The 141,951-nt window shown below is 45.9% G+C and overlaps 6 protein-coding genes across 17 annotated transcripts; 2 read left to right on the forward strand and 4 right to left on the reverse strand.

The window, feature by feature from the left end:
• Nucleotides 1–2,275: 2,275 nt before the first annotated feature.
• On the reverse strand, nucleotides 2,276–20,295 carry NACA (nascent polypeptide associated complex subunit alpha). Of its 10 annotated transcripts, none has more exons than XM_033138271.1 (11): nucleotides 20,184–20,295; nucleotides 18,540–18,611; nucleotides 15,702–15,818; nucleotides 13,886–13,966; nucleotides 9,432–12,815; nucleotides 7,142–7,227; nucleotides 5,894–5,971; nucleotides 5,330–5,476; nucleotides 4,922–5,050; nucleotides 3,387–3,509; nucleotides 2,276–2,397 (listed from the first exon to the last, which is right to left on the reverse strand). In XM_033138271.1, the coding sequence occupies exons 2-11, from the start codon at nucleotides 18,607–18,609 to the stop codon at nucleotides 2,383–2,385; spliced, it is 4,230 nt and encodes a 1,409-aa protein (XP_032994162.1). In that variant the 5' UTR covers nucleotides 18,610–18,611; nucleotides 20,184–20,295; the 3' UTR covers nucleotides 2,276–2,382. The 10 variants fall into 10 exon arrangements, with proteins under 10 accessions (XP_032994162.1, XP_032994191.1, XP_032994156.1 ...); XM_033138300.1 differs by having other exon boundaries at nucleotides 9,432–12,167; nucleotides 15,702–15,833; XM_033138265.1 differs by having other exon boundaries at nucleotides 15,702–15,833.
• Nucleotides 20,296–22,712: 2,417 nt separating this feature from the next.
• Nucleotides 22,713–45,014, reverse strand: PRIM1 (DNA primase subunit 1). The gene is made up of 13 exons (XM_033142630.1): nucleotides 44,900–45,014; nucleotides 43,391–43,548; nucleotides 42,885–42,991; nucleotides 41,006–41,079; nucleotides 39,449–39,585; nucleotides 38,091–38,149; nucleotides 35,409–35,518; nucleotides 34,738–34,829; nucleotides 34,188–34,320; nucleotides 33,777–33,846; nucleotides 31,789–31,880; nucleotides 29,331–29,473; nucleotides 22,713–22,787 (listed from the first exon to the last, which is right to left on the reverse strand). Exons 1-13 carry the CDS (start codon nucleotides 45,000–45,002, stop codon nucleotides 22,713–22,715), a joined length of 1,353 nt encoding a protein of 450 aa, XP_032998521.1. The 5' UTR covers nucleotides 45,003–45,014.
• Nucleotides 45,015–56,075: 11,061 nt separating this feature from the next.
• On the forward strand, nucleotides 56,076–66,489 carry LOC117040500 (17-beta-hydroxysteroid dehydrogenase type 6-like). Its single transcript, XM_033138353.1, has 5 exons — nucleotides 56,076–56,134; nucleotides 61,549–61,860; nucleotides 63,640–63,898; nucleotides 64,460–64,623; nucleotides 65,823–66,489. Exons 2-5 carry the CDS (start codon nucleotides 61,554–61,556, stop codon nucleotides 66,041–66,043), a joined length of 951 nt encoding a protein of 316 aa, XP_032994244.1. The 5' UTR covers nucleotides 56,076–56,134; nucleotides 61,549–61,553; the 3' UTR covers nucleotides 66,044–66,489.
• LOC117043007 (17-beta-hydroxysteroid dehydrogenase type 6-like) lies at nucleotides 66,307–76,305 on the reverse strand. The gene is made up of 3 exons (XM_033142631.1): nucleotides 75,921–76,305; nucleotides 68,183–68,277; nucleotides 66,307–66,462 (listed from the first exon to the last, which is right to left on the reverse strand). The coding sequence occupies exons 1-3, from the start codon at nucleotides 76,231–76,233 to the stop codon at nucleotides 66,307–66,309; spliced, it is 564 nt and encodes a 187-aa protein (XP_032998522.1). The 5' UTR covers nucleotides 76,234–76,305.
• A 1,921-nt stretch (nucleotides 76,306–78,226) lies between these two features.
• LOC117040572 (17-beta-hydroxysteroid dehydrogenase type 6-like) lies at nucleotides 78,227–90,095 on the forward strand. Its single transcript, XM_033138416.1, has 5 exons — nucleotides 78,227–78,278; nucleotides 80,655–80,976; nucleotides 85,859–86,117; nucleotides 86,513–86,670; nucleotides 89,842–90,095. The coding sequence occupies exons 2-5, from the start codon at nucleotides 80,664–80,666 to the stop codon at nucleotides 90,057–90,059; spliced, it is 948 nt and encodes a 315-aa protein (XP_032994307.1). The 5' UTR covers nucleotides 78,227–78,278; nucleotides 80,655–80,663; the 3' UTR covers nucleotides 90,060–90,095.
• A 29,720-nt stretch (nucleotides 90,096–119,815) lies between these two features.
• Nucleotides 119,816–133,446, reverse strand: LOC117040535 (retinol dehydrogenase 16-like). Of its 3 annotated transcripts, none has more exons than XM_033138408.1 (4): nucleotides 129,183–129,591; nucleotides 124,660–124,918; nucleotides 123,375–123,532; nucleotides 119,816–120,352 (listed from the first exon to the last, which is right to left on the reverse strand). In XM_033138408.1, exons 1-4 carry the CDS (start codon nucleotides 129,493–129,495, stop codon nucleotides 120,135–120,137), a joined length of 948 nt encoding a protein of 315 aa, XP_032994299.1. In that variant the 5' UTR covers nucleotides 129,496–129,591; the 3' UTR covers nucleotides 119,816–120,134. The 3 variants fall into 3 exon arrangements, with proteins under 3 accessions (XP_032994299.1, XP_032994298.1, XP_032994297.1); XM_033138407.1 differs by lacking the exon at nucleotides 119,816–120,352 and adding an exon at nucleotides 133,365–133,446 and having other exon boundaries at nucleotides 123,065–123,532; nucleotides 129,183–129,504; XM_033138406.1 differs by lacking the exon at nucleotides 119,816–120,352 and adding an exon at nucleotides 129,604–129,618 and having other exon boundaries at nucleotides 123,065–123,532; nucleotides 129,183–129,504.
• Between the last annotated feature and the right edge of the window lie 8,505 nt (nucleotides 133,447–141,951).

Consider the following 141,951-nt stretch of genomic DNA (forward strand, 5'->3'; position numbering starts at 1 on the left):
ATATCCGGCCTGCGCACCGTAGTTTGCTGACCCCTGGTTTATACATAATACTGGGTTGGTTCCAAAGGTACTTTCACATTCTTTTGCTCACAGAAGGGCTATTTCTCCCACTTGTGTAACCTCTTGGGACAGCATAAACATTGTGAAATCTTGCACAAGGGTCTGTGGAACAGCGCTTGCAGCCATTTTTCTTCAGCTCATGGTTCTCTGGCTCTAACCCAGTGTAAAGGACCTCCAAGATTCTCAGCATTTTGCTTGATGACAAGCTTTAAGGGACAACATGTTCCTGATGAAGTGCCTTCTTAAGAGATGTAGGAGCATATCATAAAAAGAAATGTGGTCTGCTGAATTTTAGTAAAATCAAGGTTACCGTTTAAAAAACACACTAAGGTGCACAAATGGGGGGAAATACTGTCAATGCAGAACAGTTGAAGGAATTAAGCATTTCCAGCTATCAAGCCCATTTTAAATTTTGCTTCATCTAGATAGTTAATTTAGTCCCACCTCCTATGCCCATATGCTAGGGTGTAAGCTTCACTGACTTCAGTGGAACTTACTTCTGAGTAGAAATGCATAGAACTGCAGTTAATTTCTGTGAAAGATCAGACCTAGTCTTTGGGACAGAGATGCATGTTTGGATGGAAGTTGCTGAACTGGGAACAGTCCAGAATGGCTTAGAGATTACCTTTATAGTTCTTATATTACTGTATTATAATAATGGAGCTGGGTGTATTATAATTTTGTGTAGAATCTACACATGAATTGAAGATTCAAAGGTTCAATTTTTTTAATGATTTCAGAATGGCTATGTCTCACATTCAGGATAATAAATTATCTCAGCTTTATCTTTCTATTAAATCACATTATAGGCCACTATTTCTTTGTTTTTGTTCTCAGAAATTACCTATCTGCAATTTGAGACACTGTCTTCAGCGTATTTAGACGTTCTGTAAGTTGTCACTTTTATATTTGTCGTAGAAGTGCAGAATATTTATAGTATGAAATATACATCAACAGCAAACTCAAGTGGAGTCATTACAGCTGTGGAGCCAACATGGGGCTGAAAAATGGGGGGGGGGGAGATAACAACCTGCTTGGAGGAATCTCCCAAAGCTTGCAATAGGATTTATTTATTTATTTGTGGTGAGGGGGATCCTAAAGAGCGAACTCCACCTCCACGCCTACTGATGGGGGGGAGCAACAGAAAACTGGGAACAGAATAGATATCCTTCAGAGACATAGGTAGCTTTCCAGTGGTGAGAGAAAAAACATCAGTATCGTGGCCCAGATCCTTGCCTGTCTAGCTGAACTAGCATTATGCATATAGCTCCAATAGCAAAATAAAAAGAAAGATGCAAATTGTCTCAATGGCAACAGGTTCCTGAAGGAGAAACTATGTTGGAGTTGGAGACCAAGCTGCCAATTTTGAATTACCGTATTTTTTCATACCATAAGACGCACATATTTTTAAAGGGGGAAAACAAGGGAAAAAATGGCCGACAATGGCAAAAGGGGGGCGGAGAAAGGGGAAGCCCGGTAGCGCTGCGTGCTCCCCTACCGCGTTCAGCGGGGGGCGGGCGGAGATATTGCTCCTTCCTCCCCGCTCACAAAAACCTGCTTTTGGGATCAGCACAGGGTGGTGGAGAAAGCAGGGGATGCAATTATTTTGAACATGCAAAACAAAACAAAAAATAAAAAAATCCTTCCAGTAGCACCTTAGAGACCAACTAAGTTTGTTCTTGGTATGAGCTTTTGTGTGTACTGTTTGTAATGTAATGGTTCTGTGCCTTTGAACTTTGGATGTACATTAATAAACAGTAAGTGATGGCAGGAGCCCAAATATGAGGCAGCATTTGTAAGGGGATTACATCAACCAAAACCTCTCACACAGTGGCAGAAGTCGTTCTTTGGGATCAATGAAACAGGACAGACTGTTCTTTGCAGTGTTACCCAATTTTCCCCAGCATGAGTGCCTGAATAGACCATTTAAAACAGGCAATTTCTAAACTACAAACGCTAGATCTATGAATAAGCGTCAACTCTTCAGAGCCAGGAAACAGAACAACACATACTGTATCTCTAAAGGAACATTAATATCAATCTCTAGTTTTCTGATATCCCAGTGGTTCAGGCAACTTAAATGAATTAGTAAAATCTTTTCAGTAAATAGGCAAAAGTAATGGGAGCATGCTGGCACCAGGATCATAAACCACAACTAATTGTTTCAGTTTGAGTAATTGAATGTGTTGTTGACAACTAAGAAAAAGATGTGTGAAACCTTTGAAACCACAACTTTTATTAATTGATAGAAATAGTACAAATTTAATTCAGCTGCAATTTACTCTCCTCTGAAACAACCAAAAAGTTCCCCTTCCTGGGTGGCTACATCGTCAACTCCTGGGGGGAAAAACAGAAAAAAATAGAATTAGAAACTTTGCTTTCCCATAGGTGATGGGATGTGGAAGTGCTGGGTATTTTACCAGTGGGAAACTGGCCGACTGTTTATCTACCCTGCACAGCCAGATGACCTTGGGAGGCTACTGTTATGGCTGCCTGAGATTTTAGATGGAGAGTATGCAGAACACAGCAGGCATAACTCTAGCAGCAAGATAAAGCAATCAGATGAGGACAGGCAATAAAGTGCCTGGTTCCCAAGTAGTTGCCTAGGATATAACATTGAGAACTGATGCATTTATCTGTTCCCAAAGGACAGACAAATCTGCACTAGATATTTCAAGTGGTTTCAAAGGAGAAGATTCTTCCTGCCTCCTGGAACCTTGGGAACTGCATTTCTGTGAAGAAGCCAACTGATATCAACAAGACACTCCTCAGAAATTTTGCAAAGCTAAACCATGGCAGTTAAATCTGTAGGGTATACCTGATACATTTGATCTTATGCACTAGAGCAGTGTTTTGTGTACAGTACTGTTACCCACTGACCCACATGGCTATAAGCAGTTGCTGATGTTACATTTTTCAACATACATATACCCTGCTCAAGATCACAATAAAAAAATACCACTGGAAAAACTGTTTCATAGTGAATGCCATCTGTAAATCCAGTTGACCAAAGCACATTGTTTCAAATGAATCTTAGTAAATATTAAGCTATGTTTAGATATACTTGAAAACATAGGTGTTAAAATGCATTGTGTTGCATTTGACTTTTCCAGGCATCCCCTTTCATTGCTGAGAGGTAGTTAAATGTTATAGTCACTGATGAAAAGCAGTCGTAGTGGGGCAAGAGATAGAAAACAATGCATTTCTCAGGAATGGATTAATCTGGTGATGTGATGACATAAAATGGCCATGAACTTTTTGCCATCTGTTCTCCAGGCTCTGGGTCCATGGGCCCTATGATAAATGTCACTCAAGCAGGAACTTACCATAATAGCGTTTACAATATCGTTACTGTTATTCTTCAGGGCGCGAACCGCTTTTGCCCGGGAAACATTCGCTTGGGACATCACTAATTCAATGTCTTTCACCTCGACACCAGTCTCATCAACCTGGATGGGGAAAGATAATGTTTCAGGACAGTTGTTCAAGCCTTTTTCTGCCAAGCAGGACAGAAATGGCATGGATCCTTAAAAGTTAAGGATCCATTCAACCTAAGGTTTACAAAAGCCACAAGATAAAGCAAGCACAGTGAACCCCAACAATAGCCTCTGGTAAACTTGAAAAACTCACCTGCTCTTTCAAATAGAAAGGAAGAATAGATTGAAACAGACAGGCAATTGAGTGTGCTCTCCACATATGCTTAGAACTCTAACCCCACAGCCTGACTAGGGCTATGTGTCTGCCCACAGCAAAGACCCAATAAAATACAAGCCTGGAATGGTAATGAATTTCTTTTGACAACTGCCCCTGCCTGTTAGCCAGCTAAATGTATGCCAGTTTATTCCACAAGAGGAAGTTTTCTAAGTCCAGTGAAAGTACAATTATAGTCACTGGTATTCTGTGTAAGACATCCATGATCATTAATAGAATGCATCCTCAGTGCCCATGTCACTCCTGCTACTTGCCAATATCTGTGATAAGAGAACAGCTGGCTCTATTATTTCTGTACATGACACCAATTACAATAGTTTGGGGGCGGGAGAACCTAAGCAGATTATTCATTGGGAATACGATCAAGTTCCCCTCCCCAAATTCAAACAGGAAGCTGGGATGATGGTAAACAAGAGACTGGGTGCATGACAACTCTCCATGACAGCAGCAGGTAAGAAAAAGTTGGGTGTGTGTATTGGTTTCACACTAGCCTGGTTTGCATATAATGCTGAATTATGGTTTTATTAATCAATGGGTTAGCATAATGAGCAACAGTTTATCAATCCATGGCTTAGCATAATGTGAGAACTCTGTCCACTAAAAGCAAACCATAATCTGAAGCCAGTTTATTGTTGGGTTATGGCATTATGCGTGAACTTAAATTATGCCTTAACAGTGGATGGTCTGGCCACTCCATCCCAAACAAAGGCACAAATTAAGAAGAGCTGGAAAACAAACAAACCTTTGGATAAACAAATCATGGCTTGGAGTTATGTGTGTTGTAGGCCACTTAAGCACTTGAAGGGGTTTTAAAACTGGGAGAAAACTTGAATGAAGTATGCAATCTGTTTGGTATGCACCTGGGGATACGAAGGAAGCTGGAAGCTCATAAGAGGAAGGCAGGGTGTTGGTTGGTTAGTGCAGGCTGCCCAACAGGGACACTGAGAATAATGAGACCACATGAAGGAGCATTGAGCTGTACCCTTCACACCCACCTGAAGAACCATACTCTCCCCACACAAGTCAGAAATCAAGAAACTCCCGATGAGCAGGGGAAGCTCTTCATCAAGGCAGACATTAAAAAGACCAACAGCTCTGAGTTGGCCAGTTTCAAGGCTGAAATGACTTATACAGAAAGTATGTGGCATACCTCTTCCTCTTCACTCTCCTCTTGTACAGTGGGAGTCTGTGTGTTTTCCTGAATGTTTGAAACGGCTTCTCCTTGCACTTTGAATTTCTCTGCAGCAGCCAGCTGTGCTTGCTGTGAGAGATCTTCAATCTGTTAGAGATGGGTGAGGAAGAGTGAGGTCAGTGAGGCTGTTGCAACTGAAGTAAGTAATGATCAGCAAAACAGAACAGAACAGAACAAAGCCTCCACAAGCACTACTGACAAGAACTACCGGTACCAGCATTTCCAGATATAGACTCCCAGTTCCCACTCCAATTTTAGAACCCTTCTCCCATTCCACAGTGGCAGAGAAACTACATAGTGCAACTGTCCTGTTCTTCAAATTGCAAGGCCCAAAAGTCTAACCAGACATTCCTGAGTTTAGCTCACCTTTGCTTCACCGAATACTATATAGGTATCTGATGCAGGACTTTTGTAGACATCTGGCTTGGTGATGACAAACAGGATGTTCTTGGATTTCCGGATTGTAACCCTGGTTACACCTGTGACTTGACGAAGGCCAAGCTTGGACATTGCCTTAAAAGCAAGTGAGAAATATTTTTTTTGGGTGGGTGGGAGAAGTAGCCACTGAGTATATGAGCTAAACTAGTCATGGCAAGAACCCTACTCTTTGGTTGTTTATAGAAAGTCTTTCTAACGGTGCTAAAACTACTCCAGTAACACAGCAGGCATTTTTTTTCCTCATTTGATTAACAACAACAATCCCCAAAAGCAAACCCGGAACTAGTGTCCATTCCTAGCGGTGTCAGAGCAAATAGGCACATAGATCAATCCCTTTTGCTGGTTGCAATAAAATAGGTTCTGGAAGAACATCCCAAGGAGTATACTAAAATGATTATAGATAAGTAATTGGGGATAAAATGTTTGAGTAGCTATTGCCTCCCCAGGCTGAATCAGCAAAACATCAATCATTTCCAATCAACTTCATTTTACCTTCCGTGCTTTCTTTTCACTCCGACTCTGTTTTGCTTTGCTAACTGGTTCTTCATCTATTTCAGCTGCTGCTGCAAGCTGCAAATCAAAAGACCCAAATGGAGTTAAAGGGATGCCCAGCAAAATCCCCCCCAAATACGTTTTCTGACTGAAGATTTATTGTGCCCTCTTTCTACAAAGGGAAACGAGAGAACAGATTTATATGCACTTGCCCATCTACCCTACAAGTCATCCAAATCCTAGCATGGAGGGCCAGGTATTTGCAAAGCATGCCAAAGAAATCACTCCACTCCCATGTACTAGCATAAATTCATATACTGAAGTACATTATCTATGTGCCAAGTTAGGACCACAAGAACACACAGAAAGGTGTTCCTTGTGGTTGTCCCACAATGTTAGAATTCTCTTCCCCTGGAGACTCACCAACCCAAGCCTCTGTGCCTTACAGAAGCAGATCTTAACTGATTGCCAGATACAGAGTAACATTCAAAAACCACAGCAGGGTAACATTGCAAATAAAACAGTGCTAAGTAGTGAGCAAGCTTTGGCACTCTCCACAACAGTTATTCAACTTGGATTAAGCAAAACCAAAAGGCTTACTATCCAGAGAAAAGGCTGGAACAACAGAAAACCCCACAGATCTCACAGCAATGGCTGTTCTCCATATTTTGAAAATAAGTCCAGCATAATTCAGTAATTGCTTCCTTTTATATTTTAAAAATACAAAGGAATAGTCCTTGCTGTTTCTATGTCCCAGTAGGACCTGAAATGTTTTGCTCTTACAATGGTCTGAATCTATGTAACATGCCCTTCAATCCATCATAAGATGTTACGAACTGTAGACTTTGGAGCTTTTTCACCACAGCAACTTTCCTCTTGCCTTTCACTATTTCAATTATAATCCAGATTGAATAAAAATTATGGAGAATTGTAAAAAGTGTACATTTAACAATACTTGCTGTTTGTTATTCTTGTGTAATTTGCTTCTTTTGTTTGCTTTTTCAAACTTGGGATTTTAAACACAGAATTTCAGACTGTGTAGTCACTACCAACTGGTCAGAAGGCAAACCATCCTAGGACAAGGATGCTTGTTTAAGTGTGTGTGGCTGAACAAAGCACACACTGTAAATGGTGTGTTAAGCATTCTGGTGTGTGGTTTTTTGTGCATTGGTAGATCTTCAATGTCACAGGGTTTTGTGGCCCTGCCCCAGATGCCAATTAAATGCAGCCCAGTTATTTGCTTCTCACCTGTGCCTGCTGTGTTGTGGCATGCGTGGAGTCCTGTTCTTCAAGTTCTGGCACTGATTCATCGCTGTCAGATTCTGTTCCAGACCCTACAAATACAAATGTGTACAATCTTTTTTCCCCCCATTTTGGCTTCAGTTGGGTGTGGCAGAGAAGCCCAGGGGAAACATGAAGGGCTTTGCCAACTTGATCATGCAGATTCTATCTCCCTTTTATTGTGATAATGCACATCAAGAAACTCATACAAATCCAGAATAGTCACAATTATCTAGTGGCAGAGGCATTTATTCCCAATACAGGTAGCAAAGCAAACGACACACGAAATAATGCAACCTACAAATGACTTTGGAATGGCAGTGCTTTATGTTATCAGTGGCTATAATTTTTGTAGCAATAGAGGTGCTTTGAGCTTTGCTCAGCCTGAGCTTCAAGACAGTGCATATAAAACACTAGCTCTTTCAAAGATTAATTCAGGTCACTGCATTCAGATATTACTACTAGAAATAGGTCTGTGTGTATGGGAAAAGGTGAAGCAAAAAGACTTTTAAAAAGTTTTAAGAGTTCCAGCTAAAAACAAATATCTGGGAAAGTGTGGGTATTCTAGGCATGCTAATATTAGTTGTAGTGTATGAAGAGAAAAGTTCCTGGGGGAAGGATCTTGCTTGCATTTTTAGGATTGAGATACCACTTCTACTTGTAGGAGAATTGGCAGCTGAGCTCTGGCTTAATTCAATGGTTTGAGATTAGGAATGTGTTGCAGACTTGCACACTCTCTGCAGTTATGTCTTTCCTTTCCATGATTTGTAATTATGTCTTAATTGGGCTATCTTTAAGTAGGATTAATCAGGATAGTTATGAGATGATGCGTCTGCAAACCCATAGTGTGCTGGGTGTCGTGGCAACTGTAGTTATTGCAAAACATGGAAAGGAAGTAGAATGCGCAATTGGGGGGGGGAGATGGAAGCTGAGGAGCCCATAGCACATTCCCAATGACTCGATTTAATTTTGCTAATTCCTCACCTTTTTCAAGTAACAAAACAACATAGATTTTAAAAGCCCTGTTCTGAAATAGTGACCTGGATATGCTTCTTCTCAAGAACCTAGAATGAAGTTCACTGCTGTTTTTTCGAATGATAACCATTGAATACCCTTGTCCTTTTAGGACTAAGTGACTGTGATGTAAATGGAAGGGGGGAAATAACTGACCAACAATTGTTAAAGGAACAAAATATATCTATAGAACACTTTTCCTAGAACAAGTGCAACTATTTTCTCACTTGCCAATGAACTCAGCTAATTCTAGTTTATGTAATACCCTAGCATCTTTCCCAATACAGTGGAAGCTCTGTTTTCAAACATCTCGGCTACCAAACGTTTCAGAAGCCAAACCCAGAAGTGAATGCGCCTCGGAAGTCGAATGGCTTCTGCAGCATGTTTTTCCATTTTCACCATTCACTTTGCCGACAGCCCTTTGATTTTCGATTGTTTTGGAAGTCGAATGACTTCTGGAACAGATTACGTTCGAAAACCAAGGTTCCACTGTATTTGCATAGGCACCAGACCACACTGGTTCTTGAATTTAGGCAGATGTTTGATTTTAACACATAGCATGCATCTTGTTTAATATGTCTTTAACAGAGAACTACAGCCAACATAAAGAAGTACATTTCTGTGTAATCCCACCCCCCAGTGCAAGTACAAATACAGACAAAGCACAACTGAAGTGGATAGTGGACACTGCAATTTCTTCCAGAGTCTGGATAAAACATTACACAAGAGTTGGCAACACATGCTAAATCTATGAACATCTCGCTTAAAGCACTTTTAATTAAGAAGATGTACTAGATGTCCAATCACAAGCCAAGTACTAGGATTGGAGACAGAGGACTGCTACAGTGCTACAGAAAACAAAGCTGTGATTAGGGTTTCTAGGTTAGTGCTATTCCAGAAATACCAGCCAAGGCAACATTGATGTCACACCCTCGATAAGACATTCACAACATGCTGAGCATGTGAAGAGACTCCGCCTCATTTGTGCCGTACATTCTTATGCACAAGTCTTGATTCCTCAGCGCGCGCACAAAAGGAGTTTTCAATTGGCTCTGACCACAACTGGTTACAGCTCAGCTTGGACTTACTTTGGCTTCACTTCTAAATACTACTTTTCTAGACTAACAAACAAAGCAAGGAGCCCAAAGGAGGAAACTTGGGACCCCTTGCCCATACAGACAGGTTAGTATTCAGTGAGCAGTCTGTGATATCCATGCACACAGCAAACCAAGGAGGCAAATACCCTTGTCATTCTTCAGGACAGGCTGTTTGGCAGGAGGAGGAAGAGGAGCAGGAGGAGCAGTTGCTGGGGCCTCAGCAAGGGCCACAGCTTGTTTGGGAGAGAAATCCACCAGGATTGGCTGCAGAGGTTGCTCCCCAGCAGGCACCTCTGGAGGGATCAAAGGCGGCAACTCGTCGTCTTCAATGACAGTAGAGACAGGAGTGGGGGGTTTGGGTGGCACTTCAGATGCTAGACCAGATGCAGGTGAAACTGGTGATGGCTTAGGAAGCACAGCAGAGGGTGTTAGCTTTTTTACAGGGGAAGTAGGAGGTGGCACAGGGGAAGCAGGCTGAGTGAGACTGCTTGTAGCTGTGGCAGAGACAGAAAGATCAGCAGGTGCAAGAGGCAAAGGTGTTGTTTTTTGTGGAGGTGCCTTATCCCCAGCAGAGGTGACAGGGACCTGGGACACATCCAAGGGCAAGGCAGCAGAGCCAAAAGGGACAGCAGAGGCAGGGGTCACCAGAGAAAGAGGGGTAGGAGTGCTCGGGGTGGCAGAGGATGTAGAAGCAGCCAGTGGGGAAGTGGTGGCCACAGTGCCAGGAGGAGACACAACAGGTGACACTGGGGAGGCTCCTGAGCCAGAAGCAGAAACAATAGGAGACTTAGGGGAAGCAGTGGGGGTCACAGTTACAGAGGAGTCTACAGAAGGGCCTTTGGGACCAGCAGCAGAAGTTACAGGGAGAACTGGAGGGGCCATTGAGGGAGCTGTTGAGGGTACAGGGCTAGAGGCAGGCACACCTGGGGATACAGGGGGAACTAAGGGCTCAGGTGCAGCTGCCAAAGGAGAAGCGGGTTTTGCAACAGGCACCGCAGGTGCCAAAGGGGTAGGAGCAGGCACAGGGGCAGGTGTAGGACCAGAAGAAGGCCCTACTGGGGCCATAGGGCCAGGTGTAGGTGTCAAAGGAGATGCAGGTTTTTCAGGAGGCACTGGCTTAGAAACAAGCCCTGCTGGGCCCACAGGAGGTGCCAGAGGAGGAGCCACAGGCTGGGATGAAGGAGGAGGTTTCACTGCTGAGCCTGTGGGGGCCAGTGGCTTAGGAAGGGTCACTGCTGGGGGCACAGGACCAGAAGTAGGTGACAAAGGTGAAGTAGGTTTCAAAGGTGGCACTGGCTTAGAAGCAACCCCTTCTGGTACTGCAGGAGGTGCCAAAGACGGAACCACAGGGCCAGAAGCAGGTTTCAGAGGTGGCCCTGTGGAGGGAAGTGGTCTAGGAGGGACCACTGCTGGGGCCACAGGTCCAGAAGTAGGGATCGAAGGACTAGATGCAGGCCCTGCTGGGGTGACAGGACTAGATACAGGCACCAGTGATCTGGGAGCTACTTCTGATGATGCCATAGGAACGGGCCCTGTTGAGGCCAAGGGACAGGAAGCAAGAACCCCAGGAACAGGCACAGGTGCCAGAAGAGGAGCCATGGGATGAAAAGCCACAGGGCAAGAATCAGGAGATGCCATAGGTGGAACTGTAGGTGCCACTTGTTTGGATGCAGGTAGTTTTGCAACCACAGGAGAGGTTATGGAGCCAGAAACAGGTGCCAAAGGAAGAGGCACAGCTTCGGCAAGAGGTGCCCCAGGTCTAGGGGGCGGTCCTCCTGGGGCCACAGAGCTAGAAGCAGAAACCGAAGGGGAATCTGGTTTCACAGGTGGCACCGCAGATGCCAATGATCTAGGAAGAGGCCCTGCTGGGGCCACAGGTCCAGGAGGAGGTGCCGAAGGACTAGAAGCAGGCCCTGCTGTGGTTAAAGGACCAGGTGCAGGTGCTGATGGAGGTGGTGGTTTCACAGCCAGCACTGCAAGTGCTTGCGGCTTAGAAGCAACCTCTGATGCAACTATAGGAGGAGTTACACATCCAGAAGGAGGTGGCAAAGGAGGAGCCATGGGACTAGAGGCAGACCCCACTGGAGTCACAGGGCCAGGAGGAGGAGCCACAGGATCAGAAGTTGGTAGCAAAGGAGAAGCTGTGGGTGCCAATGGTCGAGGAGCGACTCCTACTGGAGCATCAGAAGAAGATATAGGTCCTGAAGCAGTAGCCAAAGAAGGAGTCACAGGACTAGAAGCAGGCCTTGCTGGGGTTACAGCAGCAGAAGGAGGGGGCAGAACAGGGGCCACAGGCTGGGAAACAGGCACAGCTGAAGTTAGAGGGCCAGAAGTAGGTGCTGGAGATTCAGGTTTCACTGTTGGTACTGCAGGTGCCAACAGAATAGGAGCAGGTACTTGTTGGGATACAGGAAGGGAAATAGAACCAGAAACAGGTGTCAAAACAGGAGTCACAGACTTATTAACGGGTGATACAGGACAAGAAGCAGACCCCACTAGGGTCACAGGGCCAGAAACAGGTGCTGAAGCAGAAGCAGGTTTCACAGATGGCCCTGCAGGTAGCAGGGGTGCATGAGCAGGCTCTGCTGGAGCCACAAATGCAGGGCTAGAAACAGGTGCCAAAACAGGAGCCACAGGGCCAGAAGCAGGTTTCACAGGTGGCCCTGCAGGTATCAGTTGTCTAGGAGCAGGCCCTGCTGGGGACAAAGGAGGGGCACCAGGACACACCACAGAAGCCAAGGGGCAGGAAGCAGGTGCTGCAGAGCCAGCTATAGGTGCCAAAGGAGGAGTCACAGGGTGGCAAGCAGTTCCCACAGGTGGCCCTGGGGGTGCCACAGGACTAGATGCTGGCACTGGAGAGGCTGTAGAGCCTTGAGTATTCACTGCAAAGGATAGAGGAGAAAGAGGTGCTGTAACAGAATTATTGGGTCTAGAAGGAGAAGCAGGCAGTATCATAGTGGTATGAGGCTTAGGGACTGTGGGACTGACAGGAGAGCTGAGAGGAACTGTGCTTGAGACAACAGGGAGAACAGTGGGTCCAAGGACCAGAGGAGAAACGGGAGCAACTGGGAGAATGAAAGGAGCTGGAATAGGACACGATGGCACCTGAGGAACTGGGCCTGCAGATGTTGCCTGTGGTGGGCTCACAGGGGTAGCTGGATGAGCTGAACTAAGAGACCCAGAGGAAATTATTGAGGCTGGGGCAGAAGCTACAGGCCCAACTGCAATGCTGGGAGACGAGGGGCTAACTTTTTGTGCAGCATCAGCCAGATCCGGAGGCTTCAGGGGAGAGGAAGGAATCTGGGTCACCACAGCTGGGACACTAGGAGGCAAGGCTGAGCCAGGAGAGACTGACGTTGGGAAGGAGGAAGGAGGAGCCACAAAGGAGAAAAGCTGCCCAGGTGAGGCAGCAAGGTCAGTAGGTGCCAGTGGAGTACTGGAAGGACAGAGTCCAGCAAGGGGAGAGTTAGCATCATGGGATGAAGAGGGAGGGTGGGCAGCGCTAGATACAGAGGAGCCGGAAACAGCAGCTAAAGGAGAGAAAAAGTGAATCAATGACGAAAACATGGAGAAGAAAAAATGAATTATCTACAGCCACCCACATGGAAATGCATCTCAGTTACCTGTGAGGTAGAAATTGCTGTAGCCGCTGTCAGAAAAAAGTATCACAGTGTTTGTATGCCCCACCCCATCAACCAAGGCTCCTTGTATAGTGCCAATATTCCGCTGGAGGACATGTGCAGGATCAAATCTTTTGAAAACATGTGACAGTGCACAGGCAAGTCCAACATACTTGTCACCACTCTCATTGGATGTCTCACTACATATCCAACTCTATTATCCAGATATCTGGTTGGGCACCCTCAACACATGCTATCAACAGAAACTCAATTATAGAGGAGAAAACAGCTGGTTCAAGAAACAAGTTGCAAAGTCTTACAAGTGCTGACATTTAGCCTTCCATGTTGTGTCCAGGTGCACAGGTTTGAAAAGGACAGTCTGCTGCTGCTTGAAAACTGCTTTGTAGTACATGTTCCATTTAAATGGCAATGGCTCCTATACCACCCGTTAATTTGGTTGCAGAAATGAAGCTTGGGAACATGGTTTGTCACCTACCCTGAGGTTAGGCCAATGTATAAGCAGAGGCGATCAAAGGAAGATCTTCACACAAGTCACATGTAATTTCAAGGTGTAGCCACTGGCATCCCAGGAACCACAAAATGCCAGTATTCTTTGAAAGAGATATTGGGACAGCAATGCAAGGTACCACAGAACTTTTCACACCAATTCTGTGTACCTGTCAACAGCAAGCACCCACAGAAAAAAAAAACCCAAACCCTCTCTCTGGTAATCTAGATGGCAGATCAGTCCATAATACATTTCCTTACATTACTAACTTTGCTAACTCCAGAGAGAAGTTTGTATTCTACACAGTAACTTGTATATGATCTATGTCAGCTGAAGAGCGAAGAATAGAACTCAGGAGTCCCCTTTAACCAAGTCTTTTTTGTGTGCTAAATACTACGGTTAATGTAACTGCATCAACACAACACAGCAAAATATTGTTAAGGAGACATACATAGGGACTAACAGCAAATACCTGGTGCTTGAACAGGAAGCTGAGAAAAACAGGCTGCAGGTGCTTCAGAAGCACCAGCAAAAGGGTTTGGAGTGGCAGGAGCTAAATGAGCAAGAGCAATAGGTTATTAACGACAAGCCAATAAGCCTGGGGCTAGAACCATCTAGAAGGTTCTATTCTCTTGGCTTAGTCAAAATGACAAATTAAAGTCTACTGGGAGCTGTCTATCCCTGAACTAAGATGCCTTCAACTTCAGACTTGGCATTATTCAAACCTAAATGGGACATGCAAGCTACAATTTACACTGCTAGCATCCACCCAAACTTTTAAAGCATGAGTCACTCAGTGATGTTTCATCAAAGCATTAAATGGTGGCTAATCTTAAATAATGTGTGGCTGCACTAGGAATGTCTGCAAGTCTACTCTGATGAACATAAACTGCTTTAAATGAAGCCAGAAGCACACCGCTCAGTGAAATCGGGCAGGGAAGAGGAGCCCAGCACATGTTATATTAATGTATGACTGCATGGGACAGAAGTCCGCTATCACATGTAACTTAAGCAGAAGGATCTTAGAATTCCAGAAACAGGAATTTAAGAGCTACTTCCATAACACAGGGACTGACCTTCATAAGGGCAGTAAAAAACAAAATGGCTATAATACAACATGATAAAAGATTCTGAGCGGATCAAGGGTCCCTTTTTGTACTCATCAGCTAGACTAGCAGATGAATAAAAAAGGCTTTTACTACTGTGAGAATTCCCTCTAATCATGGGCTGCATCGCTTTATAGCAGGACTGGGAAAACCAGAATTCAAGGCCCGAAATTAGCAGAAAGGTGGTGTCAATGCCAGATTGAGCAAGTGCTCAGACTACACTAACACCAATTTGCTACACTTCAAGGTTTTCCTTATTTCCAAGCTTTCCAGTAAGAATGCTAGAAGCCTCAGTTCAATGAGAGAGCTGGCTTCAATAATCATAACTGTCTCTCACGAATGATTTACTAAACAGTCCTTAACTGTAGATTCTGGGTCATGTTTCTACTAAGCAGATGAAGAAAAGAAGGCAAAGGAATCACTATATAATTTGTGTTGGTCACTGAACTTTAAGTGGTCAGTTGTCTACAGCTACCCACTGCTGTGCATCAGTTCTTGGGAAGTGAGTGGAAAAATAGGCATACAGTACAATGGGAGAGCAAGATAATGGAATGAAGATTCTCTCTCACACACACCCCCAAAAAAAAGTTAAACAAGGAAGGGGCAAGAACTACATGTAACCAGAAAGTTATAAGATTCATGCGAAGAAAGCTGAACCATTTCTTAAAATTAAACTATGACATTTTAGTGAAAACACGACCTAGCCTAAAAGAGTACTATCAAAGTGCAGGCATTCAAACTAACAGTCATTCTAAAGGATGGCGTTTAAGGTGGCTCACCATTCCCCGCCCCACAAAAAAGCAGCAATAAATCATCATCATAAACTTGGAATCACAGAGATGTGACATTTCCCCTAGGTCTACTGTAAATTATATACCACAAGTAGTACACCCAGGGACATCACAAGCAAACCATAGAAACACCTTCTTAGGAAGACCTGCATGCCATACTTAACAGCTGTTAACTCTTGCAGTAGTGTATTTATTAAGTAGAAATGTATGTTTCAAGTATGTACATTTACTTATTTCTTTGACCAGCAGGAAACAAAATCTCAGCTTAAACAAAGCTGGCAGTTCTGGAGCCCTGATTCATTATAGGGTTTTTTTAAATAAAAAAAATTCATTTTAAAAATTAAAATGAAGTGATTTCAATCCCATCTTGCTGTTTTAACTTGAAACCTACCTGATGGCTCCAGAGCAGTCCCAGCCTGAGAACCCTTGCCTGCCACCTCAGGATTCTTGGTGGCAACTGGTTTGGACTCCTCAGCTGTCCGCATCACTTCCATGGGGACCCCAGGAACTGGGGGTAGAGTTACTGAAATAGTGTCAACTGTTCAGATACCACTCAGGAAACCCAACAGTCTGCACATGCCTCATGAGGTGATTAGCAATAAGTGGCATCCAAAACTGGGGAAAGATGTGAGTTATCCTCAGTAGCCCAGAGACAAATGGCACCAGGACTAATAAAAACCTTATTGTATGAAGCATTATTGGGATAATCTACTCTGGAGAGGAAACTGAAAATTTAAGTTATGTTTCCTAGCCATCACGAGGATTTGGTGTCATCACACTAAGAGTCGTAACTCAGCTGACATCAGCTTCTCAATGTTAGCGCTGATGTATCAAAAGCCAATCTGGGCCAAGTTTACTGCGTCACAGTGGTCATGCATGCAACCACTTCATAATGGGATAAAATGGATGGAAGTCAGCACAGTTGTGTGGTTTTTTTTTTAATGTAGCTACCACTAGCAGAGGAAGCAGTTAAAAATCTTCCCCATTTGTATCACAATAGTAACCAGTGCCTTTGAGGGCGGAAGGGCATATTCATGCACCAGACTGTGGTAAATATGAACAAGAATGGATGACACACTTGATTTGGAACTAGTTGTATCAGTTCTTCTGTCTCCTCCTAGCTTGCATCTATATTCAGTGTGGGTGGCACTGGCAAAGCTGCCGTGCGTCTTCTTTGCCACTTCTTACATCCAAGAACCAGCAGCAAAGCTTGACTGGAGCAAAGCAAAATCTATTTGCTGTGCCCCAATAATCTCCTCACAGAATTCTGTCTAGTGTGTCACACATTTTGCCAACACTAGACAGACGTGCCCACACTGGCACTTACAGCCATCTCTACTCTGCAACACAGGTGCCTTGGCATAACTCTCTAATGGGCCAGAAGAAAAGCTGAAAACCAGCGTAGACTTTGCTAAGATTTGGTAGGCCATTCAACACCATGACATCCACAATATTGACAGGCAGACATTTTATGTTTGCTTCAGAGAAAAACTGCTCCATTCTACACAGCTCCATTTGTTTATCCAACCAAACTTGTGTGTTTCCTCCCTGCCTAAGAGAAACTCTCACAACCCTTGGACAGAAGTCATTGCATTTACCAGTCATGCAGTATACAGCATCCCCATGCGTAGGTGTGTGTATAGGAGAGACCCAGTCACAAAGTCATGCAGTGTTCCCTAAGCAGCAAGGCAGAAATGTAGCATACAAGGAGACCTGGTTCTCTGCTAACCAGCATCCATGATACCTTCAGGATAGATAACTGGAGACACAATACACAGGGAAGGTTTAGAGTTAGCATGTCCCAAATAAGAAGGATGCACGTGCGCACAAACACACACTTCAGAATACAATTAGATTTTTAAATGCAGTATCAGCTGAAAATTCTGCTCCACTAGCCAACACATCCATCAGCTTTCACAGCCAACACATCCATCAGCTGTGTTATTGCCAAGTTCAGGATGCTTGGTAAATGCCAAATTATGTTGTAATCTTTTGGCTTGCAGTCACAAAACAATGATTCCTTGCTCTGTGCTTAAGATAGGCAGTGTTAGTGAGTGGATTAGAAAGTTATCCACTTGACATCTAGTAGGTTTCAAATAAACAGATTAAAATTCCTTCTAGTCTGAGGTCCCCATTTCAGTCACACCAGTCACCACCTCTCCAACCTTAAACAGTGGTCACCACCAATTTGCAAAAGAAACATGAGTCACAAAGTAATGATGGATGATCATAAGCTTAACATCCCAATTCCCAACTGTCTCACACAGGTTTAGAAATATGAAGAGGTTGTATCCTTTGGTTCTTACTAAGCCACCTGCCTCCTTCTTCCTGAAGAATTCTTACACTTCAAACCATTTGTTAATGTGGAAGCATGATTGGGAAACAAACCATGTACAGATCCTTTAAAACACACACAGTTTACTCTAGCACAAAAGGCCAAAAAGAAAAACATTCCCAAGTCATTAAGCAAGTATCTAGAATTTGACCTAGGTTAAGATCCTCATTTCTGTTTCATTTAGTAACCACCCAATGTTAGCATACACACAAAAATCAGAAGCTGTTGTTAGTAGTTTTAGCATTTTGTAGTCTAAAAACCTCCAAAATGTGGTGGGACAGCAGTGTTTATCCAGCTTGTGATTCACGTCAAGCATGCTACTGCCATGTTCCAGAGAGAGACCATGCAACTCATCCAACTTGGAGGAGACTAAACGTGGTAAGAGCACAAGAGGACAATTTCAAAGTATTTATCTCAATTTCTCAAAGTCATGATAACGTTTATATGGCAAGTTCCAAGTATTTTCCACACACTGTCTCATTAATCCTTACAGCAACATTGTAAGGGCAGCCAGCATTATTATCCCCATACTGCAGATTGGGGGGGGGGGGGGGTGAAGTTTAGAGATAATGGCTTTTCTAAGGCTACCTAGAAAGCTCATGGCAGATGTAAGACTCGAACCAAGCTTCTTACAGTGCAACTTACACATGACCTCTTTTACCATGGATTTCTATGCATGTCTACTCAAATGAAGCCCTACTGAGTTGAATAGGACTTATTCCCAGGTAAATGTGCAAGACTGCAGTTTTAGACTCTTAGCCATTCTGCCACAATAGCCCTCAATTATTTGCAAGTTCTACCCTTCACAAATGGTTTTACCTGCTTTGTTAAACTGGCTGACTGGACGAGTTTCAGGATCCTTTCTGAAAGTGTATTATCATCCAAGGCACTAACCTGTCTCAGCCTGAGGCTGTGGCAGCTCTTGTTCTGTTGCTGGAACAGTTTCTGTGGCTTCACCAGGCATTTCTGGGAGAAGGGAAGTAAAATTCAGTCAACTTTTCTACAGAATTAGTGTAAAAACACTACAGGGTATCTAACTAAAATCTTGCTTCTCTACAATCAGATTATCATGGCAAGCTACATATGAAAAAATTGAATCACTTCCTAGAGAATGAACACTGCTACCAAGTACAATTTGTTCTAGGTAGTCACACAAAAAAAATATGCATACATTCAAAAACTTTTGTTTGTCAAATTACTTAACTTTAACCAGCCCCAATTTCTGTACTAAATGCATAAAAAACCATATCCACTGAAGGACTATTGATACAACTACAGGAGACCTGCCCAACTTCAGTATCCATAATCAACTTTCATCCCTGGATGTTTACCAATGGGTTAAAAAGCTTTTATTCACTTCTACCCTCACCTAACCAAGTTGTATGGCAAGCAAGACTGGCAGTATTACTATCAGCCATGATACCTAAATTAACCATCCATGCTCAATGGCAGCATAGCAGACTATGGTGAGAAACAGAAAAGGCCTGTAGGATCTCCCCAAAACATCTGGTTGGCTAATGTTGGAAAAAGAGCACAGGCTTAGGTAGGCCTTTGGTCTGATCCAGCAAGGCACCTATTTGCTTTGCTACAACTCCACCCTACAACCGCCATGTACCCAAACTATGGATACAGCGAGATCTTCCATTCACTCTCATGCAGGAGCTTCCTTACCCCTGCACTTCCTCCTTGAGGCATAAAAAAATTCTTTCCAGTAGCACCTTAGAGACCAACTAAGGTGCTACTGGAAATTTTTTTTTATTTTGTTTTGACTATGGCAGACCAACACGGCTACCCACCTGTAACTTGACAGGCATAATACTCATCCAAACAGAAATAGTTTAACTGAACGGTAGGACAAACCTCAATTCCCTTCATTTCACCAGGCGCTTAAGCCTGTGCCCCAACATGCACAGCCACCAACCCACTCAATGCCAACCTTCCTGGAACCCTCCTGAAGAGGAGCGCTATGAGAGCACCACCTCTGAGCGGAAGGCCAGAGCCCCGCTTCCCCCTCCTGGCAGACCCTGCTGCCAAGAATGACACCCCTTTTCAAGTGGGGAGGGGGGGTGGCAAAGTGGCAGGTGCGGCCCAGGGTCCTCCAGGCGTCGACCTCCAAGCTCCAAGGGGGAGGGTCGAGTCCAAAGGGGGCGAGCGCCCTTCTGTTTCCAGCAAGGGCGCCCAGAGAAGGGAAGGCACGCTCAGGGGGCGGGTGGAGAGCCGGGTCTCCCTCCAAAATGTCTTTCTGCCCCCCTCGGCTCTCCCTCCCAGTGGTCCTTCCCTTCAGGGCCTCCTGCCACCGTTTCCCTACGAGCGGAAGGCCTTTCCCGAAGGCCCTACAACTCGGGGGAAGCGGCCTATTCGCGGAACCGCCGCTTGGCTCCGGAGCCCTGGGCTCGGCCCACCCGCCCAACGCCGCATCTTTCCCCGCCTCGAGCCCCTGAGCGGTCCGAGGCCGCCCCGGCTTCGGGAGCTTCCCGCCTGCCCTGTCAGGGGGCTCGCCGAGGAGGATGGCGGCGGATGCAAACGGGGGGAACTTACTGTACAGGTCGAGCCGGGCGCAAGATGGAGGCAGAAAGAGAGCGAGAGGCGGAGGGAGGGCGACTTCCGGTCCGAGCCGAAATGGCTTCCGGGTCTCCGGGGGGCTGCCCCATGCGCTGTTCTATGGTTCCATGCGCTCCTCTCGCTGCTGCTTTTGCTTCTTTCCACCACGCGAAGAGCCCCCTGCTCTGCCTTTAGCAAAAGTTGCAGTAAACACGGAAAGCCCTGCAATAATTCGGTGCCAGAAAGCACGATATTCCTGCGCGGTGATCCTCAGACTGTACTGAAAATAGCCACACTTGTTTTGCGTGGCACACGGAAAGGGGAAGGGAACCGCAATTGACAATCGGACGAGACTTTTAAGAACGTGTGTTTGAGCTCGCTTTCCCCTCCTTCCTCCGCTTCCATTCTCTGCGTGTTTGGTTGCCGTTTTGGATTGTGATCTTCAGGACAGAGAACTTGTTTTGTGATTTGGCTAAGCTGCGCTGTGAGCTATTTTGACCAAAATGGCACCATTTGAATGTTGAAAATAATTAAAATAATACACTAACCACCATGTTTCATGGTAGCACCTAAGAGGCCAACTAAGTTTGTTCTTGGTATGAGCTTTCATGTGCATGCACACTTATTCAGATACACACGAAAGCTCATACCAAGAATAAACTTAGTTGGTCTCTAAGGTGCTAATGGAAGGAATTTTTTATTTTGTTTTGACTATGGCAGACCAACACGGCTACCTACCTGTAACATGTTTCATGGGCCACTGATGTGCTGTAGTAGGACTCTGCAGGTTTGCATGGGTATAGCCAGGGGGCGGGGGGCAGCTGCCCCCCAAATCAATAAAAATAAATACTATTATTTTTTTAAAAGAAATATATTGGGGGTTTTCACTGTTAGCCATATTCCCAAATACTTCAACTTCTCGGTTGTCAGCCTACTGACCATCAGCAAATATTTTTTTGCCTGTGCATCCATATTTTTCACTAAAACCTTAGTTTCAGTTTTATTTTAGACCTGCAACTTCATATTTTCTTATTTCCTCCAATAACTTAGGTACTGTACACTTGTCAATAGTTCTACAAAAAAACACCACATCACCTGCAAAGGCTTTTATCTTATAATTCTGTTGGCCCATCCATATCCCCTTTAGGTCAGAATTATCTCTTACTCTCTGCACCACCACCACCTCTAGGGCTGATATATATTGAAGCAGTGATAGGGGGCATCCTTGCCTTGTTCCCTTCTATATCTTACATTTCCACCCCTGTAACGGCATTACTGTATTTACAATCAGGTTTGCAGTTTTATCTGTATAAATTGTCTTAATTAACAGTGGCAACCCTCCCACCTGGACCTGGGCCCACCTGGCCCCTCCTGAGTGGTGATGCTCCTCTTTCATAACTTGGAGGCACCTGCTGTTCCACCTGCAGCTGGGCTGCATCTTCGTTTCATATCCTTCTTCCTGCAGCCCTATTTCCAAAGGGAGACCATCCCCACATCCTTCAAGGCAGGCTAGGGGTCTCCATAGCGCAGGATTGGACCATCTGCTTTGCATGCAGGTCTTCTGTCCTGGGCGGCATCTCCAGGGAGGGCTGGGAATGCCCCCCCATTCCGAAACCCTGGAGAGCTGCTGCCGGTCAGTGCAGGCTAACTGAAGAAGGATACTGAGCAGCTGGAAGGTGAGCAGAGGAAGGCGACTAGGATGATGAAGGGTCTGGAAACCAAGCCTTATGAGGAACAGTTGAGGCAGTTAGAAACAAAGCCTGATCCATATTATAGATATGGAAGATAACATTAAACATAACTGTGTGTGTAAAAAAAAGGGGGGGGAAGGGAGGGAAACTCTATTTTGCCTGTTGACTGTCAGGAAAAGAAAACCTGTCTCTGTCATGGGCTGTGTGATTTTAAGCTGCTCTGCTGTGCCCTACCCCCTGTATCAGAGGACCTTGGTGGTGGTGGCTAGGCTGCTACCTAGAAACTGCTAACAGCCAGGAGGAAAAAACCTACCCTCCTCACGGGCTACAAAAGTTCCAGTTGCGGAAGTTCCACTCCCTTGTCTGAAGAGCTGCCTAATGGCCTCTGCTGCCTAGTAGGAGGTGGGAGAGAGCCGGCACCAGGGAAGACAAAGAACAAAGGCAGGGTATGTTGCCTGGATGATCCTGGTACCCTATGGGAGCCTCCTGGGTCTGTAAAATGTGAAATAAGTATTCTACAAATACAAATAAATACTAATTGTCTCATATCTTAGGAACCACTTTGTGAGATAGAGGAAGTTCTTTCTTGAGTTGGTAGGTTTATATATACATATACTTAGGACTTGCAGTATATACATATACTAAGGACTAGCAATGACACAGCGCTTATACAGTTCAAAAACCCTTCATGTCGTTTTTTCCTGTTAAGCCTTGAAAAGTGGTCAACATTGATGGTGGGAAATTGAGGCAAGATTGTGGCTTGCCTATCTAGCGAGTCTGTGGCAGAAGCAAGTTTCAAACCAGGGGAAGTCGGATTTCTAGCTGAGTCTCAAAGTCACCGGTCTTCACAAGCTCTCATGTACTTTACTTTGGAGAGGGTTATCTCCAGAATGATAGCCACATCAACCCACTGCAGGGGGGAAAAGTGTGTTGTGGCACATTTAAAGGCTAACAAATCTATTGTGGCTTAATTGGGGGGGGGGGGGCTGAGTCTACTTTGTCAGACTATTTATACATAGTCTGGCTTTTCTTCCCCAAAGGAGCCTACTTGATGCATAATGTTGACCACAGTGGGTAGTTGGGCAAGCATATAGGTAGTCAGTTCTATTTTTCTAGAAAAAGGGGTGTCAGAACTCACCATGAACACCTCCCTCGTCCTCTTAGAATGGCAATGGTGCCCACCTGAGAGGTGCCAGAACAGAGCTCTGGCAAGTTCCGGCTGGGGGGGGGGGAAGCCCTGTAACATACCATACACGGGTGGCACTGTGGGTTAAACCACAGAGCCTAGGGCTTGCCGATCAGAAGGTCAGCGGTTCAAATCCCCGCGACAGGGTGAGCTCCCGTTGCTCGGTCCCTGCTCCTGCCAACCTAGCAGTTCGAAAGCATGAAGTTCAAGTAGATAAATAGGTACCGCTCCGGTGGGAAGGTAAACGGCGTTTCCGTGCGCTGCTCTGGTTCGCCAGAAGCGGCTTTGTCATGCTGGCCACATGACCCGGAAGCTGCACGCTGGCTCCCTCGGCCAATAAAGCGAGATGAGCGCCGCAACCCCAGAGTCATCCGCCACTGGACCTAATGGTCAGGGGTCCCTTTACCTTTAACATACCTGAGTATGTTAGAACGTGTGTGTGTTTTACTAGAAAAAACCTCACCCCTAATAATACAGTAGGATATAGCTGAAAAAGGGAGCACATGAATACAATATTCCATCCAAGTTGGTGTGATGCTTTCCCAACCCCCAGTCCTTGGGTGATAAATTAGCAGTGCAAGAAAAGTATAAACATCAGAAGTGGAACAGTTACTTTTTGTACTGAGAACACAATTCCCAGTGTCATTTTAGATTTATGGTACCCTGTGACTCGTTTTCACCGCAAGAACAGCCACATCTGTGGAATTTATTTTCTTGAAGACGAAGGACCATAGCTCAGTGGCAGAACATCTGGCCTGCCTGCAGATGGGCCCAGGTCCAGTCCCTGGGGTCTCCAGAATAAAGCTGGGAAACCTGCCAGTGAAAAGTAGGCAATACAGAGCGAGATGGATTTATGGTTTGACTCAGTGTAAGGCATCATCCTATGCTTGTATGTCGAGGACAGCTTTTGTAGCCTGCATGTTCTTTGTGGGCCTTCACAGTTTCTTATAACCCTTGAAAAAAAGCAATACTAAATGCTTCTGAATGAAACCTCAGCTGCTACTTTTGCCACCTGTGGCAATATGCATGGATGAAAGATGTTACAGCACAAAAAAGGGTGAATTCTTATCACGTATAAGGTGAATAATGCTGAGCATGATTTCTGGCAAGGCTTATACTTCAAGAGCTGAAAAATAGATGGCAGAATTCTGCAAATGCATAGTTTGTGTGCAATCACAATTTTAATCACAACAACCCTCCATTTGTTTTGTAAAGATTTCTGTATGCTGACTGTTAATTAAAACAATACAAAAAAGTTTTTAGGTACAATGTAATAAATGAACGGGAAACATACCGACAGCACCAAGAAGGGGAAATTGTAGTTTAAAACTACTATAAAGGCTGTAATGACAGTTTGTATCTTTTGCCTTAGAAAGACAAAAGAGTAACAGTAAGAGCTCACCACACCTGCAGACTGTGCCGCTGCTCCACTTCTACCAAAAAAAGAAGTCAGATTTGCTGCAGCCTGAGAAAAGAAACAGCCATGGGGGAATGGAGGACAACTCTGATGGATGCTGCTGCTGTGTATATGCCCTATAAAAAGGAAAGTGTTTGAGTGGTAGACTCGTAATCTGGTGAACCGGGTTTGCGTCTCCACTCCTCCACATGCAGCTGCTGGGTGACCTTGGGCTAGTCACACTTCTAGTGTGACTTGGGCTAGTGTGGTGTAGTGGTTAAGAGCGGTAGACTCGTTATCTGGTGAACCGGGTTCGTGTCTCCACTCCTCCACATACAGCTGCTGGGTGACCTTGGGCTAGTCACACTTCTCTGAAGTCTCTCAGCCCCACTCACCTCACAGAGTGTTTGTTGTGGGGGAGGAAGGGAAAGGAGAATGTTAGCCGCTTTGAGACTCCTTCGGGTAGTGAAAAGCGGGATATCAAATCCAAACTCTTCTTCTCCTTTGCCCCAGACTGTGTATGTGTGTGTGTGTGTATTGGTTGGAGCTATCCTTTCACTCAGCCCTGCTGGCCTCTACTTGTGGAGGGATGCTAGTGTCCCTCCCATCAGCATTTCCACACAAACATGCAGGTAGGAGTGATGCTGGCAAAAAGCCCTGATGTGGGGCATTCACTGGGCCCAGTTGCTGCCTCAACTTCAGGCTGCTTGTTCCCCGCATCTGTGCTGACTTGGCAGGGCTGCACATGAGGTGGTGGCCTGGCCACTCCATTAAGTACTGTTGGGCAGCAGCCATGGTTGGGATTACACCCCTAGTGAGGCAATTCCACACTAACTGCCTGGTGTGGAAGCCCCCTGGGGACTTGCAGGCTGTTGCTGTTTTGTGGGTAGAATTCAGTCTTATACCAGAAAATTCAGGCAACATAATTAGAGAGAATCTGATACTCTTGTGCCATTAACCTACTTCTGCCCAACCACCCCACTCCAAATATCTTTTTTTTTTTTTGCAGTAAGGAACATGGTAGGAAAATATGCTAGGAAGTATGGGATAAGAGGGACGAGGGTGGCGTTGTGGTCTAAACCACTGAGCCTCTTGGGCTTGCCGATCAAAAGGTCGGCGGTTTGAATCCCCGCGACGGGGTGAGCTCCCGTTGCTCGGTCCCAGCTCCTGCCAACCTAGCAGTTCAAAAGCATGTCAAAGTGCAAGTAGATTAATAGGTACCGCTCTGCTGGGAAGGTAAACGGTGTTTCCATGCGCTGCTCTGGTGTCGGTGTTCTGTTGACGGCTTAGTCATGCTGGCCACATGACCCGGAAAACTGTCTGCGGAGCGGACAAACGCTGGCTCCCTCGGCTTGTAAAGCGAGATGAGCGCCGCAACCCCAGAGTCGTTCACGACTGGACTTAACTGTCAGGGGTCCCTTTACCTTTACGGGATAAGAATCGCTTGACAAAGATCCACAGCACACATTTAAAGCACATGGCACCATCCAAAGAATCCTGGTCACTGTGTTAAGGGGGCTGGGAATTGTGACTCCATGCGGGGGAAACTAGTCATGTGTTAGATGTGCTTTTAATGTATGGTGTTGCTCTCCATGCAGACAAATGCTCATTAAGAAGCCAATGTCCTCTAACCTCTCCGCAAACTTTCTTCAAACAAAATAGAAAATTGTTTCCAATAGCACCTTAGAGACCAACTGAGTTTGTTCTTGGTATGAGCTTTCGTGTGCATGCACACTTCTTCAGATACACTGAAACAGAAGTCACCAGATCCTTAAATATAGTGAGGGAGTGGGGAGGGGTATTACTCAGAAGGGTGGTGGGAATGGGTGATCGGCTGATAGGTGTGGAAAACCTGTTGACGACTCTTAACGGCTGCAATTAGTCTTTCAGGGAAAGGCAAGGGGTGAGATGGCTAAAGATAGCTTTGTTATGTATAATGAGATAAGAATCCAATGTCTTTGTTCAGACCAGGTTTCTCCATGGTTTTAAGTTTGGTGATTAGTTGCAATTCTTCAAACAAATCAGGGTGATTGCTTAACGAGCAGGACATCTGGAAGCAACCCCTTGTGTCTATGCAACCATCTGAGGAAACACATGTAAACTGCAAGAGAGTAGGTTCTCCCCTCCTTTCAGACCGTATGCAAGCTCACAACTTTTGTGGGTCTTTTGAAAAAAATTTATTTATGAAAATGTAAAGATTTTAGGGCAACGGAGCTTTAAATACAAAGAAAAACAAAAAGGACAACATGAAACAAATTCATTCTAAGATGATAAATAAACAGTCTTAACATTTAGCCTGTACAGAATTAAAAGAAAGATAATAACAACAGGAAAGTGGGAAAGGCACTGTTGGTTACAGCATAGATGTTGCGTACATGGAGCAAAGCTGCTCAGCCTGCTTTCTGGTGGGCGATTCGCGCATGGCTATTACGCACACTTCCTGTAACCCTCTCCTGACTTCCCCCCTATACCTTTGTCACAATAATTCCTTTTGGAGCACCCTTAAGGCCTTATGCTGCTTTATTGTAATACCTGCAACTCAGAGACTGATTTAGGCTGCAAACCTAATGTCACTCACCTGGGAGCAAGACCCACTGAATTCAATAGGGCATACTTCCAAGTAGACATGGCTAGGATTATGCTGTGTTTCAGTGGGTATGGCCAAAAGTTTGTGTAGCCCCGGCAGAATCTCTGTGTTGCGTCGACTTAGCTTTTGCTTTCTTTCTGCTGCTAATAAAAATCAGCGGAGTCTTTGGTAGCGGGGGGGGGGGGGGGCAGAAAAAAAGGCTTGGAGGCAGATTAGGCTGTTGGGCTGAGAAATAGCCACTGCTGCCTTGACACATGACCTGCAGGTGGAATTTAGCTTGGTGGCTCACATGCAGAGCAGGTCTGTTCTAGTGCCTCTCTTGGGGGCAAAATGCAAACTCTTGAGAATGAAAAGCTGCCCAGATGTTTACAGAAAATACCTAGCTTACATTCATTCATTAACTCAGGATCGTTAATCTAAGAGGCATCCTACTCAAAAGCAAATGCATACTGAACTTTCTGCATTTAAAAAAATGGCGGCAGGGGACAAAACCAACAAGAACTGTACTGGAAAAGAGAGGATGATGAGATAACCAGGGCTGCTTAGCACATTGCCTGTTGCCTCTTTTGCCATAAACGTGCCACAATGTTTTCTGCCGAGTCCTGCACATCTGATTCTTGGTAACCAAATCAAGCCTTCAAAGTACCAACCAGAGTTTCCTGTTATTTGAAACACCACCACACCACACCATTTTTCTGTGCTAGTATATAATATAAACTCTTCTTTTATCTCCTACCAGTGAAAGACACATCATGTTGAGTAGGCTCCCACCTTACGCAGAATTTGAACACTACTGACGAATGTTTAAATTTTAATCATGTGGGTAATTTACATCAGGTCCTTTTGCCACATGGGATCTGAATTCTGCTGCTGGCCCCTACAAGACTGTGAGCGCCCAATTCTATTCTAATCACCAGCCTTTGGATTGGGGGGGGGGATTATTACAGTACTTTGGTCTGCTTCTGTAAATGGGAGTGGTTGGCTGCTGCAAGAATCTAACAAGGCAGCTAAAAATACGTTCCACTGCAGATGAACACAGCTGTCTGACTGCATGAAAGGGTCCTCATTACTGTGCATTGAATGTCGAAAAAAACTTCAGAAATCCAGTTGCACGTCTAAAAAGAGAAAATATACTGGTAAGGCATAGTTCAAAGGTATTATCCAACATGTTCTGTAACGAATTAATAACAATAGCTATTATTCTGCCCTTCACCCTAAGGCTACAGGGCAGGTTGAAAAAATTGGAATACAATATTTAAAATAGTTTAAAACAACTTACAAAAGTCATGTCCCAATTTATTTGTTTTTAAAGTTACAGAACTCTTAGGTGGCTGCAGGGAAAAGGCGCCAAACAGAAGTTGAGGAACGTATCATTGATCACCCACCCACAAAAGTGGAGTATCTGCAGAATGAACATCCACACCACAATGTCTTTGCACAATGGTTCTAGAGTTCTGAATATTGTTGGATTTTTTTGCAGCAAGTTTAAAAAAAAGAACAGGGATGATGAGGGACATAAACTGGAAACCTGACGCAATGATGGCATTGTTTCTGGGGCTTTTTTTGAGGATCAGTATAAATAGTACGGCCAGCACTATAAAAGGCATGTCTGGAGGGGCCCTTAAACAAAGCAAACAAAACAGCATTGTTGCCCAAAATAGCCCGGTGCCGATTTCCCTGCTCTGTAGCATGCAATACAATGTTCCCTGCCATCTGGACATCACTATGCTGTGTTTCCCTGGCCTCCACTAGAAGCAGCCAGTTACGTAAAACAGAGAAGCCCAGTGTAACGACACCAGCGGAAGTTGTACCACCTTAGGGGGGTGGCAATGAGAAAGCTAGGGCAGCTGTTTTGGGTGCCAGAACCACATTTCTTATTTGTGGTTTTGCCTTCAGCCTAAGGCTGTGTACATGCCATACCCTCCCAAATAATCCTGGGGTCTGTAGTTTGTTAAGGGTGCTGGGAATTGTAGCTCTGTGAGGGGCAATCTACAGGTCCCTGGATTCCGTGTGTGTGTGTGTGTGTGTGTGTGTATGTATGCACTTTAAATGTATGGTGTGTACATAGCCTCTGTCACAGAGCAAAATAAGCCAGAGTCCAAAATCAAGACGTACAAGAATAACCAAAGAAAATTTCAAAGTGAAGGATGCAACAGAGCTGTGGTACATATCTTCTGCAAAGCAAGGGTGTTCTGTAAAAAAACAAACAACCTTCTAAAGTGTGTTTATGGGTCCCCAGTAAAACTGACTGCAAACAGGGGTAATAAACGTTTAGGAATATCACAGACGGCACAGGGCCAACCCTCTCATTCTGACTCAAACCCTTACCGCTAGCCTTGAGACGTTCCTTTTTGTGAGATTTTTCCATTTCCTCCAGGAACTGCTCAAAGACTTTCACGTATGGAGCCAGGCTGGTTTTCTTGTAATCTATAAACAGAAGACATACAACAAAGCATGTGGTCAGGCTGTTCACTTTCCATGCTAAACTAAGTCATCTGTACACACAGCTGGGGAAGCTGTGGCCCTCCAGATATTATTGGATTCTGACTCCCGTGAGCCCTAGGTTGGCACTGCCAATGCTCAGGGATTATAGGAGATGTAGTCTAACAACCGCAGGAGGGTCACAGGTTCCCTATGCCCTTTTACAACAGAAAGCAGGAGCATGTGGCTGCATAGACACCATCCGTCTAAAGCACACACACTTAATAATCCTGCAAACTGTTGTTTACCCTGCAGAGAGCTAGAATTCCTAGCACCCTTAACAAAGTACAGCCCCCAGAATTGGTTGCTGAGGTGCTTTAGATGTGTGGTGTATACAATCTGTGTCTCATCTGCTCCTGAAAGTAAGGGACACGTATCAGCTTTATCCACTAGATGGAGATGTTTTGATACACTTTCCCCAGCCTGCTCTGAGCCAGCTGGGAGAAAAGATTTCAAGCAGCAGAGCTAAGGCAGGGTGAGATTTTTTCCCATCTTTCCCTGCCACCCTCCATGTGCTCTGATCAGCGTTAAAAAGTCAGTCTCCTAATCTCACATTCTAGCCCATGGGTCAGCAAACTAAGGCCCGCGGGCCAGATCAGGCCCAATTGCCTTCTGGATCCGGTCCGCGGACAGTCCAGGAATCGCCGCGTGCATCTCCAGCATGTGCGTTCTTTCCCTCTCCCTCACACGCCGCTGCCTCCTCCCTCCCTCCTCCTGGCTTCTCCCCGCCCTGCCTAGAGGAGGAAGGGGGCGGGGCTTTGTTGCTGCCAGCAGCAGAGCGCTCGAGCGCCTGCCATTTTAAGCAGCCCCTCTCCAGAGCCCTTTCGCACGCCGCTCATCATCCCTCTGCCGCCATCAGCCCCTGCCGCTCGCAAGACACAGGTAAGCAGCCACCGGGGCTCGTGGTGCTCTTGCATCCTTTTTCTTCTCCAAAATAAAGTCTGGCCTCCCACAAGGTCTGAAGAACAGTGGACCGGCCCCCCGCTGAAAAAGTTTGCTGACCCCTGTTCTAGCCAAAGAGGCTATAAATACGCACATGTCAGGGTTTGGCCCTGAATGCGTGTGACATGTAACTCTGAGGCCAAGCCCATTGCAGGGTTATGTAAGAACTCAATGAATGCTGTATATCTTTTCTTCCTTTTGGATAACAGACATTACATTTGTGCAACAGGACTCCCCCCCCCCCAACAATTTACTCTGAAGCCCTGGGAGAACCCCTACAACAGATTTAAGGGTTCGGAGGGGGGGGAGGGGAAGAACATTTCACATGCAAGCAGAAATCTTTGTGCTTACAGAACGATTGCCATTGGATCCCACTCATTATTTATTATTTCTTTATAGGTGAGATTCAACCAATGGGTCCTGTCAGCTTCTGTGATGGGTCCCCCCCCCAAAAAAAATCTCCTCCTTGGTGGCTTAGTGGGTGGTGGTTTGGCAAAACCCTGGAACATTGCTTGGTGGGGGAAAGAGATTGTCCTTTCTGGCGAGTGAAAATGCTTGCACTGAAGAAACATAGCACAATATGTGCTATGCCTTTTCTCCCAAGTCCAAGGCAGCAAACAGAAAAATGTTAAGTCAACACGGTATAAAAAAAAACAAAAAAACATACAGTACAGTCATACCTCGGAAGTTGAACGGAATCCGTTCTGGAAGTCCGTTTGACTTGCAAAACGTCTGGAAACCAAGGCGCGGCTTCCGATTGGCTGCAGGAAGCTCCCTGCAGCCAACCGGAAGCCGTGACAGCTAAGCCGGAAGTTTGGATGCCAAAGAACATTCACAAACCGGAACACTCATTTCCGGGTTTGTGTCATTCGGAAGCTGAAACGTTCGACTCGCAAGGCGTTCGTCAACCAAGTTACGACTGTACTTAAAACATTTCTAAAAAAAACAATTAAAAACCCATCTTAAAACTTCTAAGGATCGCCATGTTGTTATGATTGTACAGTGGAACCTCGGTTTTTGAGCGCCTCGGAAGCAGAATGTTTCAGAACACTGAAAACCGAAAACCCAGAAGTAATTGCTTCCGTTTTCAAACGCACCTCGGAAGTCGAACAGCTTCTGCGGCGCGTTTTTCCATTTGCAACATTGAAATTGCCGACAGCCCTTTGCGCCTCGGTTGTCAAACGTTTCAGAAGTCTTCCGGAAAGGATTATGTTTGACAACCGAGGTTCCACTGTATACGTTTTAATATTGCCTTATTACAATCTCATGTTTGAAAGTGGGTGAAGATTTCATAAGGTCTTATGCTGCCTTCTACGGACCTCTGCTTCGCCGAGAGTTTTCGGGCTCCCCTTCATTTTCTTTTGCACCTTCCTCGTCATTGCTAACTGTGTCCAGCTCGTGACAGAGGCGGCTAAAACAAAACAGAAACATCAGGAATGCCACAAAACCTGGTAAAAGGTAAAGGTAAAGGACCCCTGACAGTTAAGTCCAGTCGCAAACGACTCTGGAGCTGTGGCACTCATCTCGCTTTACTGGTCGAGGGAGCTGGCGTTTGTCCGCAGACAGTTTTTCCAGGTCATGTGGCCAGCATGACTAAAACGCTTCTGGCAAAACCAGAGCAGCGCACGGAAACGCCATTTACCTTCCCCACTAAATTATTACTGGCTGACAACATTAGCCTTTGTATACTGGATACACCAGTTAAAATAATCAAATTTATCCATCCTTAAAGAAATTAGCCCTGAGTGCTCACTGGAAGGACAGATCCTGAAGTTGAGGCTCCAGTACTTTGGCCACCTCATGAGAAGAGAAGACTCCCTGGAAAAGACCCTGATGTTGGGAAAGATGGAGGGCACAAGGAGAAGGGGACGACAGAGGACAAGATGGTGGGACAGTGTTCTCGAAGCAACTAGCATGAGTTTTGCCCAACTGCGGGAGGCAGTGAAAGATAGGCGTGCCTGGCGTGCTCTGGTCCATGGAGTCACGAAGAGTTGGACACGACTGAACAACAGCAACAAGTAGTAGTTTCTGGGGCAGCAGAACACAGGTGTTGAAAAGCTAAACAGAGCAGGCACCAGGCAAGCCTCTCTAGGGAGAGCCTCTTCCCAAGGCTCTCTTCCTACCTGCCTCAGCTCCAACGGTGGGGACATGGGCGAAACCTCCCCCAGAAAATCCACTTTCACAGGGAAACAGCAAGCAGATTTTAAAGACTGAGAGTGAATTAGGTAGAATTGGACGTTACATAAACAAACTGTATGGACTTGAAACAAGATTTGGAATGATTTAATAGCAATGGAGGACTTCCGGCTGGTAATGGCGCAGCAAAGATTAATTGCCGAGGAGAACTCGTGAAGCTGAACACCTTTTCAAAGGGAGAAGCCAGCCTTGATGGACGATTGATAGTGGAATTTATGGAGGAAAGGGGTGGATGGAATGCGTGCAGGGGAGAGAGCTGTGCTAAGAAGTTCGGTCTGTAATAGAAGGAGGAGAAGATGGCGCAGTCCGGAATGTGGCATTTGGAATGAGAGTGACTTTATCCATACAGAGACATTACTTATTATAATCGTGTCTGCTTGCTGGCATATATCAGAGGCTGTGAAAGTATTGGACTGTGAATGCAACTGGAAGAGATGAGAAAAGTGCTCCGGAGTCCGAGACATGGGGAGTCCACAAATTATAAAAATTTGGCATAATTGGAATTGTTTTAATTAATTGATTGGTAATTGGAGAAATATATTGGAAAATCAATAAATATGATTTAAAAAACAAAAACAAAACTTCAGTGATTGCAACTACTGATTTCAAAACTGCACCGATTTTGTTTGTTTGTTTGTTTCTTAGAATTCCCAAGCAACGAAGGGCACAAGGCTGCTCGTCGACTAAGTAATGGAGAATGTTGTCTTGTGGCTGCAGAGAAATGAGGGTTAAAGGAAATTAGGAGTAAGAAACAGGAGTTCCCTCCCCTCAGTTAAAAAAGCTAAGGAAACAGTGTTGCCTCTGTTAATGCAAGATGCTGTAATCTTCCTTGTTCAGTGACCTAAAGGTCTAACCACGTGAAGAGCAGCTGATATAGTGTCTTCCAGGTGCTGTTAGAGTACAATGGCCGCCCTTCCTAACCGCTGGCCATGATGGCTGGGGCTGATGGGAGTTGTAGTCCAACAGCCTGCGGAAGCCACCACAGTGGCTATCCCCAGGCTACGCAGTGAAGCTAACACAGACAGCTGGTGCTGCTCTGCGCTCCAAGAGACAAGTAGCAGTGTGTGCTGCACTTCACCTTTCCATGTGCCCAAAGCTGGATCATTCATACCTTATAGTGGGAACAGCAAATGGGTCAAAATCATCCAGTTTCTTCAGGTCGATTGGAACTGAAATACGTCCTAAAGGAGGGCAATGAACAAGTTAGAAGGGGCGTTTCTGGATGCCATCATAGATATAACTCTACATGCTTTTTTTGGGGGGGGGAAGGACAACAATACTGCTACTACCACTGACAACATGGTTTTATCTCACCCTTCCTCCACAGCTCAGAGCGCTGTCATCCTTTCAACAACCCTGCAAGGTAGTTTAGGCAGAGAGACAAGCCAGTGGCCCAAGGACACACAGTGAAGCCGGCACACCTAAGGGGATATGTGAACTCCCAGATCCGAGGCCAAGGCCCTATCCAACACCCTATTAGATCCCCATCTAGACTAAAGGAAGGTATGTTGAAGCAACCCACCTGTTTTGGGGTGAACGCTGAAGGGGCTCTTCAACAAGTGGTTGATTCCTTTGCTGACGTTAATATCTAGCCGCGGAAAGCAGTACTGAAGCATGATCTCAGACTCAGTGTGCACCATTTTCTTGAGTGTGTTCTGGGAAGGAAGAGGAATACTGAATTGGAAAAGGTTCATGCTTGGGAGGATCTTTTGTATTTCACCCCTTTATTAGGAGTCTACAGTCCCGGAGGAAGGGTTGTGCCAACACAGCACCTAAGACCACATGCTGCAACGCTGAACAGTTTTATATTGGGGGCAGGGGTGGAATCAGCCGAAGGGGTTAGTGAGAAGTGCTTTTGTCAAGACAGGGGTTCGAACACTCTGCCCATCCCAACACTAACATTGCTTTCGAATTCAGCTGTCAATCCCACTTCTTGGTCAATAAATAAAACCTTGCCAGCTTCACATGCTGCTTTGTTCCCCATCACCCAGTGCTGGCAGCCTAGGGACTCACCCCAAAGATTCTTATCATGCACACGCCCCCCTGCTACCTCAAGCACCTCAAATACTTACACTGTGTCTTTCCATTGCTTTTGTCAAAAGCTCCCAGCGCTTGACTGAATCGTGCTTTTTAGTGAATTCCAGGAGCAGTTCTTTTCGAACCGGTGGCCAAATCGTTAAGGAGTTTTCAAATCTGGTCCAACTCTTGTGTTACAAAGATTGATGCAAATGTGACACGAAGGCTGGCAACATTACACCTGCCATATGCCACTCCCTTGCAGATTATTGCAATGCTTGGAGACAGACAGGTTGTGCATCCCTAGCAGCGACCAGATGAGGAATGACTGCTGGGAGGAGCGCAGAGAGAAGCAATGCCATGGCGCATCTGCAGCAGCACAACCAGATGCCTTCATCTGCCCCTGTTGCAACAAAACATGTCTCTCCCATATCGGTCTCCAAGCCATAGCAGGTGCTGTAACCTTCCAAAAGTTTGAATTCACCCCCAAAGGCAAACGGATGCCAACAGCAGCAGCAGCAGCAGCAGCAGCCTCCAATACAGGATAAATCTACTTACTGACCTCTGCATCAACACAAGTGCCAGTAAACAGACCCAGGGGTATCTGGATTTTTGCCCCCATGGCTTTGACTATTTCTTGCAGGGAAGGGGCCCTCCGAAAGTTAATGGAATATAACCCCTATCATCCCTGATTTTATGCACGCCCCATAGGCTCTTGAAAGGATATTCTCTGGGACCAAAGCCAACACTTTTTCATAGCTCTCTTTACTTCCAAGAATGTCCTGCTCGACAAGTGCATACTCTCTGAAGTAACGCTTCACCACATTTAGAGATTCGCTGCAACAGAAGAGGGGAAAACATCAGAGTCAGAGGGAAAACTTTCCAGCAGCCCTCAAAAATTATTCATGGCTAAACCGATAGCCCAACTATTGTACGGTGCACCGCTTTGTTCCTCTCTCCAATCTGGACCCCTATGAAAAAAATCCAATCAGGATTTCTAAGATCAATATTTCAAGTATCAAAATGTGTTCCCAATGCAGCCCTACGCCTGGAAACGGGCCTTCACAGGGTTGAAGCTAAAGTGTGGCAAGCTGCTTTTTACTTCTGGCTAAGATTTAATAAGACACCAGTAGGCCTGCTCTCCTTGATACACCGTGATAAATTTCAATCAAGTTGGAGGAAGGGCATCCTTAGAAAACTATCCACATATGGACTCTCTTCAGGGCATCTCTTAAGCCTGGAAATGGGAAGGGCGAAAAATTTAATCAAAGAAAGAATCATTGACACTGAATACCAAAACGATCTTAACCGACTTTCAACAATCTACAGGCCTCTTTATGATCATCAAAGGATGCACTTAGCAAATTACCTCAAGTCATTAGATAACCCTAAACATCGCTGGGCATTTTCCAGGGCCCGGCTTAATGCTCTCCCCTCAGCTCTCTTGTGGGCAGATACAACAAGACCCCGATTGACCAAAGACTATGCCCATGTGAGGGCAACGAGATCGAATCCACTTTTATATTGCCCACTGTATCGTGACTCAAGGAAAGAACTGATCAAACCACTCATGGTGAAACAGCCTGGTTGATCAGAGGAAGCCTACACCAGATACCTTTTAGCTGACAAAGACACAGCGACCACTAGGATTGTTGCAAAAATTTGCTACATAGCGACAAGAATAAGACGCACTGTGATGACAGCAAATACCAGTGACTGATACCCTAGTCGAACTACCGTAGGACCACTGCAGGAATGTCGACAGGTGGTTAAGATCCATCCATAAAAATTCTATAAAACGTTTTAAAATCTGCAAAATTTTAATTGTCATTTTATTAAGCAGATACCAATTATATGAATTGTACTGTACAATTTTCTTGCTGATCTTTGACCGTATTAAAGATTTATTATGGTGTTTTTTTTAGGGATAACTTTGGTGGAGAGGCATGTGAATGGGCACAAGGAAGGTTACCAAGGGCATGGGTTGAAAGCACAGAAAGTGAACTATGCTATCAATCATCTGGAAGAACAGCATTCCTGCTATGTATACGAAGCTCAATTATCCTCTTATATATACAAAGTTAGTTATCTTTTGCAAGTTGCCTTGGAGTAGGTGGGTGGCCTTTGCCCTGAAAGGTGCAATATGTTTACACACTCACACGCCCACCCACACCCAGTATTTTGGGAAACAGGGAATTTCAGCAGAAACAGCTTGCAACACAGAGGTGACAAAAGCGTCCATGGCATTTCATTTGCTCTTGCCTAGGTCTGGGAAAATCTGTACAGTGGTACCTCCGGCTGCACACAGGATCCGTCCTGGAGCTCCGGTCGGATCCCGAGGAATTCGCAACCGGAGCTGCCTGTTCTGCGCATGCACGCGGCGTGTAGAACGCTCCTGCGCATGTGCGCACCCAGAAAAATACTTCCAGGTTTGCCGCGTTCACATCCTAAAGGATACGCAACCAGAGGTGTGCAAATCCAGAGGTACCACTGTATTGTTGAAGAAGGGAGCGGCACCATAGTATGGCATCATTTTGTAGCATTGCCACATCCAACCCTGGTTAGAAAAGCACGAAAATATTGCTAGAAGGGAAAAGAGCAGGTCTTTGTTCTGTGCAGATTGCACAAATAGGATGCATGCCAATGGGCATACATTCCAGGACTTGCCTGCAGGAGAGGAAATGTAGATATGGCCTCAGAATCAGTAATGTACGTCTGTGTGCACATTGGGATGATGTGAGTTGAGTGGTTAATGTGCATAACAGCTGGCCATTGTGCACATCCACATGGAGAACGTGCACAGAATCTGTCCGTGAAAAGGGCATTCTGCACATTCTCCAGCCGTTATGCATAGTCTTCAACGGGCCTTTCCTCCACTTCACATCTGAATATCTACCCTTGGACTGCATTAACCACAGCCTAACCTAGTTTTAGGGTTTTAGGAGCAGCTCAAAAATTCTCCCATGGCTCAAGGCTCTTATAATAGAGAAGGCTCTTCTCGGCCTCCTGGAAAATAGAAGTGGTTTGCGGTTCAGTGTGAAATTACTCTGTATTGTATACAGAGTACTCTGTATTGTATTTTGGTATTTGTTGGAGGCCGCCCAGAGTGGCTGGGGAGACCCGGCCATATGGGCGGGGTATAAAAAATAAATTATTATTATTATATGAAACAGAACGCCACCGAAGAAAGCTGCCCACGAGCCTCAACAATAGTTGTACCTGTAGCTTCTACTCACCCTTCTCCATCAGAAAGCCACAATGCAGTCCATACCTCCTTATTCCATAGTGGTTCTCAGCACAGCTTAAAACAACACTTTAAACCTGAACATTTGCTGAATAACCAATTCAGAATGTGCAACCTCTCTATGCTAGAAATGCCATAAATTCTCTGGCTGTTGCCTGAACTGACCTGACGAAAGGGTGGATGTTGTCCGGAAGAGTCACCTTCTTGATGGTCTCTTCGCCACCCTGTGAAATATGGAGGTTTGGTTTAGGTTGGTTTATTTAAGCATCTTTCAGTCTATATTTCCAAGTCAGTTTACAAACAAGGGAATATTTAAATACAAAATAAAGAAAACTAGAAGCTCGAAACAGGAAGATTAAAAATGAATCGAAAATGCACCAGAAAATAAAAACATGCAAAATGAGCTCTGGTTAATGTCACTCACCCCTCCACTGAGAGCTAGAAAAGTCATGCTTTATGGGCTTCCCAGAGGCATCTAGTCGGCCAGTGTGAGAACAGTGCTCAAGCAAATGAACCTTTGGCCTGATCCAGCAGGATTTTTAAAGATTGCTTCTGGTCATGTCACAGCTCTGCCTTTCCTTGTCCTAGGGGCATGTCCCAACGTGACAGGCCAGTTGTGGCGGTTTGCTCAACCTGCACAGGTCCCCCAGACGTTTAACGGTCCGTTGATACCTGCGCTCACCACTTTGTTAATTAACCGCTGCCACCAACCAGTCTGTCTGGTATTTACTCAGTTCAGTCAAGGAGAATATTGGAACAAAACTGTTTTATTTGAAGTTTAGTACATAAGCATGTGGTTTCTGAATAAACAGTTCTTTCTTGGTTGTGTTCTTGTTAACAACAGTGCCCAACGATTTCTCCCACCCCTGTTCCTACTCCTTCCCTTGCCACCCTCCTTCCAACCTCTCAATACCCACGACAAGCCCCCAAGTCAAAGACAAAGACCAAGACCCTGACAAAAGACAAGCCCCAAAAGACTAAAGACCTCCCTCCTTCCCAGGGAGAGGTTTATATAGCCCACATAACTCCGCCCCCTAAAGGTTATTCCTTTTAACTCCTTCTATGCCAATCCTAAGTTTGGGTGATCGCCACACCAGTATTGTAGCTTAACTGGGCCACTGATTCTCTGCCCTCCAATTCATTCGGCAGCTCGGTCCAAATTTTTGGTTCCACTTTTGAAGAAAAGTTTTTTTATTTTAATAAAAAAAAAACTAGTTCAGTTGGACGACTCAGATCTCAGTGTGACTTAGATGGAAGGGTGTAAATGGGTTGTTTAAAAATTGGTTTTGTACTGTATTGTTTAAATTTGTTAAATTGTTTTTCTCTGTGTGTATTATGATGAATGTGTTTTGCGATGTGATATGGGCCACATGGCCGAAATAAACCTACCTACCTACCTCTGCCCTCCAGTGTCACATAATCATAGAATCGTAGAGTTGGAAAGGGACCCAAGGGTCATCTAGTCCAACCCCCTGCAATGCAGAAAATAAGTTCCACCTCCTTCTGTCCCAAAGATACCACACCTTCACAAGGGAGAGATATTCCACTGCTGCAGAGCGGAGATTTGAAGACCACTTCCTGACCGATTCGTCACACACCCAGCAATGAACGCCTCTCCGTCCCGAGTACACCCAGAGGCGGTGCTTGATGCCGAAGTCCTCTGGAGTTGCAGAAGAGCAGAGCAGAAAGCACAAAAGTTAATAGCTTTGACAAGAATGCATGAATAAAACCTTAGTGCTGCGAGTGCTCACAGCACTCTGCATGCATCATCCCAGCAATTCTCACAACAGTCCCGTAAGGTAGGCTGCCATTATTATTCTTATATTTCAGATTGGTTGGTGTGTGTGTGTGTGTGAGAGAGAGAGAGAGAGAGAGAGAGCAAGGAGAGACCGAGAGTCAGAGAGAAACTGCCCTTGATCATGGCTAAAGTGAGATTTGAGCAAGCATACCACGTGTGTTAGTATTTATACCAGTAAAGAAAAGAAAGAAAGAGTTTGGATTTGATATCCCGCTTTATCACTACCCGAAGGAGTCTCAAAGCGGCTAACACTCTCCTTTCCCTTCCTCCCCCACAACAAACACTCTGTGAGGTGAGTGGGGCTGAGAGACTTCAGAGAAGTGTGACTAGCCCAAGGTCACCCAGCAGCTGCATGTGGAGGAGCGGAGACGTGAACCCGGTTCACCAGATTATGAGTCTACCGCTCTTAACCACTACACCACACTAGCCCAAGTCACACTAGAAGTGTGACTAGCCCAAGGTCACCCAGCAGCTGCATGTGGAGGAGCGGAGATGCGAACCCGGTTCACCAGATTACGAGACTACCGCTCTTCACCACTACACCACACTGGTGTTAGTAGATACTATCGCCCACACCCCCATACACAAATACAGCAATATAAAATAACAAAAGCATTCCATTGGTACAAAGCATATGAGGAGGGTAAAATGGAAGAGCCAATTCAGCGGTTTAACCATCTGCAGATATTGATGCCGAAAGTTAGGCTGCACCGACTGACAGTAGTAACAGAGGCAAAAGCATGAAAAGGAAAGTCAGGGAGTCCCCATAATCATATGGTTGTAATCATATCCACTAGATATTTAAGGAAAATTGACCTTTCCTCACTGCAGAATGATACATTAGGTACCCTCTTAAAGACACCATTGCAGCCCTAGAATTTGAACATGGAAAAGGAACCGTAGCTTCCATGTCTGTCCTATGTGTCTGCTTGGATCACAAAAGCTGCATCAGCACAGCAATCTGCAGCCTCCTTTCTTTTCAGACCCAGAATCCACCTTTAATCACCATCTGCAGCACAAGCCCCAGTTTTAAAGTTTATAATGCATAAGCTTAATTTGCCCCCCATCTGTTTAGGCTGGAAGTTCCTTGGGAAAAGGACTCACCTTCTTTTGCTTACACTTCCCAAAAAGCTCCACAAAAGCCAGTGGTACTGGATAAATCGTATATTGTGAAAATATGGTACACACTGCTGGAAGCCTCTTAAACGCTGACTTGGGTGAGTCTCTGAAAGAAAGGTGGGCAAAATGGACAGTCTGGCAACAGTGGCCACCGGTCACTTACCCATGAGTGCCCGATCTATGATGCGGATGGCAATGGTCATCAGAGTCCAGCACTTGGGGCAGATCTCTGCAGAGCTGAAAGAAAAGTCATTAAAAAATGAAGCCCTGATTAGTTTAAAAATATAACCCATGACTCCAACCCTTCAAGGAAGCTTAGGTAAAGGAAAAGGGACCCCTGACCATTAGGTCCAGTCGTGTCCGACTCTGGGGTTGCGGCGCTCATCTCGCTTTACTGGCAGAGGGAGGCGGCGTACAGCTTCCGGGTCATGTGGCCAGCATGACTAAGCCGCTTCTGTTGAACCAGAGCAGCGCACGGAAACGCCGTTTACCTACCCGCTGGAGCGGTACCTACTTATCTACTTGTACTTTGATGTGCTTTTGAACTGCTAGGTGGGCAGGAGCTGGGACCGAGCAACGGGAGCTCACCCCGTCGCGGGGATTTGAACCGCTGACCTTCTGATCGGCAAGCCTTAGGCTCTGTGGTTTAACTTGTGGTCTCTTCCAACTCAATGATTCTATGATTCTATGATTCTAACCCACAGCGCCACCTGCATCCCACAAGGAAGCTTACAAAACCATATGAAAACCACAACAACCCGGTTCAGACAATTGTTCTAGACTCTGTGGTTTATGGAACAGTGGGGAAATGTTGGGGCTGAGCACTCGTCCTCTCCTACATTGGCTTAGGTGCCAAGACCCTGGACCACATTAATCCAGAGTTTTATGTTATGTCCAAACTAGGAAGCGCCCCTTAACAAAGAAGGAAGTAAGTCAGGGTGTGATCTGCTAAATGCTCTTCAGCCCAAAGTGGGCAGTGTATTTCTTAACACACACACACACACACACACACACACACACCCAAAGGCACGGAACAAGGAAATCCAAGAGGCTGTTCTATGGCTTCAGGATTCAGTGGGAAGAGGCTCATATGTAAGGAGAGGCAATTTCACTGAACATGAGAAGTCACTTGACACTGTATCTGCACGGTGGACACTCCATGTTCTTGCGTACATTCTGAAGGTTCACAATGGTAAAAAGCATTTTCTTTTAATGAAATAATTATATGATTTTGTGTTGCATCCAACACTTAGATCTAGCATCCTTCTTATTATTAGGTGTGTGGGACAAAACAAAGGGTGGCTTCCATTATCCTGCTCACCTGCAATCTTCCTTGCATGCTGTGTCAGAAGAACAGAGCATTGGGTTGAGTCAGGCTCAGCATGGCAAACTAAATTCTTCCAAGCTCCCAGAAGAGTGTTATTCGGAATTCTTCAGGCCGCAGGCCTATCCAGACTTACCTGGCAGTAAGTCCCATTGAACACAGTGGGACTTACTTCCAGGCAAACATGCACAGGATTGAACTGTCAAGGCTCCTCCAGATGACCTAGCTAGTCATTTGCACAACTGCCCCCTTCTGAATGAATTTCCCTGTCACTTTCCAAACTGCAAAAAGTGTGGTTCTTTTTTAAAGTGGATTTGTTGTGCCAGGGCGACAGAGCCCTTTAACGCTCTTTTACTGTACAAACCTAAAGTTCTGGTATCCACTTGTGTGGGAATCCTTCCCACAAAATACTGACAGTCTAGACTCCCATTTGATGTGCTGTCAAGGTTCAGGGAATGCCCACACATGGAAATAAAAGCACAAAAATAGACAACAAGCTTAAAGTAAAAACAAAACAAGTTTCTAGTCCATAACTGTTACAACAACGCCGGAAGCATAGAAGTGGGCAGCACCTTGTGAAGTTCAGAGCAGAACTCAAGAGTGATCAGTCAATGGAGAGCGAATGCTCTAACCATCTTCCCAAACATATACAATTATCCTCACCATCAAACTGGCTTCCTGTCCCCAAATCACTGTCCCAGAAGGGTAATAAAAATACCTGCAGCATCTTCTAACGTCATCGTAATCTGTCATGTCTATATCAAATACGAGCTCTTTCTCCTGGGCTTGGAAGGCACCCAGGTGTACCATGTTGTGCTGGATGGGCTGCAGGGAAGCGAAAGGGAATAGAAATAACTTAGAAATGATAGCTGCTTGCAGCAATTAAGAATTTTATTTCCCTGCCTTGTGACAGTTAAGTAATTGGGGTTTTTTTTTCAACGTTTCCAGTAACATTATGTTTGATCGTATTTGTACAGTCAACGGGCCAAGTCTTTTTTAAAGCCAGTTAAATGGTGGACTCCAGGGCAGTTTTGAAAACCTTTTCTAAATCATTTTTATAATAGGACTGAGGAACCTGTGGCCCTCCATCTGTTGCTGGACTCCAGTTCCCATCAGCTGCAGCCAGCAATGCTAATGGCCAGTGTGATGATGGGAGTTGTAGTGCAGCAACACCTGGAGATTGATTCCTCGGTCTGGCTTTATAGCATTGAAGTGCATACATACCTTGTGCGAATACACAGCCCCAATGTCAATTTTGTGAGGGCACATTTTCTGGATCTCTTTTTCCAATTCCAAGGGTGTGTTGAAAGACTGGTACCGCACGTAGACGTCATCGCGGAGCGTGAACGAAAACTCCCTTCGCTGAAAGTAATTCTTTGACACTGCAAAAGGAAGATCACATGCTAGTTACACGGTGTAGCAGTTTCTGCTTTGAATCTTAGCTCTTCCACAAGGCCCGCGAGATGGTCTTAGGCAAGATACTGTTCTCCAAGCCCCAGTTCTCCTTTTGCAACACGGTGGAATTAAGACAGCACACCGAACACTCTAAATGTGATATATATACGCTAAGCGTGATTGTACTTTAGTCAGCCAGGCTGGCGATAATTCAGGGAAGTCCATACAACCCTAAGAATTCTGTGGCCAGCAAAATGTTGGGTCCTCCTTAACTGTCCTCTATTAGCTGGGCTGGTCCTCTGTCCAAAAGTGTCTGCTATTTGCACAGCCTTCCAGTACAATTCCACTTTAAAGCTAAATAACAATAAGAAGAGAAAGCAGAGGCCTTGAAGTTGTCCATCATTCGGTCACAGTCTTCCCCACTAATGGTGACCTGTATTGTATTTGTTGTTGTTCAGTCGTGTCCGACTCTTCGTGACTCCATGGACCAGAGCACGCCAGGCAAGCCAATCTTTCACTGCCACCTGCAGTTGGGCCAAACTCATGCCAGTCGCTTCGAGAACACTGTCCAATTTATTGTATTGCACTAATTATATTTGCATTTATGCCAAATACATGAGCACGTGTAAGTTTTATGCATGTCTGTGCTCTCTTTTTTTTACCACACAGGTGGCCAGCTAGGCAATACCAGACAGGGCACAAAGGTGGCAGTGCTCCCTTGTATAGCGCTTCCAAACACAGAACCATAGAACTGTACAGTTGGAAGGGATCCCGGGTGTCATCTAGTCCAACCCCAATGCAGGAAGATGGGGATCGAACCTGAGACCTTGGTGCTATCAGCACCACCCACTAACCAGCTGAGCTGACCGAGTCCGGGAGGTTCTGTATAGATATATACAGCGTAGTTGCTAGTCCCCCTTCCACAAAGCCGCAGAACCTTTTCTTTTGGAAACCCTTTGCCCCTGCATCTTGCAGTTGTGCGTTCCTCAATTAATTCCTCAGTTATTTACAAACTGCGGGAAGAAGCCTGCCCTGGATCTGCAGGCAGCGAATCAATTCACTTAGCTACCCCATTTTCGTTTAACTGGGCGCCTCCTCCCGTTCCAGTGCCCACCATGAAGGGCGAGACCAGGTGCGTTTCTTCGCCTCCTGCATATGCTCAGAGGCACCCGTGTTGCAAGGCTGGGGGGGGGGGGCTGAGCCCCGCCCCGGTGCACTTAAGCGCCTCGACCACCTTCCCCCAAGTTGAGGGCTTCCCTTCCCTTCCCTCTCGCTCGCGCCCTCCGCAACTCCAGGCTCAGCAGCTCGCCTCTTCCTCCCCGCCCGTTCCTTGCTCACCGTCGCCGTAGCGCAGCCACCGCCCGTAAAGGCCGAAGGGGAAGACGCGGCGGTAGTACAGCGGCAAAAGGTCGGGCAGGGAGCCGGGTTCGAAATCTGCCATGTCAAAGAGAAAGCGGAGAGAGAGGGCGCGCGCGCGCGCGCGGGAAAAGCTAGGCTCCGCCTCCCGCCTCTGTAAGAGCCAATCAGAGCAGCGCCCGCCATATATGCACCGCGCTGCAGCGCTTGGGGATTGTGGGAGTTGTAGTTCCGGCGAGGAAAAAGCGGCCTCTGAGGGGCTCTAGCGGCGGTTTGCGAAAATAACCAGTTTATTCACAGACGCAGACATGGAGGGAGGGGGCCACGACGTGGGATATCTCAGTGGGTAGAGCATGAGACTCTTAGTCTTCTTGCATTGCATGGGGTTGGACTAGATGACCCTCAGGGTCCCTACCAACTATACAGTTCTGTAATTTTGTGATTCTAACCTCATGATCGGGTGAAAATAAAAAAAAGCTCTCTCCTTTCTGATGGCAGATGAAGGCTCATATTCCAAGAGGCTTTTGGGAGCGGACTGTTTTTTAAGCGAAAGGTCTTATAATAGTGTTATGCTGTTTTTACTATCTGCATTTTATGGTCTCAGGGTCTCTTTCTTGTGAGTAGGTCTTTGGGAGCCTGCTACCCTGGGAGGATTCCCAAGTTCTTTAAAGCGAGTTGTAACACACACCAGATCAGTTTCTGTTTTCAAGTTCATTTCTCCATTTCGATTTGATTCTATTAGACCCACTATAGAATTGTGGAGATTGTTCATTCTCTCCACAACACTCCTCCTCTTCCTTATGTCCTTGAGCACTGGAAAATAAATGCTGCCATCAAAGTCTGGCCCAGCCTACTCCATGAAGTCTTTCTGCAGCTTTCTTGGGGTAATTCCCACAGGAACGCCATGAGCTGCAACAGGGCTAGAGCTGGAAATTCTGCTGCTACTGTGAGGCAAGGGCAATGCTTATGTCATGAGAATTTATGGGGGGGGGGGTGTCTTGAAAGCACCCCAGATACATTATTTAAGAGATGAACAGAAAGGGGTGACTGTCGTGATGACCATCTTTCTGCCACCCAGAATCCTCTTCTTCAATGCCATGAATGATCCACCACTATAGACTCCCCTTCAGATACCAGACACCCCTCCCTTCTGCCGATATCAGTGGCTCACACCTTCCTCAACACTTCCCCAGCCCTCAGCAGGAAACCAATAATCTTAATTAGGGTCTCAAAGGGGCGGACAAAGACTGCAATCGGATAAGAAGGGGGAGGGACAAGGATTCACCCGGTGTGACAGATTGACCCTAGGGTGGAGGAGTTATCACCTCCTGGCTCAGAAGGAGTTAATCCACCTTCATCTTGACTGACAGTTCATCCTTTAGGGGCGGGGCAGTCCCCGGTTTAAAAGGAGGGAACAGCCGTTTGACGGTGAAGAAGCGCGAGGGTGTGTGGAGACAGGGAAGAAGAAGGGTGTGGGGCCAGGATAGTGATGGTTTAGGTTAGGTTTAGTTTAACATGAAACCAGGGCCGTCTCAAAGGGATCGTGCGCCCTGGCGCGACGATCCCTCGGCGCCCCCGGTGGGCCGCCTCTCCGCCCACCTCCCTCCCGCGCTGGCCGCCCCTCGGGAGGGGGGGTGGGCGAGCGGGGGATGGGGGCGTGGCGCTGCAAGCCGGCCACCCTCCGGAGCCCCAGCTGGAGCGCTGGGAAGGGCGCGCAAAGCCCCACGCTGCTCCAGCGCCACGTCCATCATCCCCCGAGGGGCGGCCAGCGCGGGAGGGAGGTGGGCGAGCGGGGGATGAGGGGCGTGGCGCTGCAAGCCGGCCACCCTCCGGAGCCCCAGCTGGAGTGCTGGGAAGGGCGCGCAAAGCTCCGCGCCGCTCCAACGCCACGTCCATCATCCCCCGAGGGGCGGCCAGCGCGGGAGGGAGGCGGGCGAGCGGGGGATGAGGGGCGTGGCGCTGGAGCGGCGCGGAGCTTTGCGCGCCCTTCCCAGCACTCCAGCTGGGGCTCCGGAGGGTGGCCGGCTTGCAGTGCCAGGCCCCTCATCCCCCGCCCCATAGGGGCGGGGGCAGGTTGGGGAGGGGGCGCCCGGTATGCTGGCGGGCTCGCGGGGGCGCCCCTGTGGGGCCTGGCGCCCTGGTGCACCGCGCCACCTGCCCCTATGAATGAGACGGCTCTGCATGAAACTATAGATCGAAATATGTTTCTGTATTACCGCAACTAAGATTGTGAATGCATGAATCTATAAAACAACTATGTTCTCAAGAAAATAAAGTTTGATTCTTTTTGGTGCCAAGGAGGAATTGTCATTATTGGTCCAGCAGGGTATCAAATCTCACAGAGGTGTGGACTCAAGAAAGGGCAAAACTTACCTGAGGAAAGGGAGGTGATACTTTGTGTCCTAGAGTCACACAGAAAAGGGTTAGATGGTGAAAACCTAGAGTGCCACGAAGTTGCCAGAGTGTTGAGGCAAATCGAGACAGTGGGGATCCGAGCTGAGGGAGGCCCTTTACTGTAGGCAAGAGGTTGTCCATTTAAGTAACCCAGAGTAGTGAGGTTACCAGGCCACGAAAGCTGGAAAGTCTCATTACTACTAAGCCCTTGTAGTAAGAGGGGTTTGTTTTGAGGTGAACCAAGTGGAGGGGGGTTGGTTTCTTTCTTTCTCTTTTAATATATTTATTAAATTTTATAAAACAAAAAACAAATACAACATAATCAAGCATGATCATCACATTGAATCAAACCTACAATAAAAAACCTAACTATAACAAAAACAAAAACAAAAACAAAAAGATCTCATTTCTTGTACCTAATAATTGTCCCTCACATTGTATATAGACTTCCTCCTATCTCCTCTTCCCGCATTCCTGTGTTCCTTGTCTATCATCTTTAGTAATTTCTAAACATCTTGCAAAATCTTATTTACTATAAAAATTACCTAATTATTTAATCTTAACTATTTTTCTTAACTCATATTCATCTATCTTAAACACTTAACCTTACTCTAAATCTATAGTCTAGCCTTCCTTCCTAGTTATATCTAATTATCAATCATTGTTGTTGTTGTTGTTGTTGTTCAGTTGTTCAGTCGTGTCCAACTCTTCGCGACCCCATGGACCAGAGCACGCCAGGCACGCCTATCCTTCACTGCCTCTCGCAGTTTGGCCAAACTCATGCCAGTCGCTTCGAGAACACTGTCCAACCATCTCATCCTCTGTCGTCCCCTTCTCCTTGTGCCCTCCATCTTTCCCACAATTTTAAAAAAATACAATTTAAATTTCTTCCAATCTTCTTCCACCGCGTCGTCCCTCTGGTCACGAAGTTTCCCGGTCATCTCAGCGAGCTCCATATAGTCCATCAGGAGGGGGGGGGGTTGGTTTCACCCCTGTACCCTTGTGGACACGATTTTAGTAATTGAGAGGTGGGATTCGTCGTACCCGGCATTAACAGCTTACTTCAAATCACATTTCTACTTCGACATTATAACAATAATAATAATAATTTATTATTTGTACCCCGCCCATCTGGCTGGGTCTCCCCAGCCGCTCTGGGCGGCTTCCACCAAACATTAAAATACATTTAAAATATCACAGTTTAAAAACTTCCCTAAACAGGGCTGCCTTCAGGTGTTTTCTGAATGTCAGGTAGTTGTTTATTCCCTTGACTTCTGATGGGAGGGCGTTCCACAGGGCGGGCGCCACTACCGAGAAGGCCCTCTGCCTGGTTCCCTGTAGTTTTGCTTCTTGCAGTGAGGGAACCGACAGAAGGCCCTCGGCGCTGGATCTCAGTGTCCGGGCTGATTGATGGGGGTGGAGACGCTCCTTCAGGTATACAGGACCGAGGCCGTTTAGGGCTTTAAAGGTCAGCACCAACACTTTGAATTGTGCTCGGAAACGTACTGGGAGCCAATGTAGATCTCTCAGGACCGGTGTTATGTGGTCCCAGCGGCCACTCCCAGTCACCAGTCTAGCTGCCGCATTCTGGATTAATTGCAGTTTCCGGGTCACCTTCAAAGGTAGCCCCACATAGAGCACATTGCAGTAGTCCAAGCGGGAGATAACCAGAGCATGCACCACTCTGGCGAGACAGTCTGCGGGCAGGTAGGGTCTCAGCCTGCGTACCAGATGGAGCTGGTGGACAGCCGCCCTGGACACAGAATGAACCTGTGCCTCCATGGACAGCTGTGAGTCCAGAATGACTCCCAGGCTGCGTACCTGGTCCTTCAGGGGCACAGTTACCCCATTCAGGACCAGGGAGTCCCCCACACCCACCCGCCCCCTATCCCCCAAAAACAGTACTTCTGTCTTGTCAGGATTCAACCTCAATCTGTTAGCCGCCATCCATCCTCCAACCGCCTCCAGGCACTCACACAGGACCTTCACCGCCTTCACTGGTTCTGATTTGAAAGAGAGGTAGAGCTGGGTATCATCCGCATACTGATGAACACCCAGCCCAAACCCCCTGATGATCTCTCCCAGCGGCTTCATATAGATATTAAAAAGCATGGGGGAGAGGACGGAACCCTGAGGCACCCCACAAGTGAGAGCCCAGGGGTCTGAACACTCATCCCCCATCACCACTTTCTGAACACGGCCCAGGAGGAAGGAGCGGAACCACTGTATAACAGTGCCCCCAGCTCCCAACCCCTCTAGCCGGTCCAGAAGGATGTTATGGTCGATGGTGTCAAAGGCCGCTGAGAGATCCAGCAGAACTAGGAAACAGCTCTCACCTTTGTCCCTAGCCCGCCGGAGATCATCAACCAGTGCGACCAAGGCAGTTTCAGTCCCATGATGAGGCCTGAATCCCGATTGGAAGGGATCCAAATGGTCCGCATCCTCCAGGCGTGCCTGGAGTTGTTCCGCAACCACCCGCTCAATCACCTTGCCCAAGAATGGTAAATTTGAGAGTGGGCGATAGTTGGCCATATTGGCCGGGTCTAAAGATGTTTTTTTAAGAAGCGGTTTAATGACCGCCTCTTTCAGCGAGTATGGGAAGACTCCCTCGCAGAGGGAAGCGTTCACCACCCCATTCTCTGTTAATTTTACTGGAGTCGTCAATCACATTAATTCTTTCTTATTACTCCCTGCAGACAATCCAAGTTCTTCGGGGTATTTTATCCTTGCCCTTGTTCTCTCCTTTAAATTACTGGTTAAATCTCTTTTCCAGGAATTCCAAGCCAGTATTGGACTCAGGAAATAATAGTTTCACCCTAGAAGCCTTTTGTATTAGCCAAAACCCTTAAGTGCTACATATCTGATACATTAGAATCAGTTTGTTTTGTTATACCTCACTAGTGTGTTAAGATGTTGCTGAAGTTTAAGACTATAGTTTTCTTGTGTTAGAAACATGATTTAAATTGAGTTAGGTTCTCTTCTGTAGTAGAATTTTTATTTATAGCTTTATATGATCTCAGTCCCCACCGAACCTCTACTCCTGCCTTGGCATCGCTTATACCATAGTGCCACCTAGCGTGGCTGATCAGAAAGAGCACAGGTACACAAAGACGATGAATATCAAAGGACTACTTTATTCATTAATAAATAGGTGGGCGGGGTTTGTGGCACCGGGCAGGATTGCCTGGGCGGGTTCCCCCCCCCCAACTCAGGTGGGCCCTTGGGCCTGCCCCCGGCCAGGGAGGACAAAGGACAGTGGCCGGGGAAGCGGTCAAGGGCCACGTAAAAGCGGTGAAGCCGCCCAGCCACCCGCCCTTTTGGTTTTCTCTCCCACAGGTTCCAGGTCGCCAGGAATTCCCAGGTCTCCAGGAATTCAGGTAGGTAGTGGCTCCCCCTTTTCTAAGCCCAAGACGGCGGAGGGAGCCCCCAGGATCAGGCCGCTTGGCAGCCTCGACAATGGCGGCAGCGCACAAGGGCGCAGGGCCCTGCTTCCGCTGCTGATCACCGTGGGGGCCTCCTGCTGGGCCTAGAGGGCGGTGGGAGCAGGGCCGTCTTAAAGGGATCAGCCGCCCTGGCGCGACGATCCCTCGGCGCCCCCGGTGGGCCGCCTGTCCGCCCACCTCCCTCCCGCGCTGGCTGCCCCTCGGGAGGGGGGGTGGGCGAGGGGGGATGAGGGGCATGGCCCTGCAAGCCGCCCGCCCTCCGGAGCCTCAGCTGGAGCGCTGGGAAGGGCGTGCAAAGCCCCGCGCCGCTCCAGCGCCACGCCCCTCACCCCCTGAGGGGCGGCCAGCGCGGGAGGGAGGTGGGCGAGCGGGGGATGAGGGGCGTGGGGCTGGAGCGGCGCGGGGCTTTGTGCGCCATTCCCAGCACTCCAGCTGGGGCTCCGGGGGGCAGCCGGCTTGCAGCTCGCCTGCCGGCGTGGGGGCGGGTGCAGGTTGGGGAGGGGGCGCGCGGTATGCCGGCAGGCTCGCGGGGGCGCCCCTAGGGGGCCTGGCGCCCTGGTGCACCGCGCCACCCAGCCCCTATGATGAGACGGCCCTGGGTGGGAGCCCCCAGGATCCGGCCGCTCGGCAGCCTCGACAATGGCGGCGGCGGCGGCGCGCGAGGGCGCAGGCCCCTGCCGCCGCCGCTCGCCGTGGACACCGGTATCAGAAATGCCATTACCAGAGGGTGTGAAGAAAACTCCAACAGCTGTCAAATCGCCCAACAATCGTCCCACCATCATCAAAGGTCTGCTCCGTTGAGAAGAAAGGAAGAGACATCAATAGGCAGGAGAAAATTCAATTTACACCCCTCTACTTCAAGAAAAAACCTGTGTCAACACCAAAATATTTCTACTCTATATGTAAATCTTCTATTCTCACCTTTCTGCTGCAATTGAGTAACATTGAAGGGAAAGGGTATAAGAAGGGGGTCCCTTCTTTTGTTCGGGGTCCCTTCCTTCATTTTCTTGGGGCAGGGATCCTACAGCTGTAGTTCCCCCCCCCCTGTGTCTCAATAAAGGATCAGTATTGTTTTGCCTGATCTACATGTTGGTCTCTGTCAATTTCCCGACTGGAGCTTGAACCTCCGGCTCCCCCTGCGAGGTTTGTGGCAGCGCTGCGAGGAGAGCGGCGGTGGCTGAGGCGGGAGAAGCAGGGCACAGCTCTGCCGCCCTTCCCTCCCTCCCTCCGGCTCCCCCTTCCCGGTCAGGACGCGGCGGCCTCTTTCCTGCCCCGCCGCCTAAGGGGAAAAGCAGGGCGAAGCTGGGAGTCGCTGCTGCTGCTGCTGCCGGCAACAGGCAGCAGCCCCGACTTTTTATGCCCATAGGAACGCATTAATTAAATTTCAATGCATTCCTATTTCGCAAGACGAAATTTTCACAAAACAAAAGACTCGCGGAACGATTTAATTTCGCCTTGCGAGGTACCCCTGTACTCACCATGCAAGGGAACTCAGTTTCCGAAGCTCCCTTGCAACGATGATTCCCGGCAAATTCAGAAACTTGCCAGCACGATCTCTGATAGGCACGCCAGCTCTTTGTCTCTTTGTCGGCATGAGGGAGGGGGAAATAGCCGGCGCAACACACACACACAAAGTGGCTAGCTGTGCTTCGGCTCTCGCAAGAGCTCAATTGTTATTGAGATTTTGGGAGGGGGAGAAAGACCAGCCGTTGAGCTTTTTTTCAGGAGGAGAGCTTTTGTTTCCTTTTAGGCTGCCGATAACCTTTTTTTTTTTTGCTCCTGGGGGGGCTATTGCCCCCCCCCCGGGTACGCCCATGGCACAAGGTGCAGGTCTTGGCTAGCTTGGCAATTGTGTTCACACTGCTGAAATGGCCGAGGCACCTGCCGTCGGTGGTCTTGGCTCTCATGCGCATTGGAGGGGGGGGGACAGTTAGTGGCTCCAGGAAGAAGTGCTGCCCCCCCGCAAAACTCATGTTTGTTGCTGCGCTCACTTTTGCCTCTGCGCAGTGTAAAAGTTCTAAGTTGAATGTGCATCAAGTGCTATGTTTGTATGCATTGTGTGTGAAACTTAGTGGAGGTTTGCATTTGCAAACTTTCTGTTTTGCAGAGAACTGTGGCAAGTGCAAACGGGTGCTTTTGCAGCTAGGGTTGCAACAGAGAGTGGGGTCTTTGTTTCAGAACTCATATTAATACAGTGGTACCTTGGGTTAAGAACTTAATTCATTCCGGAGGTCCGTTCTTAACCTGAAACTGTTCTTAACCTGAGGTACCACTTTAGCTAATGGGGCCTCCTGCTGCTGCCGCTCCGCCACTGTGCAATTTCTGTTCTCATCCTGAAGCAAGGTTCTTAACCCGAGGTACTATTTCTGGGTTAGTGGAGTCTGTAACCTGAAGTGTCTGTAACCCGAGGTACCACTGTAAATGACTTATCCCTGGGAGTCTGGGTGTCTCTCAGAAGCAACTTGTTTATTGAAATCTCTCTCTGGGCTATATTAACAAGTTACAGCTTAAAGAAAATTAGACTGCATTGCTTGTTGTTTAAGAGCAAAGTGCTGATTTGTATTTACAATGTTTTCGTGACATGTTTAAGGTAAAACTTTGGAACTCTTTCTTGGTGTAGAGAGCTTTTTGCTTCATGTTCTGCACAACGTCTAGATCAGCAAATTCTGCTTACATAATTCTCACAGCCTGAAAGGTTGTTCAGGACGCATCATGACCCTCAGCCTTATCAGCACCCTCAGTTATCAGTTCACAGATACAACCCAGTACTTTGAACTTTTCTTCAGGGTTATGAGTTTGAGGTATTAAACTGGGTGGATCTGGCAAGTGTTAAAATCTAACCAAGACTTTTAATTTTTGGAATAGCCATGCTAGCCTCCTGGTGATGTGCAAAGAGAACAAAGGAAGGGGCTCACATGGGAGACAGTGAATGGGTGAGAACCCTCCCTCAATTCACAGGTGTTGTTGTTCAGTCGTTCAGTCCGACTCTTCGTGACCCCATGGACCAGAGCACGCCAGGCACACCTATCCTCCACTGCCTCTCGCAGTTTGGCCAAACTCATGTTAGTAGCTTTGAGAACACTGTCCAACCATCTCATCCTCTGTCGTCCCCTTCTCCTTGTGCCCTCCATCTTCCCCAACACCAGGGTCTTTTCCAGGGAGTCTTCTCTTCTCATGAGGTGGCCAAAGTACTGGAGCCTCAACTTCAGGATCTGTCCTTCTAGTGAGCACTCAAGGCTGATTTCTTTGAGAATGGATAGGTTTGATCTTCTTGCAGTCCATGGGACTCTCAAGAGTCTCCTCCAGCACCATAATTCAAAGGCATCAATTCTTCGGCGATCAGCCTTCTTTATGGTCCAGCTCTCACTTCCGTACATTACTACTGGGAAAACCATAGCTTTAACTATACGGACCTTTGTCGGCAAAGTGATGTCTTTGCTTTTTAAGATGCTGCCTAGGTTTGTCATTGCTTTTCTCTCAAGAAGCAGACGTCTTCTAATTTCGTGACTGCTGTCACCATCTGCAGTGATCATGGAACCCCCTGGAATTCACAGGTAGTGAAAAGGAAAAAAAGCCAGAGATTTTGAGAGGAGAGCATTGAGGAGTCCTAGAAGTAAAGCAGCAAGCTGGAGAGACAGCCAGAGACCAATGTTTGATATCTATTTGAATCCAAGGCTGTAGTTATGGGAGAAACAAAACCATTTTGGGGTGCTAATGCTTTGAGCCCCTCCATTGCAGGATCAGCTTATATACTTGTGTAAATAAATAAACCACATAGAATGAAGACACCACGGTCTCTGCTCTGCCTCATTCCAAAAGGAAACACGAACTCTGGAAAAGTGCCCGGGACCCCCTGGAATCTCACACCACTTGGTGATGCTATAAAAATTAGGTTCAACCCCAGAAGGGAGTCCATGAACCCGGGGGAGAGCCTTAGTAGGGCTCCCCTCCTCTCAGGAGCACTTATGAATAAATAGAGACGATACAGAATCTCCCAAAGCAAGGCGATTGCCCTTTATTTGTTACTGCTGCAGCAGGGTGTTTTGCAAGCCAAAGACCACGAACAAAGGCGTGCAATCTCCTATATAGACTTTTGAAATTGCCCCCCTCCAGCTCAAGACCACCCCTCCATACATCAGAATTACATCACAAATTGGGAGGGTCTGGTAGCAGTGATCTGAGCATCTTGGACCCTGCCCCCATGTCTCCTCTTGCCCTCCACCAAAAACCATCAAGTGAAACAAAAGATATTTACATTTTCCTATATCCCAGCCAAGTTAATCACACCCTTTTGTCTGACACAGGTATCAGGATGCCAGAGATTATCACTCAGGCAGAGGGCTGCTGAGTAGCTGGAGGGGCAACCCCCCCCTTTGTTCCTGAGACAAAGAAATACTTGGTCAGTTGGGAGTCAAAATGGAGTGAGGCCTGTCTTCCTGTGCTGTTTTTCAGACATGTGGCCTTATTTGTTTTGGTACATTAATAACAATTATTATATATAAATAAAATACCTTAAAATTCTTACAACAGTGATAACTATATTCTTATGTTAAATGCTGGTCTATGTTTTGCTTGTGTGTTTATAAAGGCCAAACAAAACATGATGCTAAATGCTACGCCTGAAATGTCATGATTGTTTTGTTTTGTTTTTTAAAATGTTAATAGCTCCTGTGTGATTAATCCCTCCTCCCTGTTGACACAGTCTGAACAAAATCAGTTAAAATACTGCCTGGTGGCAATTAACAACGAAAGCCAACTTCCATGGCACTTAAAAATTAATAAATCATGCCCTAAATGAATGTAAATCTTTGCACGAATAAAGGAGAGTTGCATCTTGAAAAATTAACGGGCAAACCTGAAAGAAGATAGCAGGCCAAATCTGTTCTTTAAAGGATTGCAGAGATAGCATTTACAGGGACATTTTGATCAGCTCCCTGCCATGCACTGTGAGTGTAGCAGGAGTTGGTTGTTTGCAGTACAAACACATTTGGCCTTGTGGAGCAATTGCAGGAGCAATTGCCAGGCCAAGGTGCCTTGGAGAAGATGGCAAGCAGCCCACCAACTGCAGGAATGACTGCTTCCATGGCTAATAATTTCAGACAACTGAAGCAGGGAAATCATTGAACTAAGCCCCAGACTGGTTAACAATTCATAGATAGATACACAAAGTACTTTGGACTTTTCTTGTTTTGACAACCCACCCACCCTACACACACAACTTGGTGACTGTTTTCCAGCCTATCCAGAACCTCTGTACAAATTCTCTGGGATGTAGGGAAAAGGTTCACTAACAGAATGGATTAACAGATGTACTTTTCTGTTTGTAGAGAGGGTTCCTGTTCAGACAGATTGGACAGTAAGGTGTCGGTTGAGTTTTGAGGTAAGCAAAGCCTTTTAACTTTTTGTTTGGAGATGGGAGTGCTTCCAGACAGTGGCTTAATATTGTAAAGGGGTCACTAAGGCAATCACAAATGAGTCATTGCCAACAGGTGTTTTTAATACAGAATTAATTCCTGGAGAGGGTCAAGCTGCATTAAATTGGGAGGGAGATACAGGCTGGCATTTTGACACTGACACTGTGTGAATGCTCCTAAAAGCTTGCGTGCATGAGACACACCAATCCGCAACACCCCCTCCCCCCAATCTGGAAGCATCCAGGGTGTATTTAAAAGAAGAGAGTGGCTTGAATCTTAGCTGTCCTTTTTGGAAGGAAGTTGGGTGGGTTACAGCTTAATAGAATTGTCAGTGGCATTGTAGGAAGACAAGCACTGTTCTTCCTTGGAATAGTGAACCTATACGTCTATTAAGTTTTACAAGAATGACATCAATGGCTGCTGGGGGGGGGGGGAGGCCATGGCTCCCTAGAGGCAGAGAAATGAGGTCTCTAAAATGGAATACAGGTTACAATCTGGAACTAGGGTGCCCGGATGCAAAGGAGGACCAGCCTTGGGTCTGCAGCTGCTGTTGCTGAAATGCCAGGTCGACACTGAGTAAGACCTCCTTCAGCCATGATCTGATGATGGATAAGGCCAATCTGGTCTGTATCACTGAGAGCTGGGTGGCTGAGCAGGGTGTAGTTGGTCTTACCCAGCTGTTCCCACCTAGATACTCTGGGCAGCATCTGGGCAGACTTGAGGGTCAGGGAGGAGGAGTTGCTGTAGTCCATAGGGATTTTGTCTTTCTCTTCAGGCTCTCTGTCCAGTTGGGTGGGATATAGAGCGCATGTTCCTAGCACTGGGCAACTGGGACAGATTAGGAATTCAGCTGGTTTGCAGTGCATCTTGCTGACCAGCAGTTTCCCTGCCTGAGCTGCAGGGGCAGAGCAAGGGGGATGGGGGGGCAGGCCACCCCAGGTAGCACCCTGGGGGGTGACACTTGGGGCGGGGCCCTGCCCCCCCCATCGGCACCTCCAGCCAGTGGCAAAAAAGCGGCTTTTCCCCGCCACTGGGCTCCCTGAGTGGAGCCAGGGAAAGGAGGGGGGCGGGCCAGCGAGGAGGGGTGTCGCTGATACAAAAATTCTGTAACTGGGTCCGTCTCCAGAAGGGAGTCCGTAACCGCGGGAAGAGCGCTATAATTTAAGAGCCCCTTCCTGAAAACGCGGCACAAAGACAATACCGAGTCTCCCAAAGCAAGGCAGATGCCCCTTGTTTATTAGAAACTGCTGCAGCAGGGTGTTTTGCAAGCAAAAGACCCTGAACAATGGAGCGCAAGCTCCTATATAGGCTTTTGAAATTGCCCCCCCTCCAGCTCAAGACCACCCCTCCATACATCATACATACCGTATTTTTCACTCCATAAGATGCACCTTTTTCCTCCCAAAAAGTAAGGGGAAATGTCTGTGCGTCTTATGGAGCGAATGGTGGTCCCTGGAGCTGAATTGCCCAGGGGCCAAAAGCAGATCCTGCTTTTTTTTAAAAGAAAGAGAGAGAAGGGGGTGTTGAAAGGACCCCGCTCAGCAGCTGATCAGCAAGAGATCAGGAGAGAGATAAGACTCCTGGCTCCCTCTGAGCCCCGCCCTCTTGCCCAGGCCTCCATTGTTGAATGTGCCTGCAGAGGGAGGCTGTTTGTTTCCCCAGCCACATGTAACTGGCTGATTAAATTATCTTTCTGCAAACAGTAAAGGGCTCCTTAAGAATCTGCAGAAATGTGAGTTGAACCCCATAAAAGGGGGCTTTTCCTCTTGATTTCCCCCCTTTGCAAAAGCTTTGCTTTCCCCCCTTTGCAAAAAAAGCTTTGCTTCCCCCCCCCTTTGCAAAAAAGCTGCACAAATCTGAGCTGATCCTAAAAAAGCAGGGCTTTTCCCTTTGCAAAAAAGCTGCACAAATTTGAGCTGATCCTCAAAAAACCAGGGCTTTCCCCCTTTCCTCCTCTAAAAACTAGGTGCGTCTTGTGTTCAGGTGCGTCTTATGGAACGAAAAATATGGTGCATCGGAATTACATCACAAATTGGGATGGTCAGAGGAGGTAACCTGAGAATTCTCACACCTGTGCCATCCCTCCTTGAACCCCTCCCAGACACACACTTCAGCAAAACAAAAGTGTTTATGGTTTCCTGTCCTGGGCAGGCAGGGCTAATGCAGGGCTAATGACCGTCCTTTGTTCTAGCCCGGGCCAAATCCATGGGAAATGGCCCTTCAGAATGCCAGAGATTATCACTCAGGCAGAGGGCTGCTCACCTTCCTTCCTCCCTGCAGAGAAAGTTTGTCAGTTTGGGAGTGAAAAATGGTGTGAGGCCTGTTTTTCCTGTGTTTGCTTGGTGAATTAATAATATATATTATATATGTAAATAAAAGACCTTAAATTCTTACATCACCCCCCCCTCACTGGCCCGTCCCTCTCCATTCCCCGGATCTGCAAGCCAGCCCAGCGGCGAAAAAAGCCGCTGAAAGGGGGCTTTTTCCCTTTCAGCGACTTTTTCCGCCGCTGGGCTCCCTGGGCGGAGCCAGAGAGGAGGGGCGTCATGCCAGTCACAAGTGTGATGCCCCTCCTTGTTGGCCCGGGCGGAGGTGTCATGACATGCGCACGGAGCGATGCACCCCCCCGGGGTGCCGCTTGGCTTGCCAACCCCGGCAGCCAAGCGGCTCACTACGCCCCTGCTGTGCTGGTCTTAGAAGGGGTGTTGAGGACTCCCAGACAGCTGTTTCTGGGGAACATCAACATCCATGCCAAGGCGACTCACTCTGGGGTTGCTCAGGACTCCATGGCTTCCTGGATGACCATGGGGCTGTCCCAACACGTCACTGGCATGTGGCAGGTTACACTCTGGACATTGTTTTCTCAGCTGAACAGGAGGAGGGTGATCTGAAAGTGGGGAATATTGATATCGGTCCCTTGTCAGGATCAGATCCCTTGACTGATTCAAGAACCTTTTCCGCATCCTTGATCCTTACTAACTGAAACTCATCCAACAGAACAAGGAGGTTATTACCGGTAATGCCTCCTTAAGAGAATGAATGGCTGTTAGAAGAATGGATGATGCTTAACTTTAAGTGAAAATGGCTGGCTGGGGTGCTGTGTGAAAATGTGGGGTGGCTATAACCACTTTGGCTCCAGCATCACCCTCCCCTGGTATGCAGCCCTTTTACATGTTGCAAATGCGGATTTCAAGGGGTGGGTAGCTCCCCCATCTCTGTTCTATTGCATGTCCTTTCCAGTGTTGTAAGAATTTGGGTCTTTTATTTACACACACACACACACAATATTATTAATTTACCACGCAAACACAGGAAAAACAGGCCTCACACCAATTTTCACTCCCAAACTGATAAACTGCTTCCCTGCAATGAAGGAGGGTTGGGGTACCTTCCCATTATCTCAGGAATTAAAAGTGATAATCCCTGGCATCCTGTTGCCTGAGTGCCAGACTGGGTGGCCATTCCAAAGATAGCAGGGTCAGATGGAGACAAAAGGGTGTGATTGCCTTGGCTGGGAAACAGGGAAATGTAAATACAGTGGTGCCCCGCTAGACGAAAATAATTCGCCCTGCGAAAATTTTCGTCTAGCGGGTTTTTCATCTAGCGAAGCGGCAATGGAAGCCGCGCTTTCGCTAGATGGAAAAAAAAGACGAAAAATTTTCGTCTTGCAAGGCAGCCCCATAGACTTTTTCGTCTAGCGAGTTTTTCATCTAGCGAGGCATTTCGTCTAGCGGGGCACCACTGTATCTCTTTTGTTTTACTTGATGGGTTTTGGTGGAGGGCAAGAGGAGACATGGGGGCAGGGTCCAGGATGCTCAGATCACTGCTACCAGACCCTCCCAATTTGTGATGTAGTTCCGATATATCTGTGATGTATGGAGGGGTGGTCTTGAGCTGGAGGGGGGCGATTTCAAAAGTCTATATAGGAGCTTGCGCGCCTTTGTTCGAAGTCTTTTGCTTGCAAAACACCCTGCTGCAGCAGTTTCTAATAAACAAGGCCTTGCTTTGGGAGACTCGGTATTTGTCTTGTGCTGCGTTGTCGGGAAGGGGCTCTTAAATTATAGCGCTCTTCCTGGGGTTATGGACTCCCTTCTGGAGACGAACCCAATTACAGAATTTGTATAACACCAGAAAGAGCCTCCCTGCAGCTTTTTTTCTTTTCTTTTAAGATCCCTCAATACTAAGCATAGTGTCTCTGTTAATTTCAACAGAGCAATGCCAGTTTAGTTCAGTCCATGTCACAGGCAGGGACACAGTCACAGAAATCGGTGTAATGAACTACAGGGCAGGCATGGCTTTGTTAATCATTACCCTTATGATGTTCCTTAAGCCTTTGAGTGTTGCAAACTGCTTTCCTAAGAGAACTTTGCTGCCCGATGAATTCTTGGCAGGGGGTTGGACTGGATGGCCCTTGTGGTCTCTTCCAACTCTATGATTCTATGATTCTATTCTAACTCCAGAATGGGAATAATGAAGCGCCTTCATTAGGCACCTCCAGGCACCAGGCAAAAAACATTCCTTTTAACCAGACCTTTGGTTGAATTGATTTACATCCTATGCCCTTTCAAAATGTTGTTTTTTTATGGGTGTGTGTGTGGAGTTATTGGGTTGTTGTTGTTGTTATAAAAATTAGGTTCAACCCCAGAAGGGAGTCCACGAACCCGGGGTAGAGCCTTAGGAGGGCTCCCCTCCTCTCAGGGTGTTTGCAAGCCAAAGACCATGAACAAAGGCACGCAAGCTCCTATATAGACTTTTGAAATTGCCCCCCTCCAGCTCAAGACCACCCCTCCATACATCAGAATTACATCAAAAATTGGGAGGGTCTGGTAGCAGTGATCTGAGCATCTTGGACCCTGCCCCCATGTCTCCTCTTGCCCTCCACCAAAAACCCATCAAGTGAAACAAAAGATATTTACATTTCCCTATATCCCAGCCAAGTTAATCACACCCTTTTGTCTGACACCCAGGTATCAGGATGCCAGAGATTATCACTCAGGCAGAGGGCTGCTGAGTAGCTGGAGGGGCAACCCCCCCTTTGTTCCCGAGACAAAGAAATACTTGGTCAGTTGAGAGTCAAAATGGAGTGAGGCCTGTCTTCCTGTGCTGTTTTTCAGACATGTGGCCTTATTTGTTTTGGTACATTAATAACAATTTTTATATATAAATAAAATACCTTAAAATTCTTACAACATTTTGATTGTGTATTTTGTGGCTTAATATTTTGCTTTTATTCAGAGAACCGCCCTGACACCTCCGGGTATACAGTGGTATATAAATTCAATAAAATAAAATAAAATAAAAATAAACACGGAATGCAGAAAAACAAGATTTAAAATAACCCTGCCATGTTTTGCTTCCTCTTTTTTAAAAAAACACACAGTGAGCATGTGGCTCCTTTGGGCAGTCTTGCTGTTCTTTGTGATCCGATGGTACCTGGAAAGGCAGAAGGTGGAAAACCTCCGAGAGAAGTATGTCTTCATCACTGGCTGCGACTCCGGCTTTGGGAACCAGCTCGCCAGGCAGCTGGACGGTGAGGGGCTGAAGGTGTTGGCAGCCTGCTTCACACAGAAAGGGGCGGAAGAGCTGGAGAGGCTCACATCAGATCGGTTGAAAACCACTCTCCTGGATGTCACCAGCACAGAGAGCATTGCAGCAGCGACCGAGTGGGCGAAAGGGTGCGTCGGAGACAAAGGTACAGTGGCTGGCTTCCAGGTAGGAGCTTGAAGATAGGGCATGTTGCAAAGGGCAGGAGAGATACAGCTATATAGCTATAGATACAGTAACCCTTCTAAGTGTTCCAGTTACAGGTAGGTAGCCGTGTTGGTCTGCCATAGTCAAAACAAAATAAAAAATAAAAAAATCCTTCCAGTAGAACCTTAGAGACCAACTAAGTCTGTTCTTGATATGAGCTTTCGTGTGCATGCACACTTCTTCAGATGCCTTCTAAGTGTTGTTGGGGAAATCCCCCCCCCTTGGGATCTGTGGTTGGAAGTCTCTCACAAGCAGCTAAGAAGCACACCCTACCCTGAAACAGCAGTTCCAGTACAGTAATAGTTTCACACAAACAAGGGAAGATTCAAAACAGCCATTTGTGGTATCCCATGGCAACATAAATCCATATGTGGCTCAGCTTCACGAGTCCTCTATAGGGGCTGCATAGCCTTAGCATGCCTACAGAGGAACATTTTCAATAACTTTTAAAGCTTCCTAGCTGTCTGTTTCTGGCAATCCTCCATGTCCTCCCTCCAGCCAGCATTACCACCTGTTACTCTAGGCACACAATCCCTACTTGCTGTGATACGTTGCACACAACTAGCGAGCAAGCTGTTTTACTACAAACCGCAGCTGTTTCAACCATTTCCCCTCTTACTCACTAAAGCACAGAAAAAGCATGCTGAAGAACAACACTTTTGACACAGAAAGACAGATTTTAAAAACGCAACTCCCACAATCCTTGTCCATCAGACATGGTGGGTGGTATCAATGGGAGCTGGAGTCCAACACCATCGGCTGGGGTATAGATAATAAATTATTATTATTAAATTATTATTGCTGTCAGGATCTTCCCAGGTGCTGCTCACGAGTAACAACAAAGCCTCTTTTGACAAACCGAAGCTATTTATTAAGCATAGCTATTTACAAGCGGAGCTAGTCAAAAACATGACTGTTCAATCACTATCAGAATCCGGAAGTACATTCCTTCGGCTACCCGCCCAACAACAGATTTTCGGCACCCTGAAACGATGTCTCCTGGGTCCTCTAGCCCCCCCTGTGCTGTGCCTGTGTCGGAAGCTGTAGGCTTCTGTCCGATCTTGTCTGGCTGGCGGTGCTGGGTCTTTCAGCAGTGTCACGGAGCCCTTGCTCTGCTCCCTTGTTTGGAGACACTTCCTGTGATAAGCTGGAGGAGGAGGAGGAGGAGGAGGATTCTGTTTGCAAAAGGGGCTTGGGTTCCCTATAGCAGGGCAGGCACGTCCAACAGGTAGATCGTGATCTACCAGTAGATCACTGGACACCTGTGGTAGATCACTGGTAGATCACTGTCTCCCCCAAAGAAGCTCAACAACTTTGGCTCCCCTAATTTTTTTCCCTGCACCCCCCAAAACATGGCTTTCCTTTTCCCTAATAAAACCTCAACAACTTTGACCTGAATGCCTAAAAAATTGGGCTTTCCTCCTCCCCCAAAAAGCTAAACAACTTTGACCTGAACCCCCCAAAAGGGGGTAGATCACTGCCAGTTTTTAATTCTGTAAGTAGATCACAATCTCTTGGGAGTTGGCCACCCCTGCCCTATAGCTTCGTGAGCTGTCTCCCCTTGAAGAGCAGCTCTCCCTGCCTTGAGCAGGGCTTCCTCTCTCCCTCTCCTCGTGAGTAGCTGGGCTACTCCTGACAATTATCATCATCATCATCATCATCATCATCAATCTGTTTTATGTTCTTACTGAAATCCTAACTTGCTGCCTCTACTCCACAGGGCTCTGGGGCTTGGTCAACAATGCAGGGATTGTGGAAGCGCTGGTACCCAATGAATGGCTGGACAAAGATGCCTTTGTAAGAGTGCTCAATGTCAATCTGGTTGGACTGATTGACGTGACGCTACACATGTTGCCGCTGGTGAGGAAGGCCAGGGGAAGGGTTGTCAACGTGTCCAGCATTCTGGGGCGACTGGCTGTCTACGGAGGAGGCTACTGTCCATCTAAGTATGGGGTGGAGGCGTTCTCCGACTCTCTCAGGTAAGCTATCACTTCTGACATCATAATTGCCAAAATGCAACGCAGAGAGGGACTAAATATCTCAGGCCCAGATCAAGAGGAGGAAGAAGGCAATCAATTTTGGGCTTTGCTGGCGGTTTCATTTCCCCCCACCCCACAGCTGGGGACAGTGAAGTTGAACAATTATGTGTCCAATGCCATTTTTCATTATTAGCTTCCTTGCTAAGGAGTGAGGTTTTAAGAAGCACCTTTTGCAAAAAAATTGGGCCGAAATGATGCCTACCTCTGTTCACTGGGTTAGCCTCGTCCCTGGAATGTGAGATAATTTTCTATGGATCTTGCAATGGGTCCTTGACTAGCCAAATAAGCTCCTCTTCTGAGTTCAGAGGGCTGCCTGGGTAGCTGTTTGCAATCACCTACCCTCGCTCCCAAAATTCACCCTCACCCACCATTTCCTTTAATTGCCAGACCCAGATTCAAACTCAATTAAATATTCAATTTCTTCCCATATAACTGTCGCCTGTTAGCCACAGTTGCAGGGGTAGCTGTGTGAACCATGTAAAACCCATTGTCTCTTTCTAGGCGTGAGCTCCGGCCATTTGGGGTGAAAGTAGCCATGGTGGAGCCAGGCTATTTCCGAACAAACATGACTAACGTCCAGCACAGCATGAGCGTCCTCGAGCAGCAATGGGTCCGCACCCCACAGGAAGTCAAAGATAGCTATGGACAGACCTACTATGAGAGAGGTGAGTCCTCCATGTGGGGAGAGAACTTTATTGGTGGGCAGGAGCTGTGCGCTTGCTCCGCCATTGAGATACAGGCGGATGGAGAACCCAGCGCCCTTCAGATGTTGTTGGACTGCAACTCCCATCAGCCCAAATCACCATAGCTGGGGAGAGTGGGAGCTGGAGTCCCGCAACATTTAGGAGGGCCACAAGTCCCTTGCATTTGCGAACCTTTGCCAACAGAACCTCCCTGTCCATTTGAAGGATGGGAGGTTTGCCCTTAATATTGGGTTGCATCCACACCATACATTCAAAGCATGTTTATACCACTTTAACAGTCATGGCTTCTCCCAAATAATCCTGGGAATTGTAGTTTACCCCTCGCGGAACTATAAGTCCCAGCACCCTTAACAAACTACAGTTCCCACGATTTGGGGAGGGGAGCCATGATTGTTAAAGTGGTATAAATGTGCTTTAAAGGCATGGTGTCCTTGGTGCTGAAGAATCATTTTGAAGCCATTTGGGGGCCTTCTGCCTTTTTCACAGTAGTCATCAGTCACAACTCAGACACTCAGTGGCTAAAACAGTGGAAGGTGGAAGCAAGCCAGTATCTCACAAAGGAATTTTGCTCTGTGTCATTTGTTCCAAAGGAGCTAGAGACTCAATACGTCTTTCTTTAATGAAACCTCAGAGTCTGGTCCTGTGTTGGTTCTGGGCCCGGTAGTACAGAGGTACCCCTTGTATTTACCTCCTTTGGTAGCCCTGATTCCTTTTGATGAGTCAGAATTGTCTCCAAACATAGGAAGGGTGGATAGACCTGACTCTGCAACAGCCTCATCTGCTGGCCGGTCTCTCCGATTTCTGCCTCCTGTCTCTATGATTTATGGCTAGCCCCCTAAGAATTCTATCTTCCTCCCAGTTTGAAGACAAACTCATTGGGGAAAAAGATCACCTGCCCTACTTCCTCCCTCAGACTTGGCAAAGTCCCAACTGCTCAAACGTTTGTTGATTTCTTTAATGGAACAGGGACTGTACCTTTCCAAATTCAGAAACTGCTCTTGGGAGGGGAAAAGATGGTTGAGTGATTAGCACCAGTTCTTATTGTTGATTTGAAAACTGCTAATACTGTCGCACAGAGAACGGCTTCATTTCCTGGTGTTGATTTGCATTGTTTTGGACCACAAATCTTCTCCCCTAACTCCCTCTCTTTTTCTTCTCAGTGCGCCAGATGTTCAAAGAGAGTCTCATCACTCGATGCAGCCCTAACCTCTACCTGGTCACTGACTGCATGGAGCATGCCTTGACGTCCCGGCACCCTCGCACCCGCTACTCTGGAGGCTGGGACTCCCAGTTCTTCTTCGTCCCTCTCTCTTACATGCCCACAGCATTGGCAGACCTTGTGCTGACCTGGTCTTGGCCCAAACCTGCTCAGGCTGTGTGAAGACAGTGGCGTGAAAAGAGTCGTGGCTAGGGAAAGAAAGAAGGGGATTGGTCCAGGAGAAGAGTGACAAGGCTCCTACGCTTTCAGTAGTTGTGCACAAAAGGGAATTTCAGCATGTGTGGTTTGTGTTGGCAAGCTATGCATGTTGCACGTCCCTCTTCTATAGAACTATTGAAGGTTCGGGAGCCTTCTCTGCTTCTGCTGCTGGCCACAGGGAGCACAGGTTGAGACATCTCACACAGGACAACAGCGTTGTTGGCTGGTTACCCCATGCCACATTTCAAGCTCCCTTTGCACTTTAATGCAAAAATTCCGCAATTGGCATTTTCTGAAACAATATACAAACTGAAACGTAGGTATCCTTTGAGATTCTCGCCTTTCTGAATTTTCTGATGCAGTTCTCCAAACCAATAACGTGTCTATAAGGGTCAGGAACAGAAACCAGTGAAACGAATATGACCATTATTTGTTCACATCGTTGTTGTTCTTAAGTCATAGAATAATAGAATGGTAGACTTGGAAGGGACCCTGAGGGTCATCTAGTCCAACCCCCTGCAATGCACAATCTCAACTCAAGCGTCCATGACAGATGGCCATCCAACCTCTGCTTAAAACCCTCCAATGAAAGCGAGTCCACATCCCCCAAGGGAGCTTGTTAGACTGAATAAATTGAACAGGCATCCCAAAGTCTGCAAATGCTATGTAATCAGTAACTTTTTTGGATCTGATGTTTCCTTTACACTGACATGAATGTAAGTTATGTAAGCTAAGTGACTTGTGCTAAACAGCAGGCAGCGAGGCAATTAATGTGTCTGGTGGAAACCAAACTGCAGCAGAATGGAAGCAGCTGTCTTCTTCCCACTTAAAGAAATAAAAGACGGAGAGAAACGCAAACTGACAGGTCTGTTCACTCCTAGCTTTTAGTGTGCCACTTTGTTTGCCTTCTGAAAAGCTTTCTGCCATACTGGATATTGGGTAGAAATTCAAGAAACACATCTCTGCCCCAGTCTTGAGATGCATGAAGAAAAGGGCTGCCCCCCAGGAATGTTCCATCTGTTGTGTAAAAGACACACGGCTTCTCAAGCTGCAATTCATGGAAGTGGTGGTGTGGGAACCTCAGGTGTAACCCTCAACTTCTCGTTTGTTTGTTTTTTAATTCTGTGGCAGCCAGTCCTGACCTCCCCTGACTGCGATGAGGGGGGAAATTGGAAGTTTCCACTTCTTCCATTCCTCCCACCTAAAATTTGATCTAAATGCAATTAGTTCTTTGTTTTTAAAAAAGCTTTCAAAATTTTCCAACATACATTCAGGATATATTCATAATAGATCATATACTACATTTGCAAACAAATTCCTTCTCCAGTATTTAATAAAAGCTCATTGCTGTATTGTTGCCTGACTCCTTTGGACCCTATGTCATGAGGTAGTTTGGAGGGAAAAAAAGAAGAAGAAAAAGCATAGGAAGAAGAAGAAGAAGAAGAAGAAGAAGAAGAAGAAGAAGAAGAAGAAGAAGAAGACGACTTTGGATTTGATATCCCGCTTTATCACTACCTGAAGGAGTCTCAAAGCGGCTAACATTCTCCTTTCCCTTCCTCCCCCACAACAAACACTCTGTGAGGTGAGTGGGGCTGAGAGACTTCAAAGAAGTGTGACTAGCCCAAGGTCACCCAGCAGCTGCATGCGGAGGAGTGGAGACACAAACCCGGTTCCCCAGATTACGAGTCTACCGCTCTTAACCACTACACCACACTGGCTCCCATTATTATAGGCCATTTTATTTTCCTATTCCGTGACAGTAGTGACGTTTTCTAATATTTAGTAATTTCTAATATCTAGTAAAGAGGCACCTACAGTAATCATGTAAGATAATTAGAAAATATCAAGAGTTATTAAGTTATTTGTCATAGCAACTCAGAAGTCCTAAACTGCACACATTCCTACTTCTATACTTTCTATTGGAAATACAAAGGCAATAATTTTTATTTTCTGGTCAGCTGGCAAGTCTATTGGCTCCTGTCAACATTTAGAATCATAGGATTGTTGAGTTGAAAGGGGCCACACTGGCTATCTAGTTAAACTCCCTGCAAAATATGTCATGCCAGACCAATCTGATTTCTTTTTTTGGATGGAATTACAAACTTGGTGGATCAGGACATAGTGGACATAGTACATCTTGATTTCAGTAAGGCTTTTGACAAAGTCCCCCGTGATAGTCTCATGAGGAAGCTGGTAAACTGTGGGTTGAATGAGGTAACTGTTAGGTGGATTTGTAGCTGGTTGACTGACCAAACCCAAAGGTACTCATTAATGCAGGCATAGGAAAACTTGGCCCTCCAGCTGTTTTGGGACTACAACACCCATCATCCCTAGCTAACAGGACCAGTGGTCAGGGATGATGGGAATTGTAGTCCCAAAACATCTGGAGGGCCGAGTTTGCCCATGCCTGCATTAATGGTTCCTCATCACCGTGGGAAAAAGTGACAAGTGGGGTGCCACAGGGTTCTGTCCTGGGCCCGTTGTTGTTCAACGTCTTTATAAATGAAGGAATTGAGGGGATGCTCATCACATTGGCAGAAGACACCAAACTGGGAGGGGTAGCTAATGCCATGGGAGACAGAATCAGAATTCAAAATGACCTTAAGATGGAGGGGCTCACAGCATGAACACCCCAATAGATCTTGCTCCCTGATTAGTTTTCTAGGGGAGCTCCAGAGCCCAGCACAGATCAAACATGGAACTGTCTTTCTAGCTTCTCCTGCTTTCTAGCTCAGCTCTCACACAACTACACTCCTGGCCAGGTGTGGAGGGAGGGAAGGGCGCCCTCACTTAGCTGTAGCTTTTGCAGGACAGCAAATTATTTTGGAGCTTGAAATATACTCGGAGTCAAGTGTGAATTTCATGCTCTTTATTCAGCTCGTAGTAGTGAGGAATGCAGTTCCCCCAAAACATCTGCTTTATATACACTATTTACACAATGGGCCCCACGTGATTGGCTAATTCCGGGATACTCCTGTATGCCAATTGGGTTGCAGATTCACTTCCACCTGGAGCTGGATCGGGTGGCTCCTGCGGACCAATCAGACTGCTGCATTCTGGATCCTATTGTTCTAGGACCAATCAGACTGCTGCATTCTGGATCCTATTGTTCTAGGACAAATCAGACTGCTGCAATCTGAATCCTATTGTTCTAGGACCAATCAGACTGCTGCATTTTGGATCCTATTCAACTCAGTACATAACAGAGCTTAAGTTCCAGCCATGGCCATTGTCTTACAATTGCCTAGACAAAGGGACTGGTTTGGAAAACATGTTCTCATGCTTTCTACTCCCACTGATACAGAAGCCCAAGAACTGGAAGGGGCCCAGGGCACCATGCAGTCTGACCCCTCAAACCTACATCAATATTCACTGGATTGATTCTGTTCTAGACATGGAGATAAATAAGTGAAAAGCAGCAATTTAAAAATAAATCTTTATTGAGAATTGTAACATTCATACATTAAAAACAATACACAACAAAACAAACATCACACACACACATAACCATAATACATCAAAAAGAAATTTGAACAAAACAAATCATACATATTCATTCATTCAATCATGCTATCTATTAATAAAATATCAAAATTCACTACTTAAATAAAAAATCATAACCGATCCAAGTTAATCATAAATCATAATACCTAGTTGTAAACTAGACTTAGGCTTCCGCCTGCCCTCCTCCCGGGTTGCTTAATTTACTCGTTACTGCGTTTTCCAATCATTTAACCAAAATTCATATGAATTTATCGACTTTTTATCTTTCCTTCCCTTTTTTACCAATACAGAATATTAGAAATGGATCCAAGTTTTTATATTCGGGCACTGGTTTTTCATATATATTCCAAATTTCTCCCATCTTTGATTAAATTTTTGATTACTACCACCTCTTATCACTTCTGTTAATTTTGCCAAATCCAGGAAGCTAAATAATTTTTCTTGCCATTCCTGTATACTAGGTACTTCTTGTGTCTTCCAGTAAGATGCAATCAAAATTCTTGCAGCCGCTACTGCATACAGAAACAAATTTCCATCTTCCTTTTTACTCCATCATCTAATATACCTATTAAAAAGGCTTCCGGATTTCTTTTAATGTTATATTTCAAAATCTTCTTAATTTCTTCAAAAATTTGTGTCCAATTTTTTTTTAATTTTACCACAGTGCCACCACATATGAATGAACGTCCCTGTTTCTTTCCTACATCTCCAACATAAATTATCTTTGGTTTTATACATCTTATGGATTTTAACAGGTGTAAGGTACCATTTATAAAACATCTTGATCATGTTTTCTTTTATTCCCTCTGAAGCTGTGAACCTTCCTTCCAGAGTTTTTCCCACGATTTTAACTGTATGGTCTTCCCTAAATCCATTGCTCAATTAATCATTGTCTCTTTTACCATTTTGTCTTTGACTTCCCACTCGAGCAGAACATTATACATTTTAGAGATTATTATATTATCGCTTTTTAGTAGGTGTGTTTCCAATAAAGAGGGTTCGTTTAAAAAGCCTTTTTGCCTCATATCCTTATTAAACTTACTATGTACCTGATGGTACTGTATCCATCCTGTTAGATGATGTTTAATTTCATATTTCTTCAGTTTAAGTATCCCTTCTCTCTCTTCCAATAAATCATTATATTTCCCCCAGCTTCTTTCCATATTTACCTTCTTTACGGTGATAATTTCAATAGGCGACAGCCATTTAGGTGTTTTTGGCTCTAAGAGGTCCTTATGTTTGTCCCAAACCCTCAACAGAGATATTTTAATAATGTGCGCATTAAATCCTTTATGAGCTTTTAATTTGTCTTCCACCATGTAAGCATGCCATCCAAATTTATTTTCGATTCCCTCCCTTTTAAATCTTAACTCAATTAAAAGTTCTTTAGATAGCCACCCTGGCTTCTTTAGGCACCTTCCATGTTTCCGTCTCACTGGTATTGCCTGAAGTTGTGCTTTTAATGTTGTTGTTGTTCAGTCGTTCAGTCATGTCCGACTCTTCGTGACCCCATGGACCAGAGCACGCCAGGCACGCCTATCCTTCACTGCCTCTCGCAATTTGGCCAAACTCATGTTAGTAGCTTCGAGAACACTGTCCAACCATCTCATCCTCTGTCGTCCCCTTCTCCTTGTGCCCTCCATCTTTCCCAACTCAGGGTCTTTTCTATGGAGTCTTCTCTTCTCATGAGGTGGCCAAAGTACTGGAGCCTCAACTTCAGGATCTGTCCTTCTAGTGAGCACTCAGGGCTGATTTCTTTAAGAATGGATAGGTTTGATCTTCTTGCAGTCCATGGGACTCTCAAGAGTCTCCTCCAGCACCATAATTCAAAAGCATCAATTCTTCGACGATCAGCCTTCTTTATGGTCCAGCTCTCACTTCCGTACATTACTACTGGGAAAACCATAGTGTGCTGGCCCCAAGGGTTTGTCCGTGAAGCGAGGTCCAAGTCCAGTCCTGGGTCTAGGGGTCCAAAGGAGGTCAGTCCGGCAGGGAGCAAGGCAGGGAGCAGGTCAAGGTCCAAGGCAGGTTCAGGCACAAGGTTGCAGGTTGAGCACACGCTTGCAACTAAGTTGCTCACGCAACTTGGGCTGGGTCTGGCTGGCTTTTATCTGGCCCTATGCTTAGGGCCGCCCCGATCCTCTGGAGACTCGCCTCTCCTCCGGGCCTGGAGGCGAGCACTCCTCCTGCAGGCACTTAACTCCCTTCGCCTCTCTGCCCTTCGCCTCTGTAGCTCAGGAGAGGCTGGTGGGTTACTGGACCCAGGGGCTGCCTCAGCTTCCTCTGAAGAGGCTGGGAGTGGAGCACCTGCAGGCAATGGGTCCTCCCTCCCATCAGGAGCCAGAGCAGACTCTGCTGATGCCTGTACCTGGGGATCCAGCACAGGTGAGGATCCTTCAGGCTCAAGCCCTGGCCCCGGCTCAGCTGGTTCTGGAGGCGGGGAATCCTGTGCAGGCTGGGATCCCTCAGGTTCAGCATCAGAGTCTGACTCCCAGGCCATCACACATAGCTTTAACTATACGGACCTTTGTCGGCAAGGTGATGTCTTTGCTTTTTAAGATGCTGCCTAGGTTTGTCATTGCTTTTCTCCCAAGAAGCAGGCGTCTTCTAATTTCGTGACTGCTGTCACCATCTGCAGTGATCATGGAACCCAGAAAAGTGAAATCTCTCACTGCCTCCATTTCTTCCCCTTCTATTTGCCAGGAGGTGATGGGACCAGTGGCCATGATCTTAGTTTTTTTTTATGTTGAGCTTCAGACCACAATTTGCGCTCTCCTCTTTCACCCTCCTTAAAAGGTTCTTTAATTCCTCCTCACTTTCTGCCATCAAGGTTGTATCATCAGCGTATCTGAGGTTGTTGATATTTTTTCCGGCAATCTTAATTCCGGTTTGGGATTCATCCAGCCCAGCCTTTCACATGATGAATTCTGCATATAAGTTAAATAAGCAGAGAGACAATATACAGCCTTGTTGTACTCCTTTCCCAATTTTGAACCAATCAGTTGTTCCATATCCAGTTCTAACTGTAGCTTCTTGTCCCACATAGAGATTTCTCAGGAGACAAATGAGATGATCCGGCACTCCCATTTCTTTAAGAACTTGCCATAGTTTGCTGTGGTCGACACAGTCAAATGCCTTTGCGTAGTCAATGAAGCAGAAGTAGATGTTTTTCTGGAACTCTCTAGCTTTCTCCATAATCCAGTGCATGTTTGCAATTTGGTCTCTGGTTCCTCTGCCCCTTCGAAATCCAGCTTGCACTTCTGAGAGTTCTCGGTCCACATACTGCTTAAGCCTGCCCTGCAGAATTTTAAGCATAACCTTGCTAGCGTGTGAAATGAGTGCAATTGTGCGGTAATTGGAGCATTCTTTGGCACTGCCCTTCTTTGGGATTGGGATGTAGACTGATCTTCTCCAATCCTCTGGCCACTGCTGAGTTTTCCAAACTTGCTGGCATATTGAGTGTAGCACCTTAACAGGATCATCTTTTAAAATTTTAAATAGTTCAGCTGCAATATCATTAATATCTCCCTTTTAACAAGCTCCCAACCATCATGAACTCCCTTCCCTTTTAGTATTTCTGTCCATGGGATTTCACCCAGCATTTCCCTAAGTTTTCTGAAGTCGGCTTTCTTAAAGTCTAGAATTTGAGTCTTAGTATGCTTGGTTGCTCCTTTCCGCTGTATAATAAACTCCAGTAGAGCATGGTCACTCCCACCTAATGATCCTGCCACTTCTACCCCACTAACTAGGTCATCACTATTGGTTAGGACCAGATCTAAAATGGCTGATCCTCTTGTGGCTTCTCCCACTTTCTGGACAATGAAATTGTCTGCAAGGCCAGTGAGGAATCTGTTCGACCTTATTCTCTTGGCTGAGTTTGACATCCAACAAATATCAGGGTAGCTGAAATCCACCATTACTACTATCTTACTTCCTTTTGAATGCTTGGCCATCAGTTCCAGGAAGGCATCATCTGTGTCCTCAGTTTGGCTTGGGGGTCTATAGTAAACTCCCACAATGAGATCACTGTTATTTTTCTCTCCCTTAATTTTGACCCAGATACTCTCAACTTGGCTTTGGAGTTTCAAATCCTGGATCTCTTCACAGGTATACACATCCCTGACATATAACGCTACTCCTCCTCCTTTCCTGTTTGGTCTATTTCTCTGAAATAGATTGCATCCCTCTATTACTACATTCCAATCATGAGACTCATCCCACCAGGGTTCAGTGATGCCTATTATGTCATATTTAGTTTTCTGTACCAAGAGCTCAAGTTCATCTTGTTTATTTCCCATGCTCTGTGCATTAGTATACAGACATTGAAGACCATTGATCATTCCCCCATGGCTCTTATTTAAGGATATTTTCCTCCCACCACTAAGTCTGTGTGCTATTTGCTCCATTTGGTCCTTGACATTTGGATGATCATCTTCAGTACTTGATAGACTCCTACCTTCAGGACCACTATCTCCCTCCCCCACATAAGTCAGTTTAAAGCCCTCCTGATGAGGTTTTTGAGTTTCATGGCAAAAACATTCCTTCCAACCCTTGTGAGGTGCAGCCCATCACTTGCCAGAAGTCCATCTTCAAGAAACTGCAGACCGTAACTGCAGATATGTATTTGTTATTGTTATAATCTTGTAAAAATCAAATAAAAATTATAGAAGAGGAGGAGGAGGAGGAGGAGGAGCAGGAGACAGTTGTTGTTCTAGGTTCCCACCTAGCATAACATTTGGATGTATGCTAGATTTCGGAAGTGTGGATGAAGTCTTATTCTTGTATTTGTATTATTCTTGTATTCTAGTATTTGTTAAAGTTGCAAAACAACGAAGCACGCGATGGAGCGTGGGAGAAATTTCTGGAACATTGGGATATCAGCTCCGCCCAAGGCATGAAGAATAACAGCAACCACTGGGCGGGGGCGGGAGACATAACATCTTGGAAGGACAGGAAGAAACACCACAGGCAGAAGAATTGCCACAGCCAGGAAGAACAAGTTCCTCACTTGTAGTTTTATAAATCATTTAATGTGTCAACACGAATAGAAGTTATTAATGCTGAAGTTGTAGCATAAGGGATTATTATGATGACTGGAATGTAATGGAAATTAATAAGATTTTGGAACGCAGAAATAAAGAAAATAATAGAATAATCAAATCTAACACACAGGGGGCCACATTATCTAAATTGTATAATTCAGCATTGGAACAATTGGTATTAATAACTGTATTATAAATTGGTATTGTTATAATGAGGCTATTATTGGATTGTAATTGAAAACCAATATATATATATTTTTTTTATAATGTTGAATGGGTGATTTCATCATAATTTCCCTAACCACTACACCACACTGCTTCTCATTCTCCAACGCTAGAACTCATGGGCATCCAATGAAGTTGAATGTTGGAAGGTTCAGGACACCTAAGAGAAAGTACTTCTCTTAATTTAAATACAGGTCTAACTGCCACAGGATGCCCACCCACTTGGATGGTTTTAAAAGTGGATTGGACAGCCAAGATGTCTATGCTCTGCCTCTATGGTTGGAAGCAGAAATACTTCCAAATAACAATTGCCGGAAAGCACTGGAAGGGAGAGTGCACTTGATTGCTGGTTTCCTGAAGTCATCTGCTTGGCCACTGCAATAATTGAATGCTGGACTAGAAGAGACATTGGCCTGATCCAGCAGGCTATACCTTCCATATTATCTGCTCTGGGCTCCCCAAACAATTTAAATGGGAAGCATCTTAAAAGATATTACAATATAACTGCTCTGGTCCCTTCTTCTGCCAAGTATTTTCCCCCATCTAAATTGCCTCTTTTCCCAATTACGATTAGGAGAAAAAATCAATTTAGATCAGCAAAATTACTCCAGAGGCTTCTCCTACATTACAAATGCAGCTAATCAGTTTGAGGTCCTGCAGCAGCTTGTCAGTTGAAATTAAAATCTTGCAACATTCATTATGATCAGGTTGATCAGTGGACATTATCAGATAGTAACATCTATCTTCATACAAAATGAAGTTTCACTGTGTGACTTCACAGAACAAGCTGCTGTCCAAAGCACAAAGCAATAATCTTTCAGGTTAGTTGGCAATCCTAGCAGCTCTTGATAGAGGTTGAATTAAGGTGATCCCATGGAATTCCTTCCCCATTGCCTTACTGATTTTAGTTGTTTCTAATACTTTTTAAAATGGTCGTACCTTTTCGTTTTGATATGTTGGGAGTCGCTTTGACCACATTTTGTGGGAAAGTGGAATAAAGACAAGCAGATGATGATACAGAAAATGCCTGGCCTGATCCAGAGCATGGAAACAACACAACAAAAAGCTACCTTTGCTTCCTGCTTGCTCCTTCACCCACTCCGTCGCTGCCGCAACGCTCTCTGTACTGGTGACATCCAGAACGGTGGTTTTCAAGCGCTTGGAGGTGACTTTCTCCAGCTGCTCTGCCCCCTTCTGTGTGGTACAAGTTGCCAACACCCTAACACCCCGGGCATCCAGATGCCTGGCAAGGTGGTTCCCAAAGCCAGAGGAACAGCCGGTGATGAGGACATATTTCTCCGTCAGGTTCTCCACCGTCTGTCTCTCCTTGTACCATCGGCGAAGGAAGTAAAGCCCCAGCAGGGCAGCCAGGTAGAGCCACATGGCTGAAACCTGCAGGGAAGAAGCTGGCAAGAGTGAGGGCACACGGGCACCTAGAATGCCTTGGAAGAACCAAGTCCCAACCCCTGCTCCACCACAAAGCTCACTGGCAGACCTTTTATGTTGCCACTGCTCTATTTAGTCTCCCTTGTAGTGTTGTTGAGGGGAAGGAGAATTTTTGCATGATGCAATGAGCTGCTTGGAGCATAGGCAAGCTAAAATAATCATAAATAATAGCTCTAGCTAGCTGCTTATTAACAGAACATCTTAAGAATGTGGAACGGTATGACCCAATATACATCAATAGACCTAAGCAACACTGAACTCAAATATTGTGCAAGCTCAGCATTAGCATCCAACAGGTTAAATACCTTATTTTGCCATCGCTACACCACAAACGGCGTGTCCGTGCATTGCTCTGGTTCGCCAGAAGCGGCTTAGTCATGCTGGCCACATGACCCGGAAGCTGTACTCCAGCTCCCTCGGCCACAACCCTAGAGTCAGACATGACTGCACCTAATGGTCAGGGGTCCCTTTACCTTTACCTTACACCACATATTGCACTTGCTCAAGGTCTGATCACCGATTTGTTTTGCTTTTTAATTTTATTTTTCGAGTTTTCAGTTTTACAAAAGATATGAAATGTAGTACATTTTCAGAAATAAAAACATAATTTTACTTCCTCCCCTTCTGTTTCGTCTTCTGGTTTGACTTTCATTACTGCATTTCCCCTATATTTCCTTATAATTGTTACTGTCTAGTTTCCAAATAAATTATTCTTTAACTTCTTGTATTGTTAGCCATCTCACCCCTTGCCTTTCCCTGCAAGACTAATTGCAGCCGTCAACAGGTTTTCCACACCTATCAGCTGATCACCCATTCCCACCACCCTTCTGAGTAATACCCCTCCCCACTCCCTCACTATATTTAAGGATCTGGTGACTTCCTTTTCAGTGTATCTGAAGAAGTGTGCATGCGCACGAAAGCTCACACCAAGAACACACACAGTTGGTCTCTAAGGTGCTACTGAAAAGAATTTTCTATTTTGTTTCGACTATGGCAGACCAACACGGCTACCCACCTGTTCTTGTATTGTGTTATTCCTGCTAATGTAGTTAAATGTTTGCAAAGATTTTTTAAATAATACACGTATTTCCCCCATTCTTTAGTGATTCTTCATTGACCTGATTTTTAAACACTGGACATATTTTGTCATATGATGAACTGGAGAATACAATGAGAGGTACAAGATCAAGAGTTGTTTTTCCAAATTAAGCAAATCAATTGTGCGCATCAAGCTTTATAGCTCTACTTTTAATTCTCTCTCTCTCTCTCTCTCTCTCTCTCTCTCTCTCTCTCTCTCTCTCCCCTCTCCCCCCCCCCAATTTATAAGAAGCCCATAAAAGTGCCCTTTTATATTCATAACATAAGAAAAATGTTCTAGTTACAGGTAGGTAGCCGTGTTGGTCTGCCATAGTCGAAACAAAATAAAATAAAAAATCCTTCCAGTAGCACCTTAGAGACCAACTAAGTTTGTTCTTGGTATGAGCTTTCGTGTGCATGGTATCTGAAGAAGTGTGCACGCACACGAAAGCTCATACCAATGACAAACTTAGTTGGTCTCTAAGGTGCTACTGGAAGGAATTTTATTTTTATTTTGTTTCGAATAAGAAAAATGTGTGTGTGTTTGTGTGTAGATGTGTGTACACACCACACAAACACATGGGCAAAGATACTTGTATTTTTCCTCTTTTTTTGAATTTAATGTAGGGACTTCATGGCTTGTAAGTCAGAGCAAATATTCCATGCCCAGCCTAACTGGAAGGATCTGTTCCCTCCTAGTACCACCTAGAGGCCATCAGAGGCAGAAGCAGAGAAGAAATCTGAAATCTGAAACTGGTACATGACACCAGCCAATGGAAAAAGGCCTCCAACACTTCCAGACTGAAGTTTAAAAAGTCCAAACATTGGTTGTGTAACACAAAGCACACTGAGGTTCAGGAACAACACCCCATCAACTGCCAGCAGTTCGGAGTTCTATAGAGGAGGTAAGAAACTCATAAAAATAAGTTACAGGTAGGTAGCCATGTTGGTCTGCCATAGTCAAAACAAAATAAAATAAAAATTTCCTTCCAGTAGCACCTTAGAGACCAACTAAGTTTGTTCCTGGTATGAGCTTACATGTGCATGCACACTGAAGAAGCACACTGAAGGTATCTGAAGAAGTGTGCATGCACACGTAAGCTCATACCAAGAACAAACTTAGTTGGCCTCTAAGGTGCTACTGGAAGGAATTTTTTATTTTGTTTTGTTTTGTCATAAAAATTAGTGTTCAGTCTTTGATTTTTCATTGCTATGTCTTTCAGGGCAGCGGTGATGAACCTATGGCTCAATGGCTGTGTTGCCTAATCTTGTAGTGGCCAAATTTCGTGTGTGCTCACGAGCATTCACATGCGAATGCGCAAAGCTTGAGGGAGAGGAAAGCAGACAGGGAAAATCCAGGGGGGAAGCTGAAGTGAGCAGAGAGTGAAAGAAGGAAGAGAGAAAGTCCACTTCAAATGACTAATCTAGCCTATAACTGTGGCAAAGGAACGAGGGGGGGGGGAGAGAAAAGGGTGGCCTGCCCACAGCCAGAGGGTTATGCTTTCCCTGGCAGTAATCTGGACCTACAAACCTACAGAGTCTCTCCTGTGTCAATCAGAGTTCCTTGATCCATGATGCAGGGAAGAATAAAGGTGCTTCTTGAGAGCTTAGAGTGAAGAGGGGGTTCCATTGGCGCTTGTGAGCTACCCAGCATTAAAAAATGTGTGGGTTAAGTATTCTGCTCCAGTGCAGAGAAGGGAAGGTTCTGTTGGAATGAGTGAGTTTCCTAGCACCTTTATGAAACATTTATTTAAGTGACATTAAGCACTTAAGAGCCAGTGTGGTGTAGTGGTTAAGAGCGGTACACTTGTAATCTGGGGAACCGGGTTCGCGTCTCCGCTCCTCCACATGCAGCTGCTGGGTGACCTTGGGCTAGTCACACTTCTTTGAAGTCTCTCAGCCCCAATCTTTGATTTAACTGAAAATACTGCAGTTAAATCAAAGATTGGCAATAGATATAAAGCAGGGAATAGCGAGGGAGACATCCAAATTTGAAAAAGATCTAATCTTGATTAAAGGGAAAAATATTTCACGAATTTATGACCATCTTTTAGAGTGGGAAACCAAAGAAGAGCAGGTTAAAACGGTAATGGTGAAATGGGCCCAGGATTTCGGGTATAACATATATATGGATCAATGGGAAAGACTGTGGAAGGAGGATGTCAAATTTACAGCCTGTTATACCCTAAGGGAAAACACCATGAAAATGCTTTACAGGTGGCACCACACCCCCTCGAAACTATCAAAAATGTATAAAGGAGGGTCACCAAATTGCTGGAGATGCCAAAAAGCCGTGGGGTCTTACTACCATATGTGGTGGACGTGTGTAATTATCGGGGAATTTTGGGATAACATATACAATGAACTGAAGAAATTGTTTAAAATTACATTCAAAAACCCCCCAGAGATTTTCCTATTAGGAATCTTACCCCCAGAGATTAAAAAAGAAAGGAGAACGCTATTTATGTATGCTGTCACAGCAGCTAGAATTCTTGTGGCTAGAAAGTGGAAAAATGAATCAGTACCGACAATCCTAGAGTGGCAGATGCTAATGTTAGATTATTTGCAGCTGGCGAAATTGACAGGAGGAGTTAGAGGAGAAATGATGCAGAAAACTTTTGGTGAATGGAAAATATTTAAAGAATACATAAGAATATATTGCAATAATAAGGCCATATTAGCAGAACTAGAGTGATACTTGTAATTAAATAAATATCGAATACTATTGAAGATAAAGGAATGAGAAATGAAGATCAAAACTGTGCAGATAAACAATGATGTAATGAAAGTACAATAAGAAAGATCGGAAGACTTGTATGTATGTGAGAAGTGTGGTTATGTAAACCAATTTTAACCCTTTTTGTGTTTTTTTTGCTTCTTCTTCTTTGTTTTCTTTTTTCTTTTCTTCTTCTTTTATCTGTATTGATGAGACTGTAAATACTTTTTAATGTGCGTAAATAAAACCAATAAAGATTACTTAAAAAAAAAAAAAAGAAGTCTCTCAGCCCCACTCACCTCACAGAGTGTTTCATACGTGTGCATTTTTATTATGGATACTCCACAATAGAGACCTTGTTTGAAAGCAACTCAGGCCTGTGGATCCTGAAGCTACTTCTAAATAAAAAAGATATTGGGTGATCTACTTGGGGATTCCTCACATAAGTGTCCTTGGCTATAACATTCTGCATGATTCATATCCTCCATGGAGATTGTAGCTGTCCTGCTGTTGCCTCACATAAGTGCCTTTGGCCCTTATATTCTGTCTGTTATCTTCCCTGCAGGTTTCATCCATGTGGCTCTACCTGGCTGCCCTGCTGGGGCTTTACTTCCTTCGCCGATGGTACCAGGAGAGACAGACGGTGGAGAACCTGACGGAGAAATATGTCTTCATCACGGGGTGTGACTCTGGCTTTGGGAACCTACTTGCCAGGCAGCTGGATGCCCGGGGCCTGCGGGTGCTGGCAGCCTGTCTCACGCAGAAGGGGGCAGAGCAGCTGGACAAGGTTACGTCAGAGCGCTTGAAAACCACCATTCTGGATGTCACCAGTACGGAGAGTGTGGCAGCAGCGGCGGAGTGGGTGAAGGAGCAATCAGGAAGCAAAGGTTTGACCCAAACCCAGTTCATTTTCTATTCTTATGGATCTCATAGGCTGTATGTTGCATCCAATGTTTGGCTGCTTCTGAAACCAAGAAACCTACACTTTCTCTTCCTCACCAGTCTGGTAGCATTTCCTCCCTCCCTCCCTTCCTTCCTTCCTTCCTTCCTTCCTTCCTTCCTCCCTTCTTTGATTACATTTCATAAAACGTAACACTGATGGGTTGTAAAAGAAAACAAAAAACTCAAAGTGGTTTACAAAGAGTTAAAACAATAAAATGATCTGTGGAAACAGTTAAAAACAACTGCCTAAAACATTCAATAAAATAAAATCAGCAATAAACTAAAAATGGGTTAAGACTTACACCAACTTCCAACATGTATGGCTAGGCTTGTCTAAACACATTTTTTTTTTTAGGAGGTGCCAGAAAGACTGCAGGGAAGGTGCCTGCCTGGTGCCCGCGGTCTGGGGTTCCTACATGTAGGTGCTGCCACACTTAAAGTTCAATTTCTTACACCTACGGAATGAGTATTATGTAACAGTGCCAGTTCTGCAGATTGAAGTGGTCGTGTGGGCATATATAGGATAAGGTGATCTCGCAGGTAAACTGGTCCCAAGCAGTTTATATGCTCAAACTTTGCCTGGTAGCAAATAGGCAATCAGTGCAGTTCTCTGAGCAAACATGTTATATGCTGGCAACATCTCACTCCTGTCAGCAACCATGCTGCAGCCGTCTGCACTAACTGCGACTTCTGGACCAAGTGCAAGCGAAGTCCCACACAGAGCGCATGGCAGTAATCCGCTCTTGAAGTAACCCATGCACGAATTCCTATGGCCAAGCTCTCCAGGTCCAGGAATGATCATAGCTGTCAAATGATACCAACTGCAGCTGGTAAAAAGCGCTTCTAGCCACTGAGGCTACCTGAGCTTCCACTGACAGAGCTGGAACCGGAAGCACCCCCAAACTGTGAACCTGCTCCTTCATGGGCCATGCAATCCCATCCAGGGTGGACAACTGACCAATTTCTCTGACACAGGAACTCCTCACCCACAGTGCCCCTGCCTTGCCAGGATTGAAGCTCAGCTCGTTTCCCCCATCCATCTGACCTATTGCTGTTTTCCCACTCTTTGAGATGACGGATTCATGCACTATCCACCCAAAATGTGTTCCAAAGAGAGACCATGAGTCTTTTCCCACAGGGGCTTAGTGAACAATGCAGGCATCTTCATGCCAATGGCCCCCAACGAGTGGCTGACCAAGGAGGACTTTGTGAGGGTGCTGGATGTCAACCTGCTTGGAACAAAATGTGGCCAAAGCGACTCCCAGTATATCAAATGAACGAGTACTATTCAAAAAACCTATTAGAAACCATTAATCCAGGCTTCTGGTTTCCAGCCATGAGATATGGCTACCTCCCAAGAGATCGGAGCCTCAGTCTTGCCAGTAATTCAGGGTTAATATGAGGGTAATTAGTCCTGCTGATTCTCCCCCCCCCCCGGTAGGGGAGGCTGCGCCATCCGCAGATTGTCCATTATCTGCCCTCCGTGACAAGATGTGGGGGCAGGGGCGCTGGGTGATTACCACAGCAAGAACTGGGAACTCTCCAGAGTCAGTCTCATGAGCTGGGGATCGGATCCCTGTTTTCTAAAAATTATTCAAATTTGGACTTAGAAACAAGTGTCTTCTGGAAAGGAGATAAAAAAGATCTGCTAAACGAAGCAGTCGCTGGATGTCAAGGTTTTGAAAAGGACTCCTATCGTTGTGTTTTCATTAATGCGAGGTGAGCGGTTATTTTTTGTTCTATATATCTACACCTGCTCTTCTATGCTGAACCTCACCAAGAAAGAACTAACATTAAACAGAATACAGGCGGAAGTTGCTTGAAGTTTTAATTTGACTTAGCAAAAGATAAAGGAGTCGAGAAAATGGTGTCTGTTAGCTGTGGCACAGAAGGAAAAACCTTCTTCTTCTGAGGGAGTGGGAAACATTTTTTTTCCGGACTACAGTATGGAAAATATTTCACAAAAAACAGTGCATTTGTTTGCGCGGATTATAATTATAAAAGGTGAAAGTGAAGGTGAAGCTGGCGTGGATTTCTTTTTCTTTTCTTTTTCTTTAAATTTTAAGAAATTCTTTATTACGTACATAACATACCGGTATAACATAGACAGATCTTACAAATCATACAAAACATACAAACCAAGAATAGTACAACATTCAAAAGAAAACAAATACAATCATACATTTAATAAACAGACATTAAAATACATCCTCATGCCATTGAATAACAATTTAAAAATAAACAATCACTTCCTATCTTTCTCACTGTACCTTATAGTATCTTTATTTCTTTACACAGATTTGTAAATTAAATAAATTCACCACAATATTTTTTTCTTTTGAATTCTCCTATAACTTTTTGCTTCCAAGGAGGGTGGTTTTCAACCGATCTGAAGTGAACCTCTCCAGCTCTTCCACCCCTTTCTGTGTGAAATATATAAGGATATATATTTTTATATAAATATATAAAGATTGGTGTCCATCATCTGCAAAATACTCTCAGTTGGGAGAGTTTGATCACACAAAACAATTTGGGGATTGGACCTTGAGCAAGTGCAATATGTGGTGGAATGATGGCAAAATAAGGCATGTGACCTCTTGGGTGCTAATGCTGAGCTTGCACTATGTTTGAGCTCAGTGTTGCTTATGTCAATAGATATATATAGGATCATACTGTTCCACTTTTTTTAGTTCTTCGGTTAATATATATCTAACTACTTTTTTTAGCCCGCCTCTGCTCCAAGAAGCTCATTGCACCATGCAGAATTTCTCCTTCCCCTCAACAACACTTCAAGGCAGGCCAAATTCAGCAGTGGCAACATAAAAGGTCTGCCAGTGAGCTTTGAGGTGGAGTAGGGCAGTGTTTTTCAACCTTTTTTGGGCAAAGGCACACTTGTTTCATGAAAAAAATCACGAGGCACACCACCATTAGAAAATGTTAAAAAATTTAACTCTGTGCCTATATTGACTATATATAAAGTAATTCTCTTGAATAGGAATCAAATAAACACAAAGAAAGTATGTTATAATTACTTTATTATGAAATAATAGTAAGTAAACAGAAATATGAAAAATTATAAAATACTTTATTCAGTGCGCAACCAGGGCCTGTTTGGCTGAACACAAAGCTGATATTCTGGCTGGAATCGAAGAAAGACACACACGTAGCTCTTCGTCAACAGCTCTCAGTCTCTCTCTGTATTTAGTTTTTATAGCAATCATGCTTGAAAAGCTCATCTCACACAGATATGTAGTTATCTTCAAACACTTTCATTCAGACCCAGTTCAGTTTCCTGCTATCATTTTCAAGCGACAAATAGTTCCTTGCAACCCCAAAGCTTACCCACTTTCTGCCATATCCGCTGGTCCACTGAGGCTGTAGTCCTATGCCCTGTTTCCTGGGAATAAGCCCCACTGAAAACAGTGAGGTTTACATCGCAAAATAGACCATCTGGCCAGTTCTGGGTCCTATCAGTCATTTTCAAATCCAAACCCAACCTCATTGTGAGGAAGTAAAATATGAGGGAAATGGAAGGTAACCACAAACATGTAGGGCTGAGAGGAGGACTTGTTACTCTGCAGATGGGCACATGCCTCTGGTGTATCTCTCCATCACCACCTCACAGAAATAATATGTGCTTCGAAGTTTCCCCTCAGTTCAATATTCTGTCTGTTCTGGGCAAGGAGAATGTTTTTGAAACTATGCATTCCCCTCAATATTTAACAATAGGCAATTATCACATCTAAAAGAACAACCACGTTTTAAAGACTTCAAACTCTGAAGGATAAATAAGTTACAGGTCCTTCTACCTCAAGTGCCCTCTCTTATGGTGCAGAGTCTAGGTCTGGAAAGTTGGGGGGGGGGGTCCATGTGGCATGAAAAGTCCAGCACTCTGCAGACTTCAGACCACAACTGGGTTAGTGGCACACAAAAATACAAAAAATTAAGCAGACTCACTGCCAAGGGCAGACCGGCCCTCTCCGAGGATAGGGCACCTGCCCAGAGGTCAGCTCAAGCAGGCGAGAGGCCCCTTCAGACGTTTCCGCCAACAGGCTTGCACCCCGAGACAAGGGGTGTCATGTGACGATGGGGTCAACTTCGGGAGGTAGATTCCGAGCAGTTACTTTACGTAATGCAAAAGAGCCCTTTCGGATTCGCCGACACAGAGTTGCCTCTCCCACGCCCCGTCCTGGCACGCCGGATCGCCCCCCTCATGTACCCCCACCCAGCCACCCATAAATGGCAGGCAGAAAAGGCAGTCGCGCCCCCACCCGCAGGCACCGACCCCCGGCAGCTGCGAGGGCCTGATCGCGCTCAGAAGGCGCCTGGGCTTCCGAGAGCGCCGCTTTCCTCGTGGGTCCCGTCGAGCCGGAGAAAGCAGCGCCGCAGCCCGAGCGGATCAGGCGCTGCCGCGCGGCTCACCTTTCATCGCGGCGATCACCAAGCACAGCATTTGGCGGCAGCGGCTGCGCTCTCGGGGCTCGCCGTGCGCCTCCTGCACGCTCGCGGGGCAGCGTCCGCCTCTTCAGCAGGCGCCTGCCAGCAGTCCCGACCAGCCCTCTCTGCTTCAGCAGCAATTTTTCCCACGGCACACCAGGCAACATCTCGCGGCACACTAGTGTGCCGCGGAACAGTGGTTGAAAAACACTGGAGTAGGGATTCGACTTTTGCCCCTCCAAGTCCCGCTAGGTGTGTGCCCTCACTCTTGCCAGCTTCTTCCCTGCAGGTTTCAGCCATGTGGCTCTACCTGGCTGCCCTGCTGTATATCCAATTATTAAGGTAGGTGGGAACCTGGAATAATAAGAGTAAAATTTTCTCCTTACACAGGGCTCTGGGGCTTGGTGAACAATGCAGGAATAGGTGTTGCATCAGCTCCCAGTGAATGGCTGACCAAAGATGGCTTTGCAAAGGTGATCGATGTCAACTTTCTTGGGATGATTGACATGACGCTACACATGCTGCCCCTGGTGAGAAGAGCCAGAGGGAGGGTGGTCAACATCTCCAGTATGATGGGACGACTGGCATGCTTTGCAGCACCCTATACCGCATCCAAGTATGGTGTGGAAGCCTTCTCTGACATCCTGAGGTAAAATTGATAGTTCTGTATCTTCCTCTTTTTCCTTGCTTTAGTGGGATGTCTGCTTCTCCAGCTAAGTTTCAAGCAGAGGACTGCCATGAATCAGCAGGTGTTTGCACACCTAAGTCAGCTCTTTTTCTCGAGGAAACAATTTAATGTACCAGTAAGAGTTGTCAGCACCAGCCTCCTGGTGGCTGCCTCTGAATATACCTGATGCCGTGTCATAGACAATGCCCTGGTGCCTGCAAGACAGAAGACAAGAAGGTGCCTTTCACCACAACTCTCTCTCTCCCTCCTCCTCCTGCTCCTCCTCCTCCCTCTTCCTCTGCTTGTTCTTCTTCTTCTGCATGATTATTCTGGTTCAGAACGAAGACGTATTTCTTGATTTTTCCTTCTCAATTCAGGCGAGAGATGCATCCTTTCGGGGTCCGAGTCAGCATTATTGAACCTGGTAGTTTCAAAACACCCATTCAGTCAAACACGGTAGAGGGTTACAATAATGCATGGAGCCTGGCCCCTTCTGACATCAAGGAAGCCTATGGGCGGCACTACTATGAGCGCTGTGAGTAGAGATGGGCGGGGGGAATAATTGAGTTGTAATGCAAAGCTTCCTAATTCACACTTCATGAAATAATACACACACTGAAACACAGCTATCCTTCAGAATCCGCAGTCCTCTAAATTCACTGGTGCAGTTCTCAAAACCTAATAATGGGGAGTGAAGATAATATATAAAATGCACCGTGTTAGGGGAAATTACTAGTAAAAATGTATATAGCATTGTATTTTATTGAAAATCACATACAATAATAGCAGGAGAAACTAGCACTAAAATCCTTTACCGCAGCTTCAAAAGATATACCTATATGAAATCTTCTTTTGTTCTTTTATACCTTCTTGTCTTTAAGGTTTCTTCAGTCTATGCAGAGTCAGATACCATTGAAATATAGCACTGAAAAAAAATCTTTTAGATTTGCACTTATTAATACAGTTTATGAGACTGTTAAGATGAATTTCAGCAAATCCAGCTCCCATGTTCTCTTATAGGATGTATAGGTTCACTTTTCAACTCACGAGTATTGAGTATAGTTTTGCAACTGCCTTTCTTTTATGAGTTTTTAACAAATCCATGGGGATAAAACTGGGGTTAATTTTGGTATATAATTGTGCTTTCTTTTAATATAGGGGGAAGAATGTGTAGTGTTGTGTTTTGAGGCAACATAGCAATGAACTTATGTATGTGCATCATGGAAGGTTGTAAATACATACAGGGTTGCACAAATAGCAGAATAAGAGAGGCAACAAACACAAAAGGCGGTGTGTGTGTGTGTTATGCAATGGGCATTTTTTCTGATAACCACATGCCAAAGTATCTTATTGGCATGCCTTTCCATTGTATTCCAGTGTTTCTTAGATATTCCTTGAATTTCTTGAAATTCATTTGCAGTCTGTGCATGTGTGTGTTGGAAACTGAAAGGACAGGAGGTCCTAAGGCCAAAATGCTAGGCCAGGTGTCACAGAAAGCTCAGAGGACACGCAATCGAACAAGCTAAAGGATACCCTTACTGCCTTTCTCTCTCTCTCTCAGACAAGCGCAGAACGATAACAGGAAGCTTCTAACTTTTATCTTGAAGGGTAAAAAAAGAGGGCAGCCAGAGCTGCTGCCAGGCCGAGCCAGGGAAAGAGGTGCGGGGGGGAGCCACCATGCCCATGTGCAACTTTCTCCAGCTCGAGCTGGCAGCTGCCGCGGCATGCAATCATTGCAAGAAAGGAGCAGGCCTCTGAACATGTGCATGGAGCCTTTTTGAAATCGCAATGGAGAGGAAGGTCAGAAGTGGGCTGCAGGAAATTAGTGAACACTTTCACGATTGGACGAGTGGCTCCTTGAATGCCTGTTATCTTTTCAGAACCAAAGCCTTTCCAGCTTTAGAAAAACATAGAAACCGCACACACTTTCCATGGAGGAGAGGCCTATTAGTCATGACATGTAACTGAGCCTCCATATACAGGAGCAGCATTCCTTGGAATTCCAGGCGCTGGGGGAGAAGCATCCAGCAGGCTGGATTCTGGACTAGAATCCTGAACAGAATCCTGGACTAGAAGCACCTTGCTCTGATTCAGCCATTTAAAAAATACATAAATCTACATTGAGCTAAGCCATTCTTTCCACCTTCCTTCTTCAACCCCCTCCCCTCTAAAATCTTATCCCAATTACAGGTGGGTAGCCGTGTTGGTCTGCCATAGTCAGAACAAAATCGAAAATTCTTTCTAGTAGCACCTTAGAGACCAACTGAGTTTGTTCCTGGTATGAGCTTTCGTGTGCATGCACACTTCTTCAGATACATCTCCTTTCTAACCAAATGCAAAAACCTGGACATCCTACCCAAGGGTCTTAGAATTAAGAACCCCCTGCAATCAACTTATCCCACTGAACATTCCAAGAAACTGTGCCACACTCTCTCCAAGAAGCTGCTCAAACATCTGATCAGCGTTCTGTACTCCAAACAAAAAGGTATCTGAAGAAGTGTGCATGCACACGAAAGCTCATACCAGGAACAAACTCAGTTGGTCTCTAAGGTGCTACTAGAAAGAATCTTATCCCAAGACACTCTCCCCTCTAGGCTTTCAGCTTCATAAGCACACTACTATCATAATGCATAGACACCCAGGGGTGGAAGAGGGGGGGTCTTGTGGATGTGGTACGCCCTAGGTGTCACCACTGAGGGGGGTGACAAAATGCCGGGAGGCACTCACCGCAGGGCCTGCAGCGCCCCAGATTGACACTGGCTTCTGCGCCAGCAGGCTCCACTCTGCCCCTAATGTTAGGGCAGCTGAGTGGGAGGAAGCAGGCAGATTCCAGAGACCCCCTATAAGCGGTTCGGGCCCGCCTCTGTGGGCGGCTTGCCCTGCCCCTGGGAGTGCTGCCCCAGGCGCCCGAGCGGCTTCCTCCACCGTTGCAGACACCCACACCAAAACAGTGTCCGCTACCCGCTTGATCCTGGGAGGCAACTCTAAGAAAGGAGACCAGTTTATGCTTTCTTAAATAATGCAGAGGGGAAGAGGAGCCCGAGACCAGTCCCGCATTTACGTATAAGCTAAACAAGCTATAGCTCAGGTTCCCACACTCTTTGGCGCCCCCAAAAAATTTAAAGGGAAAAAAAACCTGGATGTACATTTCCAAAATATAAGATAAAAAACAAATAAAACAAAATACTTATTTTGTTATCTTCAAATGGCTTCAGATACCTATCAGGTCCAAAAATGACCATTCAATACAAAAAACAGTGACAATTTGTTGTTGACAAAGGACAGCTAGACATATAAAGGGGCCCATTAAATTCAGTAGCTTACGGCCTCATCAAACCTAAATCCGGCCCTGCCCGAGACAGAGACAGAGTCTGGGTCGCCCATGCCTGAACCCGGAGTATGTCAACCCTCACCTAGATACAACCCTCGAGGCCCCCCCCCCCTGCTTGAAATACAGATTGACACTGTCTAATCCCCTGTTGAAAAAGGTTCCGTCTTAAAGCAAAGAAAATGTTCCTGATGCCCTTCCTTAGATTTGGACCACCTAGGCAGAGAAATCCAGAAGCTAACATATCCCTTCAGAACCCAAAATATCTCCTGCGCAGGTATAGGGCAGCATACAAATCAAATAAATAAATGCAGAAATAAATACATCCATATCTTTGCATCACTAACTTTTCTTTTGTTTCCTATATCCCACACACAGGTCTGAAAGTATTAAAATTCTGCCACTTCACCGGCAGCAGCAACTTTCAACAGGTCACAGACTCTCTGGAACATGCCCTGACGTCTTGCTCCCCTCGCATCCGCTACTGTCCAGGATGGGATGCAAAACTCGTTTACGTTCCTCTCTCTTACTTGCCAGCCTCCATTCTTGACTTCCTGATGAGATGCATTTGGCCCAAACCAGCACAAGCCGTGTAGCAGATTCTAAATAAACATGTCAGTTCTCCAAATGAACCAAGGAAGTCTGTTGTTTCTCTTTTCTGAAGTTCTAAACCAGTGATTCTGACACTTTTCTTCCCACGGACCACTTGAGAATTGCTGAAGGTCTTGCTGGACCACTCCATCATTTTGTTTCCCCCCCCCTCAAATCTTTTTAAATCATTTTATAAAACATACAAAATACAATATAAACACTAATACAGCATACAAAATACCAATATTCGACACAAAAAGCGTGAAAATCAAACAACACTACCACAAAAACTAAAAATTAAATAAAAAAGAAATTAATTTTTGTATATTCCATCTTCTATTAACATTGTATGGTGAACCTGAACCATATTCCTCATTACCCAACAACCCACACCTTAAACACACACACCCCCACTCCACACTAAGGAAAAACAACTCCTCCAACTTTCATAACACAACCTACAATCATGCTAAAATCTGATACCTAACCAACACATTGGTGGCACCAGAGCGAACCAATACACCCCCACACTAACACACCAAAGATATTGCTACTTACACTGGCAACATTGCTTCTGAACCTTCTATATGACATTGGCATCATAAAGACGCTTCACGCTGTCTCGCTGGACACCCCCTATCGCAAACGACAAGGGGAATGGCCTGTCCCTGAACACAGCCTTCCAAACCAGCTGAGACCCAGGACCAACCCGCCAATCGCCAAAAGGTCCAAAACACCCCAAACAAGCACCTATATGAATACATATAGGGATCCCTTTACAACCTACCCCCTACTCTCTAACCCAAATCTAACTCCAACCCCACTAGCCCCCTACCCACCACACACTAGGTCAGCGCAACTCCATAGGTCCGCTAAACAACACAAAGTGAGAGACACGGGACAACCCGGACGGGTTGCCAAGGAATCGCCCTACACGATAGGAAAACAAGAGGGCTAACTTAAAAGCAATTACACTAAACGTGAGGGGGTTGGGAAACCCCATCAAAAAAAATGCATCACCTCATACATAAACAACATGAAACCACACATCACCTTCCTACAAGAAATACACAACCCACCCAAAGGAAGCAAACTCCTGAGTGACCTCCACTTCAGCCAACAATGGGTGACAAACGGCTCAGGCAAAGTCCGTGGGGTAGCTGTGGTACTTAGCAGAGACCTAAACTTCAAAGCCACAGCAATCCTAAAGGATAAAAAAGGCAGATTCATCTTTGTTAAAGGGACACTAGGTGGCAAAATTAAACTGACAATTGGCTCTATATACGCCCCAAACCTGAAACAACTAGAATTCTTCCAGAAAACACTAAACAAGTTCCTCTCCTTCTCTGAAGGGGAAGCAATCCTAGGAGGCGACCTCAACCTAAATATGAAGGGCATATCCCTAAAAAAACACCCACCCTACAACCTCACGGACAACCTTCCTCAAAAAAAACCCCCAACAAATGGGGACTCTCACAAGCTGCTAAAAAATATTAAAAAACAGGGGACTTTATGACATCTGGAGTGAGCAAAACCCAAGAGATACTAGCCATACATTCCAATCTGGATGCCACGGCACAATATCCAGACTGGACAGCATCCTGCTCACACAGGGTCTGATCCCTTTAGTGGAATCAACAAACATAGGCAACATCAAAATCACAGATCATGCCCCAGTAGAAGTCACTATTAAAATAGGAGAAGGAACACAAACTACACCATCATGGTCCTTCAGTCCCACCCTAACTACAAACAAACAAATTAGAGAGAGCCTCACAAAAACTCTCCAAAACTACTTCAAGGAAAACGATGTAGACAAAATAAAAAAAAAACCCTTCTTATGGGACGCAATGAAAGTGGTTACCAGAGGAGCTTGCATAAAAGAGAAAGCACTCCTTAAAAAACAAACCTCCTCTAAAATTAACAATCTAGAACAAGACATCACCACTCTTTCAGCACACTACAAACAAACAGGATCTAAAAAACTCCTTCAACTTATAGAACAAAAAAGTTGAGAAATAGACTCCCTAGAAATCAACAAAACAATGATCAACATTTTATACTCAAAACAGCGCTTCTATGAATATGGAGGGGAAAACTCCAGACTATTAGCAAATAGATGTAGGAAAGAAACACTCAAAGCAAAAATACACTGCATCGCCAAAAAGATGGCAACACAACATTTCCCCCCAAAGAAATAACTGCAGAATTTGCAGAATTCTACTCCAACCTATACGCCTCCCGTAACCCATCTGAGAAGGAAATCAGATAATTCCTAACAGAGATGAACATACCTACTCTAACTAACAAGGAACAAGAATTCACGGACAGCCCCATCAGCCCAGAGGAAATAGACACAATCCTCAAAAACTTAAAACCACACAAAGCCCCAGGCCAAGATGGCTTCATAGCAGAATTCTATAAGAAATTCAAAGAACCCCTGATGCCCTACTTGACACGCCTGTTTAATGACATCATGAAAGGAGGGCCCATCCCCCAAACCTGGACCCTCTCCAAAATAGCCTCAATCCCAAAACCATTGAAGGACATCCTCAAAGTAGAATCATACCACCCGATCTCATTAATACACCAAGACTACAAAATATTCACACCAATCTTGGCCAACCGCCTGAAAAAATTCTTATCCAAGTTAATAGCCCCAGACCAGACTGGCTTTGTCCCTGGTCGCAATATTACAGACCCCATCAGGAAACTACTGAACCTAATCAAACACAGCAAGGCAACTAAACTCCCATTGACAATTATGTCCCTAGACATCCTCAAAGCTTTTGACTGCCTAGAATGGAAATACCTATCAGCAGTACTAACTAACATGAAATTTGGCCCCAACTTCCTACAAACCATCAAACAAATATACTCCCAAGCCTCAGCAAAATGCAGAATTAATAATATGGACTCAAATAGCATAACAATCCAAAGAGGCACAAAACAAGGGTGCCCACTGTCTCCCTTCCTATTTATCCTGGCGCTGGAACCCCTAGCAATCCGAATCCGAGCAGCCACAGACATCAAGGGGGTGGAAATAAAAGGCAGAACCTATAAATTAGGACTTTTTGCAGACGACCTAATGGTCACAACACCAGACCCCTCAAACACAGCACCCTCCCTAATCAGAGAACTTAACACATTTGCAACAGTGCTGGGCCTACAAGTAAATTTCGCGAAATCGGAAGCCATGTGTTTCAATACCTCCCCTCACATCCAAAGAGAACTCACTAACATCACCAAGATTAAACACACCAAGTTCAGATACCTAGGGGTACAAATAACCAAAAGTCTCAACAAATTATACCTCCACAACTACAAACCCCTATGGAAACAAATAAACAAAGACTTAAAGAGATGGAACAACATGAATTTCACTCTCTCAGACAAAATAGCCACGATCAAAATGATCACCCTTCCAAAACTAACCTACCTATTCCAAACCCTCCCATTCTGGATTCCCCCAACCCAACTCCGCAAATGGCAAAGAAAACTACACTCTTTTATCTTCTCACACAAAAAACCAAGAATAAGCACCAAATACCTACACCTCCCCACCTCAGAAGGAGGATGGGGAATCCCCAACATAGAAGCATACCACAGTGCCAACCAAATACGTCATATAATCCCATATATACTAGAAGACAAGACAAAACAATGGATACACTTAGAAAGGGACACAATTGAAAATATCTGCACCACAGCATACCCACTCCTCCCAAACAAACTAAGAAAAATCCCAACACTTAACAAAAAGCATGGAAAGCAGAAACAGGCAAACTACCGCATATACCCGAGTATAAGCCGACCCAAATATAAACCGAGGCACCTAATTTTCCTACAAAAACATGGGAAAGCTTATTGACTCAAGTATAAGCCGATTCACCTTTGCTGCTGTGGAGGAGGAGGAGGAACGAGCAGCCCGAAAGCAGCCCGAAAGCAGCCCTTTGGGCTGCTCCTTCCTCTTCCTCTTTGCCAAGTTTGCATTTATGCGAGCAGTTCAGGAATGGAACAAGCTGCCTGGGGAGAGTAAAGAACCACTGTTCTTGTACACTTCTTAAGGAATGGTTGACTGGGGAGAGCGGGTGGCGGCACAAGCGGAGAGAAAGGGCTTCTTTCTCGCTGCCCCCACCGCCCGCCTCACTCGAGTATAAGCCGAGGGCAGCTTTTTCAGCACAAAAAATGTGCTGAAAAACTAGGCTTATACTCAAGTATATACGGTATCCCCAACCCCATCCCCACTAATTCCCCTGGCCTTCCACCCACTATTCCACCATGCAGCACAAAACCTCCAATCCAAAACCTGGCAATCCAAGACCTATATCGCCTAATAGACTTTTATAAAAATAACAAACCTCTGACAACACAAGAAATACAGGACAAATTAGAAGACACCCAAATGCCCTGGATCACACAACACCAATTACATGCCCTCCTAAACAATCCAACAGTAAAATCAGCAGCAACTCGACCCCTGACAACCTTTGAAAACCTCATCCTAATGACAAAGGGACGCAGCAGAGGGCTAGTATCAGCAATATACAAAATACTACTCAAGAATCCCACTAGCTCCCTAGACACAATCAAAAAACAATGGGAGGATGACATAGGATATGAAATCAACCCCACCCAATGGACCGGAATGTGGTCTAAACCACCCTTTAAATCCATATCAACAAAAAGAAGAGAACTCACCCTAAAACTGACCTACAGATGGTATCTAATGCCAAGAAAATTAGCATTAATACGCCCAGAAACATCACCAAAACGCTGGAGAGGGTGCACCTCCACGGGCACATACTTCCACATGTGGTGGGAGTGCCCCCAAATCCAAATATTCTGGACAAAAACCACACGAGAAATATGCAAAATAACCAAGCAAGTGTTAGAAACCTCCCCAGAATTGGTCTTACTAAACATCTTCCAAGACAATAATGCCCACTTACAACACAAAGAACTCATAATCCATCTACTCTCAGCAGCCAGAAACATCACAACCAGACACTGGAAAGACCTGACAGGAGCAAACATGGACCAATGGTACCAAGTAGTATGGGAAACAGCCCTACTAGAAAAATTAACCAGCAACCTAAAACTGACACGGGGACAAACAGAAGAAGACACCTTCACCCCCGTATGGTTCCCCTTCATCACACACACAGCCCAACAAGATAATGACAAAAATCTACCAACAGCATACAAATCAATATGGCTAACCTGATCCAAAACACCCACCCACCCCACTCACACAGGAAACCAAAGATCACCACAGCCAACCACAAATGAACAATCGCACCCTATGCCAATCCCGACCTCTCACCGCCAAAGAAACACAAGCGAACAACAGAGAACCAACACAAACGACGCTGACACCAAATCCTACATATATTAAGGAAAATAGAAACATCGTCTCCCCACCCCACCCTCCCCCCATCCCACCCACCTCTTTCCCCCTTCTCTTCCTAATGTCTCAACAACCAAAATTGATCTGTAAAAAATGTTACATGGAAAAATACGAGAGACTTTGTAAACCAAGAAAATCTTTAATTAAAAACAAAACAAAACACAATTTGGGAATCCAGTTGCTGCTGAATCCAGTTGCCCAGCTATTAAAGAACAATGTCGCTAATTCCAAGGCAACTGAATAACAAAGAGGCCAGCGATTAAGTTGCAGTGCCTGGGGGGGGGGGGAGTCAAAGGGCAATTCTAAAATGATTGGACATCTTTTAATTATTTAATTATTTTTATATCATTTAATATTGTGTTAAAGAGATATAGTTTACATATTAACCCATAAAATCTTTTGTAAAATTATTTTTTAACCTTAAGTTTGCGAATTTCAGTCTATGCATATCAATAAATGTATTTTGGAACAATGTTTTGTGATGTATTCTTCTACATATTCCCATTCCTTCCTTAATTTCTTGATTTGGTTGTAATCTGATTGCTGTCGCCTTTTTGGCCAGATTGATAAACTCACCAAGTTTATTTTGCCATTTCGCTACTGAAGGGGAAAAGTCTCCCTTCCAATTTTTCGCAGCTAGAATGCTAGTGGCAGCTGTTGCGTATAAGAATTTTTTTTCCCTTGTCCTTGGGGATGCCTTTTGTCACACAACCTAGAAGGAACGCTTCTGGCCTTTTCTCGAATGTTGTTTTAAACATCTTTTTTAGTTCTTCATGGATATTACACCAGAACTTTTTTATTTTCTCATATCCCCACCATACATGATACATTGTTCCTTCTGCCTTCTTACAGCTCCAACATACATTTGATTTTAATTTATATATTTTAGCTAATCTGGCAGGGGTCATATACCACCTGTACATCATTTTCATCAGATTTTCCTTTATTGTGTAACCAGGGCCGTATTTAGCAGATGTGGCGCGGGGTGCAAATATCCGCCCAGTGCCCCCAAATTACACTGTCATCCATGGAGGGAGGGGCATACATACATACATTCTTTTATTCGACCGTCCGTCAGAAAGAATACATTTGTACAGAATTAAAAGCCTCTGAAGGAACTTAAAAAAAAAAACCTAATCCACAGTAGAATGGAGCTAAACAGGTAGCCCCATATCAATACAATCAATTAATATCTTACGATGCTTGAAAGCTAAAAAAAGAAACTTAGCCACCAGGGAGGCTATATTTCTAGTGACCTTATTCAGTAAGTATAAAACCTGTCTTTCTCTGGATAGATAGCTAGATTGACGTAGAAGTGGAGCTATACGGTTTTGCCTGAGTTCTGCATAGAGAGGGCAAGTCAGAAGAATATGTTCGGTAGCCTCAACCACGCCCATAGTACAATGGCAGGTTCTCTGGGTGTATGGAACTCCCTTGTACCTTCCCCACAATACCGCAGAATCAAGGGTGTTTAGTCTAGCCGCTGTAAGGAGTCTGCGAGATAAGGGGCTGGTGTCATTTGATATATCTGGTCCCCTAGGAACATCCCTGGTTTCACAAGTTAGGCTATGTCCTCTTGTCTGGCAATATCGCTCAATCTCCGGGAGAGTGCAGTTCTAGCTTGATTGTACCTTATAGACTCCAGGTAGAGGTGTGACAATCCACAGGACTGAACCTCTTTGATGACCTCCCTTTCCCACGATGACTGGAAATCATCCCTCAGTGTCAAGGGGGCAATGCCCACTGGTTTAAAACAAAGCTTAAGCCATAGCCAAAGCTTCGTCTTCAAGGCCACATATCGTAGAGCTTGCTAGCCGACCTCAAGTCTCATAACCACGCCCACTACCGAGGGGTGGGGGATCCTAAGGATGGCTCTAAGAAAGTGCATTTGGATAGAAACCAGTTTCAGGAAATCCCTATGGGAGCTTAAGGAGATACCCACCAGAAGAAGAGGGAGGACTTTCATTTGGAAAAGTCTCAAGGCTACTTTCACTGACTGAGCCTGGTTCTTAGCATATAGAGATCTAATCTGTATAACGGCTTTAGATGCATTAGCAGTTGTGTAGTCTCTATGGGCCAGAAAAGATCTGTTTGATCGAATGATTTGTCCCAGATATTTAAAGCAGTTAACCTGGTCTAGGGGAATCCCATTCATCGACCATCGGTGGAGTTTCGGTCGGGCGGAGAAGACCATAACCTTGGTCTTGGTATAATTTGGTTGAAGCTCATGTTGTTCACAGTATTCATATAGAGCTTGTAGCATTCTCCTCAGCCCAATAGGGGATCTAGCTAGGAGTGCGGCATCATCCGCATACAGAAGAACGTTCAGAGATCGGCTTGCTAATTTGAGGGGATGGAAAGCATTATTGGCCATATGGGTCACCAATGAGTTATTGTAAAAGTTAAACAATGCTGGGTCCAGCAAACAGCCCTGCCTTACTCCCCTAGTGGTGGCAACAGGGTCGGAAACTAGGCCATTATTATGTAGCCTGATTCTCAGAAAGGTGTTATTATCCAAGTTAATAATCAGGTGAAGGAGGCGACCACCGATAGTTGTAGCGACCAATTTTGTCCATAGCTGCTTTCTAGAGATTCGATCAAATGCCTGTTTAAGGTCAACAAAGGCCACATGAAGAACCTTCGGGGCTTTGTCAGCATACTTTTTCCGCCAGATGATTCAAAGTTAGTATTTGATCTGTCGTAGATCTTCCAGGGCGAAAACCCGCCTGTTCATCGGCCTCTTCTGTTAGCCATGTGGGGAGGGGCAACTCAGCCCCATGCCGCTGCGGGAGAGCGATCCCTGCAGAGGCTTGGGAGGGAAGCTGCAGGTGTGGCCACCATATGTTTGGCGGGGCGCAGCTGGCGGGCATGCAGGGAAAGGGGAGGCCCTGAGAGGCCGGTGCCCTGGCGAGAGGCACCACCAAGCCCTATGGGAAAGACGGCTCTGTGTGTAACAGGCAGTAAATTGGATGCCTTGTTTCCACGACCTTTCCCACTGTTCCATCTGGATTGCATAGGCCAAATCCAGGCCCCACCTAATCATGACCTCCTTTACTTCCTCATCCTTCAATTCCCATTCCAGTAATAAATTGTACACACGTGGCCGGAAACATAGAAGAGAATTGATTCATAAGAAATTAGGAACGGTATTTATTTCTTCAGATGGGTGAAAAGCTTTTGCTGTAGAGAGGAGGGTGCCCTGCCTGGCACGAATGCCTCTTACCCTACTTCCTGCATCCTCTGTTACCTCTACATTCTGCTTGAAAAGAGGGACAAGACAGGCCACTTGTAGGAAAGGAACAGGATCATACAGGTTTCCTTGGGCTCTGGGCCCTATTTTATAATATATATATATATATATATATATATAGAGAGAGAGAGAGAGAGAGAGAGAGAGAGAGAACAGGACCATACAGGTTTCGGCAAAACTCCCTTGTGGGGAAGAAGATTGCAATGCAAGCAACAATGAGAATATCACATTGGTGTGATAGTATTTGTGTGTGTGTGTGTGTGTGTGTGTGTGTGTGTTTGTGTGTATTCCTGGATGCCAAGATCCAAGTTTGGGGCAAGTACTCTTTGGTGAGAGAATCCCAGCAGTGATTTGAAGTTCCCAGCAAAGTGTGGAAATGTAGGTTCTTTGACCTTTAAAATATGCTCTTCCATGTGCGTTCCAAAAAAACCCACTTCCAAGATTATATGCATGGTAAGTTAAAAATAGTTTACTTACAAACTCCCCAAAGGTCACGCTCATGTGCTTTTCCCAATATCCGTCAGAAAAGTTGCACAGGCAGTGAAATAGAGCTTAAGTTACAAAGTGGTAAATGTTACGATGGGAACTGAAGAGTGGCTGGTCAGAGCAACGTGGTTATGCTAGAACAACTTCTTGAGGTAGACGGAGGGGAACAAGAGGGTTGATAACCCATTTCTTTCCAAGGTAAGCAAAACTGGCTGTGTAGCATACTCTATGGCAGGAATAGGTAAACTTGGGGCCCTCCAGATGTTTTGGGACTACAACTCCCATTACCCCTAGCTAACAGGACCAGGGGTCAGGACGATGGGAGTTGTAGTCCCAAAACATCTGGAGGGACGAGTTTGACAATGCCTGCTCTATGGGATGAACAGTACCCCATCATGCATTAATTAGATTTAAGTAAGTTGTTTATCTAAGGCTGGTTATCCCACAAATAACCATAAAGAATTTCTACTGTAATGCCACACATTCACCACTTAGAATCATTGGTGATTAAGTACAGAAAGAGATTAAATAAATGAATTTTAACATTGCAACCGACTAATAGCCATCTATTAGTCCCATCATGCATTAGATTTTAGTAAGTTGTTTATCTAAATCACCTACTGATTTAACTCACCTGCTGAACATTTTTTTTTCTCACTCTCCGGAGGGTTTTTATATCTTTTTGGGTGTGGTAGCTGCTAGATTATTTTAAGAGAGCCTGGCATCTTGCCAACTACCTCAGTCTCCTTCTCAAGGCCAAGGCAATGGCGGGACAAGGAATTCCATAAACAAGCTTTGTTTTTGTTTTTTTATTTTTTATTTTTATAAGATTTTATTATTTTCTGTTAAAACAAAAGAAAAACATAAACATAACATAAACACCAACATTAACAATACAAAAACATAATACATCCACACAATCAAACAATTACACAATCAAACAATTTGTTTTTGTTTTTTTTAATATTTTTTATTAAGAAACTTTCAAATCCATGCAAATTGTCAAACAATACAATCCAGAGTTCCAGAGTTCCATAAACAAGCTTTGAATAATTGGTGCACTTGTGCGATCTCATGAACAACAGCATGTGGCAATTGATGGTGAACCTCAGCACTGAGAAAAAAACTGAGAATGCAAAAGAATAGTAAATTTCCTGCTAAAACACAACCCCTTCAGGAGGGTGTGCTGGGAGTTCATTCAGGGGTCTTGCAACCACACCTTATGTAAATACACGCATGGGTGTGAAAGGTGCCTTGCTCCGCATCCTCACATCTTGTGCCAAAGCCTCTGGTTACCCTTTCATGGGGCTTGGGGCTACAACCCCTTAGCTCCATGAAAGGGAGTGGGTAACCCCTCCTCAGTTGCCAACACCGCTGCCCCAAAATGGAAAATGCTTTACTCTAGCCCCAATTCTGATTAAACTTTCCCATTTGAAAACTCTCATTGCCCTATACCCCAACTCACAGGAAGCCAGCTTCATATAGGAGGGCTTGACTATGGGCTTTAGTATCCCAGTATCTACTACCCCTGTGGCTGGTTCCTTGGCCAGCCAGAAATCCATTCGAGAGCTCCCTGAAGCTGCTAGAAAGAAAACCAGCCAGAAGATGTCTGCTGGCCAAATTACAGGTCCCTTGGATGTGCCCTCAATCCCAGGCTTGCACACATCCCTCTTGGGGACCATGCTCATGAAGGTTCCAGGGGAGGTCCACCTGATCCACAACCTTTCCTAGCCAAAAGGTGGCTCAGTAAACGACGCCATGCTGCCAGAGCTCTGCTGGGGAAGCCTGACATTGAATCAGCATGTCACCTGCTACCCATTCACCCCAAGGATTTCTGCTGGTTGGGCTTCAATTTCAAGGGCCAGTGGTACTTCATCAAGGCCATGCCTATGGGATGCTTGGTGGCCTGCACAACCTTTCAATCCTCAGTTTCTTTTGTAGTTTGGGCCCTTTGCTACAAGCTGGATATTCACAGAATTATCCTTGGTCAGATTGTTCTGCTTCACCCTATCTATTCCCTAGCGGGATGATTCATTAAGAACCCTTTCAGGTAAGATGGAGGTTAAAAAGGAAGCCACTGGGGCAGTAACATCCTTGTCCCTATCCGTTAGGAGGAACCTCAATTGGCATTCTCTGGGGGCCATGGGTCCAATATCCTGCTCAGCATCTGTTTGCGGAGCCTGCTGTGCAAAGGGCAGTCCAAAAGAATATGGTCCAGTGAATCTGGGACTCCCTGATGACAGGCACACTGGTGGGCTTGATAAGGAATTGGAAGTATCTACCTGTGGTCACTGCAGAGGGGAAAGCAGTTAGTCTTGCTAGCATCAAAGCTCTTCGCTGGGAAGGAAGTAGTAGGTCTTTTAGGTAATTGGCACAAGATCCATAAGAAGTAGCTATGCCTAGGGCCTCCGGGGAACAGGGTCTCAGAGTGCGAGGAGACAAATGCTGTTTTTCATGGGCATAAAGCCACTACTTGATTGTTTGGAGTATGTAGCTGTCATGACATACTTCGAGGCTCTCCAGAGAAATACCCAAACTACGCATTTTGTCCTGAATTGCTTTATACCGGGCATGGGCGAACTCGGCCTTCCAGATGTTTGGGGACTACAATTCCCATCATCACTGACCACTGGTCCTGTTAGCTAGGGATGGAGGGAGTTGTAGTCCCAAAACATCTGGAGGGCCGACTCTGCCCATGCCTGCTCTATACCATCTAGATGGATTATGCTCTTCAAGCATAGGGGTTGAAAAGGAATTTGATGTTGTTGTGTAATGTACTTTCAGCCAGGCCTTGATTGTAATGAGCCATGTGTTGGTCAGCAAACTTTTTCAGCAGGGGGCCGGTCCACCCTCTCTCAGACGTTGTGGGGGGCCGGACTATGTTTTGAAGGGGAAAAAAAGAATGAATTCCTATGCCCCACAAATAACCCAGAGATGCGTTTTAAATAAAAGGGCGCATTCTACTCATGTAAAAACACGCTGATTCCCGGTCTGTCCGCAGGCCAGTTTTAGAAGGCCTACCCATGTTCTAGAGCTCTTGTTCGTAGCAACACTTGTGCCCTCTAGTAATTCCAGAGGACATAAGACAAGTGTCAAAGCCACAACTGTCCCTTTCTGGTGAGCCTATTCATTGTATTAGCAGGTTGGGTTTTTCTAACTCCTGGCTAGCAATTCCACAAGCTAATATTCTCTCGGAAGGTGAAAGCAGTAGAGATGTAAGTAAGCCCTTTCTTCTTTCATGTTTAAGACGCCCCCTATTTGGGGGGACTCAGATTTAAGAAAACGGGGAAATATGGACCAGAGTATAAGACGCCCACATTTGAGAGTGACAGAGCAGGAAGGACAGAGCAGGAAGGACAGCTGGTGGACTGGAAATAAAGAGCACCCACTGGACAGAGCAGGAAAGACAACTAGAAAATAATTTGAAGTGACAGAGGGACACCTGGTGGTCGGAAAAAAGAACGCAAAATGTCTCATGGAATTAGAAAACAGACTGGAATAGCAGGTCAACAACAACAAAGAACTGTGGGATGTAAAAAGAACAGGGGCAGTCAAACCCAACTTTTTCTAGAAGGTTGTCTCAGTCCTCAAGCCGGAACTTCCTGTCTTCCTGGACCGAGACAAAACTTCCTTATATGGAACTTTACAGTTGGGAGCGGCCAACTGTAGCTCAGGCCGGGCTCCATTTTGTCGCTGGTCAGTTGTCGTGTTGATCTCTCTCTCTGACAGTTTAAAAGCAGCATTACTAAAAATGTACCGTTGGCACTAGGCCAAGAGTAGAAAAGGGGGACTTTCTCTCATAAGGAGAAAGTCACCACACGTATATTGTTTAGTAACTTTTAAGCCTGCCTCTAGGATCCTGTGTGTGACTAGATGATTACTTGTGAGTAAACGTTTTTCACTTGACCGAAGACTGTGAAGTGTCTTATTGAAAGAGGGATAAAAAGGGGAAGACACCAGGATAACATTTTTATGACTCTAGCGAGTCTATGCAAACTATCCGCTGTGCGTGTGAGGTAAAAAGGGAATGTTAGCTCTGCTGATATTATCAAGCTTGTAAATGCAAGTTGGGATAGGATATCCATAACAATATATCCTCTCCCACATCCCTCAACATTCCCACAAGAACCAAGGACAAAATCAATATCTTTCAGATGGGAATACCCAGTGGGGATCTCCTTCAATTTTAAAGGAAAAAGAGGACGATTTGAGACATTTGAGGAAGCAGATATGTTCTGGAGGAAGTATCGTGGAGAACTGGGAGGAGGGAAAAGTGAAGGAAGAACAGATGAAGGAAAAAAGGGAGAACTGTTGGAGGAGGAAGAAGGAGCCGATCAAAAGGTGGAATTCGAGAAGCTAATATTCTCTCTCTCTGCCTTTCCGTCACAGTACTTTCAATGATGATCCTAGCATGCAGTGTTTGCTGTGCCTGCTGTGGTAAAGGAACAGCTGTTCACAAGGCCAGAAGAATACAAGTCCAACCAGCAGAAGATGTGTAAGAAGGAGAAAGGATGAGAGAGGTGCTGAGGGAAGAACAGGAAGTCGAGGGAACACACGAGACCGAAGGGTGGAGGAGACTCTGCTCCCCCCCCCCACAGTCTGAGGGATGGTGGAGCGGCTGAAAAAGGTTGTTGACCCCTGTCCTAACTCTTGGCTTACAATTAGTTAATATTCTCTCTCTCTCTCTCTTTCAGTGACCTTACATTCAGTGTGGGCCCTAGCCTGCACCTTTCGCTGTGGCCGCAGGGGTAGAGGGACACCTGTTCACAAGGTGAAAAGAATTCAAGTTTTACCATCAGAATTTGTTTAAGAACCCGGAGATTCTTTTCACCTTGTGGACAGGTGTCCCTCTACCACTGCGGGCACAGCAAAAAGTGCAGGCTAGGGCCCACATTTGAGAGCAAGACGAAATGCCCAAACCCACAAGCACAGAGTCTATTCATTGTATTAGCAATTTGGGTTGTTCTAACTCCTGGTTAGCAATTCCACAAGCTAATATTCTCTCTCTCTCTCTCTCTCTCTCTCTCTCTCTCTCTCTCTCTCTCTCTCTCTCTTTCTCTTTCAGTGACCTTACTTTCAATGTGGGCCCTAGCCTGCACCTTTCGCTGTGGCCGCAGGGGTAGAGGGACACCTGTTCACAAGGTGAAAAGAATTCAGGTTTTACCCGAAGAACTGGTTTAAGAACCCAGAGATTCTTTTCACCTTGTGAACAGCTGTCCCTCTACCACTGCGGGCACAGCAGAAAGTGCAGGCTATGGCCCACATTTGAGAGCAAAAACGGGACTCCAGGAAAGAGCAAGAACAAAGCTCGGGAAGAGCTCTGCAGTGCCCGAAGCTGCCACTGGGAGGCGCAGGGAGTCCTCAGACCCACCGCAATCGCCCACCTGCTCTTCTCCCAGCAGCGCCATGGAGGAAACCTGAAAGCTACGCAGGTTTTACAAAGGGCTTTAATGTATTTTCAAAAGGATTTTCAGCGGAACAGAACGGGGAATATGGAATGCTACAGGATTATGCACCTCAGCTGGATCCCAGGCACTTTGTACGAACAGTGGAAGAAGTAGAGACGTAAGTACCGTATTTTACGCTCCATAAGACGCACTTTTTCCCTCCTAAAATGGAAGGGAAAATCGCTGTGCGTCTTATGGAGCGAAGGCTTCGCTCCCACTGCCTCCCCCCATCCCCCGTCGCGTTCGGCGGAAGGTGGGGGGAGGCAGCAGCGATGTTGCTGGATCATGCCAGCACCTCCGTTCACCGAAAGAAGCTTCTTTCGGCGAGCGGAGCTGCTAGCACGATCCAGCAACATCTCCGCTGCTTCCCCCGACCTCCCGCCGAACGCGACGGGGGATGGGGGGAGGCGGCGGGAAGCGAAGGGGATGCTGGTGGATCGTGCCAGCAGCTCCGTTCACGGAGCTGCTAGCACGATCCACCAACACCTCCGCCGCCTCCTCCCACGTCCCGCCTAACGCGATGGGGGATGGGGGGAGGCGGCGGGAAGCGAAGGGGATGTTGGTGGATCGTGCCAGCAGCTCCGTTCACGGAGCTGCTAGCACGATCCACCAACACCTCCGCCGCCTCCCCCCACGTCCCGCCGAACGCGACGGGGGATGTGGGGAGGCGGCGGGGAGCAAAGGGGATGCTGGTGGATCGTGCCAGCAGCTCCGTTCACGGAGCTGCTAGCACGATCCACCAACACCTCCGCCGCCTCCCCCCACGTCCCGCCGAACGCGACGGGGGATGTGGGGAGGCGGCGGGGAGCAAAGGGGATGTTGGTGGATCGTGCCAGCAGCTCCGTGAACGGAGCTGCTAGCACGATCCACCAACACCTCCGCCGCCTCCCCCCACGTCCCGCCGAACGCGACGGGGGATGGGGGCAGGCGGCGGGAAGCGAAGGGGATGTTGGTGGATCGTGCCAGCAGCTCCGTGAACGGAGCTGCTAGCACGAACCACCAACATCTCTGCTGCCTCCCCCCATCCCCCGCCGTATTCGGCGGGAGGTGGGGGGAGGCAGCTGCGATGCCTGCTTTTGGGATCGGTGGGCGGCAGGGAGGTTGGTAGAGGATTTCCTCCACCACCCCACGCGCTGCCCGCCAATCCCAAAATCAGGCTTTTGGGATCGGTGCAAGGCATGGGATGGTGGAGGAAACAGCGGGGATGCTGCTGCTTTCTCCACCACCCTGCGCCCCGATGCCAAAAGCAGGCTTATCCCCTGTTGCCTTAAAGGGACATGGGGAGGAGGGGAGAAACCTTCTCCCCTCGTCCCCATGTCCCTTTAAGGAAGCGGGGATGAGCCGCTGTGAAGGGAGAAGGGGCTTCCCCTCCAGCACTCCCCTCCGTGTTTTTTAGAGGAGGAAAACCAGGAAAATATTTTTTTCCTGGTTTTTCCCCTTTAAAAAACAAGTGCGTCTTGTGGTCCGGAGCGCCTTATGGACCGAAAAATACGGTAAGCCCTTTCTTCTTTCATGTTTAAGACGCCCCCTATTTGGGGGGGACTCAGATTTAAGAAAATGGGGGAATATGGCCCAGAGTATAAGACGCCCCTTAATTTTTGACATTATTTTTTAGGCAAAAATCCAATTATGGAGGCAGAACCGTGGAGTATTTCAGTTTTTGTCATCATCATCTTGTTCATTGGTAAGTATGGAAAAGAACAGAAATTGTGCTCTGGCGGCAGCAGCAGCAGGAGGTCCCATTAGCTAAAGTGGTGCTTCAGGTTAAGAACAGTTTCAGGTTAAGAACGGACCTCTGGAAGGAATTAAGTTCTTAACCCGAGGTACCACTGTAAAAGGGTACATTCTACTCATGCCCAATGGCCGTCTCAAACCAGCCCACGGATGGTCCAGGAATCAGTGTGTTTTCACATGAGTGGAATGTGTCCTTTTTTTGAAAATGCATCTCTGGCTTATTTATGAGGCACAGGAATTCGTTCATTCCCCACCTAAAGAAATATAGTCTGCCCCTCCCCCCATGGTCTGAGGGATGGTGGAGCGGCTGAAAAATGTTGCTGACCCCTGTCCTAACTCTTGGCTTACAATTAGTTAATATTCTCTCTCTCTCTCTCTCTCTCTCTCTCTCTCTCTCTCTCTCTCTCTCTCTCTTTCAGTGACCTTACTTTCAATGTGGGCCCTGGCCTGCACCTTTCGCTGTGGCCGCAGGGGTAGAGGGACACCTGTTCACAAGGTGAAAAGAATTCAAGTTTTACCAGCAGAATTTGTTTAAGAACCTGGAGTCCCTCTACCACTGCGGGCACAGCAAAAAGTGCAGGCTATGGCCCACATTTGAGAGCAAGATGAAACAGCCAAACCCACAAGCCAGAGTCTATTCATTGTATTAGCAGGTTGGCTTGTTCTAACTCCTGGTTAGCAATTCCACAAGGTAATATTCTCTCAGAAGGTGAAAGCAGTAGAGACATAAGTTAGCCCTTTCTTCTTTCATGTATTTTCAAAAGGATTTTCAGTGGAACAGAACGGAGAATATGGAATTCTACAGGATTATGACCTCAGCTGGATCCCAGGCACTTTCTGCGGAAGTTCAGAGGAGTAGACACGTAAGTAAGCCCTTTCTTCTTTCATGTTTAAGACGCCCCCTATTTGGGGAGACTCAGATTTAAGAAAATGGGGGAATATGGTCCAGAGTATAAGATGCCCCCTAATTTTTGACATCATTTTTTAGGAAAAAATTAATTATGGAGGCAGAACCCTCGAAAATTTTGGTTTATTTCATCGCCATCTTGTTCATTGGTAAGTATGAATCATGCTTGCAACTTTTGGGGTGAATCAGAATGATCTATTTTGTCATTCAGGATCTAACCCGCAAATAACGCTGCAGGTTAAGAACTTTGCTTCAGGAGAAGAACAGAAATTGTGCTCGGGCGGCGCAGCGGCAGCAGGAGGTCCCATTAGCTAAAGTGGTGCTTCAGGTTAAGAACAGTTTCAGGTTAAGAACGGACCTCCGGAACGAATTAAGTTCTTAGCCCGAGGTACCATTGTAAAAGGGTACATTCTACTCATGTCCAATGGCCGTCTCAAACCAGCCCACGGATGGTCCAGGAATCAGTGTGTTTTCACATGAGTAGAATGTGTCCTTTTTTTGAAATGGCTGACCCCTGTTCTAACTCTTGGCTTACAATTAGCTAATATTCTCTCTCTCTCTCTCTCTCTCTCTCTCTCTCTCTCTCTCTCTCTCTCTTTCAGTGACCTTACTTTCAATGTGGGCCATAGCCTGACCTTTTCGCTGTGGCCGCAGGGGTAGAGGGACACCTGTTCACAAGGTGAAAAGAATTCAAGTTTTACCAGCAGAATTGGTTTAAGAACCCGGAGATTCTTAGACAAATTAGCAATTCGAGAAGCTAATATTCTCTCTCTGCCTTTCCGTCACAGTACTTTCAATGATGATCATAGTATGCAGTGTTTGCTGTGCCTGCTGTGGTAAAGGAACACCTGATCACAAGGCCAGAAGAATACAAGTCCAACCAGCAGAAGATGTGTAAGAGGGAGAAAGGAGAAAGGAGGAGAGAGATGCCGAGGGAAGAACAGGAAGTCGAGGGAACACACGAGACCGAAGGGTGGAGGAGGTGTGAGCAGAGGAAAGGAGGACAGGAGAGAACGCAAGGGCAGACGAAGAAGGGAAAAAGCGGCTGAAGAGGGGAGAGAAAGACAGTCCGTGAATGGAATAATGGCGGAGTAAAGAAAAAACACTTAGTCATCTATCTCCTCCCACTATTCAGCGGAAGCAGGTGACTCTGAGTAAGCTTGCAGTGTTTACTGTGCTCACTGTTCAGAAGGCCAGGAGGATCCAAGTTCAGCCAGCAGACTATGTATGAGAATGCATTAAGAAAAGGGTGTGCAGGCACAGTATGCTTGGGGTTTATTGTTAAATGCCCAGCTACAGTTGGCAAGTTCTTAAAGAAATGGGAGTGCCTGATCACCTCATTTGTCTCCTGAGAAATCTCTATGTGGGACAAGAAGCTACAGTTAGAACTGGATATGGAACAACTGATTGGTTCAAAATTGGGAAAGGAGTACGACAAGGCTGTATATTGCCTCCCTGCTTATTTAACTTATATGCAGAATTCATCATGCGAAAGGCTGGACTGGATGAATCCCCAACCGGAATTAAGATTGCCGGAAAAAATATCAACAACCTCAGATATGCTGATGATACTACCTTGATGGCAGAAAGTGAGGAGGAATTAAAGAACCTTTTAATGAGGGTGAAAGAGGAGAGCGCAAAATATGGTCTGAAGCTCAACATCAAAAAAGCTAAGATCATGGCCACTGGTCCCATCACCTCCTGGCAAATAGAAGGGGAAGAAATGGAGGCAGTGAGAGATTTCACTTTCTTGGGTTCCATGATCGCTGCAGATGGTGACAGCAGTCACGAAATTAGAAGACGCCTGCTTCTTGGGAGAAAAGCAATGACAAACCTAGACAGCATCTTAAAAAGCAAAGACATCACCTTGCCGACAAAGGTCCGTATAGTTAAAGCTATGGTTTTCCCAGTAGTAATGTACGGAAGTGAGAGCTGGACCATAAAGAAGGCTGATCGCCGTAGAATTGATGCTTTTGAATTATGGTGCTGGAGGAGACTCTTGAGAGTCCCATGGACTGCAAGAAGATCAAACCTATCCATTCTCAAAGAAATCAGCCCTGAGTACTCACTAGAAGGACAGATCCTGAAGTTGAGGCTCCAGTACTTTGGCCACCTCATGAGAAGAGAAGAATCCCTAGAAAAGACCCTGATGTTGGGAAAGATGGAGGGCACAAGGAGAAGGGGACGACAGAGGATGAGATGGTTGGACAGTGTTCTCGAAGCTACTAACATGAGTTTGGCCAAACTGCGAGAGGCAGTGAAGGATAGGCGTGCCTGGCGTACTCAGGTCCATGGGGTCACGAAGAGTCGGACACGACTGAACGACTGAACAACAACAACACAGTTTGCAACTGAAAGGAAATCCACTTCCACAAAGGGAGACCTTGTGGACATTTAGTTTACACTCCAATGAACTTCAAAGGAGTTACCTATACATGTGTACAAGGCAAAAGGAATGGAACAAACCATGTGCAAAAGGGGGAGGATTATTGCTACAATGCAATGAACTGCACAGGTGTCATTCCTAAAAGATATAAAGGCCACCTATAGCAAAGCCCCTGCATTTAGGAGATGCACTTATTCAAAAGATCAGATTAGCCCAAGTCATCAAGACCATGACCATGCACCACCACAAGCCAACAAATTATGTGAAGGATCTGACAGGATTCTGAAAGTCTTACAGCATGGCTACGCAAACTAAGGCCCGGGGGCCGGATGTTGCCCAATCGCCTTCTAAATCTGGCCCGCGGACAGTCCCAGAATCAGTGTGTTTTTCCATGAGTAGAATGTGTGCTTTTATTTAGAATGCATCTCTGGGTTATTTGTGGGGCATAGGAATTCATTCATTCTCCCCCCCCCCCGCAAAATATAGTCCGGCCCCCCGCAAGGTCTGAGGGACAGTGGACCGGCCCCCTGCTGAAACAGTTTGCTGGCCCCTGTTCTAAATCTCCACTGCCTTGCAGACAAACTCATTCATCAGAAAGTCATTGGGACCCTGAGCTTAACCCTCAGGTAATATCATCACCCTGCCTTAAACTCACTGTACTTTGGGGATCCAACAAAGGGATTCATTTCTTTACTCAAACTATAGGCCAAATGCCACATCCAACAAGTTTTCCAGTGCTGCATCTCTATGCTAGGAGAGAAATGCTTACTATGTAGGACATTACAGTGCAATAGAGAGATCTTTTCATACACCTCAACTACATAGAATTCAAACTGGAATGCAAGAAAACACATTGTATATAGAAAGAAATAAAAGAAGAAATAAACTACAATTAAAAATCACTGACCACCCTACCATGGCACACAGACGTTGCTGCAACAGGTAGCAAGACCTTCAGCAATTCTCAAGTGGTCCGTGGGAAGAAAAGTGTCAGAACCACTGGTTTAGAACTTCAGAAAAGAGAAACAACCGACTTCCTTGGTTCATTTGGAGAACTGACATGTTTCTTCAGAATCTGCTACATGCCTTGTGCTGGTTTGGGCCAAATGAATCTCATCAGAAAGTCATAAACGGAGGCTGGCAAGTAAGAGAGAGGAACGTAAAAGAGTTTTGCATCCCATCCTGGACAGTAGCGGATGCAAGGGGAGCAAGACGTCAGGGCATGTTCCAGAGAGTCAGTGACCTGTTGAAAGTTGCTGCTGCCGGTGACGTGGCAGAATTTTAATACTTTCAGACCTGTGTGTGGGATATAGGAAACAAAAGAAAAGTTAGTGATGCAAATATATGTATTTATTTCTGCATTTATTTATTTGATGTGTATGCTGCCCTATACCTGCGCAGGAGATAACCTAAATATTTTGGGTTCTGAAGGGATATGTTAGTTTCTCGATTTCTCTTCCTAAGAGGTCCAAATCTAAGGAGGGGCATGGGGAACATTTTCTTTGCTTTAAGACGGAACCCTTTTCAACAGGAGATTAGACAGTGTCAATCTGTATTTCAGGCAGAAGGGGGGGGGGGCTCGAGGGTTGTATCTAGGTGAGGGTTGCCATATGCCGGGTTCAGGCGTGGGCGACCCAGGCTCTGTCTCAGGCCCTAAGCTACTGAAGGTAATGGGGCCCTTTATATGTCCAGCTGTCTTTTGTCAACAACAAATTGTCACTGTTTTTTATGTTGAATATATGCTATATGGTAATTTGCGGACCTACTAGGTATCTGAATTGTATCAAAGTATTTTATTTTGCTTTTTATCTTATACTTTTTAAATGTACACCCCGGGTTTTCTCCATTAAATTTTTTTGGGGCCCCCAAGAGAGTGGGACTCTAAGCTATAGATTGTTTAGCTTATACGTAAAGACGGGTTTCACACACACACACAAACACACACACACACACACACACACACACACACACAGAGAGAGAGAGAGAGAGAGAGATGTCAGTACAACATCTTACTGATGGTTGGAGAGGGGTGGGATTTGGAAACCAGTAATTTTAGCCTCATGGACTGCAAGAAGATCAAACCTATCCATTCTCAAGGAAATCGGCCCTGAGTGCTCACTAGAAGGACAGATCCTGAAGTTGAGGCTCCAGTACTTTGGCCACCTCATGAGAAGAGAAGACTCCCTGGAAAAGACCCTGATGTTGGGAAAGATGGAAGGCACAAGGAGAAGGGGACGACAGAGGATGAGATGGTTGGACAGTGTTCTCGAAGCTACTAACATGAGTTTGGCCAAACTGCGAGAGGCAGTGAAGGATAGGCGTGCCTGGCGTGCTCTGGTCCATGGGGTCACGAAGAGTCGGACACGACTGAACGACTGAACAACAACAACAACAATTTTAGCCTGGTGTGTCACACGGTCTCTCTCTCTCTCTCTCTCTCTCTCTCTCTCTCTCTCTCTCTCTCTCTCAGAGGCTCAGTGGCGTAGCAAAGTAAATTGGTACCCGGGGAAGGAAAAATAATATACAGTTAAAAGTGTTATTTTCTGGTCTATTTACATTGCTTTATTTACATTGTGAGCAGGGGGAATGAAGGCAGGCAGGGGAGATTCCTCAACCGCCCCTCCCCCTCGTTTCTCGGGCAGGGGAAGGCACCCTAAGGTGGTAGGGGAAGAGGGCTATTTGGTGACCCCCGAAATGAATTACCCTAGAGGGATATGGGTGTTTTCCCCAAATGTTGGCACTGGACTCCTGCACTGCAGAGGGTTGGGATGGATGACCCTTGGGGGTACCACGCAACACTACAATTCTGCGGATCAAAGACATTCTCTGGTTCCCAGGGCCTGCCCCATTGGGATGCCCCACTTTTGGCCCTAGATGGAAACCTGCAGCACCCCTGTGGAGTTTTATTTATTGCGCGCGCGCGCACACACACACACGCACACACACACACACACACACACACAAAACCAAACAAACCTGAGAGCAATTGATGAAGAGAGTCAGTCAATAAATCTATTGGTAAATGCAACTCTTCAGAACAATCAAAGAATAAAGCCAGCAATCAACAAAAAACAGATTAAGACATCGGCTTTCTAAGCATCTGGTCAGGCCTTAGAATCACAGAGTTGGAAGGGACCCCGAGGATCATCTATTCCAACCCCCTGCAATGCAGGAATAGGCAGCTATGCCATACAGGGATCGAACCTGCAACCTTGGCGTATCAGCACCATGGTCCAAGTATCTGAGCTATCCTGAAGGTTTGTCAAAGCAGAAATGTTCTCAGCAGAAAGAGTCCTGCAAAGGCACCTGACTGATGTCAATAGGCAGGGAGTTCCAGAGTTTTCTTACAAATGCAAAGAGGGTATTATGAGGCACCTGCAGCAGTGCTGGCTCCACACTGTGGAAGGAAAGGCACTCTGTGCGTGCTCCATGTCTCAGCTCACCCTTGTTATTGCAGCCTCTGCCTCTGGCTGGTTAACATCCAATACCTTTTGAAATATGTGGGGGGAGGGGGTCTTTCTTTGTATTTGCTCTTGCTTATTATTTTGTCTTATTATCTATTTTGCATTTTTTCCATTGCATTTTTAAGCTGCAAACTGCACCGAGATGAAGGTTGGTATGCAAAGGTAAACAAACTATACAAAGCAGGAAAGTGGCAATGAATGCTTGTTCAGCAGCCAGCAAATGGGACCTCTCTCTGCACATGCCCAGAGGCACTCTGTTGCGGCCTTGGCCCCAGAAAATTGGCTCTGGAGCAGATGCTGTTGGGATGCTGCAGAACGGACCCCACTCCAAGCCCCCACCCACCCTTTCCCAGCCTCCCACCCACCACCTGCGCAGCCAACCCAAAGCACACCACCTGCTTCCTCCAATTCGACACACTCTTAGCAGGGCGGATTCTGCACCCTGCTTTCAGCCAAGCTGGCAGAGTCGCCCCCCTTCCTAGTGGGGACCTAGGAGGTGGGATCCCCCCCCCCCCAGCAACGCACGTTCAGCCAAGCAAGGCAGATCACAAGCAGGGGCTCATCGCAGGCTTTGCAGTTATAAAAGTTGTGTTCTTTCACAGCTGAAAGCCTAGAGAGGAGAGTGTCATATGGACTGTGCATCTTGGGGGCTCTCCCTGGGAGGATTAGGGGACTCCAGCCTGCCCGGTGGTCCCCACTCAGCACTCCTCACCCGAGGGAGCGCACCGGGCTCTCCGCCCCTTGACCACCGGCTACAGAGTTCTCAATGCTCTCCAACTTTCGAAGCATCAATACCAATGGCCTACCGGTAAGTAGACTTTGTTCTCCTAACCAACATAGCAATTTCCTCGGTAGCTCCATATGGGGGAGATAGCTTGGGGGGGGGGTTGTTTGGGCAGCGGTGTGAATTAATGGGGATACTTTAATCTCTGTCATTTTTCCTGTGGTCTCGACCTTGGGCCTTTTGGCTGCTTGGAGGGATCTTCAAAGCGGCAGTTTAACTGCTGAGATTTAGAACTGTGAGGAGACTGTGGGTCAGCGCCGGGCGCATTCTCCCCCTCCTCCATAAGTCCCCTCATCCTTGTTTATGCCCATCAGGTACCTCTTGTGCAAATTCGGCAATTGCCCAGTCTGTCAGGCTCAATGGTTCAGATTTTGTTTTTGATCTGGTTAAACGGCTTGGTTCAGAGGGCTCACGCTGCCACTATTTCCCCCTTAGCCATCAAGGCAAAGTCAGAGGCCCAGATCAATCCAAGACAATCCTCCTTCGTCAGACTTAATTAAAATCTGGCATCATACCGGTGGAGAGTCCAGCCAAATGCAAAACTAAAGTAAATAACTCACTCCAACGGTTATAAAATCCAATTCAGGAGAAGGGGTCGGAGAGAGCTGGAAGGAGAAACCTTACACGGTGGCCATCTTGGCTTCACACACCTCTGTGCAGTAAACGAGGAGCCCATAGCAGCACCCTGCCTGCCCCACCCACCCAAGGGTGCCTTTACCTTTGCTCCACAACCGCAGTGTTGTGATGAGTTGGTCTCCCACCAGGGGCATCTCCCCCCACCCCCCATGTTTCTCCTTATGTATCATCTATGCCAAATGGTAGGGTGCTCAGTGATTTGTAATTGTAGTTTATTGCTTTTTTATTTCTTTGTATATACAATGTACTTTCTCATGATTGAGTTTGGCTGCAAGGCAGTGGACGTTTAGAACTGGTCAGCAAACCTTTTCATCAGGGGGCCGAGCCACCCTCTCTCAGACCTTGTGGGGGGCCGGATTATATTTTGAAGGAAAGAAATGAACGAATTCTTATGTCCCACAAATAACCCAGAGATGCCTTTTAAATAAAAGGGTACATCCTACTCATGTAAAAACACCAGGCAGGCCCCACAAATAACCCAGAGATGCATTTTAAGGCTCCCGGGCCTTAGTTCTAGAGCTCTTGTTGTTAGCAACTCTTGTGCCCTCTAGTAATTCCAGAGGACACAAGACAAATGTAAAAGCCACAACTGTCCCTTTTTTGGTGAGTCTATTCATTCTATTAGGAGGTTGGGTTGTTCTAACTCAGGGGTAGGCAACCTAAATCCTGTGGGCCAGATGCGGCCCAATTGCCTTCTCAAACTGGCCCATAGATGGTCCAGGAATCAGTGTGTTTTTACATGAGTAGAATGTGTGCATTTATTTAAAATGCATCTCTGGGTTATTTGTGAGGCATAGGAATTCATTCATTTCCCCTCGTGCCCCCCCCATAAAAAATATAGTCTGGCCCCCCACATGGTCTGAGGGCCGGTGGACCGGCCCATGGCTGAAAAAGGTTGCTGGCCCCTGTTCTAACTCCTGGCTAGCAATTCAAGAAGCTAATATTCTCTCTCTCTGCCTTTCAGTCACAGTACTTTCAATGATGATGATAGCATGCAGTGTTTGCTGTGGAAAACGGCACCAGTTCACAAGGTGAAAAGAATTCAAGTCTTGCCAGCAGAAGATGTGTAAGAAGGAGAAAGGAGAAAGGAGGAGATGGACGCCGAGGGAAGAACAGGGGTGGAGGAGGTGTGAGCAGAGGAAAGGAGGAGAGGAGAGAACGCAAGGGCAGACCAAGAAGGAAAAAAGCAGCTGAAGAGGGGATAGCAGAATATGAATATGAACAATGGAAAAATGATGTGTACAACTGTGTAACATGCAGAAACAATATGATTAAACAATCAGATAAGGGAGCTGAGGGAAGTCCGGGGGGGAGGGGAAAATTTGTTGTCATGTTGATAAATTGTATGGAGTTAAATTACTTTCAATAAAAATTATTTTTGAAAAACCTTACGTCTCTATATTATCCCTTTATATCATGCGTTTTATAGTCCAGCTAATAAAGGAAAAAAGAGGTAAAAGGAAGAATCAGAACCTTACCCAATCTGACAGTACTAAATCCTTTTCTCCCCCTTACAATCTCCCTCTGATTTTCCTTGGATAAATTTTCTTGTGACCAAATTACATTTATTGATACGCATAGAATGAAATTTGCAAACTTAAGGTTAAAAAATAATTTTAAAAGATTTTATGGGTTACTATGTAAAATATATCTCTTTAACACAATATTTAATGATATAAAAATAATTAAATGATGCTAAGCAAAGGTGGACAGAAGTCACAGATACAAAGAAAGAAAATGTATAATTGAATGTGTGTGTGTGTGTGAGTGTGTGTAATGTAGTATTACAAAAAATGTAAACAATACTGAATTCCCCCCCCCCCCGACCTCTACTCAAAGTATGGCTGCCCTTGATGTCAGAAGGGGCCCAAAAGCAGTGGCGGATCTTCATGCTCCGGCACTGTTGGCAGGAAGCAGGTGGGGCGGGGGTGGCGCACGCACGTTCTGGGGAAGTGGCGCATAGCGCAGGTGGGTGGGTGGAGCTGAGATGGAACCCTAGCGGGATCGCCCTGCCTGGAGCACCCCACCCCTATCACCCCACCCTTCCTACGCCAGTGTCCCAAAGGACTGATCTCCCACCTGAAATGGGGAGGAAAAAATCAAGAAACACGTCTTCCTGCTGAACGAGAATAATAATACAGGTCATGAATTGGGGTCCATGGAATAGAACATCTTTCCTTAAGGATGAAGAAGAACAAGAAGAGGAAGAGGAGGAGGAGGGGTGTGGGGAGGGAGGGGGGGAGAGAGAGAGAGGTGGTGAAATGCAGTTTCCTGTCTTGCAGGCACAGCCATTGTCTATGACACTGCTGAAGAAATACAACCTGTGCCGTTAATAATAATAGTACAACAACCCGTGCAGCACATAAGCAACAATTATTCACACAATAAATATTCTAGTTCAAAAACAATTTTTCACCGTTTATCAAGTTTGTGTGAATAAGACAACTACTTACAAGGTGCCACGAATTTATTTCTTCAGATGGGTGAAGAGCATTTGCTGCAGAGAGGAGGGTGCCCTGCCTGGCACGAATGCCTCTTACCCTCCTTCCTGCATCCTCTGTTACCTCTGCGCATTCTGCTTGAAAAGAGGGACAAGACAGGCCACTTGTAGGAAAGGAACAGGACCATGCAGGTTTCCTTGGGCTCTGGGCCCTATTTTATAAAATAAAATAAAATAAAATATGGAACAGGACCATACAGGTTTCGGCAAAACTCCCTTGTGGGGAAGAAGTTTGCCATGTAAGCAACAATGAGAATATCACATTGGTGCGATAGTATATTTGTGTGTGTGTGTGTGTATTCCTGAATGCCAAGATCCAAGTTTGGGGCAAGTACTCTTTGGTGAGAGAATCCCAGCAGTGATCTGAAGTTCCCAGCAAAGTGTGGAAATGTAGGTTCTTTGACCTTTAAAATATGCTCTTCCATGTGCATTCCAAAAAAACCCACTTCCAAGATTATATGCTTGGTAAGTTAAAAATGGTTTACTTACAAACTCCCCAAAGGTCACGCTCATGTGCTTTTCCACATATCCGTCAGAAAAGTTGCACAGGCAGTGAAATAGAGCTTAAAAACTTAGTTACAAAGTGGTAAATGTTCTGATGGGAACTCAAGAGTGGCTGTTCAGAGCAATGCAGTTGAGCTAGATAGAACAACTTTTGAGGTAGACGGAGGGGAACAAGAGGGTTGATAACCCATTTCTGTTCCAAGGTAAGCAAACCTGGCTGTGTAGCATACTCTATGGCAGGCATAGGTAAACTTGGCCCTCCAGATGTTTTGGGACTACAACTCCCATGATCCCTAGCTAACAGGACCAGGGGTCAGGACGATGGGAGTTGTAGTCCCAAAACATCTGGAGGGACGAGTTTGACAATGCCTGCTCTATGGGATCAACAGTACCCCATCATGCATTGATTAGATTTAAGTAAGTTGTTTATCTAAGGCTGGTTATCCCACAAATAACCATAAAGAATTTCTACTGTAATGCCACACATTCACCACTTAGAATCATTGGTGATTAAGTACAGAAAGAGATTAAATAAATGAATTTTAACATTGCAACCGACTAATAGCCATACATTGCACCTCAGATTTGCATCTTGAGAAACTTAATGCAGGAAACATGGGGTCAGGTTTGAGTTCTGGGGGCAGTCCTCGAGGACGACATCAAAGGGAACACATACTGGTGCAGATGACCCCCCAGATTCCCAAAAAGTCAGCAACAAAATTCTTAATTGGGATTTTGTTGGTTTTTTCTCCCTACTCTGCCCTGAGGAGGAACCAGGGAAAAGAGAAGCCAAACAGTCTGGTTCAAGCAAGAACAATAAGAACTCACCCGCTGAACACATTTTTTCTCACTGTCCGGAGGGTTTTTATATCTTTTTGGGTGTGGTAGCTGCTAGATTATCTTAAGAGAGCCTGGCATCTTGCCAACTACCTCAGTCTCCTTCTCAAGGCCAAGGCAATGGCGGGACAAGGAATTCCATAAACAAGCTTTGTTTTTGTTTTTTAAAATATTTTTTATTAAGAAACTTTCAAATCCATACAAATTGTCAAACAATACAATCCAGAGTTCCAGAGTTCCATAAACAAGCTTTGAATAATTGGTGCACTTGTGCGATCTCATGAACAATAGCATGTGGCAATTGATGGTGAACCTCAGCACTGAGAAGAAAACTGAGAATGCAAAAGAATAGTAAATTTCCTGCTAAAACACGACCCCTTCAGGAGGGTGTGCTGGGAGTTCGTTCAGGGGTCTTGCAACCACACCTTATGTAAATACACGCATGAGTGTGAAAGGTGCCTTGCTCCGCATCCTCACATCTCGTGCCAAAGCCTCCGGTTACCCTTTCATGGGGCTTGGGGCTACGACCCCTTAGCTCCATGAAAGGGAGTGGGTAATTCCTCCTCAGTTGCCAACACCGCTGCCCCTAAATGAAAAATGCTTTACTCTAGCCCCAATTCTGATTAAACTTTCCCATTTGAAAACTCTCATTGCCCTATACCCCAACTCACAGGAAGCCAGCTTCATATAGGAGGGCTTGACTATGGGCTTTAGTATCCCAGTATCTACTACCCCTGTGGCTGGTTCCTTGGCCAGCCAGAAATCCATTCGAGAGCTCCCTGAAGCTGCTAGAAAGAAAACCAGCCAGAAGATGTCTGCTGGCCAAATTACAGGTCCCTTGGATGTGCCCTCAATCCCAGGCTTGCACACATCCCTCTTGGGGACCATGCTCATGAAGGTTCCAGGGGAGTTCCACCTGATCCACAACCTTTCCTAGCCAAAAGGTGGCTCAGTAAACGACGCCATGCTGCCAGAGCTCTGCTGGGGAAGCCTGACATTGAATCAGCATGTCACCTGCTATCCATTCACCCCAAGGATTTCTGCTGGTTGGGCTTCAATTTCAAGGGCCAGTGGTATTTCATCAAGGGCATGCCTATGGGATGCTTGGTGGCCTGCACAACCTTTCAATCCTCAGTTTCTTTTGTAGTTTGGGCCCTTTGCTACAAGCTGGATATTCACAGAATTACCCTTGGTCATTGTGGTTAAAATGCATGAAACTGACAGCTGTCAAGGAGGTGAGGTCCAGAATGTATGTGATAACATATCAATGGGTCATCCTACCAATGTTTCCCTCTACAAATACAAATACCTTTATTGACAGTATGAGTTAAACATTTCAAAATACTGGGATAAATTTAAAAGGGACAAGAGTGAGGTTGTCGAGGATCACAAGGAACTCGATTGTTCTGCTTCACCCTATCTATTCCCTAGAGGGATGATTCATAAAGAACCCTTTCGGGTAAGATGAAGGTTAAAAAGGAAGCAATAAGTTGTAATGCAATAAAATACATTGTATATAGAAAGAAATAAAAGAAGAAATAAACTATAATTAAAAATCACCCACCACCCTACCATGGCACACAGCAGTTGCTGCAAGGGGTAGCAAGACCGTCAGCAATTCTCAAGTGGTCCGTGGGAAGAAAAGTGTCAGAACCACTGGTTTAGAACTTCAGAAAAGAGAAACAACCGACTTCCTTGGTTCATTTAGAGAACTGACATGTTTCTTCAGAATCTGCTACATGCCTTGTGCTGGTTTGGGCCAAATGAATCTCATCAGGAAGTCCAAAACGGAGTCTGGCAAGTAAGAGAGAGGAACATATAAGAGTTTTGCATCCCATCCTGGACAGTAGCGGATGCGAGGGGAGCAAGACGTCAGGGCATGTTCCATAGAGTCAGTGACCTGTTGAAAGTTGCTGCTGCCGCTGGAGATGAAGCATTTTAATGCGTTCAGACCTGTGTGTGGGATATAGGAAACAAAAGAAAAGTTAGTGATGCAAAGATATGGATGTATTTATTTCTGCATTTATTTATTTGATGTGTATGCTGCCCTATACCTGCGCAGGAGATAACCTAAATATTTTGGGTTCTGAAGGGATATGTTAGCTTCTTGATTTCTCTGCCTAGGAGGTCTAAATCTAAGGAGGGGGATCTGGAACATTTTCTGTTGCTTTAAGACGGAACCCATTTCAACAGAGGATTAGACAGTGTCAATCAGTATTTCAGGCAGTAGGGGGGGCTCGAGGGTTGTATCTAGGTGAGGATTGACATACGCCGGGTTCAAGTGAGGGCGACTCGGCTCTTCTTTCACCCTTTGCTTTTTAAAAAAGCACAAACAGGTCTGCTTTCTTAGAGCTGACTCCCAGGATCAATCCGGTAGCGGATGCTGTTTTGGTGTGGGTATCTGTGCATCTCTCTCCACCCCCCACCCGCTAATCTTTCCCCTTTTCTCCACTGGAGTCCACCATGTGTGCGATTTTCTGTGTGTCACAACCGCTTGTGCTTCCCTTTCCGTGCAGTAAACGAGGAGCCTGTAGCAGCACCCTGCCTGCCCCACCCACCCAAGGGTGCCTTTACCTTTGCTCCACAACCACAGTGTTGGGCTGAGTTGGTCTCCCACCTCGGGCATCTCCCCCCACCCCATGTGTCTCCTTATGTATCATCTATGCCAAATTGAATCAAAGATCAAACAACAGAATAGGAAGGGGTGCGATTTCATATCTCTCCAGATACAGACCTGAACCTGTCACATTAGCTAGGTTCTGCCCCCCTAAATATAATCAGCACTGTAAATAGACTTCATGTCCCCTCCCGTCCCACCCCCACATCGCCATCAACCTCAGTCATTGAAATGGCAAAGGGTTAAAAAATCTAGGATATTGGCCAGTACAGTGTACATAACTTAGCTTTGTATGTTTTTACGGTTTCACACACACACACACACACACACACACGTGTGGGTGTGTCTATTGGAGGGGGAGTGTGTTCCAAAAGCTTGAGAATCATAACAACATCTTACTGATGGTTGGAGAGGGGTGGGATTTGGATACCAGCAATTTAGCCTGGTGGGTCTCAAGGTCTGTCTCTCCCCCCTCCCTCCCTCTCTCTCTCGTTTGTGTGTGTGTGTGTGTGTGTGTTCCACTGCAACAGTATGACTTATTAGCACATGCTTTAATTGCAGGCTTTGCAGTTATAAAATTTGTGTTCTTTCACAGCTGAAAGCCTAGAGAGGAGAGTGTCTTGGCATAAGAAGAAGGAAGGTGGAAAGAATGGTTTAGCTAAATGGAGATTTATGTATTTTTTAAATGGCTGAATCAGAGCAAGGTGCTTCTAGTCCAGGATTCTGTTCAGGATTCTAGTCCAGAATCCCGCCTGCTGGATGCTTCTCCCCCAGCGCCTGGAATTCCAAGGAATGCTGCTCCTGTATATGGAGGCTCAGTTAGATGTCATGACTAATAGGCCTCTCCTCCATGGAAAGTGTGTGCGGTTTCTATGTTTTTCTAAAGCTGGAAAGCCTTTGGTTCTGAAAAGATAACAGGCATTCAAGGAGCCCCTCATCCAATTGTGCAAGTGTTCACTAATTTCCTGCAGCCCACTTCTGACCTTCCTCAGAATTCAACAAAAAGGCTCAATGCACATGTTCAGAGGCCTGCTCCTTTCTTGCAATGATTGCATGCCGCGGCAGCTGCCAGCTTGAGCTGGAGAAAGATGCACATGGACATGGTGGCTGCCCCCCGCACCTCTTTCCCCGGCTCGGCCTGGCAGCAGCTCAGGCTGTCCTCTTTTTTGCCAGTTACAGGTAGGTGGCTGTGCTGGTCTGCCAAAGTCAAAACAAAATAATAAATAAAAAAAATCCTTCCAGTAGCACCTTAGAGACCAACTAAGTTTGTTCTTGGTATGAACTTTCGTGTGCATGTACACTTCTTCAGATACAGGTTAGAAGCTTCCTGTTATCGTTCTGTGTGTGTGTGTGTGTGTGAGAGAGAGAGAGGCAGTAAGGGTATCCTTTAGCTTGTTCGATTGCACATCCTCTGAACTTTCTGTGACACCTGGCCTAGCATTTTGGCCTTAGGACCTCCTGTCCTTTCAGTTTCCAACACACACATGCACAGCCTGCAAAACAATTTCAAGATATTCAAGGAATATCTAAGAAACACTGGAATACTATGGAAAGGCATGCCAATAAGATACTTGGGCAGATGGTTACCAGAAAAATGCCCATTGCATAATACCCCCCCTGCCTTTTGTGTTTGTTGCCTCTCTTATTCTGCTATTTGCAAAACTATACTCGCTACTATCTGAGTGGGAAAGTGAACCTATACATTCTATAAGAGAACATGGGAGCTGGATTTGCTGAAATTCATCTTAACAGTCTCATAAACAGAATGGAAATGGATGTTTTTTAAAATTTCCCAACTGTATTAATAAGTGCAAATCTAAAAGATTTTTTTCAGTGTTATATTTCAATGGTATCTGACTCTGCATGGAGTGAAGAAACCTTAAAGACAAGAAGGTATAAAAGAACAAAAGAAGATTTCATATATGTATATCTTTTGAAGGTCCAATAAAGGATTTTAGTGCTAATTTCTCCTGCGCGGGTACAATGCTTCAGGTTGCAGTCCTTTCATGTTGCGAACGGGCCTCCAGAACGGATCCCATTCGCAACCAGAGGTACCATTGTATGTGATTTTCAATAAAATACAATGCTATATACATTTTTGCTAGTAATTTCCCCTAACACGGTGCATTTTATATATTATCTTCACTTTCCCCCCTTTTGTTTTCTTCATTTAAAATGCACATTTCTCCCTATTATACATGTTTTCATGCACATTATTAGGTTTTGAGAATTGCATCAGTGAATTGGCTGTGGATTCTGAAGGATAGCTGTGTTTCAGTGTGTGTATTATTTCTTGAAGTGTGAATTAGGAAGCTTTGCATTACAACTCAATTATTCCCCCCGCCCATCTCTACTCACAGCGCTCATAGTAGTGCTGCCCATAGGCTTCCTTGATGTCAGAAGAGGCCCGGCTCCATGCATTCTTGTAGCCCTCAACCATCTTTGACTGCAAGGGTGTTTTGAAACTACCAGGTTCAATAATGCTGACTCGGACCCCGAAAGGATGCATCTCTCGCCTGAATTGAGGAGGAAAAATCAAGAAACACGTCTTCTTACTGAACCAGAATAATCATGCAGGTCATGATTTGGGGTCCATGGAATAGAACATCTTTCGAAGAAGAAGAAGAAGAAGAAGAAGAAGAAGAAGAAGAAGAAGAAGAAGAAGAAGGGGGGGGAGAGAGAGAGGTGGTGAAATATAGTTTCCTGTCTTCTTCTGTCTTGCAGGCATCAGCCATTGTTTATGACACTGCTGAAGAAATACAACCTCTGCCCTAGCAGTCCATAAAGTTGAAGAGCTGCTATTTTGCCCCCAACAGGGCCAATTTGTTGGGGTTGGCGGATAGCCCCCTCCCTGAGCACAGTTTTCTGGGCTTCCTCAGGAGTCTCGGGCCATTAATGTATGTATTAGTGCTAACTAATAATAATCCAAGCAAAATCTCATTAGAATCATCATAATACATTTCTAAATGTTTGATTAAATAGAACTGAATAAAAGATTAATGTAAAGATTCATAATTATATACTTACATGTAGTTACATGTTTGATTACAGATATATATATACCGGTACTCTCATTGTGGGCTTTTTAGCAGGTGTTTTACATTATCAGGGAGGAGAAGAAATGGAGGAGAGGATGGAAATGATACTATCAATACGTACATCCCATACAGATACTCATCTCAATACCCATTGCTGTAATTAAATAAAAACTGAAAGATCGAATTCGGAATTTAATCCTACCGGCTGTAGTGTTTTAAATAAAAATATTAAACGTGCTTCTTTTTGTTGTTTGTTTTTTTAATGTCCTGTTTACTATATTGCCTAGGAACGAATTGCCAGATCCCAAGGAACAATAAGAGTGTATCACTATGTTTCATTTTAAGATAGGACTGCGTTAAAGGAGCCTCCATTACCTGGTCATGAATTCTTGATCTGTGCACCAGGGCATTGTCTATGACACGGCATCAGGTATATTCAGAGCCAGCCACCAGGTACATTAAATTGTTTCCTCAAGAAAAAGAGCTGACTTAGGTGTGCAAACACCTGCTGATTCATGGCAGTCCTCTGCTTGAAACTTAGCTGGAGAAGCAGACCTCCCACTAAAGCAAGGAAAAAGAGGAAGATACAGAACTATCAATTTTACCTCAGGATGTCAGAAAAGGCTTCCACGCCATACTTGGAGGTGGCATAGGGTGCTGCAAAGCATGCCAGTCGTCCCGCCATACTGGACATGTTGACCACCCTCCCTCTGGCTCTTCTCACCAGGGGCAGCATGTGTAGTGTCATGTCAATCATCCCAAGAAGATTGACATCGATCACCTTCGCAAAGCCATCTTTGGTCAGCCATTCACTGGGAGCTGATGAGACACCTATTCCCGCATTGTTCACCAAGCCCCAGAGCCCTGTGTGAGAAGAAAAAATTATTCTTACTTTTCCAGGTTCCCACCTGCCTTAATAATTGGATATACACAGTTCTTTGGAAATGTGGGTATATCTGCATTCTTGTGAGCTCTCTCTCTCTCTCTCTCTGTGTGTGTGTGTGTGTGGATCAGGCTAATTCAAATTGAAGGCCAGGCAGAACAGCTCTGTCTTACTGGCCCTGCGGAAAGAGATCAAGTCCTGCAGGGCCCTAGTATCATGGGACAGAGCAATCCACCAGGTCAGAGCCATCACTGAAAAAGCCCTGGCCCTGGTGGAGGATAATCTGGTTTCTTTATGGCCCGGGACCTTTAAGCTATTATTATTCATGGACCTTAGGGTCCTCTGTGGGACATACCAGGAGAGGCGGTCCCATAAGTACGAGGGTCCTAGGCCGCATAGGGCTTTAAAGGTCAAAACCAGCCCCTTAAACCTGACCCAGTACTCCACCAGGAGCCAGTGCAGCTGTTAAAGCACTGGGTGAATATGCTCCTATGGCAAGGACCCCGTGAGGAGCCTCACTGCAGCATTCTGCACCTGCTGGAGTTTCTGGGACTGTTTCAAGGGCAGCCCCGCATAGAGCGAGTTACAGTAGTCAAGCCTGAAGGTGACCATCACATGGATCACTGTGGCCAGGTCGGGGCGGGAAAGGGAAACTCTTAACGGAAGGAATGGCCCATATTGAGCCCCTGCAAGAGAAGGTAGTTGGTCCCCCAACCCTATACCATCCCGACCCAGCCAGAGGATCAGTTGGCTCCCATGAAGCCATCCAGCCACAGCCTCCAAGCACCTGGTCAGTGTGTCCGGGGCCGAGTTGGGGTGGCCATCCATCCGTCTTAAGCAGTGTTTTTCAACCTTTTTTGGGCAAAGGCACACTTGTTTCATGAAAAAAATCACGAGGCACACCACCATTAGAAAATGTTAAAAAAATTAACTCTGTGCCTATATTGACTATATATAAAGTAATTCTCTTGAATAGGAATCAAATAAACACAATTTTTCCCACGGCACACCAGGCAACATCTCGCGGCACACTAGTGTGCCGTGGAACAGTGGTTGAAAAACACTGGTCTTAAGCATATCCGGCTCCGTGGTGCAAAGATCCCTCTGGCACCCCCCCCCCAATTTCCCAGAGTTGTCGAACTATTTTAGGGGTGGAACCCCAAAGTTTTGACCTTTTTTGGGGAAAGGTTCCCCAGAGTTGTCAACCTTTTGATCAATGTGGAAAATGAATCAACCCACAAAAAAATCACTAAAAGTCAATGTATATCAAACATTTTCTCAATTGGAGCAACAGTTAGTTTGCTTTCATCTCATTAACACATACTGTATGCTTCAAATACCAGTTAAGAGATTTTGCGTACTAATGGTCAGCTAACGTTGTTAACAGCAACAGAATTCACAAGGACAAAAATGCTTGCCCCTAGCACATTTCACAGCTCCAACTGCTACACTGAAAACAATGCATTGGTCAGTCTGAACCATGTCAAGTAAACTATGGAAGTAGCATATCCACAACACAAACTTTCTTTTCAAGTCTAATTCCATAGTGGGTACAATCTGAGGGAGCCACTATTCCCAGCCTGTGAAAAGTAGTGGAACTTGGCTATCAGACATTTCGAAAATGTGATAGTTACAGTACATTCTTGCAGCCCAACGCCAGGTTCTAGGCATTGCAGTGGGTTGGACTAGATGACCCTGGGCCCCTTCCAACTTTACAATTCTAAGATTTAATAAAAGGTCCTTACAACATAATTCAGTTTAGTCCCATATGATAAATGAAAGGCTTTGTTTTAAAGGGACCTGAAATCGTGTTCTACCTGAGCTATATGTATACTGTATCACGTTTCTGTAGGGATGCTTGGCATTTGTTGAAGGATGGAAGCCACCTTGAGTAAACCTTTTGAAAAAGAATGCAGGGTATCAATGAAAAAAAAAGAAACAAAAATTGGGTCAAGCTAGACATGACATTAATTGTGTGAACGTGATTAACCTAAACTCTTTATTTGGTTATGTTTCCCCTAGGATTTTGCCCTATAGACAGGTCTTACGTTTCCCCAAATCTGTCTATGCCCCATTGATCTTAAATTGTTTAAGATGCTGTACTTAAAAAGATGGAAAGTACTCCATTAAATATCGACAGCTTCTTTTTCTAGTGTAATGTTAATAAACTGACAGTGCAGTGCCCAGCATGTCTACTCAGAAGTAAGCCCCACTGTGCTCAACTGAACTTACTCCCAAGTAAGCAGCTGTAAGATTGCAGCCTCGCTGCTTCTTCTCCTGCATTCTCCCTGTTAATTCTCATCACTTTCCTCAAAATGTGAAATCCTTACATCTAATGGGGTGTGTGTGATCTACTGACAGGGTTAGGGTTAGGGAGCTCACAAAAAATCTGAGCCCTGAGTAGGAGGAATCTGGGCGGGTGAAGGCTCTTTGCAGCCTGCAGCAGCTCCATGCAGTAGCACTCGCCTTTCCCACTCCCGCCCCGACTGGTGAGAGACAGCAGCCTCAGGCGGCTGGACAGAGCAGCTGGGCAGAGCAGCCTGCTGCAGCCTGGGAGCGGACCTCGGAGCTGCCAGGCAGAGGGAGGCGAGCGCAACCCTCAGCCCAGGGGCGTTGCAGGGGGGGCGGAGGGGGTGGGGGCCCTGGGCAGCGCCCCTGCTGGGGGTGACACATCGGGGCGGCCCCGCCCACTGGGCTTTTTTTTTACTTTTTTACTTTTATTCTTATTTTTATTCTTTTTAGGCTATTCTCAGCCCAGAGCCCCTGCCTCAGCCCAGAGCCGCCGCAGCACTGCAGCCACGGCCGCTGCCATTCTGCTTAAGCCCTGCCCCGCCGCCTGTTGATCAGAGCTGCATTCTCCTTCCCTCGCCCTGCCCTTTGCTTCTTTTCTTAAAGGGCTAGAGTCCTACCACCGCCTCTCTCTCTCTCTCTCTCTCTCTCTCTCTCTCTCTCTCCCCCCCCCCAGGTGCGCAGGACAGAGCCAGCAGAGCTGCCCGTAGCAGAACAGCCTGCGGCACTCCAACAGGCTCTTCCCCAGACTCCAAATCTCAGCACCGGACTCTCTCGGCTAGGCACCCCCCTGAGAGCCCAGCGCCCTGGTTCCCCGCGCCAGTAATGCTTAAGGCTAAGACGACAGTGCCGTCCATCAGCAGATAGAGCTGAGTGTCTCCAGCATATTGGTGACAACCCAGCCCAACTCTCTGGACAATCTGGGCGAGGGGGCACATAAAGATGTTGAAAAGCATGGGGGAAAGGATTGAGTCCTGCGGCACTCCACACACCAAGGAGTGACGTGAGGACATCTCCCTCCCTAGCGCCACCCTCTGTCCCAAACCAGAGATGAAGGAGAGCGAGCAGCCATTGTCGGGCTGTGCCCTGAATCCCCACGTCGGCAAGGCGGTGGTCCAGAAGATCGACCATGTCATGTCAAAGGCTGCTGACAAATCTAAAAGAATCAGCAGTCCCAACCCGCCTCGGTCCAGTTCTCTATGGAGATCATCTGTTAGGGCGACCAGAGCCATCTCAGTCCTGAACCCAGGACAGAAACTGGACTGAAATGCATCTAGAGCTGATGTTTCCTCCAGAAACCTACCAAGCTGTTCAGCAACCACTCTCTTAATTACCTTACCCAGATATGGAAGATTTGAAACCGGGCGGTAATTGACTAGATCTAAAGGTTCCCCGCGACGGGGTGAGCTCCCGTTGCTTGGTCCCAGCTCCTAGCAGTTCAAAAGCACCTCAAAGTGCAAGTAGATAAATAGGTACCACTCTGGCGGGAAGGTAAATGGCGTTTCTGTGCGCTGCTCTGGTTCGACAGAAGCGGTTTAGTCATGCTGGCCACATGACCCGGAAGCAGTACGCTGGCTCCCTCGGCGAATAAAGCGAGATGAGCGCCGCAACCACAGAGTCGTCCGCAACTGGACCTAATGGCCAGGGGTCCCTTTACCCTTTACCTTCAAAGGATCTAATGAAGTTTTTTTTAAGAGTGGACACACCACTGCTTCCTTCAGCTCCTCTGGGAATGTCCCCGTGCCAAGGGACATAATTGATGATTTCAACCAGGGGGACCCGCACAATGTCTGGAAACGCTCTGATAAGCCAAGACAGGCATGGGTTGAGGAGGCAAGTGGTAGGCCTACTGGCTCGGAGGATTTTGTCCACATCAGCGGGGAGTATCCGATCAATGATGATACAGATAATGCCTGGCCTGATCCAGAGCATGGAAACAACACAACGAAAAGCTACCTTTGTTCCCCACTTGTTCTTTCACCCACTCCGTCGCTGCCGCAACGCTCTCTGTACTGGAGACATCCAGAACGGTGGTTTTCAAGCGCTCTGAGGTGACCTTCTCCAGCTGCTCTGCCCCCTTCTGTGTGGTACAAGTTGCCAACACCCACAGACCCCGGGCATCCAGGTGCCTGGCAAGGTGGTTCCCAAAGCCAGAGGAACAGCCGGTGATGAGGACATATTTCTCCGTCAGGTTCTCCACCGTCTGTCTCTCCTTGTACCATCGGCGAAGGAAGTAAAGCCCCAGCAGGGCAGCCAGGTAGAGCCACATGGCTGAAACCTGCAGGGAAGAAGCTGGCAAGAGTGAGGGCACACACCTAGCGGGACTTGGAGGGGCAAAAGTCGAATCCCTACTCCACCTCAAAGCTCACTGGCAGACCTTTTATGTTGCCACTGCTGAATTTGGCCTCCCTTGCAGTGTTGTTGAGGGGAGGGAGAAATGGTGCATGATGCAATGAGCTGCTTGGAGCAAGAGGGGGGGGGGCTAAAAGAAGTATAAATATTAGCTCTAGCTAGCTGCTTATTAACTGAACAACTAAATAAAGAGGAACAGTGGGATCCTATATATATCTACTGACATAAGCAACACTGAGCTCAAACACAGTGCAAGCTCAGCATTAGCACCCAAGAGGTCACATGCCTTATTTTGCCATCATTCCACCACATATTGCACTTGCTCAAGGTCCGATCCCTGAATTGTTTTGTGTGATCAAACTCTCCCAACTGAGTTTCACTAAGTATTTTGCAGATGATGGACACCAATCTTTATATATTTATATTAAAATATATATCCTTACATATTTCACACAGAAAGGGGTGGGAGAGCTGGAGAGGTTCACTTCAGATCGGTTGAAAACCACCCTCCTTGGAAGCAAAAAGTTATAGGAGAATTCAAAAGAAAAAAAATATTGTGGCGAATTTATTTAATTAACAAACCTGTGTAAAGAAATAAAGATACTATAAAGTATAGTGAGAAAGATAGGAAGTGATGGTTTATTTTTAAATTGTTAGTCAATTGTTAGTCAATGGCATGAGGGTGTATTATAATGTCTGTTTATTAAATGTACGATTGGATTTGTTTTCTTTTGAATGTTGTACTATTCTTGGTTGTGTGTTTTGTATGATTTGTAAGATCTGTATGATTAGTTGTCATATACATAATGAAGAATTTTTTTATAATTTAAAAAAAGAAAAGAAAAAGAAAATCCACCCTCCTGGATGTCACCAGCCCCGAGAGCATTGCAGCAGCAACTGAGTGGGCGAAAGTGTTCGTCAGAGACAAAGGTACAATGGCTGGCTTCCAGGTGTGAGCTTCAAGATAGGGCATGTTGCAAAGGGCAGGAGAGATACAGCTGTACAGTAACACTTCTAAGTGTTGTTGGGGAAACCCCCCCCCCCTTGGGATCTGTGGTTGGAAGTCTGTCACAAGCAGCTAAGCAGCACATCATACCCTGAAACAGCAGTTCCAGTACAGTAATAGTTTCACACAAACAAGGGAAGATTCAAAACAGCCATTTGTGGTATCCCATGGCAACATAAATCCATATGTGGCTCAGCTTCACGAGTCCTCTATAGGGACTGCATAGCCTTAGCATGCCTACAGAGGAACATTTTCAATAACTTTTAAAGCTTCCTAGCTGTCAGTTTCTGGCAATGCTCCATGTCCTCCCTCCAGCCAGCATTACCACCTGGTACTCTAGGCACACATTCCCTACATGCTGTGATACGTTGCACACAACTGATTCTGCCTCTAGCGAGCAAGCTGTTTTACTACAAACCGCAGCTATTTCAACCATTTCCCCTCTTACTCACTAAAGCACAGAAAAAGCATGCTGTGGAACAACACTTTGACACAGAAAGACAGATTTTAAAAACGCAACTCCCACAATCCTTGTCCATCAGACATGGTGGATGTCTGTGTTGATGGGAGCAGGAGTCCAACACCATCGGCTTCCCCACCCCTGGCATACAGAACCTTGTGAGTGCAGAATTTTGAGGAAACCCACCCCCAGTCCAGGAACACATTTTGTTATAAGAAAAAAATATTACTTGCTGTTCCCAAGCTCTGCTTAGCCTGGGCCAGATGTTCAGCATCATTTTATTGTGTTTTTAGTAGTCCTTTGGTTGCCCCCCAGAGTGGCTGGGGTATAAATAATAATAATAATAATAATAATAATAATAATAATAATAATAATAATAATAGGGCCGCCGGCCTCTCGAAGCCAAGCTGCCCTCAGCCAATCGCCTCCGAAAGGTCGCGCAGATCATAGAGACGAGGAAGAAAGGGGGTCGGCACTCGGGGGAAAGAGGAAGGGACGGTCTATAGAGAAGGGGAGTCCTAGAACAGCCTAAAAATCGCTACCAGCTGAAGCTGTTAAAAAAAAAAAGCGAGAATAAAAGGTGAAGGCTGGGCGGCCGGTGGTGGCTTCACGGGCCACATGACGAGGTCTGGCGGGATGGATTAGGCCCGCGGGCCTTGTGTTTGACACCCATGCCCTATAGCTTCGTGAGCTGTCTCCCCTTGAAGAGCAGCTCTCCCTGTCTTGCTCCTGAGCAGGGCTTCCTCTCTCCCTCTCCTCGTGAGTAGCTGGGCTACTCCTGACAATTATCCTCCTCCTCATCATCATCAATCTGTTTTATGTTCTTACTGAAATCCTAACTTGCTGCCTCTACTCCACAGGGCTCTGGGGCTTGGTAAACAATGCAGGGATTGTGGAAGCGATGGTACCCAATGAATGGCTGGACAAAGATGCCTTTGTAAGAGTGCTCAATGTCAATCTGGTTGGACTGATTGACGTGACGCTGCACATGTTGCCGCTGGTGAAGAAGGCCAGGGGAAGGGTTGTTAACGTGTCCAGCATTCTGGGGCGACTGGCTTTCTACGGAGGAGGCTACTGTCCATCTAAGTATGGGGTGGAGGCTTTCTCCGACTCTCTCAGGTAAGCTCCCCGCCGATCGCGCACGGCAGCCCCACGAGCCGCCTTTTCGCTCTGCGGCTCAAAAGGAGGCCGTGGAAGCGGCGGTCCGATGACGGAGTGCGCCTGCGCGAAATGTTGCGCAGGCGCACTCCGTCGGCGGGCCATGCGCTGCCGCTCCCAGGGTGACGGAGGGAGTGGCGGCGCGTGGGAAGTGATGGGAGGGGCTGCCGCTTGTCACCCACACGCGCCGCCGTTCGCTCCGTTGCCCTGGGAGCAGCAGCACCGCACACACCGTGTGCTGCTGCTCCCGGGGTGATGGAGGGAGCAGCGGCGCGTGGGAGTGGCAGGAGGGGCCGCTGCTTGGCACCCCCACCCTCCCCTGTCACCCGGGGCGTACCGACCCCACCGCCTGCCCTAGCGATGCCCCTGGTTGCTTGCTTTCAATGTGCCCTGATCTATTGTCCGCTCAGGGGCATCTTACATAGAGACTAGTGGCGCAGGGTGCCAGGGCGCTACGTTCTGGAGGGCACAAGGGAAGAGGTGGAGTTGGACGCAGTGCCTCCCGGCATCAGCTCCCCACCCTAGCCTGCCTCTGCCATGCCGCGCCGAAGAAGCACCGCGCCTGGAGCCTCCACCTGCGGTGGTCACCGTGGCACGAAGTGGCCAGCTGAGTCAGGAACCGCCGCGTCCAGCCTCCGCCTCTTCCCCAGCAGAGGAGCCGCCCTCCAGCCACTGCCTGCCTCCTCCAGCCCCACAAAGCTGGGTGTGTCGCCAGCAGCGCCGTCCTCCCTAAAAAAGCTTGCCAACTCTGGGGAACGGGGGCGGGGGGGCGCCGGAGGGATCTTTGCACCACAGTGCTGGATATGCTTAAGACGGCCCAGTGCCCGCTTCACAACTTGCTGGCGGGAGAAGGAGAACTCCAACATTAAACTGTTTTGTTCCACCAATCGCCTCTTTACAGGGAGGGGGCTGGGGGCACTGAACCCTCCAGGCTCTCCCTCGGCGAGGAAACCCTCCAAACCTGGCAAGCCTCCAAAGGGAAAATTGATATGCAATTGAAAACGTTGACAATAAGAACCATGGAGGGGATGGGGGGAAGTCCAGAGATTCAGAGACATCTCTCAATGTGGATATGGATTTGGTATTGTAATAACTCTACGCTTGTAAAATCAAATAAAAATGATCTTGAACAAATGATAATGAACTGGCAGAGGTTACTCACCTGCAGCAGGTGATTAAAAGAAGGACTCCCAGCTGCAGTTGTGGGCAGACCGAGGAAAGGCTTCTCCTCCTCTTTCCAATTCCCCCCTTTCTGCCTGTTGCCGTTTGTTATGCAACATCTGCTGTTGCTGAAGTCGGAGTCATACAACCAACTGCCAATAGCTCCTCCCTCATTGGATGAAACTTGTTGCTGGCTGCTTGAGGTGGCGGCATTTCAGGTGCTGCTTTAGGCTCATTGGCAGGTCTGCTAGTGAAGGACGCACGCCATTTCTTTCATTTCAGACCTTCAAACTCCACATCCAAAATTCTATTTCCAGGACGAAAAACAATGTGAGAATCTGCATTTTTTTGGGGGGGGGAGGGTTTATAGTTTTGATTTGGGATGTGTCAAATGGTGCAAAGAGCTGATTTGCCAGCAAACTGACAGAAATGTGTCCAGGAGTCTCCCTAAGTTCAAATGGAAGCATATGAAGGTGTGAGGAGCAGGAAATTGTGTGGCTCTTGGATATATATATATACAGGGGCGTAGCAAGCCTCTGCGCTGCCTGGGGTGGGGGTAGCGCAGAGCCACCCCCCTAGGGGAGGGGCACGACGCACGTGGATGCCGCTGAAAGGGGAAGCTTCCCCTTTCCCCCGTTTCCGTGGCTTTTTTCCTGTGCGAGGGGCGGGCCAGCGAGGAGGGGGCATCACGCTTGTCCTTGGCATGACGCCCCCTCCTCGCTGGCCCACCCCCCGCCAAAAAAAAGCGACGGAAAGGGGGGGGGAAAGGGAAGCAGAGCAGGGGCTTGAACATGCCTGCTCTGCTTCTCTTCCCCCCCCCTCCCAGCAGTTTTTCTCGGCGGGGGGTGGGCCAGCGAGGAGGGGCGTCATGCCAGCGGCAAGTGTGACACCCCCTCCTCGCTGGACCGCCCCTCGCGCTGAAAAATAACCGCTGGAAGGGGGAAAAGGCGACATGCCCCCGATCGGGGCCCGCCCGGCGGGGCGGGGTGACCGGGGGCCGGCCAAAGTGTCACCCCTCTCCCCTGGAACTCGGGGTGGCCCCCCACCCCCTTGCTACACCCGCGTGTGTGTGTGTGTGTGTGTGTGTGTGTGTATATATATATATGTGTGTGTGTATATATATATATATATATATATATATATATATATATATATATATGCTTTTAAATCTTTCTTGGTATGTCAGTGCTGCTGTAGACCTAGGGGACCGGCCTCCACTGTATCCCACCCACCTAGAATGACAAGCTTGCCCCAGATCTTTTCTGTGAAGATCCTAGTCTTGATCCACCCCAGGTTTGTCAATAGGGGTCTAGTCTTTTTTTTGCTTTTTTGAGAATCCCTATAATCACCTTTCTCAAAACTGGTTCCGCTTGTATTTCTTGGCCAAACATCATAAATCATAGCTGTACCCCTAGGTAAAATACCTGACAAGTAACTGACAGGATTCTGTTTCGTTGTGGTGGTAGGAGCCTTTGAAACTGAGTGGTGGTTACCTACCTAAAAGGGCTTCACTGTACTTCCATTGTCTTTGCGCACCAAAACTAAATGCAAAGCTGATTTGATAGGAATAGATATGTGGGCAAGTGGCGCAGAGGCAGAAGACCTTAAGCGTCCAACATTTTGCAGGCAAACACCACTAGCAGAGTGCAAAGAACCCTGTGAGGCTCAGTGAAGCTCACCCTTGTTAACACTTGTATGCCGTTAGGTATGCATCGATGTAGCGCCCCCTTGTGGTTGACACTTAGCTGGAATGAAATCTTCAACGCAGCAATTGAGAAACGAAAATAAAATTTATTTGTCAGACAAATAAACGACGGACACAGTGGTATATGGTTACCAGAGGTCTGCCCACCAAGCCCTGGTGCTCAGAACTTATTTCTTCAACCCAGTCCCTTGCTCCTCCTTTGGTTGCCTACCCGGACCAATCAACATGGTCTAAATTCTTATTGGCTGTTTGCTAGGACCAATCATAAAAGATACACCCAATTCCTGTTGCCTTTTATGGGAGACAAAGAGCTATACTTTTTTTTTCTATCAATATATGGCAAACAAAGAACCAAAAGTCTTTCACCAAGCCCAGATTTTGCTTCCCTGATAGACAAGGGACCTTGAGTACACATTCTCAGACAGCTCAATCAAATAAGGAATTAAAACCTTTACAAATTAATATTTTGCATCCTAAACCCTTTACCTTATTACATTAAGCAAGCACATTTTATACAGAAGCAGAATTTATGCAAAGGCAAATATAAATGATTATAACATATATAACATAGGGGAGAAGAAGAAACTTTTAAAAGAGGCTTTTATTTGACACCCCTCCCCTTCAGCTCTCTAAATGCATATTGCTCTTTAACTCTCTCTACTGCAAACAATAAGCTTTTAAGAAACTTTAGAAGCTTTTAGAAAATATTGCTAAAATCCTTTATAGGGGGGAGCATAGGGAGGAATCTAAAAGGTAAAACTAAATATATTTCTAAATGGTCTTTGCAGCTGCATTTTATCTAGGTATGCAGCCTTGAATGTCTGGAAGAAGCAGGAAAAGAAGCTATCTGTGTACAAATGCTGGGAGATAGAAATGAACATTTGCACCTCAAAATTACCCTTAGTCTTTAAGGAATACAGATGTATCTGTGAAGGACCACTGACTAATAAGCAGAAATTGATTGATTTATTTTTGTTTGCAGGTTTGCACCAAGGCAAAATAAATACCCTCCAGCCCCGTGGTCCAAATCCAAGGCTGCATCCTTGGGAGTGTCGGCGACTAGTTGGAGCTTAGCTCCTCCAATTGCCCTTGTCACCTTTTCTGTCTGAACCCGTCTCTTAAACAACCCCCACCCCCACCCCAATGCATGTGAAAGGAAGGCTCTGGGGATGTGAGGTACCTAATTCTGTTCTGGGAGAAAGTACATGCTGAGACACTGTGAAAATAGCTGGCTCTGCTGTCTTAGACAATGACACTTTCTGCAAAATGTAAGGAAAGGCTGTCAAGCAGGTAAGATGATGCTCTTGTTTTGTGCTTGGCTTACTTTGAGGAGCTGCCAAAATGATGAAATTGTTCAGTGTGAGTTAGGTGTTAAAATGTCTGAAGCCATCTTATATCAAGTGAGTGTATTGCACCATGTTTCAGAAAGGCGAGTGGGCGTTCCTGCAGGGTGCCTTTTATGGTTACCAGTTCCCAAGCTCCAAATGAACCAAAGGCTGCTGTAACTTCACAGATAAGAATTTATGAGCATTTGAGAAGAATTATAATCCTTTTATTACAGCGTCATGTTGCAAGCATGTTGTAATCCATATCTATACTCCCTTCTCCCTTCATCTTCACTTGCTATATGAAATTTGTTTTTTTGCATTCGCGGGGGTTGGTTTGCCAAGTCATTTATATAACAAAGGATTTATAATGAAGCCGTTGGTGTGGCGGAATAAGGCCTGGTTCATCATGGGTTAACCTATCACTCCCATGTTAGGTAGGTGTTCCCTGGGAGGCGGAGCTACTGGGCATTCTAAAAGGAGGGGAAACATCCTTGAAAGGCAGTTGGGGGTTTGGCAGTTGGGTGTGGAGGTTTAGAAAGAGAAACTGCGAGGTTAGGCTTTGGGGAATGGGAGGAAAGGTCATTACCATTGCTAACGGGATGCAGGAAAGATTATAACTGAGCTGAATTATATAAGAAGATTTGTACCAGTAATAACTCAAGACAACCATGTTTTCAAGTTACCTTAATAAAGTTAAAAGTGCTTAAACGTTCGCTGACTGTGGCAGTGCGTCAGTGCCTCAAGAGGTGTGGCTGAGGGGAAAAGCACTAAGCGTTTCCTGTGATAGAGGGAACGGGTGGCTTATTTTCCTGGCATACAGAGGACTGGGCAGGGAAGCCAAAGGTGCCACGCAGTTGCCAAAAAGGGAAGGCAAGCTGCAGTAGTTTGGGAACCCAGGGCGGGAGATCCCAAAGGTGGCAAGAGTTGTTTCGAACGTAAAGCACTGAGGTACCCCAGAGACACTCCCATATAACCACTGAAGGATTCATCCTAGTGGACAGTGAAACTTAGGGAGAGTCACGGTTGGGGAAGTATCGAAAGGGGAGGGAATAGGATCCCTCACAGTTGGCTCTCCCCTCCCACCCAATAATGTCTTTTAGATCAAATGAAGTCTTCTTTCCGATTCAAATATTTGCATTTCAGCTGAGGAAACCCACAAACACAGCATTTTCCCCACAATATGCAAGTACCGGTATGCACTTTAATGCTGGAAATAGCAATTCCTGAAGCAGGTCTATACAGAAATCTGAAGGGCAAGTCGGCTCACCCTTCCGGTGTGGCAGTGTTAAAACCTTCTGTAATTCATTTGATGTTGCTGAATGATGACCTTTATTAAATCTTATTTAGTGAATGATACTTTAAAATCTTGTTTAAAACCTTGATATAATTCGTTTGATGCTGTCTAATAATGATCTTTGTAAAATCTTAATTACTGAAACTTGATGTACTCCGTACTATCTAATATTATTTGATATTGCCAGCTGAGGAAGGCATCTACGCCGAAACGGGGCCCTGTCCTGGTCTCCAGTTGTCTCATTATACATCTGACACGCATCGTAGAAGCCCTTACATCAACTTCTAAAAGACTATCAAGGGATTTTTCAATGTGAAACTATTTCTTCATTTAAGACTGTAATTCTTAACAGGATTGATACTATATTTGTATTTACTTATGAGTAAACGCATCTTTTTGGTTGAAACTTCTGGCCAGAGTTCTTAATTATATTTATTTCAGTGTATTTTGTAATAAGAACTCCAACTTCTATTTGCAATTTCAATTACAGCAACTGATAGATGAAGGAAGAAAAGTATACATGTCTGGTGGGGAGACTGATGCACTCATTTCAGCTGAGGAAACCAAGAAACACAGCATCTCCCCACATTATGCAAGTATGCACTTTAATGCTGGAAATAGCAATTCCTGAAGCAGGTCTATACAGAAATCTGAAGGGCAAGTCTGCTCACCCTTCCGGTTTGGCAGTGTTGTGAGGGGAGGTTGTAGTCTCCGCCTGCCCCTCCAAACCCTGGGGTATCCTGTTAAAGGGATCGGGGGGGGGGGAGTGGTCATGTCTGCCGATGGCACTCCCCCAGACGGGGGTCCCTGCAAAGGTCATCCTATTTGATGTAAGTCTTAGGAGCCCCCACCTGGATTAATCTACGTGTCTCTTCCGGTGGGTGGGCCGGAAGTATATTTTGATTGCCCCATGCCCAAGCCAAACCTCTTTCATCTGTATTCAATAAAGTTGTAGCCTGTTTCGATCCAAACCAGTATTAGTGGTCTTTAATTTGTCTGGGGGTTGGGGGCTGGGGAGCACGATGCCTGGACCTGCAATAAACCTCTTTACTGAAGACAACATACTTTCAAAATGTAAGAGTAATTATGAAAAGGGGCTGTCTTTTCAGGGTTCCTAGATAAATCTGTTTAAATTTTGTGCGTCAGAAATCCTCTTCGGGGTTAATCCTAGCCCAGCTGTACAAAGGAGGAGAGTTACAACATTCAGAAGGTACAACATATCAGTTTATTGTGAGGACCATGCCTTTACACAAATATCTACACAACAATGTTAAAATTCACTGCATACTGTCCCAGCAAAACCCTCATCCCACAAAACAGAAAGAAAAATACAATAAGAACGAGTTAAGAAGATGATGAAGGGGTCTTTTCTTTGTCATCCAGAAATCTTTCCCTGGCTTTCATGGCCATCATCACAAAGACCGCTACCATGTGGGAAATCCATGGGTTAGCATCAACTAACAAATTTTTTCCTCGATCTTCAGGGTTATTTATTGAATTGGGTATGATTTGCAAAATCGCACCTCTAAAGCCCGAATAAATAGAGCAATGAAAAAGATAATGTATGAGATCCTCTTTAGTTCTCATGGGGCAAGGGCACAAACAGTGCTCTACTGGGACTCTTGCAAATCTGCCAGTTAGGTATGCAGTAGGTAATGTTTGAAACCTGGCCATAGTAAAAGCACTACGAAGGGTGGGATCAGTGATGTCCGCCAGCTAGTTGACACAAATTTTGACAGCTTTTACTCGGGGAAACCAGTAGGAAAACCCAGAATTTTTTATCTTTGTGATTTCCAAAGAGGCGTCTCTATCAAGGATCCGTTCTCGAACTTTATCAGGGCTCCATGATTTAATAATATTAAACTCAGGTCGAGTATATCTGGATAGGATATCTAAGAGGTTTTTACGCCTAGTAGGGTTATATTGAAGAAATGCATAGGCTTGTTTAGCCAATAAGGTGTTTGAGGCATTTGCGAGATTGATGAAGAAACGCAAAAATCTTAAGTGGGCCCTGGAAGACACAGAAGGTAGTCCTACTTCCACTCTTAGGAAAGCTGCTGGAGTTGCTTGAGGGAGGCCTAGGATTCTTTTAAGATAATTTTTTTGTAAGATTTTGAGCCATTCTAGCAGCTTCTGATTCCAACCCCAGAGTTCTACCCCATATAACGTCCGAGGAATCACTTTTCCAACAAAAGCTTTTAGTGCCGGGATCACCAGTTGTCCTCCCCTCATATAAAAAAAACTGAGCAAAGCACCGAAGGTCCTATTTGTTAGAAGGGTTACAGCCTTGAAGTGGGCAAGCCAACTAGATGTAGCCTGGAAAGTGACACCAAGATATTTAAAAGGACACTGTTCAATTGTATGTTCGTCTAAGGACCATCTGAAAGTGGGATGAGCTCTAGTAAAAACCACAATTTTTGTTTTGTCGTAGTTTATCTTTAACTAGCTGACCCGGCCACGCGTTGCTGTGGTTTTTTTTTTGGGGGGGGGGGCTTTTTAAAATTCTCCTGACCCTGAGAGTATTCTGGAAGTTCCTGTTTTCATTCTTCCCTGTCCCTTTAGAGCAGGGGTCAGCAACCCTTTTCAGCCGTGGGCCTGTCCACTTTCCCTCAGCCCATGTGGTAGGCCAGACTATATTTTTTTGGGGGGGAAATGAACTAATTCCTATGCCCCACAAATAACCCAGAGATGCATTTTACATAAAAGAACACATTCTACTCATGTAAAAACACCAGGTATGCGAAGCTGTGGCGGCCATTTTAGGAGAGGGCAATGGCGACCTTAAAGAGCATTCTCCCCCACCCCAGTCCCAAAATTACCCAGTCCCAAAATCACGCACCCCAGCGACACAATCCCCTCAGAGCTGGTCTTACTTAGTGTGACCTCTCAGGCATGCCTCCTGCTCCGTGGTTTTTTTTTTCCCCTCGGAGCATGCGAAGCTGCGGCGGTCATTTTAGGTGAGGGCACAGGCATTGTTGCTCTGGCCAGGTCTGATGATGTCGACGGGCCATCTGCCTTTCTACTGGATGCTGTTGGAGTCTTCATTCCTTTTGCTGGTGGGGTATAATAGGCGCACCATTTTTTTTGCCTTTATTCTATATTTTAGGCATGACGTGTGGTTTTTTAAAATTTTTATTATGCCAGATCCTTCCTCGATGGTCATATTACGCTTTGTACTAATTTGATGCTGTTTGGTGCAGCGGTTACAGAGGAAGGTGGTGTCACGCGTGCATGCAATGGGAATATATATATATATATATATATATATATATATATATATATGAATTGTGGGAGCAGTAAGCTGCGAGCCCCTCCAGCATGCTGTGTAGACCCCTTTGGGTGAGTGCCATGATAGCCATGTCATCGGCATATAGCAATATATTCAGATGTTTGCCTTCAAGGGCGGCGGCAGATGACTTGTACTTTGCCATATGCTGGACAATGTTGTTTATATAAAAATTAAATAGGAACGCCGTTAACAGGCAACCCTGTTTAACCCCTTTCCCCAGTGGCAGTGGATCAGTATAATTGCTTGACAACCCAGTTCTGATTTTAACTGTGGTATCTGTATGTAACTCTCTAAGTATTTTAAAAAGTAGTCTATCAATATCTGTTTCGCCATAATTTTTGCCATAATTTATCTCTCATCAAAGGCAGATGTAAGATCTACAAAAGCCACAAAAAGCTTACTCTTATGTGTCTTTGTATACCTGTCTATCATTGCCTGTAATACCATACAATAACCTATTGTGCTGTGTCCTTTTCTTAACCCTGCCTGTTCCCGGTTAAACAGGTTAGAGTGGTCAGCCCAGTCAACCAATTTGTTTAGCAGGTAGCGAGTATAGAGTTTATACGCAATGTCAAGGAGACTTATAGGGCGATAGTTTGATGGGTCTTGGATGTCTCCCTTCTTATAAATAGGGGCTACCAGACTCAGTTTCCAATTTGCTGGGATTTTACATGTATCATTTATTACAGTAAAAAGTTGGGCCAGAATGGCGGCCCACCATTGGGCATTTAATTTAAACACCTCCAGAGGAATCATATCCTCACCGGGAGCTTTACCATTTTTAAGTGTTTTAATTAGCTGTAAACATTCTAGTTCAGTAACAGGATCCCAACCAATTAATAGATCATTTTTAAAAGGAGGAATTGTGCTCGGATTAACAATATTTGGAGATGTATAGAGTTGGGGGAAATGTTGATACCACAAATTGGATGAGACACTAGTAGTTACAATATTCCCTTTGGGTAAGACTCC

This window comes from Lacerta agilis, chromosome 2 (genome assembly GCF_009819535.1).
Source record: "Lacerta agilis isolate rLacAgi1 chromosome 2, rLacAgi1.pri, whole genome shotgun sequence".
NCBI lineage: Eukaryota > Metazoa > Chordata > Lepidosauria > Squamata > Lacertidae > Lacerta > Lacerta agilis.

Bases quoted from the DNA above. Each gene is read 5' to 3' on its own strand.
- NACA (XM_033138265.1), bottom strand. From the start codon at position 18,609: ATGCCTGGTGAAGCCACAGAAACTGTTCCAGCAACAGAACAAGAGCTG. The intron at 7,228-9,431 runs GTATTTGCCTCC...TTGTATTTGTAG, and splicing joins TGTCCTGAAGAATGACAAGG to GGTCTGGAACAGAATCTGAC. The intron at 5,972-7,141 runs GTGAGAAGCAAA...TTTGATTTGCAG, and splicing joins CCACAACACAGCAGGCACAG to CTTGCAGCAGCAGCTGAAAT.
- PRIM1 (XM_033142630.1), bottom strand. From the start codon at position 45,002: ATGGCAGATTTCGAACCCGGCTCCCTGCCCGACCTTTTGCCGCTGTAC. The intron at 39,586-41,005 runs GTAAGTGACCGG...CTGCAACTCCAG, and splicing joins CATAGATCGGGCACTCATGG to AGGACTTCGGCATCAAGCAC. The intron at 34,830-35,408 runs ATATCCTTTCAA...CGATTTGGCCAC, and splicing joins GTTGGCTTTGGTCCCAGAGA to CGGTTCGAAAAGAACTGCTC.
- LOC117040500 (XM_033138353.1), top strand. From the start codon at position 61,554: ATGTGGCTCCTTTGGGCAGTCTTGCTGTTCTTTGTGATCCGATGGTAC. The intron at 61,861-63,639 runs GTACAGTGGCTG...TCTACTCCACAG, and splicing joins AGGGTGCGTCGGAGACAAAG to GGCTCTGGGGCTTGGTCAAC. The intron at 63,899-64,459 runs GTAAGCTATCAC...GTCTCTTTCTAG, and splicing joins GCGTTCTCCGACTCTCTCAG to GCGTGAGCTCCGGCCATTTG.
- LOC117043007 (XM_033142631.1), bottom strand. From the start codon at position 76,233: ATGTGGCTCTACCTGGCTGCCCTGCTGGGGCTTTACTTCCTTCGCCGA. The intron at 68,278-75,920 runs GTAGCTTTTTGT...TTCAACCCACAG, and splicing joins GGAGCAAGCAGGAAGCAAAG to TTTACCAGCTTCCTCATGAG. The intron at 66,463-68,182 runs GTTTGTAATTCC...TGACCCTTATAG, and splicing joins ACTATGTCCTGATCCACCAA to ACACGTTATTGGTTTGGAGA.
- LOC117040572 (XM_033138416.1), top strand. From the start codon at position 80,664: ATGTGGCTCTACCTGGCTGCCCTGCTGGGGCTTTACTTCCTTCGCCGA. The intron at 86,118-86,512 runs GTAAAATTGATA...TTCTCAATTCAG, and splicing joins GCCTTCTCTGACATCCTGAG to GCGAGAGATGCATCCTTTCG. The intron at 86,671-89,841 runs GTGAGTAGAGAT...TCCCACACACAG, and splicing joins GCGGCACTACTATGAGCGCT to GTCTGAAAGTATTAAAATTC.
- LOC117040535 (XM_033138408.1), bottom strand. From the start codon at position 129,495: ATGTGGCTCTACCTGGCTGCCCTGCTGGGGCTTTACTTCCTTCGCCGA. The intron at 124,919-129,182 runs GTAGCTTTTCGT...CTTCTCACACAG, and splicing joins AGAACAAGTGGGGAACAAAG to GGCTCTGGGGCTTGGTGAAC. The intron at 120,353-123,374 runs GTGAGTAGAGAT...TCCCACACACAG, and splicing joins GCAGCACTACTATGAGCGCT to GTCTGAACGCATTAAAATGC.